Source organism: Notamacropus eugenii, chromosome 4 (genome assembly GCF_028372415.1).
Source record: "Notamacropus eugenii isolate mMacEug1 chromosome 4, mMacEug1.pri_v2, whole genome shotgun sequence".
NCBI lineage: Eukaryota > Metazoa > Chordata > Mammalia > Diprotodontia > Macropodidae > Notamacropus > Notamacropus eugenii.
The window spans coordinates 19684973-19806868 of NC_092875.1; the positions used below are offsets into that span (position 1 = coordinate 19684973).

Sequence of the window (121896 nt, forward strand, 5' to 3'; positions counted from 1 at the left end):
TAATTAAATTTTAGATAACTGCTCTGTTCATTTTTCAGTTTTCTCTAAATGTGAGTTATTGGAGCTGTGATAGCATTGAGGAGAGGTTGATATACAATACTACTGAGTTGCTCTTTCCCATCATTATGGAACAGCATGGCTTTCCCCCCAGAATGCTCTGAAATCATGGATCCTCACTGCACTAGCCCAGAGAAGGGTGACCACTTGTTCCAAGTCATTCACCTTGAGGTCGCTGGGTCCCAGCACGTTGCACTGTTGCACCCACTCACTTCAGCTGACCGCCCCCTGCTGGCAGAGGATGACAGATGCTAGCTGGACCCCCAGCCTCTTCATCCGCCTCAGCTGCTGGTGCAAGAAGCCCTGAGCGGCGTCAGCTCCTCACCGCATTCGCATCTACATCCACATCCACGATGTCATCACAATGTCGTGGAACATTCTTAGCTCTAAACAAGACACTATGCCTTAAATACTGACTGGTAACAGCTCTCCTGGGTTTCATTACCATCCTGCCTCCACTGCCTGCCTAACAATTGCCTCCAATGGTCCCCGAAGGAAAAGCCTGTTGTATCAGCAAATCTGCAGCTCCAGCTCCAGACACTGCAAAGGCTGCATCCGGCTGCCCTCCCCACTTCCAAGGCTGGCTCACATTATCCCCTCAGGCTGGAATAACAACCTTGAAGGCAACATTTTCTGCAGGTTACCCTGAATGATCGTGACAGGATGTCGGAGCTAGAAAGAACCTTGGAAAGTAAAGAAAATTTCATAGCTCGGAGAGATCTTAGAGCACGGAAGGTCAGAACTAGGAAGGACCCTAGAACACAGAAGGGAATATTTTTTTCAGTGGGGACGGGGTAGTGGGGACATTTTCTTTTTGTCAGGAAGTTTCTCTATTAATTTGTTGTTTAGTTGTTTTTCAGACATGACTGTATTCCCATTTTGGGTTTTCTTGGCAGAGATACTGGAGCGGTTTGACATTTCCTTCTCCATCTCATTTTATAGATGAGGAAACTGAGGCCAGCAGGGTGAAGTGACTTACCCAAGGTCACATCAGTGCCCTATCCACTGTGCCACCTACCTGCCCTGTCTCTATTAATGCAATTCAGCAATTTATAATCTTAGTCCCAAAGTCTCCCCTAATCCTCTCCTCCCCCTCCATTCTCCATTACTGTTAGAGGCACCACCATCTTCCCAGTCACCAGGCTTCCAACTCTCCATGTCAGCCTAGACTCCTCACTACCTCTCATCCTGCCACATCCAAGCAGAAGCTGAGACCTGGGGATACACGAAAAGACACAAACAGCCTCTGTCCTGATGAAGTTCACAATCCAATGATGGAGAAACATACAAAATACTGTGTATAAACAAGAAATATGCAGGGAATCTGGTGGAGAATCTCAGGAAAGTATTAAGGGGACCAGGAAATAGGATTTTAGCTGAGTCAGCCAGTCAGTCAACTCAGCCAACTGGCATTTGTGTTAAACATCAACAGGCCTTGGCAACTGCTCAGACATGGGGAGATGACAGATAGCGAGGTCATCTAATTCAACCACCTCATTTCTCAAGTGAGGAAACTGAGGCTTGAGGGTATTTACTTTGTAAGGTTCATGAGAGTATAATTAATTCTCCTCCCTCAAGCCCCACTCTACACTGATTCAAAGAACAAAAGGTATAAAGACATCCTCTCTCTATTCCTCACTCTTTCCAACTCAGCTACTCCCCTACCCCACCCCAGCTCTGCAGGAAGCCTGACCTCAGAGACACACCGCAGGAAACAGCAAAAAACAAGATTCAAGAGGATAGGGTGTGGGGAGGTGCTTGGGCATGAAGAGATGATTTTAGAACCAACTAATATCAGAGCTGGAAGGGCCCTCCAGAACAGGGGATGTCAGAGCTGAGAGAGGTCTTAGAATAGGGAATGCCAGAGGGGCAAAGGTCTTCAAAGAGGGAACATCAGAGCTGGAAGGGGACTTAGAAAAGGGAATGTTAGGGATGGAATGGCTCTTAGAACAGGGGATGTCAGAGTTGGGAGGGACCTGAGAACAAGAGATATCAGAGCTGGGAGAGGCCTTACAATATGGAATATCAGAACTGAGAGACCTTAAAATACAAAATGTTAGATTGAGAAGGGTCTTTAGACTCATACCACACAGAATATAGGAGATATTCAAACCAGGAGAAGTCTTAGGAATAATAATTATCTGAAAAAAAAGAAATTTAAGAGAATCTAGCCCCTTGTTTTTCAGTCATGACTCTGTAGTGGGATCCGTAAAATTGTTTTTTTTTAATATTTTCATAACTGTATTTCAATATAATGGGTTTCCTTTGCAATATTCTGAATCTTATTTAATGCATTTTATCCTGGGAAGGGGTCCACAGACTTCATCAGATTGCCTCACCACACACATTAAAAGGTTTAAAACCCCTGTTCCTAACCAATGTCCCTATTTTAAAGATGAGGAACCTGAGACCCAGGATAGAGAAGAGATCTGGTCAGGGTCACACAATGACCAAATCTCAGCACTGGATCTTTAACCCAGGTGTCCAGCTCCCAGTTGGATGATTCTTTCCTCTATGCTACCCAAACATTTCCAGAGTAATCACATGTAGATTTCCAAAAAGTCTTAGAAATGTCTATCATAAGCTGACCACATCTCACAAATGAAGGGAGACGAGGCTAGACTCTTTTATTTACCCAGAGCTAACTGCCCTTATCTACAGCTGACTTTGAGATTCTTCAGGGACCCTCATCTGCTTTGACTTTACCTCCTTACTCTAAGGATAAAGACCTGGTTATAGAGCATGGCCTTGTGGAAGGCATACATGTGAGTCCCTTAACCTCTCTGGACCTCAATTTCCCCATATCCTCAGAGCTGGCAGGGGCTCAGCTGTCACATGAACCCCAACTCCCACGTCTTTGAAAGTAGTCATCTACTCTCTCCTTGAATACCTCCAGCACCAAGGGGTTCACTACCTCCCAAGACAGCTCATCCAACTTTCCTAATCATGAAGTTTTTAGAATCATAGGGATCATATATTGAGATGGAGGAGGGACCTCAGAAGTCATCTAAGGCAATCCCCACATTTCCCAGATGAAGAAACTGATGTTTGGGGATATTTATTCATCCATCAAATGAGGAGGGACCAGATCACCTCTGAGGTTCCTTTTGTCTCTAGCTCTGAGATCCAAGGGCAGGCCCATGCTGGTAAATACTTTTAACAAACAGCCAGCTCTCCAAGGAATGTACTCCCACACACTTTTCAGTTTAACTTCCAGTATTAATATTTTTCCCATTGCTTTCTTGAGTCTATACAATTAACAAAATAATAAGTCAAACCCTGATTTATAGCATTTGCCCATTTCTGAAGTATACGCTCACACTGAAGTTTTAGGGATCAGCTTGTTATGAACTGACTCCAACCTACCAGTGACCTAAGATCTCAATTCATTTCACCTCCTTGGGCCTCAGTTTCCTCATCTGTAAATTGAGAGGGTTGGATCTAGATGGTCTCCAAGGTCTCTGAGTCTACAATCCTATAAGACCAAAAAAGCAGTAATTATCAGTACGTGCTTTTCAGTATTTACATCAAGATATCACAGATAACATTACTAAACAGGGATTACAGCATCTAATTGTATGGTTGTTTGATATACTCTTTCACCTGGGCCTCAGGTTTACCATCCATAAAATGGGGATAAGAACCCCTTTCTGATTTAGTCTGATATTATGCTGACCATAAAAAGACTCTTTCAAAGTCTAAGGCATCAATAGGCCCTGAACCTCACCCTTTCCAGTTGCTAAGGGGCAAGAGTCAGGGCTTCCCACTACCACTAGCTTACCTGCAAGGACACATGAAGGTGAACAGAAAAGAAGGTGGGGCTCTCCCGGAGAGTACAGAGGCAGCTGTCACCCCAGTCCCTGGGACACTGTCCTGTGGCCCAGGCTCTTGGATGGAGAGCAGCCAAGGTAGAATCCTGGCTCCCAGAGGATCCCAAACCTCCCCGCTCCCCACCATGAGTTTGGCTTGACTGCATTACCTTGGAGGAAGCCTGGCAAATGTTTATGCTGTCCATTAATAAGAAATGGCCTGGCTCTGCATAGCCACTGCAGCAGCAGGAGGAGGAGGAGGAGGAGAAGGAGGAGGAAGAGGCTTAGGTCCATTCCTGCCACTGCCCACTCACTTCCTCCTTGAACCAACCCCAAGTCAAAGATAAGGAGAAGTACAATCCTTCTGCCAGCCATCATCCCCACCCCACCTCCATTTTTCTGTTCAGTAGTTTAAGTCATGTCCAACTCTCCGTGACCCCATTTGGGGTTTTCTTGGAAAAGATGCCAGAATGCTTTGCCATTTCCTTCTCCAGCTCATTTTACAGATGAGGAAACTCAGGCAAACAAGGTGAAGTGACTTGCCCAGGGTCACACAGCTAGTAAGTGTCTAAGGCCTGATTTGAACTAGAAAGATGAGTCTTCCTGACTCCAGACCCAGGGCTCTATGCACTGTGCTACCTAGTTGCTCTTATTCCCCACCCTCACCTCAGTAACCAAGTCCTACCCAGGCTAAACATCCCTAGTTACTTCAAACAATTCTCATCCAATATGATTTAGAGTCCTCTCATCAGAGCTGACATGAGAGTTCAAGTCCTAGCTTTGCCCTTTACTCACTGTATAACCTTAGGAGAGTCTCTTTACCTCTTTAACCCTCAATTTCCCTCTCTGTAAAATGGCAGGTATCCTGAGTTCTCCTCCAGAATTAAATCTAAGGACCTCAAGTCCCTCAACATCCTGGCCCTTGGTTTCATCTGTAAAATAAGGAGGTTGAACTAGAGGCCTTTGAGGTCCACTTTAGAGCAAGTATTCTTTGATCCCATGTAACAGAAGGAGCACTAGCTCTGGATCTGGAAGTCCTAGGTCCAAATCCTGTTGCCTTGTGGATTTGGGAAAGTGAATTCTCCTTCTCTGGACTTCTTCCATTTCTGGTGGAAAGAACCTTGACTGAAGTTAGAAGTTCTGATTTTCAGTTCAAGCTCAGGCACTCTCTATGTGACCTTGGACAAATTACTTCCCAGGTCCTAGCTGTAAAATGACAGGGTTGGACGGGATGGTCTCTAATGCATCTTCCAGCTCTGAGCTGAGATAAGAAGAATGAGCTAGATTTAAATCCTATTCATGTATACTTCAGAGGGAGTTAGATGACAAGAAGGGCTCCCAGAATCCTCAACACCCAATTCCATCCCCACCATCAGACCTTTTCCCAGGGAATCTAAAAAGTGGAGGGAAATCTATTCTCTTTGTGGCAAGAAGGGTACCAAAATGGGTCAAGCCCCTCCCCCCTAGTCTTCTGCCCCCTGACCCAACCACAGAGACATATTAAGACAGAGGGGCAGACTGGGTTGTATTTCTGACCTTTTCATTCATTTACTGGGTGTCCTTGGACAAGTAACTTCCAGAGCTATATGTAAGGTGGAATGATGGGGCTTAGCCCTAAGGCTTTAGATTTAGGGACTAATTAAACAATATGGTATACTGGGATGAACTTTGACCCTGCCCTAGTCTTTTGTCCCCTCTTCCTCCCCTGTAGCAGGTTCCACAACAATAATTTCACACTAATGTCCCAAGGTCTCTGTCTCCCCACCACTGGTAGTACCCCACCCCACCCCACTCTCTGGACGTAGATAGCATTCTTTTTTTTATCATAAGTCCTTTAGAATTGTCTTGGATCATCACATTATTGAGAATAGATACATCATTCCTGATTAATCATCATACCATGTTGCTGTTACTGTGTACAATGTTTTCCTGGTTCTGCTCATTTAACTTTTCCTCAGTTCACGTTTTTCTGAAATCTGTCCATTCATCATTTCTTATAGCACAACAGTATTCCATCACAATCATATGCCACAGCTTTTTCAGGCATTCCCCAACTGATAAGCACCCCTGCAACTGACAATTCTTTGCCACCAGAGTAGCTATTAATATTTTTGTACAAATAGGTCTTTTCCTTTTTTAAAAAAAATCTCTGTCTTCTAAGCAATCTATAATCTAGAGGGGAAGGTGAGAACTCCCAGTCCTAGAGCTTTTTAAAGTTTTCAAAGGACTTTCCCCATAGCGTACTGATAGGTTAGACAGTGAAAAGCTGATTACTTCCATTTTACAGAAAACTAAAATCCAATGAGGGAAAATGATTCCAGTCAGGCAGTGTTAGAGATGAGAAAAATAGGATCAGATCTAGACCTGTGATGAATCTTAGAGATTATCTGCGATAGTTCAACTTTCAAGTTCAAGTCTTTGCTATGAGGTCCTATATGGCCATGTCTTAACCTCTCTGCACTTAAATTTCCTCATTTATACAATGAGGAAAATAACGGCAGATGAGTCAGGATTCAAACCTAGTACCTCGGACTCAAAATCCAATTACTTGTCTTTCAACTATTCTGTGCTGTTTCTCCTGGATCCAGGAAAAGTGGGAGAAGAGGGGCTCAATGATTCCATACTGACTCATAAGACAGTCGCCCAGGTAAGGATAATGTATCTTATAGGTATAGAGATGAGATCAGAGTTCAGAGAATACTAGAGAAAGTGAGGAGGATAGGACTTCATTTTTTTTCTCTTGAAAACTAACCTTTTGAGCAGGATGGCTTTAGAAAAAACCTGGGAAGTCTTACATGAACTAATGCAGAGTGAAGTGAGAAGAATCAAGAAAATGTGATACATAGAAACATCAGTATCGTAAGAATGATTATCTGTGAAACTGACAGCTACTCTGATCGATACAATGATACAGGACAATTTGGAAGACTCATGTGCAAAAATGCTACCCACCTCCAGAGAAAGAACTGATAGACTCTGAGAAAGTGAAACAGATTGTTTTTTCTACATATTTTATTTTTCTTGTTTTTTTGTGTGTGTTTTCTTTTGCAACATGGCTAACATGGAAATATGTTTTGAATAACTTCACAATACAATTAATATCATATTGTTCGTTCCCTCAAGGAATGAACTAGGAACAGTGTTGGGGGTGTAAGCTCAGCTTCACGTGGACAGTCTCGGGCAGGTAAAATGAGGACTTCTAAACCTCAGAGTTCTCATGAGGCCCCCCCAGGGAATAGCTGGGAATTGAGGCATGAGACATGGGCTATCTCGTGCATCTCCGCTTCTTCTCCATGGGATACGTGCTGGGGAGAGCATCCCACCCTTGAGATTGGCCCCGGGGTCTGAGCACATCTGTTGTTGACTAGCTAAAGGCTGAGAGCACGCCCGGTATTCACGTGCAAACTATGTGGCAGGAGAGCTTAAGTAGGGTCAGGAAAGCCTGAAGGTGCTCTTCATGCTGAGGGGCCCTGAGAGGGCAGAAGGTCCCTCCCCTCTCCCACTCCCATTCTCTTGCTGTACGATCTTTGCCTCCTTGGGAGGAGGAGGATTCCTCTCTCCTGAGGAAGAATTCACCCTGCACATGTAACCAAGACCCTGAATAAAGCCTAACCCTTGTTCGACTCTGGAAAGTCTCTTCTCTCAATACGTTTATCCAGTTTGGCCGCCGAAGACCTGCAACAGGTAAAGTAAGACTCGGGTAGCCCTTAGGCCTCAAGGCTGAACAGAACAGGAGGGAAGGAGAGAATTTGGAATTCCAAATCTTAAGAAACTGAATGTTAAAAAAAAATTAATGTATTTGGGAAATATTTAATGAAATAAATAAAAATGTTTAAAAAGCTGACATTTCTATGATGCCATATAGGCAAGTCAATAACATTTATTAAGAGTACACTATGTGCCAGGAACTGTGCTAAATACAACAAATACCAAAAAAAAAAAAAAAAAAGGCTAACCATGGTCCCTACCCTAAATGAACTCACAATCTAATGGGCAAAGCAACAAACAAAAACATATAAATGATTTCATTATCATTATAATAGCTAACATTTATACAGCACTTATCATGAAGCAGGTATTGTGCTAAGTATTTTATAATTATTATTTCTTTTCATTCTCCCGACAAGCCTGGAACGTAGGTGCTGCTATTATCCCCATCTTACAGACAAGGAAACTGAGACAATCAGAGGCCTTAGTAACTTTCTTGGGGTCACACAGCTAGAAAGTATCTGAAGCCCCATTTGAACTCAGGTCTTCCTGACTCCAGGCCCAGCATTCTACCCACTGCAATACCTAGCTGCTCTGCCTTTATAATATAAATAGGAAATAATGAAGAGTGGAAATGTACCAGCATCAGGAGGGGTTAGGAAAGGCTTCCTGTAAGGATTGAGATTTTAGTTAAGACTTAAAGGAAACCAGTAGACAGAAATGAGGAGGAGGAGCATTCAAAGGAATGAGGGACAGCCAGGGGAAATGCTCAACGCACCTAGATTTATAGATCACAGAATTTAGAAGCTGGAAGCCACCCCAGAGCTCATCTAGTCTCTGGTTATTGCTGTTTAGTCATTTTCAGTCGTGTCCAACTCTTTGAGACTCCATCTGACGTTTTCTTGGCAGAGAAACTGGAGCGGTTTGCCATTTCTTTCTCCAATTCATTTTCCAATAAAGGGGGTGGGGGGGAGAGGAATAAATGTCTGCTAATTGGAAAGGGGGCAGCACAGGGATAGAGTTCCAGGTCTGGAGTCAAGGAAATTTGAATTCAAAGTCAGCCTCAGACACCAACTAGATGTGTGTTCCTGGGCAAGTCACTTAACCCTATCTGCTTCAGTTTCCTCATCTGGTCATCTTTCCCAAATTGACTCTTCTGCCCGCAAATGCTCCAGTTTTCCCCAGGGAATATAGGTCCCTTTGGATATATTGTCACTTCTTACCACTAGGTGTCAGGACTGGGCTAATCACCAAAGAGACCCCTTTTCCTTGGGAGCAGGCTCCTAGAACAGAATATCAGAGCTAAAGGGAACCTCAGAACACAGAATTTAGAGCACAGGGCTAGAAGGAACTTACTACGTAAGACATGGAATATCAGGGCTGGGCAGGATCTCAGAACATAAAACGTCAGAATTGGAACGCAACATAGAACTCAGAATGTCAGAGCTAGAAGGAACCTTAGAACACAGAACATCAGAGCTGTGGTAACTTTAGAATCACAAAACATTAAAAAGGAATAAAACCTTAGAATCAGAGTCTCCCACCCAATTCTTTTTGTTGAGTAGTGACAGGTGGTTTATAATTTGATTAGACAGATAAACTTATAGATAAAGTCAATAGATAGATAGAAAGATGGATGGATGGATAGATAGGAAGATAGAGAATAGAGAGATAGAGAGATGAATGAATAGATAGGAAGATAGATGAATAGATAGATAAATAGAAAGATGGACAGTTAGAAAGTTATAGCTATATGTAAGTACATATGTGTGTATATAGATAGATAGATAGATACATAGATAGATATTAACAGTCTTTCTCTCTCCAAACACACACACACAGTATTCCAAAAATCTTAGTATATTTTCAGCTTCAATAGCTTAAAAATATACTAACTTTTAGAATATTATATTACATGTTAGTATGTATATAAGCTATGTGTATACACACATATATACGTGTGTATACACATGTATATCATGTATGTACATACATACATATGTCTGCATGTATACATACACTCCTGGGACACTGGGCTCCCACTTTCTCCCCAGTAGACTTGAAATTTGATACCAGGAGCCATAGCATGGTAAAGTATAAGATATGACATCAAAAAGACCTAAGTTCAAATGTTGCCCGAAATACTTACAGCTATGCGACCCTGTACAAAGTTATTTCACCTTTTAGACTCAGTCTCCTTACCTGTTAAATGGGGATGGTAATACTTGCCCTACCTACCTCTTGGGTTTGTTGGAAGGTAGATGTTTTACCACCCAGACTCATTACCAAAAAAGTAAAGTTTCATGTCCTACCTCCACACCTTTGCCCAGGCTCTCCCCCATGGCAGGAATACTCCCTTCTGTATCTCCCTGCAGAGGCTTTTCTGGATTCCTCCAGTTTGTCACGCCCTCTCCCTACCATCACTGCTTTGTGTTTATTTATCTCCCCAGCACCCAGAGAAGGACCAGGATAATAGGTGCTTAAATGCTCATTAATTCATTTATTAAGTACCTACTGTGTGCTGGGCACCATTATATTCCTAGTTCTAAGGCCCCCTGCTAGCTCTGAATTCTCCTTCTAAGTGCACATAGGAGGTATTTAATACATCTTTATTGCTTACAGACTGTGCTAACCATTGTAGATACAAGGAAAGGTAAAAAAGACTGCCCCTACTCTTGAGGATCTCAAAGTCTAGATTATTATCCCGGAAACTCAGCATGTAACCAAACAACAGGTCAAGGCAGGACATGTGGGGAAGAATGCCTAGCAGCAAGATAGGCAAACACCCGTTCAAAGAGGGGCCCAGGTGGCAGAAATTACAAGGTGAGGAGGTGAGGGGGAGGATTTCCTGGGAACTTCAGCTGCAGCGAACATACAGGGCTGCTGATTACCTCACACTCCAAGCCAAAACCATGACCCTGAGACTGGAAACGGGCAAATGGTGACCCTGGAGAGCAAGCAAAACAGGTCCTGCCCACTCAAGGAGAAAACCACTGGAGTTTTCACAGGGCTCTGCCCTGGGGCCCTACTTTCCTTCCCAGGGCATCAGGGAGGATGGGGAAAGGCTTTAACACTTTAAAAGTACAGGACTAATATTGAGTGCTTTTTATGAAGGGGTCTTAGAGCAGGGAATGTCAGAAGCAGAAAGGACTGGTGATTATCTATCCCAAGATCTTCCAAAATTTTACAGGCAAATACAATGTCCAGAGAGAATTAACTTGTCCAATGTAACATATAGCTCTGACCTGGCTTGAAATTTTCCTTGGAACCATTAGTAGTTGAGAAAACTAACACTATGCCATTGTCCTGAAGGAAAAAAAAAACCCTCGTTTAAATGAACATTGTTGCTAGCAGTGGATCTTTGATTCTCCCAGTTTGCCACATTCTGTGTTCTAAGATCTTCCCTTGTTCTAAGACCCCTCCCAGTTCTGACCTTCCCTGCTCTGATGACACTTCCAGATTTAACATTCTATGAGTCTAGCATAATCCTGAATTCTTCCTTGTATAGCTTAGGGAAGAGGGAAAGGGTCATAACAATTGCTAGAAGTCTCAAGGTCAGTGGAAAATATGCTGTCTCTGGAGTCAGAAAACCTGGATTCAGATCCAGGTAGTAGCAAGCACCTTAGCACACCTAGGATGGCCTGCTAGCACAGTTTCTTTGATCTGCTTTATAAAGGAAAGACAGATTCAAAGGGATTAATAATCTTGCTTTAATTAAACATATGTAAGTCATTCACTGGTTGTGGGGAAAAGTCAACTCCCTGGACGTGGAGAAAATAGAAGCAGAAAAACAGAGAAATTAGCACAGAAATTCAATAGAGAGTGTTCCTACTGTTTGAATAGAGTGAAACAACCTTCTACATATACCACCGGATCAGAAAGGCACAAACCTCTGAGTAGTGGGGGGCAGGGAAGATTCTTAACAAACAGCTACTCAGAGTCCCATCCAGGGAATCAAAAAGTCCTTCTTATAAGTGAACCCCCAAAGTAAAATACCAACTTCCCAGTTTACATAGTTTTCAACTAATAAGCTAAGAGCCAGAAGGCATCACAACTCTCATTACTCAGCATAGCTATAAGCTACTGGGGTTCAAAGGAAATTGAGCCTTCAGATGTTCACAATGAGCCTGGGAAACTGAACTCCAAAAAGAAAAAAACAACAAAAATCCTACCTTGCTTGCACTTACAATATTACCTGTCCCTTTACCACCTGAAGCCTCAGTTTCCTTACCCATAAAATGAGCAGATAGAGCTAAGTGCTTTATCCAGTTTCTTCCAGCTCTAGGATGTGCTACGCCAGATTAACTCTGTGCCATCTGAAAGAAAAAAAATCTAAGACCAAAAAGTTTTCCTGTGCAGAAGAGAGGAACAAGGTCATAGGAAACCCAGAGAGAAGGAGGAAGCAGGGGAAGGATGGGGGAGGAGGAAGAGGAAGGAGAAAGAGGAAGAAAAGAAAGAGGGGAAGGAATAGAAGAACAGGAGCTCAGGGAGGTGGGGCCACAGGGCTTGGACTGGCCACCATTCTATTTTAACAAAAGCCAGGCAGTGTCTCCAGGCTTCAGAGAATAGTAGAAATAATGGTGTGATAACTAAAATGTAATTCTGCTAGAACAGTTCTGGAGAATGTCCAGGTCCAGCCACTAGAACCGGCCTTGCTCAGTCTGGTGCTTCTTTGGATCTACTGGGACAACCCTTTCTGTGACTGCTTCCCTACTAGAGAATGGGGTCATCACTAGCTCTGACCATCCCAGGTGCTTCCTCCTGTGGGGAGTGACTCAGTCACCTCAAACCCCAATGGAAGCTGGGTCTTTTGTTCCCTCATGTGAGTATAGATAAACCCTCATCACTTCCAAAGCCTCCAGGGACTCAACATGACTAAGCTTGGCCACAGCTGGGATAGAGAATAGAAGGACCAAGCCCTGTCCCTTTCTTGAGTCTCTAGTCCACAAGACATGACCTGTCCTGGGTGAACTCTGAAATCAGAAGCAGACTAATCTAAGAGATAGTCAGGAGTCTTGGGTTCTAGTCTCAAGTCTGCTGATGATGTGTGTCTTTAAACAATGATTTGGAGCTCATCAAGAAAAGAATGACCAACATGGTAAGAAGACTGAAGACATACTTGCAGGAATCACACACATTTAGCCTGCAGAAGAGAAAAGTTATGGAAAATAAGATCAGTCTCTTCAATAACAATAACATTGACAACATAACTAAAGCCACATAGACTTTAAATATATTATCCCAACTGAACCTCACAACTCTCATGGGAGGGAGACTCACAAATATTATTATCCCCATTTTGCAGAGGAAAAAACTGAGACCACAAGAGACTAGGTTATTTGCACACACAATCATATCACTAATATGTCAGAGGTGAGATTAGATCTAGGCAGGTTCTCTCCATCAAAAGATCTCTTTTATCTAGATTTTTCTTACTTAGCCCGGCTCACAGACTAAATGCCTCTTTAGTCACATAAGATGGAATGAGAAGTGGTTGAGTTCCTTGTTTCAGAGAGACAGATTTCAGTTCTATATAAAAGAATATTTCCTAAAAATTATCATTGGCCAAAACTAGGATGGACCAGGACAATAGGGAGTAAGTTAAGAGTAAGCAGCAGAGGCTAGATAAATATTTCATCAGAGAAACTGCCTAGGGTATGAGTGTGAGGCAGGGCTTCCACTAGGTGGCCTCTAAGATACTGTGCTGCACTTGCTGTTCTGCCAACACTTGCTTGTTAAGACCTGTGGGCAAACTTGACCACTAATTGGTTATAACTTGCACTTTGTGTGTTTATTTGGAAAATAATGTAATCACTATGACTTTAACTCTGTTAGACAACAGGTAAAACACTTATTAATGGTTTATCAAAATGTCCTTATCTTTTTTCCCTATGCTTCCACCTACCCCTTGTTTTTATTCAACACCCCCAAGGGTACTACTGTCTCCATCATTCCAGTGCCACCAAGGGGAGGTATCAAACACTTTGGGGACCTATGCTAGAGCTAGGTTGTACATAATTACTTGCAGATAGTCTTCTCCTTTCAACTGTGAAGATTCCTGGGCTTTCTTTGTATCCTCAGGGCTTAACACAATTCCAGGTGCTTAATTAATGTTTATTGACTGGCTAAGAGCAAGAGCTATTTATGCTTTGGGGAATGACTCAGGAGAATCATTCTCTTAAAGTCAACTTAATTCCTCTCTGGACACTCCCCTCAAGGGCTCTCCAGGTGACCTAAAGTAATTAGAGGGACTTCCTTCCCTCTGATCAATACTGTTAATGACTTGGGGAAATAGGGAAAAAGGGACAGCCTTTAGGTATGTTACTATTCTAATCCCTTCAAGAGAAGATTTGTACCTTACTTGGGCTTGAGGTGTATCTTGTTTTAAGGTTGGCTACTACCCTTTAACTGTTTTCTGGGATCTCAGCTTTGTCTTGGATATACTCTGAGGGCAGCCAGGTGGTGCAGTGAATAGAGCACCAGTGCAGGAGTCAGGAGGGTCTGAGTTCAAATCTCACCTCAGACACTTGACACTCACTAGCTGTGTGACCTTGGGCAAGTCACTTAACCCCAGTTGCCTCATCCTGGGCCATCTCCAGTCATCCCGATGAATGGTCACTGGATTCAGATGACTCTGGAGGAGAAGTGAGGCTGGTGACCTGCACAGCCCTCCCTCACTCAAAACAAAGTCAAATGTAAGTCATGTCATCATTTCTCTGATGGCATGGTCTTCTTCGAAAAGAAGGATGAACACACTCTGAGGCAGATACTTGGCACAATGAATTAAATGCTGGTCCTGGAGTCAGGAAGGCCCAAGTTCAAATCCTGCCTCAGGCACTTCCTACCTACGTGACCCTAGGCAAGTCACTTAACCCTTGTTTATCTCAGTTTCCTCATCTATAAAATGGCAATGATGCACATTAATAATAATTCCAATAATAGCACTTACCTCACAACAGCTGTTTGTCTTTCATTTTCACAAAGGGTGATATCTTGACTTGCATGTGAATTGGATTTAAGTGAGACAGAGTCACACAAAATCATCAGCCTCACTCTCTCTTCCAGTTATCTAAGTCCAGTGGCAGGAAAATAGTCAAGATATCTAGTGATGTCCCAGGATGCAGTGGATAGCCTTGGCTTCTTTGGTGTCTGCCCAAGCTTTTACAATTCCACTGAAACATGGAACAAATTGTTCTCATCTTCCCATTCCACAGGGAAAGTCTTGGCATGCTTGAGGTAGACATCCCCCTAGCTTACCTACAGGTTTGAGGCTTGTCAGTCACCCTCAGCCTGATTTAGCCTGCCTTCCTAGATGTCTGGTTTTACTGGAATGTGGCCACTGCACATGCCACAGCTTATTGGAGCCACAGGTGAGAGTTGGGTGAAGGTGGACACCAAGTTGGATGAGCAGCTCTTACACTAGAGGTGCTAGTCCTCCTCGAACACTCCATACACAGTGCCTGGTACATTAGAAGCCCTACATAAATGCTTATCCCTTTACATTCCCCACTCCTTTTCCCAAGAGAAAGGAATTTGGCCTGATGGGAAAGGGAAGGAAGATTCCAGTGGCAGGAACTGTTTCCTGAGAAGAGTGAGTAGGGACTGATAAAGTTTCCTTTCTAATAAGTCTAGAAAGAACTTTAGGCTGGAGAAATATTCAGTTCATAATAACTTAAAAAAATATAGGTTTTAATAGACTTTCACACACACAAGGTCCACTTATAGCTGGATCATCCCCAACCATTTCTCACTTTAATCCAGGACAATCTTCTTAGCAACTTCCTTGCTCTCCCTCTTGTGTAGTCTCCTGCTCTTGGGAAAGGGAAGAAAATGCCATTTCATCATGCCATGTTTCTTTTTTTCTCTTTTTGCCATGTTCCTTGCCTGGTCTCCTGCCTCCCTAGGGAAGAAGAGGAATGCTGTTCCAACACACTCGGTCTCCTGCTTGGTCTCCAGTCTCACTCAGGAGGAGGAGAAATGGCATTTCATCTTACACTAATCCCCTGCCTTTGGTGAAAAGGGAAAAAATACCATTGTATTAGGCCTAATCTCCTGCCTCTAGCTAGAAGCAGAGAAACTCATTTCCATTTTCAGAGGAGAAAAGCTGTTCCATTGGATCTCCAGCCTGGTTTTCTGCCCTACAGGAAGGGGAGTAAAACCATTTCTTTAGCTCTAAACACCTTTCTTATTTCTCAAATTGTCTAAGGTCCTGAGAGGATTCTACCCTAAAGCTATTGGCAAGAATCATCTACCTAAACCGATTCCTCAAATCATTAATCACACCTCTCCACCACCACCACTTCCAGCCTAAGAGTGGTCCTACTCCATTCCCTATCCTGAGCTGCCACATCCCTTATTTCCATTCCTCTCAGCCAAACCTCTCAAATATCTCACTCTAAAGGTACTTATCCTTTCTACTGTGCCCTCTGGAATGCCTGGTTCATAGGCAACAAATTTACTTTGATCTTAAATCTTTTTTTTTGAGTGTGTGTGTGTGTGTGTGTGTGTGTGTGTGTGTGTGTGTTCCTGTTCCATGTTCTGGCTCTTACTGAGACCTGGTTCCCTCCTGGATGATGAAGCCTCCCTGGCCTCCCTTTCTAGTACTGTTTGCACTCATTCCCCATGATTCACAGGTCTAGGTGGGTGAATAGGGCTACTCTTTGCTCCTCTTTACCACTTTGAGGAACTCGCATCACCAGCACTCAGTAATGTCTCCTCCTTTGAGCTTCATTTAATTCACATCTATCACCCAACAAAAATTCTTGTAGTCATCTGCGAGCCCCTCTTCTTTCCTCAATGAGTTCAGTGCCTGGCTCTTGCACTTTCAATTCTCTTCAGTCCCTGCCCTCATACTAGGGAACTTTAATATACATACTGATACTCCCTCAAACACTCTGACCTCATGGTTCTTCAACTTACTTATTTCCCATGACTTACCTTTCACCACATGCCTCAGTCATCGATCTTGCCATCACCCACAAACACTCTACTTCCATGTTCACAAAGTCTGAAATTCCCTTATCTGATTTCAATCTCATTTCAGTCATTTCCAGTCATGTCTGACTCTTCATGACCCCATTTGGGATTTTCTTGGCATATATTCGATAGAATAGAAACTCCTTGAGGGCAGGGATTATTTCATTTAGCTCATTAAGTTGTGTCCACTTTTTGTGACCCCATTTGGAATTTTCTTGGCAGAGATACTGTAATGGTTTTGCCATTTCCTTCTCCAGCTTGTTTTACAGATGAGAATATTGAGGCAAACAGGATGGAATGACTTGCCCAAGGTCACACAACTAATAAGTGTCTGAAGCCAGATTTGAACTGAGGAAGATGAGTTTTCCTGACTCCAAGCCTGGTGCTCTGTGCACTGTCACCCCCTAGCTGTCCTATCTTATTTCAATCTATTTTCCTTCTATCTATTCCTCTGCTTTACAACCCCAAACCCTCTTCTTTCTTCACACCATAAGCTCCATTCATTGGACCCCTCGGTTCTTTCCCAGGCTATATCACTTCTGCACTAGCTACACTATCTCCTCTCTTCCTCTGCTGGATACTGTGATGAACCAGTTCAACTCCACACTGTCTGTTCTCTTGACTGCCCATCCCCTTATCATACCACTGATAATCTTCCAAGCCTCAACTTTGACTCACTCCCACCATGCCCTATCAATCACTCCTACACACACACACACACACACACACACACACACACACACTGTCTCTCTCTGTCTCTCTCTCTCTCTCTCTCAATCTCAACAAACTCCAGTGGCTCCAAAATCCTCTGATCAATATTCAAAGCCCTTGAAAAGTTACCTCCTCCCACCTTTCCAGGCTTCTTATACCTTATAACCCCCACATACTCTATATTCCAGTGACACTGGCCTCCTTGGCTGTTTGGTTTTACTGTAAATGAAGGGCCAGGCTTAGAGTCAAGAAGATCTGAGTTCAAATCCAGCCTCAGACACTTACTTGTATAACCCTGGGCAAGTCACTTAACCTCTGTGTGCCTCAGGTTCTTCCCCCATAAAACAGAGATAGCACCTACTTTACAGGGCTGTTGTGAGGATCAAAAGAAATAATATTTATAAATATTTATATCCAATATATTTATTGATAATAATATAATTAATATTTTTATATTTATATATAGTTAATATATTGATAATTAATAATATACTTGACATGTATTAATACTTAATAATGTAATGAACACAGTGCCAGACACATAGTAGGTATTGAATAAATGTTTATTCCCTTCCCTTCTTCTGGCTGTTTATTACAAGTTTGTTTACCCTAGCCCCCCACCCATGAATTTGCTCTATCCCCTCGACCTGGAATGCTCTCGCTCTTCATCTCTGCTTCCTGGCTCCCCTGCTTCTTTCAAATCTCAGGGAAAAAGTCCTGTCTTCTGCAGGAGGCTTTCCTTGATCCCTCTCCATTCTAGTGCCATTCTTCCAATATTTCAAATGTATCCTGTCTATACCTTGTTGCCTAGAACATCATTAAGCTTCTACTAAGTAGATGATTAATAAATATCTATTAATTGACTGACTGTCCTCCCCTTTTGCCATCCTCAAATCATAATCAAATCCATGCTATTAGAAAGGGTGTGTCAGGCTACTTTCCCATGATTTCATTCATTCTTCCTATAACTTCTAAGACCAAAATACTCCTTCCTGGTCACAATTCCCCTTCACATGTGGCCTTCCACTCAGAGAATATACCTCATCCATTTTTCTTAACCCCTCTAATGGGTGTATCTCACTCAAAGTGAGAATGCTATGGAACTTTAGCCTGAAAAGGCCAGGGTCTCCCTTTGCATCCTGGGCCATCTCCAGTCGTCCTGATAAATATCAGGCCACGGGACCCAGATGGCTCAGGAGAAGAAAGTGAGGTTGATGACCTTGCGCAGCCCTCTGTCACTCAAATCCAAGTCAACTGCAAATCATGTGATCATCTTGATGTCATGGTCCTCTTCAAGAAGGTAGGATACACACAACAACAATACTTAACACACTGGTCCATCCACTCCTTTTGGAGATCTCTTTCATGGATTTTGGGGACATTATTCTGTCATAGATTTGTTGTGGCTCAGTCACATCTGACTCTTCATGACCCCATTTGGGGTTTTCTTGGCAAAGATGATGGAATGGCTTGCCATTTCCTTCTCCAGCTCATTTGACAGATGAGAAACTGAGGCAAACGGGGTGAAGTGACTTGCCCAGGGTCGCACAGCTAGGAAGTATCTAAGGCCAGATTTGAACTCAGGACTTCCTGACTCCAAGCCTGGCTCTCTATCCATTTCACCCCCAAGCTGGCTCGTAGTAGATGTTTAATAGATGCTTTTGACTGATTAAGTCTTAAGATCTGAATTTGAAACTGGTATTTGCTGCTTACAACATATTAGGCAACTCATAAAAATCTCCCAGGCTTTCAGCTGCCTCTTCTGTTCAATGAGAGGGTTTAACATGGCTACCAGGGTGTCCTTCACCTGTACAGCTCTAAGATCTAGTGAAATGCCATCTGTAAACATCTTTTCCAAAGTTCTTTTATTGCAGAAAATGTGTTCCTGGAAGACCCTCCCAACCCCAGCGGGGTATTCAGAAGTGCTTCGAGGAAGAATAGGGTAGAAGTGGGGATTCTATTTCAAGAGAGAAAAAAGCCCTTCTCTCCCTTACTCCACCCCCATCCATTTCCTGTATAGGCTAGGAAAGCTATCACAATACTAATGAATACCTTCTGGGCATTGTGTTAAAAGGCTGGGCAATAACTGCTGAACTATGATGAAAAATGAACCCAGCTCACTGCAAGTGATGAAAGAAAGAAGAGAGTAGGGAGGATCTTTATGGGGTGGAGGGTGCTGCTCATCAGAAGTAACAGAAGACAGTCCCACAGGCACTGAGGGAGTTGGTGATTCCCTTCAGACTTGGGAGTCACAGCACCTGGGTTCACATCCCAGTTATCCCACTTTTCCATAGGATGTTCTCATGTGAGTCACACAACACTCTCCATCTCCCAGCCCCAGATATTTCTACTGGCTCTCCCCAGTGCTTGGAATCCTTTTCCCCTTCTTTCTTACATCATTTAAGATTACAGATTTGGAGCCGGAAAGGGTCTTAAAGGCCATTAGGCTCAATTGGTTTCATTTTACAGATGAGGAAACTGAGGACCAGAGAGAAGAAGTGACTTGGCCAAAGTTACATGAGTAGTAGATGCCAAAGGTGAGGTTGGAACCCAGGTCTCCTGACTCCCAATCTGGGACTCTGTACTATGTTATCTCTGTGCCTCAGTTTCCTGATCTGTAAAATGAGGGAGCTGAATCAGACAGCCTCTAAAGTCTCTTCCAGCTCTTGACCTGTGTTCCTATGATCTTATTACCTGTATGACAATTCACTTTCTGTCTCTGGTCTTCAGTTTCCTCACTTGCAAAACGAGAAGGTTGGACAAGGTGGCTCTTCTAGCTCTAGACCTGTGAACCTATGGGAATGTTGGAGGAGGAAGAGCCCTTGTCCTGGAGTTCACCTCTGTCTCCATGCTAGTCATATCCCTGGGAGAGGATTTAATCTCCCCTTTCTGAGTTTCAGTACCTTCTATGTTAAAATGGGGATAATAGTGCCTGTTTGACCTCCCTAACAGGACAAAAGCCAGTCAGTGTTTTATCTAACCTTCATTTCTTCCTCAACATCATGCACATAGTAGGTCTTTAATAAATTCTGGCTGAACTGAGACAGCATGGTGGAATAGATTGGGAGTCCAAGGACTTGGGCTCCACTCCTGACTTTGCCACTTACTACCTGTGAGCTTGGACAAGCCATTCACCTCTTTGGGCCTAAGTTTCATCAGCTGTAAAATGAAGAGTCTAAGCCTGTGGAGCCTTATCCTTCTCTATACCTCTGAGCCTGTAAGTTCATAAGCTATGCCACTGAATATAGACCAGGCATGAGGGACCCTTCTAGCTTTAGGCTCCATCCTCCTAAAACTGAAATTGAATTGAGCATAAGGAAAGGTGAGGAGTCTTAGAAATGGGTGTGTGAGGGTCAAAAATGATCCCACTTTCAGATTCCAAGATCTTAGCTGTTAGGGCTTGTGCTAGCTCTAATTTTTGGTCAGAGATTTAAACTCTTTGGGACTCAGTTTCCTCAATCTGTTTAAATTCTGCAAGCATTTATTAAGTGTCTTCTAGATGCCAGGAATACAATGACAAAATCAAAATTGTCTCCACTCTCAAGAAACTTACATCTTGGAAGGAATAATAGTACTTTTGTTGGTTGTGTAATATAATTCCAGAAGTCCAACTGGATTGAACCAAAGAGGTAAACCAGATTCAAACAAGTTGTTAATACATTTGGGATGAGTGAAGTTCTTTAATCATTAGATATAAACAGATGAAATCACACTGGAAATGCCTTCTAATTAAGTGAAAGAATCAGACACACCTCTGGAGAGCCAGCTCAACATACTGAGTTCCAGTAGCAGGTCAGTCTGGTGGTGACTGAATCCAGTGGTAAAGGACTCTTGTGAAGGAATTGTCCACATAACATTCCATCCCTTCCTTTCTCTCACCACCCTTGAGCAGGTAACCACACTGTGAATTTGGAAGGGTTGGTAACTCCTGAGTCTGGAACAGAACCAGTAACAGAACCCCCAGAAGCAGGGTTGACAGCTGTCAACAGCTGAGAGACACACCTCAAACATGCTAGACACACCAAGGAAAGGCAACTTCAGGCCTCTAACAAGGCAATGACCCTCAGAGCCCAGCAGAGAACTACATCTAAGGGGAACTCATTAGCACTCCACAAAGAAACTAAGGGACTTGGAGTAACCAGGAATTCTGAGTCAACCTTTTGGTTACATGTGCTCTCTATGTTTAAGCTCACTTTCTCCAGGGATCTCAGGGGTACCAGGGGAAAGTGCACCCCCTATTTGAGATTCAGGTAAGGAGAGGTTTCTATAGCAACTGTCCACTACGTATTTTCAATTACTCCTAAAAGCTAATAGAGCTGTACAGATTAATTGGTAATAAGGAGCATGCTGGATGGGAGTTCATAAGCCACAGTACTAGAAATCTACAGACCTTTAGGTTTACCTCTTTTGGAAATATATCATATTAAAAAGGTCCTTTTTAATTAAACTGAAAATATCAAGAAATATTTTTCTCTAATGCCCTTTCCAGGCTTGTAAGAAAAACTGCTTGGAAAGGTGGAAGGTATTTTAAGGACAAAAATCCCTTTCTTGAAGAAATGGATTAATGGGGACAAACAGACTATATTAATGGAAATAAATAATTTAGATATGAAGGGTGATATCATGAGTAATTAGGGGATCCTGGGGTATCTGTCAGATCTATAGGTCTATGTTTTGATCAAACAAGAGACAAAAAAAGGATTATGAGAAGTAAAATAGATCATTTTGATTACATGATATTAAAAAGCTTTTGCACAAATGAAATTAATGCAGCCAATTAGAAGACCAACAGGAAACGGAGGGAAAATTTTATGGCAAATCTCTCTGAAAAGGCCTCATTTCTCAAATTTGTAGGTATCTGAGCCAAATGTATAAAAAATAAGAGCCATTCTCCAGTTAATAAATGGTCAAAGGAATCTGAACAGGCAGTTTTTAGAAGAAGAAATTAAAGCTATCAATAGTCACATGAAAAAATGCTCTTAATCACTACTGATTAGACAAATTCAAATTAAAACAACTCTGAGATAACACCTTACACCTGTCCGATTGGCTAACATGACAGAAAAGGAAAATGACAAATACTGGAGGTGATGTGGGAAAATTGGGACACTAATGCACTGTTGGTGGGTATACCTAGTTGGTAGGTGAATTAATCCAACCATTCTGGAGAACAATTTGGAACTATGCCCAAAACCATACATACCCAGTGACCTAGCCATACCACTACTAAGTCTGTACTTCAAAGACACCGAAGAAAAGTGAAAAGGACCTATTTGTACAAAAATATTTACAGCAGTTCTTTTTGTGATGGCAAAGAATTGGAAATTGAGGGGATGCCTACCCATTGGGGAATGGCTGAGCAAGATGTGGTATATGATTATGATGGAATAGTATTGTGCTTTCAGAAATGACAAGCTGGATGGTTTCGAGAAACCTTGGAAGATTATATCAACTGATACAAAGTGAAGTGAGCAGGACTGAAGGACCAATGTACTCCTACTACACAGTAGCATTGTCATTGTAAGTATGAACAGCTGTGAAAGATTTAGCTACTCTCACTGAGACAATTTCAAAGGACTCATGATAAAAGATGTTATCCATCTCCAAAGAGAAAACTGATGAACTCTGAATGCAGATCGATGCATATTTTTTTACTCTCTGTATTGTTTTATTTTGATTGTATGTTCTTTTGCAACATAACTTATATGGAAGTATGTTTTGCATGATTTCATATGTACAACTGATATAAAATTGCTTGCCTTCTCAAAAAGGGAGGAAAAAGTAGAAGGGAGAGTGGGAATTTGGAACTCAATTTTTTTTATTTAGTATTTAATTTTTCTCTAGTTACATGTAAAAATAATTTTTAACATTTATTTTTAAAACTTTGAGTTCCACATTCTCTTCCTTTCTCCCTCCCCACACCCCCTCATTGGGAAAGCAAGCAATTCCATACAGGTTATATATATGTAGTCATGAAAAACATATCCATAATAGTCATATTGTGAAAGAAAATACAGACCAAAAAAAAAAAAAAACAAGAAAAATAAAGTGGGAGAAAAAAGAAAATTGCTTTAATCTGTATTCAGACACCATCAGTCCTTTCTCTGAGGAGGGATAGCTTTCTTCATTCTTTAGAGTTGTCATGGATCGTTGTATTACGGAGAAAAGTGAAGTCTTTCACAGCTGATGGACATTCCACTTTGCATCAACCCATGTAAGTCTTTTTAGGTTTTTCTGAGAGCATCATGCTCATTGTCTCTTATGGTACAATAGTATTCCATCATAATTACACACCACAACCTATTCAGCCATTCCCCAGTTGATGAATATCCCCTCAATTTCTAATTCTTCCCCTCCTCTGAAAAGATCTGCCATAATTTTTTTGTACATGTATGTGCTTTTCCTTTTTGTTTTTTATCTCTTTTGGGATACAGACCTAGCAGCAGTATTGCTATGTCAAAGGGTAGGCGTGGTGGAACTCAAAATTTTTAAAAATGATTGTTAAAACATTTTTACATTTAACTGGGAAATATTTAATCACACAAATAAAAATATTTTTAACAAAGATCAGAGAAGCCTTCAGCAATAAAATGATGGTTCTGTGCCCTACTTCCTGCTCTACAGGTAAAACTGGACTCAAGATTGTCTTGTCAGTCAGTAAGCTTTGAAAAAGATTTCCCTGTTGCACTAAAAGTCCAAATTGGGGAAAACAGGAGCAATTACAAACTGGGGAACAAAGAAAATAAAAATAAATGTGTCTATCCTCCAAAAGGCCACGTTTCTATTTCAGCCATTAAAGAAATGAAACATGCAAATTCAATATGATTTGTCTAAAGTTTATTTTTAAAGGGGACCTTATTTAATCTAAATTGCGAGTTCACTCTGCAGAGTTTTGGTCGTGTGAATGAACATTGCTAACAACAGAAATATTTCTTGTGTTTTCTGTGAGTGTGTATTGATTGCTTAATTGAGTTTATATTAATTGTTCTAAGTCCTTAAATACAATTGAAGAAAGTTTGAAAGTTTTTCTTCTAGCGATACCAAAAGCAAAGTTAGAAAAATAGCCAGTTTGCAAGGGGAAAGCTTGAAGCTAACCTTACGAGTTTAAGAACCACATAGCAAGGAACTGTTCTCTTAACTTCTCCAACTTGAAAAGAAAAACAAAATAATGTGGTGAGGAGGGGAAGATCAGAGGAGTAAGAACGGTTGCATTTTATTTTAAAAGTTTAACTTGCCAGATCACAATGGTTTTCTCTGAATGATTTGGTTGCTCAATCATATTGAACTGTTCATGATCCTTTTTGGGGTTTTCTTGGCAAAGATGCTGGAGTGGTTTGCCATTTCCTTCTCCAGCTCATTTTGCAAATGAGGCAAACTGAGGCAAATAAGGTCAAATGACTTGCTCAGGATCACATAGCTAGGAAGTGTCTGAGTCCAGGGTTAGCATTCTATCCACTGTACCACCTAGCCCTCTTGGTAGGATGTAATTAACCAAATAATTTAGAAACAGTCATTTAAAAGGAATTAGGCTAGATCACTCATTTGTAAATTCTTAAGAATTCAAATCAGACGTATTTTAAATAATGAAGTAAGAAATTATGAAGCTGCAAATTTCAGCTCTGATCAAGGAAAAGCAAAGTTTTGCAATGAATTTGTAACGTACTAGAAAAAGTGCTCATTTGCAAAAGAGAAATACATTTTTAAAAAAGAGGAAACTGAATCTAAAAGTTTTTTTCAAAAATCATTTGGAAGCAGAGAAGTAAAAGTTTAATTCATAAAAGTAGTAAGTGAAATATTGACTCTATGTATATAAAGAAAGTGACAAAATGGGTCAGTTTTGACAATGAACAGTGTAGACATTTGACCTTAAAAGTTTATATATGTGTGTGCATGTGTAAGAATGTGTGTATGTATGTATGTATGTATGTATAAATAATTGCATTGGGAAGAGAACAAGGAAAAGTCCAGGATTTCAGAAAGCAGAAATGTAAGTTAATTTAAGAAATTTTTAGACCTCATTGAGATAAGAGGTAAATAGTGAGGTTACCATGCCTCTAAAGCTGCAAAACATCACTTGGAGAAATGTCTGTTTCTTCCTCTGAGATTTGGAGCTCGGTTTTGCAAATGATTTCCGAACTTAATTTCACAGATTCTATGGATGTGCAAAAGTAGCTGGAATCATGTAGCAACCTTTCAGAGTGCGTAGTTTATAACTGGGATTTATATGGGGTCAAATAAATTCACTGGGGACAATAATTATTCCCAGCTTAGCTGATATAAGCTCTAAATGTATGGTAACTGCTGGTGCCATACCTTGGTATGCAAGTGTGAAAGTCTCAGCTCATGGTTTGTAAATGCAGCTAATACAGAATGCCAGTTGGTAGGTGGATGGAATGGGCTCTTTTCATGTAGGTGACCTGGAGAGGCATTCAACTAATAAATAATGTTATTAAACTGGCAATAATATAATATGTTTTAACAATACGTTTTAAATCCATAAAATCATTTTATATGAATGCTTAAATGCTATGTTTATAAATGGGCTGCTGGGTGGCACAGTAGATATAGCATTGGATCTAGAGACAGGAGTTCAAATCCAGCCTCAGACGTTAACTATGTGATCCTGGACAAGCTGCTTAACCCTGTTTGCCTCAGTTTCCTCATCTGTAAAATGAACTGAAGAAGGAAATGGCAAACCACTCCAGTATTTTTGCCAAGAAAACTCCCAATGGGGTCACAAAGAGTCAGACACAACTGAAACTACCGAACAACAAATGGGTTTATAAATGTCTTAGAAGACAGATAGCAAAAGTGGATAAAGTATTTGGCCCAGATTTAGGAAGATCTGAGTTCAAATTGCACCTTAGACATTTACTAGTTGTGTGATTCTGAGCACTTAAGTCACTTAATATTCTCAGCTTTAGTTTCCTGATCTGTGAAATGTGACCAAATAATATAATATTTGTTAAAAAGTGCTCAATACAATGCCTGGCACATGGTTGATGTGGAGGGAATACTGATTCCCTTTCATTATATGGGTAAGAATAACCAGTACTTCACAACATCTTTGGGAGAATCAAGTGTTTTGCAAATCTTAAGTGCTATATAATCATTAGCTATGGAGACAAAGAGACCAGGATACATTGTTGGTTTTTGTACATGTTAATTATCCAAATGACTAAAGGCTCTAATGATGCCTATATCGTAGTCCTATAGTACATAATATTTTCAGGATGAAATGAAGTTTGTTGTTGTGCAGTTGTGTCTGACTTTGTCACCCCATGGACCATAGTCTGTGAGATCCTTCTATTCCCTATCTCCCAAAGTCTGTCCAAGCTCACGTTCAAACTGAAATTAACCCTACAGCTAATGTAGACTTGTAAGCAGTCACCAGGGAACCTGCTGAAAGGCTTTTGTCACCCCATCACTGTTAATGATCAAAACAGCTGCTGGAAGCTTGACCTTCGATGATCCTAAGTTCATGTACGCCATACTGCAAATGAGCTTTGCTTCTGAGTAATGTGAGATCGAAGGACTTGGTGACTGTGCCTGCAACCCCCCAACACCATCCCAAGAGGAGGATGTGTCACTTCAAAGCAAAGAGACTCAGTCATGGGGGAAGTGGGGTAGTGTGTCTACCATTTCTAGAACAAAGGTCTGTAAATGTATTCATGATGAATGTCACGGAGGTTGAGATCCTAGGTGATTAGGAGGATAGGGGTTCCCATGGTAAGTAATACAGAAGTTCAGGAAAGGAGAGGGATTGGGATGGAAAAATAATGAGTTCTGTTTTGGACGTATTAAGTTTAGATGGCACACATAGGCACTCAAGTTCTGTTTTGGACTGTTAAGTTTAAGATGGCACACAGTAGGCACTCAAGTTCTGTTTTAGATTGCTGAGTTTAAGATGGCACACAGTAGGCACTCAAACTCTGTTTTGGACTGTTGAGTTTAAGACGGCACATGGTAGGTACTTCGCTAGGGCTTAGAGAATTGAACTGAATTTCAGTGGCAGGAAGGGTGTGGGCACAATTGGGAAAGAGTTGAATGAATAAACAAAAGATGAGGTTGAACAAACATTTATTCTTTGTGGCCTGGGCCAGATATCCAGCATGGGAGTTGGGATCATCACTGCTGGATTCTGCGGATGGACTGAATCTGGAAGGTTTGAGCGTGGGACCCCCACTCCCGAAAGTGTTTGTAGTCTCCTGAGTGGTGATCGCATTCCAGAACATACTGGTAGCCTCGGTAGCCTGGGAACTGGGAACAAACCCAGCTAGAAAGCAAACATAAATTGAGGAGGGAAATGTCTTTGTTTTCACCCCAGAGAGGCAGGACCAGATGCTTTTCTGAGGGTCATGGGATAGGAGAAGGGCAAGGGCTATGCTGGGAGGCTGTAGTTTCTGGGTTGAGAACATTATACCCTTTCCAGTATGTAGATCCCAAAGAAAAACGTCTTTAGGAGGAACACAACAAAAAAACAGGTTGGATATTGGGGAACGTTTCAACTACTGGCTCCCTTCCTGTTTGTGAGGGCCTGGGCATGGGGGAGCTCATTATAATAGAAAGAACACTGGAATCAGGCATTTTCATCTTGGTTACCCAACATTCTTTACTCTCTGGTAGTCACTTAACTTATCTGGGCCTCACTCTCCTCCTCTAGAAAATGAGGAGTTTGTACTAAATTATCTCTAAAGACCCTTCTGGTGCTATGATTCTTTTGGGTAGATGATATGTAAGAATTAAATGAGATAATGCATGTAAGTCACTTGGGAAACCCTAATATAAAAATGTAAGCCACTATATTACCAGGCTCTTCCCTCTGCCTACTTCTTTCCTGTCTAATTGGCCTCTCTGCCCCCATCATCCCTCCCTGGAGGAAATCCAGGCTCTTAGGTCTACTTACGCCCCACAATGGACTCGGAAAGAGCCCACTTCATTGTTGTCCCAGCCCATGGCTTGAAGGGAGGGGTAGTCATCACTCAGCTCTCCCTTCCTGCCCAGAAAATTTTCCTGCTCAAAGATGGTCATCCTGGAGTCTCGGTGGTTCTACAGGAAACACAGAAGGGAATCCAGAGGCTTTCAGAACTGGGAAGGGACCTCATCCAGGATGCTTTGTAGTTAAATGAGAATCCCTATCCTAACATCTCCAGGAGGTGGGCAGGAGGCCTCTCCTGGGGAAACTCACTACTTCCCAGGGCAGCCTGTTCCATTTATTAATTGGGAGAAGTCTTCCCTTATATCAAAGCTAGGTCTGCCTGTCTGCAGGTCCTACCTGATTCCTCTCCAAGACCTTTAGAATATATGTCCCTTGAGAGGAGTGTATCTATAGTGACTAGTACAGTGCCTGGCACATAGTAGGGGCTCAATAAATGATTGCTTACTGACCTTTCCATGGCACATTTCTCCTTCACAATCTCTAGTACGGATCCTTCAAGGTTTAGTCCTAAGTGAATTTCCCTTCCTTATATATTTACCACCCCACTCCACGCCCACCTATCCCAGCCAAAATCTATACCACTTTACTCGTACTTAGATCTTTTCCAGAACACTGATATGAAGGGAACAGGACTGTCGAGTCCAGCTCGTAGCTAAATAAAGCCTTTGCAACATCCCCGACAGATGGTCATCTAGTCTCCATCAACAGGAAACTCACCACCTTTCCAGACATTTTAATAGCTTTATAAACTATAAATTAAACAAATCTGAAGTGGTTTTTATTAATAATAGTATTATTACCCAAATTATTTTTATTATTATCATTAGACTAATCAAGGCTCAGTTCAGATCACCCAACTGCATTAAGACTTTCTGGGTAACATTCTTAACATAATAATATACTAATATCAATATAACATCATGATATAAAATATTATTATATAGTAATATGACATTAATGTAATTTTAAAAATATTAGTATATTGTATATACTACATAATACACAATCCAAAAGTAATAAATTGATATATCACATGTTAATATAATATATGCATGTGATACAATTTGATATAACATATCAATGGGATTAATCTAATATAGGCTAGATTACATTTATTTCTGAGTCTAATGTATGTAATATATATGATAGAGTCCCCAGTCTTAATGTAGTTTTGTGTATATGTATCTGCATATGTGTATATACACACACAAAGATACATAATATGTCCATACATACACATGGTTGTGTATGTTTATGCGTATACATATTTATGTATAGACATATATGTAGGATAGTGGGTATAATGTGTGTACATATGTGTGCATATGTGTGCATATACATGTATATGTATATATACACACACAGACAGAAAGGTATTTCTCTAGAATTGGTTTTCTTTGTAATCCTAGTATTCGAGTCTGTGCATTTAAAAATGCTGTTCCGGGAAGGGTCCGGAGCCTTTGGACTGCCAAAAGAGTTCATGGAACAAGCCTTCTCCTCCTGTTCACGCTTTCCCTCTTCCCCACTCCCATCTGTGTTTTCTTTGCTTCTATGGTGGACTCAGTTGGCTGGAACAGCACACGTTATTTTCCAACAAAAGAACCAGAGCTCGTTGAGAGCACTTTGTCAGTGCCCAGGGCAGTGGCTGGCACACAGTGGGTATTGGGCCAGTGCAGAATCACCAAAGCTCTGCAATGGCAGTTGGGAGACCCCTCGGTGGCCATCTGGTCGGGCCTGGGTGGACGCCTAATCCAACACGTGCTTATAGAATGGAACTGAATGGAGCTGGGCTGATCTACTCACCGCACAGGCCACGGGTCGGAAGGAGGTCAGTCTCTCCACGTGGTAGGCGACATTCCCGCTCCAGGCCTCCCAGCTCGGGTACTCACCTCGCTCCAGGACGAACTGCTGCCCTTGGAAACCAGCGTGTTCAAAGCCTACCCACCTGCAGATGGGGAGAAGGAGAAGGAGGATGGGGTGACTAAGCTCCGAGGCTCTACCCACGCCCTGGGAGCTCAGGCTGCAGGTGTGCCCGGTCAACACCCTACTCGGCAGCAGGCTCTCTATCAGCTCCAGGATCTGGCGTTGGAAGCCCTCCATACCCTAGCCCCACCCCCCCATTTTTCCAGTCTTTCTACATCTTACTCCCCACCCATTTAAGTGGAGGGAGGGATCATTTAAATAGAATCTCCAAGCAAAGGAAACTTGAATGAAGCTCATCCTGATCTAAGGGCTGTTTATACCACGGTGTTTTCATTAGCTTGATGTCCAACAGGATCGTATCCTCAGGGCTTGAGTAACATGTGAGAGACCTGAGAACGTTAAAACGACTCGCGATCTGGATCCACATCCACAAAAAATTTTATGCAATCCAACCATGGGTGGTTGCCATGAGAGACCTTCTGGCCTGATTCGAACAGCCCCAGGAAGGTCATTTAGCCAAAATTCTTCCATCCACTCAGGCTCATGAAATCCCTGCACATCCTTCATGGCTTTGGATTAAGCATTATTTTCAACATGTGCCTTTTTTTTTAAACAACATATAGAGTCACTCACACTTTAGTATGAATCAGTTCAAGTTTTCCTCTAGGGCTAGAAGAAAGAACCTTAGGAGAACTATCCCGGGAAGGAGGACTCTGAAAAGGATCTAATAATAGAGACGCTGAAGATAAGAAAACTGAGGGTAATAAAGTGGGAAAAACTTGTTTGGAATTCTACAACAGGCCCAATGTCAGAGGCAAAAAAGGGAATCCAAAAGGCCCCATTCCCAGACCCTAGAGTTCTTCTGAGCTGAGTTCTCAGGGAGGAGAGACTTCCTGATTGCCCAGAGGATCTTGCCCACACCACACAGCAAACTCACGCTCCACTCTGTACTTTGATGGATCGGACTGTCTCAAAGCCAACCTCCAGAACACTGGGGCACTCAGCTGTGAATTCATGCCGACGGCCCTGGAAACCCTCCTGGTCCCACACCACAATCTAGGTCAAAGAAGCAGGAAAGTGAAAGCAGTCCAAGGTTGGAGCTCAAAACACCCTTCCCTCCCAGTCTCCACCAGAGAGTAGCCCTCACCATAGGTCGATTCCTAGGAAATAGAAGGTTGGGAATAAGTAAGGAATCCCAAGGATCCAGTTGGGCAAAACCTAACCACTTAAGCCTTATAAAACTTATAAATATTGGAAAGGACCTCAGAGGCCATGTAGTCCAACCTTCGCCCCCGCCCAGTATGTAGCATCTAATTTTTGTGGAAAGACCTCCAGTGAAGAAGAACTCACCACATTCCACATTGGGCCAGTTCAAAATTTCCCCTATAGCCAAACCTAGATTTCCTTCTTTGTGATTTTCATCTCTTCCGCCCCAGGAGGTCAAATACAAGTCTTCTTTTTTTTTTTTTGGAGGCAATTGAGGTAAAGTGGCTTATCCATGGTCACACTACTACTAAGTGTCTGACCACTGCCCGCCAAATACAAACCTAATCTTTGCTCTATATCATGGTCCTTTGAATAATTGAAGACAGCTACAATATTCTATACATTCAATCTGCTCCTTCCCTACACACAGAGAGAGACAGAGAGAGAGAGAGAGAGAGAGAGAGAGAGAGAGAGAGAGAGAGAGAGAGAGAGAGAGTTCTCTCTTCTTCAGACTAAAAATACCAATTTCTTTCAACCAATCCTCATATGGTGTAGATTTGAGGCCCTTCCTTCACCATCTTGGTTTGTAGAAATTACAGAATGATGAGATCATAGATTCCAAGGCAGAAGAGACTTCAAAAATCATCCAGCCCCAGCACTCTCATTTTAGCAAATAAATGGAAGAACAGTGAGTTGTCCATAGTCACATGCTAGCAATTGCCAGAGGTGAGACTTGACCTCAGATCTTACGTACTCAAAATCCAAGACACTATTCATTCTGCCACTATCTCTAGAGCACCGTCCTCTGGACACTCCATTAATGTTTTTCCTAAAATCAGGTGCCCAGAACTGACACAATACTCTAGATGTGGTCTTACTGGAATCTAGAATGGTGTCTAGCACATAGTAGGTGCTTGATAAATGTCCATTGACTGACTGAGCAGGATAGAGGACAAAAGGAATGTAATCCTCTTCCTAGTCTTAGATGCTACACTTCTCATTAGCTTTTTTAGCTGCTACATCATTTGTTGTTTTTCAGTCATATGTATCTTTGTTACCCCATTTTGGGTAAAGATATTGTGGTGGTTTGCCATTTCCTTCTCCACTTCATTTTACAGATGAAGAAACTGAGGCAAACAAAGTCAAGTGACTTGCCCAGGATCACATATTTGAAACCATATTTGAACTCAGGAAGATAAGTCTTCCTGCCTCCAGACTCAATGCTCTAACTACCATGCCATCTAGCTGCCCATACATCAACTATATCATACCACTGACTCAGTTGTGCAGGAAAACCACTATTTTTTTTTAATAAAAGTTATTGTCTGACTCTGTCTCCTCCATCTTGAACTTGGAAAGTTGATTTTTTTGAACCCAAAGGTAAAACTTTGCATTGGTCCCCATTCAATTTCATCTTATTATATTCAGCCCAATGTTTCTAGCCTGCTAAGACCTTTATGAATCAGTCAGTCCCTGTGTTAGTTTTCCCTGCCAGTTTTGGGTCATCTAACACATTGTAGTCCTAGGAGAAAGAGGCTTGGGAGTCACAAAATCCAAGTCCCAGGCATGGCCCTACTGTGTAACCTCAGGCAAGTCATTACTGAGCCTTTTGAGCCTTCCCTTCTCTCCAATCAATCCTCTCCTCCCAACCTCAAATCCCCTGCTACTTCTGGAGACTTCTCTAGAGACTGTGGGGTCCTATCCCTGGGCACTCTGTCCCATAGTCTTCAGCTGCTCCCTCTTCCCCAGGCTTACACATGGTCAGAGCTCTTAGAGATGGTCCAGCCCAATCTCCTCATTTTAAAGATAGAGGCAAAGGAACAAAGAAGGGAAGGTGAAATTCCCAAGGTCACAGTGAGTGAGCAGCCAGAGTCGGGGCTCAAGTAGAGGTCTCCTTAGTTCTTCTGCTTCTACCAAGACGCATTTATGCAGGTAAAGGAGAAGTTGGGATGGGGGGGGGGCGGGATTTGAGAGGGACAAAGGAGGGACCATCAATAGTCATTTGCACCAGGAATTGACAGATGCCTCCCTTTGAACCACACCCCCCAAGTCCTTGCACCTACCTTCCAGTGGCCGGATGATTTGGTACATTGTTGAGACATACTGACTCCTCTTCTAGCTGGTGAAAGGAAAGGTAGCAGGTGAAGGAAGAGAAGAGGGAACCAGAAGGAGAGAAGAAGAGAATTTTGTACAGTTCCTTTAGGTAAACTCTCAGTCCTAGGCTCCCCTCTCCAAGCAAAGAAGGACCTAGAAGGATAAAGAATTCTACACAGTACATTGAACCATAGAAAACTGAATGTTGGAGCTGAAAAGAGTGCTAGAACATCAGAACATAAACAGAACATTAGGACAGTACTGGAAGGATTCAGAACAGAGAATGTTAGATCTATGAGGAACCTTGGAATATAGAATGTCAGAACTGAGAGGGACCTTAGAACAGGGAATGGCAGAGCTGGGAGGGTCCTTAGAACAGAGAGTGTTAGATTTGTGAGGAACCTTGGAATACAGAATGTCAGAACTGGGAGGGGCCTTAGAACAGGGAATGGCAGAGCTGGAAAGGAGCCTAGAACAGGGAATGACAAAGTTGGAACACAGAATGTCTGACTAGAAGGATTCTTGAAATAAGATCTAAGCATCACAGACACAGAAAATTATAATCTTTGACCATTAAAACTTCACAGAATCATAAAATGTTAGTATAGGGAAACATTAAAATCTCAGAATCTTACAACTAGAAGAACTTGGAGCCCATTTTTCCCATCCCCCTGCCTCCTTAAGTCTCAATGCAGTCTAGATGGGGTCATACTCTCCCCAACCACAGACTCTCTACTTACCAAGCTGGGGCCCCAGAGAAAATACAGGGAGCTGGCCCAGCAGACAAAGCTGTGTCGGGGCTTCTTATAGCCCTTGGACAGAGGAGAGGGGGTGGGAGGGGGTGAACGTCTGGCTCCTAAAAGTCCTAGTCAGCACATGTGTGGGGATGACCTTGCTGAGGAACAAAGAGCTGGATCAATAGAGAAAACAACCCTATAGAAATCTGGGCCACCTCAGTCTCCAGTTTGAGCTCGGGGCTTATCAGGCCTTCTCTTTCCCCCTGGGTAGAGCAGTGGGCTGGTCCATCTGCAAGTGAGCAGCCATCCTGTCTCCTTCCTCCACCACCAGGGACCAAGGAAATCTGAGGAACAAAGATTCTATCCCTGTTCTCCTCCCTCTCCCAGGCTTCCTAACATCCTTTGGAAACAAGATTGTCTGTACTTGCTTACGAAGATGGCGCTTTATGGGTGTGCAATGTTGTGTATACAATAGGGTACCACTGACGTGTTGGAGGTCCTGCTATGGGCTTCATGAATGTGAGCTAGACTTCTCCAAGAAGAGCAGTGAGGATCCCCTCCCAAAAGAAGAGTTTGGTTTTTACCAGCCTGGATTGTAAGAATCCTTCATAGGAGAGCCATATTAGTAATAGAAAGCATTTATATAACACTGGAAAGTTTGCAAAACATTTTACATCTCAAGGTCATAGAGTTTCTCAGGCTAGATTTGAGCTTAAGACTTTCTGACTCTAGGTTCAGGGCTCTATCCACTTTGCCACCTAGCTACCTTGGATCATAAGGTCATTAGATTTCAAGTTGAGCTGGACCTTAGCCAGGCTCTTCCAGGAGCTGAGATGATTCTGTGGGTCACATCCTAGGGCCACAGTGAGGGTCACAAGAGCCTATGAGCAGCATCACAGCTTGGTGGGAGAGGCCTGGACCCAAGCCAAGGACCCAGATTTGAATCACAGCTTGGTCAATGACTCCCTGCCCTCCTCTCTTGGGCCTCATCCCCTCTCTCCATAGTGTGTAAGGACCAGCCTGCCCCAGGCCACTGGAATCTGCTCAGTCACCACCTGCTCTGAGCAAGGCCCCCCTCTCACCTCCATTTTCCCATGTACAAAATGACATGTTTGGATTAGGTAACTTATCCCAGTGAATAGAGAGCTGGGCCTAGAGTCAGAAAGGCTCATTTTCCTGAATTCAGATCTGGTCTCAGACACTTATTAGCTGTGTTGCCCTGGACAAGTCACTTAACCCTGTTTGCTTTGAGAAGGAAATGGTAAACCACTCAGTATTTTTGCCAAGAAAAGCCCAAAAGAGGCCATGAAGAGCTAGACATGACTGAAAAATAACTAAGCAGCAGCAAAGGTCTTTGTGGGCTTTGACAATCTACATTCTCAATTCGAGTCTAACTGACATCCTCTGATCTAAGTAGCCTCTCCCCCAGCCCTGACAATCCCTGTCCTCAGCTCTCACATCCTCTGTTCTAGGGCCCCTCCCAGTCCTGTCATTCCATATTTTAAAGCCCCTTCCAGCCCTGACATCCCCTGTTCTATGCTCTCTTTCAGGTCTCACATTCTCTCTTCTGAGGTATCTTCCACTGTTAACATCCTACATTCTATGCTTAATGTTTCAAAATTCTTTATAGTTTTCTTGATGTTCTAGGTTCAAATTTCCCTCCCCTCCAAAAGTCTATGTTTCTAAAGATCCTCATATCTCTGGCATTGTATGTTCTAAGCTCTCTTCCAGGTTTAACATTCTCTGTTTTAAGATTCCTTCCAGATATAACATCCTATGTTCAATGTTCATTGTCTATAGGTTCTTCTAATTTATGTTTCCAAGTCCTCTATAGTTTGAATGTTCTATGTACCAAGGTCCCATCTATCTCTGTCATATAAATTCTAAATTCCCTTCCAACTCTTACAATCCATGGTCTATGTCCTAAAACACTTTCCATTTCTGATATTCTAGGTTCTATGTTCTAAGGTCCCTTCTAACTCTGACATCCTCTGTTCTAAATTTCCCCCTAGCTCTAGTATTTCAAGTTCTATGGTCTTCCAGCTAATGAATCTCTGAGGCAATGGCTATGTGCATCTGAGATAAGTGATATTTCATCGGAGATCATGGTCGCTGGAGAAGTAAGGTGGTATATGGGGAGAGCCTGGGCCTGGTAACCAGAACTAGTCTGATGAGTACCACTAATGGATCAAGAAAAATGAAAAACTTGTCCTGTGGTCCATGGAGACCTCACTTCCCTGTTTCCTCTTGAGAAAGCAGCTCTAGCAGCCAAGGCCTTGGCATTCTGGGCATCAGCTGGAAGTTAGTGGAGGCAGCTGGCCTTACTTCAAAGCCCCAGGAAATGTGGGTGGTCTCCACATCCTCAGGAACCTTCCCACAGGCCCTTGGCTCAGACTCCAAAGGCAAATGCAAGAGGCGCCCACTTACACCCACTCTTACCCCTCTCTCCTGGCCTGAGATGAGAGATAGTAGGAACAGAGGTATCTGAGTGGAGAAGAGGCCCTGGCAACTGGCCAGGAGTGGGCACAGAGGTGGAGGAGGAAGCATTGTGGGCAGGGCAGGTTTAGGTCAGGAGGAGGAGGAAGGGGAAGAAGGAAAAAGAAACACAGATCTGATCTGACACCAGCACCTAAGAGCATTTGGATCTGTTCAGTAAGGGAGTGAAAAGAGCCCTGGACAGTTAGAACACCTGGGTTCAATGCCCAGCTTTCTATTTGTATGACCTTGGGCAAGTCATTAGACTGATAAAATGGAGAAAGAAGCTAAGTGGTCTTTAAGGTCCCATCCTTCCCTGAACCTCAGTCCAAAACTTGACCTCCTACAATCCTCTTGGATGGGGAAGTGGACCCAGGTGAGAGAATAGGACACAAAACAGCAAAGTCATGAAACTCTTGACCCTTTCAGAGCATCGGAACTGAAAGGGACCTTAGAGGTTATCTAGTCCAATTCTATTATGTTAAGGTGGGGAAACTGAGGTCCAGAGATGAAGTAAAATGCCGAAGGTCATGCACAGCCAGAAAATTCCAAGTCTTTTTGTCTTCAAATCCAAAGTGTATTCCACAGTGCTACAAGTGTGATCCAGAAAGAGCCCTGGGCTCTTTGGAAAGCACTTAGCCCACAGTGCCTGGCACACAACAAGTACTTCATAAAAGCTTATTTCCTTCCTTTTGTCCTTCCATGACACTGTCAGATAGACAGCACACATATTAGTGTCCCTGTTTTATGGAGGAGAAAGGGAGGCTCTGAGAGCTTCTTTCTCAGGCTGGAGAACTTAATATCATCCAAACTACTTCCACATTCATTATCACTTCCAATCCTCCTGTGTGGAGTAAGGATCATCATTAAAATCGCATCCAGCTCTAGATGCTGTGAATGCAAGTCTGAGGGGAGGAAGGTGAATAAGGACACAGTGGGAAGTTGGTGGTGGTCATTCTGACCCCTTGTGATCCCACTTGGGGTTTTCTTGGCCAAGATACTGGAGTGGTTTGTCATTTCCTTCTCCAGCTCATTTTACAGATGAGGAAACTGAGGTAAACAAGGTCAAATGACTTGCCCAAGGTCACCCAGCTAGGAAATGTCTGAGGCTGGATTTGAACTCATGAGGAAGTGTCTTCCTGTCTCTAGCCTGGCGATTTATGCACTATGGCACCCTCTAACCGTTCATATGGCGGGAAGCTGGAAGCATGAATTCCTAGGATCTGGTCTTATTCAAAAATGAATTGTTTTTGCTTTCCTTTCCATCTCCAGTGCTTCAGCCCAGTATATCACACACAATAAGTGCTTAATTAATGCTTGTTCATTGACTGCTCTGACCCAAGCTGTGGACAAGTCATTCAGCCCCTTTGGGATATGTCTGTAAAATGAGAGAGTTTCACCCAATGGCTTCTGGCATCGTCTGCTGCAGCCCTAAGACACTATGGTCCTTTGACTGTCACTTTAGAGATCAATGAAGTAATAAAGAAGCATTTATTAAGTGCCTGCTGTGTGCCAGACACTGGGCTAGGTGCCAAGGATACAAAAAAGGAAACATTCCCTACCCTGGAGGAGCTTACAATCTATCAGGATGAGGAAACTGAGCCAAACAAAGGAAGTGCCTTGTTTAAAGGCTCCAGGTGACCAGGGCAAGATCCCGATGTAGGTCAGGGGCATGTGTGCCATGGTTGGGAGGGGGGGGACCCTTCTGGGAAAACCCACTTACCAACCACGTCTTTGGCATGAAACAGATGAGCTAAAGTGGGAAAATGGCCCATCAGGGCTTTGTGTGCTCAGGATAATGGGACGTGCTGTCCTCAGCATTGAGAGAGCCAAAGAGAGGGGGCCTGGGCCCTGGTGCCTCCCACCCCCTAGATCATCTCCCCAAAGGAAATGATGATAGAGCAGCTCTGAGGGGAAGCCCCTGAGGCCCGCTGACCCAGCACCTCCTTTGTGTGGCCCCCCACAGTCTTCTGCTGCTGCCAGACTATAAAACCCGAGGAGTGGCCCCAGACTACCAACCACAACCCAGGCCCAGGCCCCTGCACTCAGGACAAAAGTCGCTCCCCAGGTAAGAGGACACTTCTCTGAGTGAACCCTCAGCTAGAACCCAATGCCCAATTGGAAAAAGAAAAAGGCATAGGCAAAGTCTTTCCTAAGGATACTAATAACAATAGCTAACATTTATATAAAATTTTAAGATTTACAAATATCTCATTTGATCCTAACAACAACCCTAGGAGATAGGTATTATTATCAACCTCATTTTTTTAACATGAGGAAACTGAGGCAGACTGAGGTTAGGTGACTTTCCTAGCTAGTAATTGTCTGAGGATACATTTTAACTCAGGTCTTCTTGACTCCAAGTCCAGTGTTCTAACCACTGAGCCATCTAACTCCCTTCCTGATATATACTGTATATGACCAAAGGAGACTCAGGGCCAGGAGACCCAAGTTGAGTTTCTGTCATAGCTTACTAATTGTGTGACCTTGACTTTTATGACATTTAACCTCGCTGGATCCCAGTTTTTTCTTCTGTAAAATGGGAAAAAATATCATCTGACCTAGCTTCCTTGTAGAACTATTGCATGGATATATCTTTTGTATGCCCTTAAAGAGACATAGAAATATAAGTGGCTATATTGCTAGCAGAAATAGCTCAGCCGAGAAAGGTTGCAAGATCCAATCTGTTCATCTTTTTTTAATCTGGTGGCAGATGTGGGGAGCAAGGGTGCCCTTGTGACAAAGACTAATGTTTCAGCCCATAGTTGGCAGAAGGCAAAAAACTCTCTCCTCTAGAAAGAAGCCAAGTTTAGGTGCCAGAAAGCTCAGCCTGAGCCTTAACTCCGGGATTCAATGGTGGATGTATGGTATTAGGCTAGCCTCAGCTTCCTTGGAGTCTATAAATTGAAAGGGATGGACTGAATCATAATTGCATAAAGCTGGGAGGAAGGGGGACTGTAGAAATCCTCTTTTATTGATTTGGTGTCATGAATCCCTTTGGCGGTCTGGTAAATGCTATGGACCCCATGTGTTATGGTTTACTTTCATAACTGAAAAATGTCAGAAATTAGTGAAAATCAAGATGTAATTTTTTTCTTTCATCTAAGTTCAAAGACTTTTGAAAAAATCTATCCAAAGGGGTCTATGGACCCAAGCTTAAGAACCTTTGAGTTATAACAAAATCCCTCATTTTACAGAGAAGGAGACTGAAGCAAGGTCTACACCAGGAGTCAGTAGCAGAGCTAAGATTCGGACCTAGATTACCTGACTCCCAGTTTAGCGCTGGGTGTGGGTAAGGGAAGGAAGAGGAGACATGAAAGGTGTCCTGTTCTGAGCTCACCTCCCTTCTCGGGCTTTTCTTCCAGATTTCTCTAAGTGGGAACCATGTCCCAGCCTGCAAAGGCCCCCACAGTCCCAACTACTGCTGCCAGCCCAGCCACAGAGGGAAAGGAAAAAGGGGCACCTTCCTCAGTACCTGCTCCTGGACCCACCCCAGCTCTGGCTCCTGCCTCTGTTCCCATCCCCAGTTCCAAGGGTGGGGACCTGCCCCTGGGAGGTTTCAAGGTAAGGGCCATGGTGGTTTGCCCAAAAGACATAGCTTCCCTCTATCCCTCCCTGCTCCCTCTAAGTGACAAGATTGACCTAAGGGCAAGTACTTGGGGGCCATGTGAAGAAGGTCCAGAGGTTTCAGTGAACTCCCAACTTGGTAAAGATATGGATCAACAGTGGGACAGGTCAGTCAAGAAAGCTAACATAGTCCATTGGGAGATAGAGCATCTAGGACCATGGAGCTAATCCTGGCTCTGGAGTCAGAGGCCTGAGTGTGAATCCTGTCTCTGAGGCTGAGTGACATTGGGCCAGTCCCTTAACATCTCTGGGTTTCCTCAACTAAATATAAATAAGGAGTCTGGACTAGATGGCGTCTGGGGTCATTTATGGCTCTAGAGCTGTGATCTTGGTCAGATTAGATCCAGATTATTGTGTTCATTTCTAATAACTGTATTTTAGAAAGGAGGAGGAGGCAGAGGAGGACAACTAGGGTGATGAAGGGTCTTGAGATTTTGCTATTCAGTCCTTTTCAGTCATGTCTGACTCTCCATGACTCTATTTGGGGTTTCCTTGGCAAAGATACTGGAGTGGTTTGCCATTTCCTTTTCCAGCTCATTTTATAGATGAGTAAATTGAGGCAAACAAGGTAAAGCGACTTGCCCAGGGTCACACAGGTAGACACAGGAAGTGTCTAAAGCTGGATTTGAACTCAAGTCTTCTTGACTGCAGGCTGTATTCTAGCCACTGCACCACCTTGAAATTATGCCTCATGAAAATCAGTTGAAAGGACTTGGGGTGTTTATCCAGAAGACCCAGAAAACATGTGATTGTTGCCTTCATGTGTCTGAAGGGCAGTCATGTAGAAGAGGGAGGAGACAGATTCAACTGGACATGATAAGTCAAGATTGCCAGACACAGATTTAGACTCTCTTTACAAGGAGAGCTGTCTCGTACTACAATGGGCTCCCTCAAGACATACTGGGGTCCCTTACAGTGGGGACCTTCAAGCCATAGGATGGACCAAAGAATGACCACAGGAAGTAGTGGATAGAGCACTGGGACCTGGAGTCAGGAAGACCTAGGTTCAATTTCCACCTTAGATACTCATTAACTGCGTGACCCTGACCAAGTCACTTCACCACTATCTGTCTCAGTTTCCCCATCTGTGTACTGAGGCATCTTAAATCTTATATTAATGGCATCTAAAGTCACTTCTAGCTCTAATTCTATGATCCTACAAAACATATAGGGCAGTGAGGTGATACAGTGGGTAGAATTCTGACCCTAGAGTCAGGAGGACCTGAATTCAAATCTGGCCTCAGACGCAAGCTGTGTGTGACACTGGACAAGTCACTTAACCCTGTTTGCCTCAGTTTTCTCATCTGTCAGATGAATTAGAGAAGGACATAGCAAACCACTCCAATATCTTTGCCAAGAAAATCCCAAATGGGGTCATGAAGAATCAGACACAACTGATCAACACGAAGTGTATACTTGCTTGGAGTGTTTTAGAAAGAGATACAGATAGGACCAGCTGGATTTGGAGACCCCTTGAACCTCCAAGTGCCTGTGATTCTACCTTACTTCCCTTACCACCTAAACCAGAGCTCTGGTGCTAAAGTAATTGTTGGATACCAGTCCCCTGGGGAGGGTGGGGCAGAGATTGGGGAGTGGGAGGGAGGAAGGAAAGGGAAGAGCTATCTGAGGAGATTGTCAAAGAATCATCCAAAGGAAGAGAGAAGTGTTTTCTGACGGAAGCCATCCCCCAGCCCCCACCCTCCCTCCCCCCATCTCTACTCCAATCTCTGGGTCAGAGGCTGAATTCTTGCTCAGGGCTTAAAGAAAGAGAAGCAAAATAGACCATCTGTAGACACAGCTGGTTTGCAGAAATTGGATCCAGCAGAAAGGGACATTTTTGGCTGGTTGGAAATAACATATGTGTCAAGAAGTAAATACAAAGTCAGTCTAAGGGGCCAGCACTAGAAACTTGGCGGGGGCAGGGAATCAGGAAGGGTGTACTGTGAGGCTCAGATCTCACACAGAGCCTTGAAGGGAGCTCAAGACACAAAGGGGAAGTCTTGGAGTCCAGACAAGCCTAAGAGTCTTCCCAGACCCAAGGTCCACCAGTCTCCTGTGTACAAAGGACTGAGCTTGGATCTGAGAAGAGAAAACCTTCCTTCCAACACAGCTCAGATATGACCTCCCCGCCAAGGCCTTTCCTGATCCTGCTGCTTACTGGCATCAACCTCCTTTCAAGGCGTAGTATGAACTTTGGGGGGCTTCTTTGTATATATAGAGCATTCTTTGTATGTATAGGTGTATATACAGTGGATACAGCGTGTTGGGCCTGGAGTTAGGAAAACTCATTCTCCTGAGTTCAAATCTGGCCTCAAATATAAGTTGGGTAACCCTGGGCAAGTCACTTAACCCTTGTTTGCCTCAGTTACCTCATCTGCAAAATGTACTGGAAATGGCAAACCACTCTAGTATCTTTGCCAAGAAAGCCCCAAATGGGGTCATAAAGAGTTGGACACGTCCGAAAAATGACATTTGTATATATGTTATGTTCTCCTGGTAGAAGTGAAGTTTCTCAAGGGTATGTTTGTTAAATTGTTGAAATGAAAATAGTCCCTACCCTCAAAGGGCTTACTTGCCCCTTGGGAGGTTCTAATCTGCTGGGAGGGCTTCCCAAAAGAAATGGCATTTTGACTTGGGCCCTTAAGAATGAGTGAGCTTGGGCAAAATGGAGAAACACCCAGAGAGTGTCCCTGCTCTGACAGTGCCTTATGACCGCAAACCCAAGAATGTTTCTGGGCTCTACTTTCCTCGTCTTTTAAATGAGAGTGATGGACCATTGCTGACATTCTATGAATTTTTGAGAGGAAAAGATAATGAAAGAATTGGAGAGGCAGGTCTATCTATGTCCCCTGCCCCCTAAAATCAGGGAGAGAGATGAAACTGGAGGCCTGCCATCCTGCTTCTCCCCCGTTGCCTCCCTCTGACCTTTTTTCTCCCCTGTGATTTGGTCAGCTGGTGGTCTTTGATCAGGAAAACTTCCAAGGCCGCCGGGTGGAATTCTCAGGGGAATGTATGAATCTGGGAGACCGAGGATTCGACAGAGTTCGCAGCATCATCGTTATCTCAGGACCGTGAGTGTGACCAGCTGGGGTCTGGGAGGAGAAGGATCCCTCTCTGGGAGAGAGCCTCTCTATTACCGTGGGGACAAGGGCTTATCCCCAGGGACTCACTGAGCTCCACTCCAAGTCAGCCAAGAGACGAGGCTGCCCCATGCCCAGTACTGTGGAAATGGACAGTTGCCCCCTTCAGGGTTTCTGCAGGGCAGAATAGGAAGACAGGGAGGGAACATCAAAAGAAGAGAGGGAGACGGGGTGTCTGGGTGAGGTTGGGGAAAGACTGGTATAGGACCAGAAATTGGCCCTGTCATGATTTTGTCTGGGGCCCAGCCCTGCCATACATTCCTGTGGTCACAGCTCAGGGGATCCTGTGTCCAACCCAGGGCACAGCCAAATGCCACCCCTTTCCCTCTCATTCTCCCACCTCCCATGGCCAGAGGAAGAGGACTGAACTGGGAGATTCTGGAGACCTGGGTTTGGGCAGGGCCTCCCCACTGACTCACTCTGTGTCTTTGGGCAATCCAAAGGTGCTCTCCAGGGTCACTTCTAACATCTCATGTTCTAAGTCCTCACCTAGCTCTCATGTTCTCTCTTCTAAGACCCTTTCAACTCTGACATTCTCTATTCTAAGAACCTTCCCAGTTCTGACATTAGTCTCCCAGCTCTGACATTCCCTTTTCTAGGGCCCCTCCCAGCTCTGACATTCTCTGCTCTAACGTCCCTCTCTCCCACCTCTGACATTCTATACTTTTTGCCCCATAGAGGAACAGAAATGGAAAGCAGACTGAAAAACAGAACCTTTTGCTTTTAGATCCCCTTCGACCCTAAGGTGGCCACAGTGGGTCTTGGGAACCATCTCCAGGGAATGTCTCAGTCCTGGAACCTCATGGGCTCAATATAATCCCTGCTCCACTCCCAAATTTTCTCTTCCCTCTGCTTCTGCCAGAGACAGAGGTTTCAGAGATGGGGAAGGCTAAATTAAGGCCTGTTTAGGTTTCTGAAGCTTATTTCTGTGGCGGTGACTCAAATCTAGAGCATTTCTTCAGGGCTGAACTTCAGCTGGGCTCTGCAGCTGGGCTGGGTGTCCTGCCTCCACTTTCTTTCTGCAGAGAGAGAAGTACACACAGAACTCAGGGTGGAGGGAGCCCAAGTGAGGAAGTCCCAGGGTCCTGTAAGGGAAAACAGCTGAGGAGAACATACATTCAGGGAGCACATACCCTAGGTTCATTAAGAATTGAAGGCAAATTAAGCAAAGGGTCCCCTGGACCCTCTCCCTACCAAAATAGCTCCTTCAGTGATCCCTGAAATTCTACCATTAGACATTTCTTCCTTTGGCTTAAAGGTTTATTGTTAAAATACAAATACCCCCATAAGAAAAGGTCACATAATAGAATCATCCATTTCTGGGATTTATGGATCCTTGGAGAGAATATCATCTAGTGCAAACCCTTTCTTATTTCATTGAATCCCTTCTATGACATTCCTGGCCAAGTGGTTTTCCAGACCCCTCACAGTGATTCAGAGAGGGGAATGTCTTTTCCAATGTCACACAACAAATCGGTGACAGAGCTAGGACCAGAACCTAGGTCTGCTGACTCCTAGCCCAGGTCAGGGCTCTTTTCCACTCTTGCCTTTAAGTCAGAGGCAGCAAACTAATGACCTATGTCCAATGTCCAGCTCCAGACAAAACTGGTCAGAGGCAAAGCTCTTTCATTTCAGATTTTGATTTTGCCAGGATAACACTTGATCCCTCACAAGTCATGTTGGGGGGAGGGGTGGAATAAGACTGCTAATTTGCCAATAGGAAAGCTGAGCCTGGCGACTCAGGCTGCAGCCAAGGCTGCTGTCTCTTCTTGGAAAGCAGAGAGTAAAAATAACCACAGTCCACGGGAGATCACCCCACATCTCTGTTCTCTGTCAGTAATGGAAGTGTGGTGGGATGATGGGCATGCTGTATCTGGAGGCAGATGGCTTGGGTTTGAGTCCTGGATCAGATGGTTGTTACCCATTTGGCCTTGGGCAATTCTGCAAAGATCTGAAAAAAGGGGGTTTGGACCCCTAAAATCCCCTCTAAAGCTGAAAATTTTACAGCCAGCTGCTCTCCTCCAGTGACAGAAGCTCATTATCTAAAGGCAAATTTCATTGTTGGTTAGCTCCAAATGTCCATTATCAAAAGCAATGGACAGAGAACCAGAATGAGTCTGGAAGACCTAGGTTCCAGTAATGCTTCTGACACATACCGACTATGTAGTCTTGGGCAAGTCCCCAACCACCACCCCTGAGCCTCAGTTTCCTCACCTTTAAGGAAGTTGGACCAGAATTAGACTAGATAGAAGATGAGGAAGGTTCAGTTCAGTCCATTTTCAGACCTCTCCAACTCTTTGTGACCCTTTGCAGGATTTTCTTGGCAAAGGTATTGGAGTGGTTGGCCATTTTCTTCTCTAGCTCATTTTACAGATGAGGAAACTAAGGCAAACAGGGTGAAGTGACTTGCCCAGGATCACACAGCTAGGAAGTGTTTGGGGTCAGATTTGAACTTAGGGAGATAAAGCTTCCTGAATCTAGGTCCAGCACTCTAGTCACTGTACTACCCAGATGACTAGATGACCTCTAAGGTCCCTTTTCACTCTAAATCTATGATTCTGTGATGTGTTTCAAGTCCCTTCTCCTGCCCAGAGGCAACTCTCTGCAAAGCATGTGATGATCCACATTGGGAGAATTTCTTTCTTGGGATTTACTCTTCAATGAAATCAGCAAGTCTGGGTCTGTAACCTCCTCAGAACAAAAATCTAAGATAAAAAATAATGGTACAAGAATAAGAATGATAGGTTAGCTAGCATTCATAGAGAGCTTGAAGGTTTCCAAAGCACCAGGGTCATTCAAAAATCATTCTTATCCGAAATTGAAATCTTCCTTGTAACTTTCCTCATCCATTCCAGTCCTCTTCTCCCCTCCTCAAGCTTCTCCTTGGAAATCAGTTCACTAGCACAGAGTTTAAAGGATGGAGTTATAGAGTCTATAAGCCCCTAGCAGCAAGGCAATGGATTTTAACAATCCCTTAATTCCAGGGTCTTTAACGTGCAGATGCTTATCTTCAAAATATATATTTTCTAACTGTATTTCAATATTGGATGACCTAAAAGTCTTAGAGTATTTTTAACTTTTAAGTGTTACCTCATGCATTTTTTATTTTATGCATTGGAAAATGTTATTCTGAGAAGAGGTACATAGGCTTCAACAGAATGGCAAAGGGTTCTTGACATAACCCTGCTCTAGTTTAATCTCCTCATTTATAGATGAAGAAACTGAGACCTAAAGGGATCCTGGAGTGGCTTGGTCCAGGTCACATGGATGCTCAGTGGCAGAGTTGGGTTGAGCAGTCAGATCCCATTATCCTAATCACACTCCTGGTTTTCTTAGGGACACACTGCCTATGGGTGCTTTGAGATCCTCTCCTCCTACCAAGTTGTCTTACAACACTATTCTACCTCCTCTCTCCATACAGAAATAAAGAAGGGTAGCCACCCTCCTCCCCGACCTAATGCACTCCTCCCTCCCCAACCTGACTTTGCTAAGGGGTGGAGGGAAATGGAAAGTAGACTGGGATTGTTTGGCTTTTGCTATTGGCCTCTTTCCTCTTTTCATGCCACCTGCCCTTGGTGTTCCTGTCCCGTTGGTCTGTGTCCACCGTCGGCCCAGATGGGTGGCCTTTGAGCAGTCCAACTTCCGGGGAGAGATGTTCATCTTGGAGAAGGGCGAGTATCCCCGATGGGACACCTGGTCCTGCAGCTACCGTAGTGACTGCCTCATGTCCTTCCGGCCCATCAGAATGGTGAGAGCTGGGGGCCAGTGAGCTGAAAACAGGAGGCTTGGCAAAGAGAGGGACCTGGAAAAAGGAGGTGGGAGGAAAGGGGAAGACGGTGAGACCATGCAGGCCTCTGTAAGATGGTCACTCAAACAAAGAGTATGTATTGAGGACCAAAAAGTTGATTAGTCCCCAAGGAAGGAGGGAATGGTTCCCCTGTCCTCTGCCTTAGTCAGATCATCTCTGGAGTGTCGTGTTGAGTTTGGGACACCATAATTTAGGAAAGATACTGATAAGCTGTAAGAGGCTTCTCAGAGTGGTGAGCAGGCTGGCTGTGGAGTCATTCAGAGATGGCTTTAGACAAGGGATACACAGCAAGGTTTACTTCTTCTGATGGGAAAGATTGGCAGGTAGCAAGCTGTTTTGAGACCACAATAAGGAAAAAGGCACTTGGGGACAAATTATATGGGAAAGTTGAGGGAAGGGGCTGGGGAATCACCCCTCTTGTTCCTACACTGTTGGAGATATCGCTGAAGATGTTAATCTCTGCCCTCACCCACCCAAGAGTCAGTAGGTACAACACATAGGGTACTAGCCTTGGATTCAGTTCTTGTCTTTGACACATATTGACTGACCCTAGGCAAGTCACTTAACCTAGTATTTCGTCAACTATAAAATGAGGGTGTCAGACTCAATGGTCCATAAATGGCTTTACCTACTTAAAGTTTGGATTCAGTCAAAGGGCTGCACTTGAGGGCCTAGAGGGCTTCAGGTTCCCTACCCCTGCTCAAACTGGGTGCGATTGGCCTACAGATAGGAAAGACTCAGGGGACACATGATAGCTGAGCATTTACAGGACTGACAGGAGGAGGGACTAGGTTTGTTGTCATCATCATCATCATCATCATCATCTTCATCTTCGTTGTTCTTGGTCTCAGAAGGCAGAACCAGGAATGATGGGTAGAAATTGCAAAAAAAATGGTTAATTTGGGGTTGATGCAAGGAAAATCCACTTAAGAATAAGCTCTGTCCCCAAGTGGAATGGGCCACTTCAAGAGGTTCTTCCTCGTTAGAAGCTTTGAGTAGGGAATGTATGATCCTTTCCTGGGTCTGTTATAATAAGGATTCCCTTTGTGTATTAATTGGATGAGAGGGCTATTGGAGTCCCTTCTAACTCACAAATTCTGTAATTCTGGATTATTTGGGGTCTTCATCCTTATTCTTCCCATCACTTCTCTGTATCTTTGGTCACCCCATCCCTATGCCTCAAATTGGTGCTATAACTAGGGTGGGGTGACCAGAGCTTTGCTCCAGGGCACCAGAATATAGGGGGCTACTTAGGATGCTTACAGTCTTTAGGAAATGTAGAAACATCTGAGCTTAGCACTTCATGAGCTAGAACCACCCCTGCTTTTCTCCCCAATTCCCCTCACCCCCACCAGTCCTTTGGATTGTTCTGTGGTCTTTGTCTTCTTCTACTGGGTCCTCCTTGGTAGCAAATGAATTGCCCCAGGCACCAAAATTGGTGCTTTGCTTTCGATAGACTCTGCACCCTAGGTCAACCCATCTCTTTTTAGTTAAAATCCTTCCTTCCTACGAGGCCTAAATTAGATTCCATCTGTTCTTTGATCTGGAGGCAGCCAGATGACACAGTGGATAAAGAACTGAGCCTGGAGTCAGGAAGACCTGAGTTCATATCTGACCTCAGCTCTCTGTTAGTTGTGTAACCCTGAGCAATCACTTAAATTCAGCATTCCTCAGTTTCCTCATCTGTAAATAAAAGCACCTACCTCCTGGGGCTGTTGTGAGGATCAAATGAAATATTTGTAAAGTGCTTAGCCCAGTGCCTGGCACACAGCAGGTACTCAAGAAATGCTTCCTTCCTTCCGTCTCAAACCCTTCTCTCCCAGCTAATCTCTCCTGACATTTTGCCTTAATCTTTCCCTTTGCACTTACCAACTTCCACCTTGTGTCACAGTTATCGGAGGACTTGTCAGTCCCCCATGAGATTAAGAACTCTTGGGAAAGGCAGGGCCCAAGAGTCAGTGCCCCTAGTCCATTTCCAGTAAGTGAGGAAGACGTGAGGGTTGGCAGAACTAAAGAGGCTGAAGGCTCATGGTGCTCACCTCGCTTCCAGGCCTCCAGTCTCTGAGACCCTGACCCCTTCCTCCCCTCAGGACTCTCTAGATCATAAGATCTGCCTGTTTGAATGTACCAACTTCAAGGGGAACAAGATGGAGATTCACGAGGATGATGTGCCCAGTCTCTGGGCCTATGGCTTCTGTGACCGTGTAGGCAGCGTGAAGGTGCCCAGTGGCACGTAAGTATTGTATCCACAGGGCCCTTGGTTCTAGACCTGGGTTCTAGTACTGGTTATGACACCGATTAGTTAGGGGACTTTGGAGAAGTTGCTTCTTTGACCTCAACTTCTTTACCTGTGAAATGAGGGTGTTGGACCAGATTTGTCTCTAAAGTACCAGTTAGCTTAGGTCTATACTCTAGGACCCTAAGAATCCTCCTAGCTCTAACATTTCCAGTTCTAAGAGCCCTCCCAGCCCTGACATCCCCTGTTCTAAGACCCCTCCCAGCTCTGACATTCCCTGTTCTAAGGCCCCTCCCAGCTCTGACATTCCCTATTCTCAGAACCCTAATCCCCACTCCATCTCTAATAGTGTAGATTCAACCATCCTAAGCCTGTGAAGTATATGTTCAGTGACAAATGAATTACAGAAAGAATGCACTAGGAATTCAAAGAAGGAGGGGGACCTGGAAGGGAGAGGCTTGTGAGGATCTTTCTGCAAAGAATTATGTAGGAGGTAGAACTTGGGCTTAGCTTGAAACAAGCAATTCAGAAGAGTGCATTGAGAGCATTGCAAATAGGGGGAACAGACATGAGCAAAAGGTGAAGAGGTAGCCATGAACCTGGCCTGTCTGTGAGTCAGTGAGGAGGCTATTTGGACAGGTTTGGGAAGATGGGAGCAATGGGAGATGAGGCTGCATGATTAGCTCTGATGGGGACAGACCACAGAAGGACTTGAATATCAGCCTAAAGAATCCCCATTTTTATGCATTCTCCTTTCTCTTTCAAGATGGGTTGGCTACCAGTACCCTGGTTATCGAGGTTACCAGTACCTGTTTGAGCCAGGAGAGTTCAAGCACTGGAATGAATGGTCTGCCTACCAGCCCCAGATCCAGTCCGTCCGACGAATTAGGGATATGCAGTGGCACCAGAAGGGCTGCTTCCCCATCCCCAGCAGTCTGCCAAAGTGAGAACATGACTCCAGCATTGGGAAACTGATCAAAGTCTGAGAGGCTCCTACCAAGTATAGAGTTGTTTGCATGCCTCAGGGCAATGGGCTGCCCAGATCCCAGCTCTCTCATCCCTTCCCCTCCACTGTGCCTAAACACACTCTTGACAATTTGAATTAAAGTTTTCCATACCCCAAACCCACTGCTTCTATTAAAATTTGTTGTCCTTGGGAAGTGATCTGCCCCATCAGCCATGAGGTCATCACTGGAAAGAGTCTAAGGATCTGGGTTTGAATCTAGTCTTGCCTCTTAGTAGCTTATGACCTTGGGCAAGTCACTTATTTCTTTGGGGCTCAGTTTCTTCATCTGTCAAATGAGGGGATTGGTTGGGTGACCTTGAAGGTTACTTCCATCTCTAGATCTGTGATCCTCAGATCCTGTTCTCCAGGTTCCTTGTAGTCTACTACCTAATCTTCTTGGGTCCATAAAATAACAGTGAACATTTGTAGTCAGTGAGGGGTCAATCTGTATTATCAGTATTCCATACCCTACTCACATATGCATCAGCACACACATGCTATCTTTTTTATTTCAATATACTTCCACTTTTCACCCTGGGAAGGTAGATGATATGCCATCTAAAGACAGATCAGATCAGATTCTAAGATTTCATGATTTTACAATTCTAGGTATTTATTAATCACAGAATCTGATGAATCAAAGATTCTGTCTTCCCAGAATTGTCATATCCCAAGAATATCCCTGTATATCATATTCTGAGATTCTGAATTCAAAAGGGGTCAGGTCTATGATTCCAAGAGTTCATGTGTATTATTCTAAAATCCCACGATTCTGACTTTCTGTGTCTCTAAAATTCTATGATTGTTGGCTTCCAAGATTACATGAATCTAAAATTCATATTTCCAGATTCTGAGTCAAAAATTCTAATTCTCAAATGCCATGATCCTAAAATCCTGGAAATTACACATGCAATTTACATACTTCTTTGACATCATTGTGACATCATAAAATGAGAAGGAGTGGGGATACAGCTGTCTCACCATAGACCTGAGTGGGAAGAGGCATAGATAAAAGGGTGTGCATGTGTGTGTGTGTGTGTGTGAGTGTATATACACACATACACACACACACACATATGGAAGAGTGTATGGGTCAGGGTGGGGAGGAGTTCCTGAATGTGACTCTTATGGGTTTTGATTCCTATTCTAGTCAGATGCTGGTGAGGCATACAATCACCAGGTAAGGTGGGTGCATGGTGGTGGTGGTGAAGGGTGGGGTGCTTTGGCTATGCTCTCCTACCCTTGCTTTGGATAACTCATTGAGCTGGCAAAGATGTAGTGAGTTTGCTGAGCTCTATCTCTCTCCCACCACAACCAATCCCATCCAAAAATGCAAACCACAAAGTTGATGTTGCACCAGGTCGACCTGATCATTCCTACTTTAATTTTTGAGACCTAACCCTTCTGTGCACCCATGGGCTAAACTTAATAATATGGAATTCCCACAGGGATAAATATCAAGTTTTACATTTAAGTTCAAAACATGAGTAAGGCATGGCTAGGTCACAGTTGGTTGGAAAAGGATCTGGGGTCATAATGGACTTCAAGCTCAATATGAGTCAGTATATGATGTGCCATCCAAAAAGTCAAGGCCAATCAATCAGTAAGAATTAAATGTGTACTATGTGTCAGGTGCTGTGTTAAGCACTAGGGATACAAAAAGGCTAAAGATAGTCCCTGCCCTCAGAGAGCTTCCAATCTAATGGGGGAGAAAATATGCGTCAAAGCCAACTATACTTAGGGTAAATAGGATATAAGTAACAGGGTATGTGGGACTTCAAGGAAGACTAGCACCTCTGGTATAAGGGCTGCTGAGCCCTTTTCAGGGCTGCTTATTCACTTTTAGCATCTACCTGTCACTCAACTCCCACCTATGGCTCCAAAAAGCTGCAGCAAGCACAGCAACCACACACCTGTAAAACTATCTCAGCAGACTAAACCAGATCGAAGGTAATCAATGGACCTCAAACCGTGGGTGAGTTAGGGGGATCTCTATGCCAAGCATGGAAAGACTTCCCCAGGTAGAATGGGTAGATGAAAACAATTTCTTCCAAAAGCCTGAAGGTGGCTGAAGCAGGCGCTGTGGAGCACTTATAGCTTGGTCAGACATCAAGGTCATCCACTGCACCCCAGCTCTGTCACCTGTCGTCTTGACTTTTGTCCACTTTGATGACTCTGAAAGAGAGAGTGAGACTGATGAGTTTGTATAACTCTGCCTCACTTAAATCCAATTCACAGCAAGTTAAGACATTACCCCATGAAGTCATTGGTCTTCTTTGAAAATGGATAAACAGTGAACAGAGGGAAGGCACTAGAATTAAGAGAGGTTGGAAAAGGCTTCCTGTAAAGATGGTATTTTAGTTGATGAGTTGAATTAAGATACAGAGCTTTCAGGAATTTTGCAATGTGTCCTTGTCAGATCACATCTGGGATACTGAGCTTGGTCTTGGACACCTGAGTTTAAGAAGCATATGGATAAGTTGGAGAGTACCCAGGGTAGGGCAACCAAGATGGTAAAATTGTCAAGAACCATCTCTTAGAAATAGGATGCCATAGCTGGGAGAGACATTAGATAATGTAGACTATGAAAGTGAGAGGGACCTTAAAAATACAGCATTGCCAAACTGCACAAATCGTTATAATATAGCATGTCAAAGCTTGGAGGGACCTCAGAACATAGATAGTCATCCATCAGTGAAGGAAGTCTTAGAAATCTAGTGAAATTGGCTCATTTTACAAGTCAAGAAACTGATGTCCAAAGATGGGAACAATGAGCACTTGAGTTTATCTAAAACCTTGATGAATTACATGTCTCCATTTAGGTCAGTGAATACCAAGAAAATTCCCACTGTACAGGGAGGGCTTTCTTTTATTGGTCCAAAAATACATTCTTCTTACTCCGATAAATGGCTGTCAAAAACAGCAGACAGCAAGTGAGGTGCTGTTAAGACTCAGAGACTCGTTTCCTATTTTTGCTTACACATTTGACCTTTGCCTTCAGAGGAGCCTTGGACTGGAATGGAGACCTGCTCAATCAAGGGCATGACAATTTCCGCACGTTTGCATAGGGTGTCCTTCACACAGCAGTCTCCCTGTTTATTCAGCTTTCCTGACTCCCAAAGCATAGTCCTTTGCATTAGGACAGAACCTTGGGCATCCGTCCAGATAACCTTTCCAGGCGCTGCTGCAAAGATCATGGACGTGCCATCACGGAGACGGCTTCTGTTTTTCAACTAACTTTCTGCGTGATCTTGCTCGAGTCGTTTTCTTTCGTGTGTAAAATGAGAAGATTGGAACAGAAGATTTCTAAGGCCTCTGCCCTTCTCTTGTCCATGTTCTAGGCTCTATCCTAGCTCTAGCGTTCTATGTTAGCGTCCAGCACTAACACTATCTGGGTTTCCTGAGGTCCTGCCACAAAATTTGGATAGCGCGGGGCTGCTGGATCCAGCCACATGTGCCTCGCTGACACTAGTGTCCGCGCCCAGGAAGCCCCAGCCCCACCGCCCCTCGGTCCCCTCTCCGGGTGCCCCGCTTCCGCTCGCTTGCAGCCGCTCCCCCTCCCGCGCCGCACCACGCCACGCACGCCGGGCCAGCCCACGAGCGGGCCGCTCCCCCGCCGCATCCGGAGCGGGGGGTGGAGGAGGTGGCCTCGGGGGCGGGGCTGGGGTCCGGTCCCGCCCCGGCCGCGCGGCGTCAGGGCCCCGCGCGCGGACTCCTCCCCTCAGTCCCCTTCCCTCATCTGCCCTTCCAGTCCCGGGCGGCTCGAGGAGCCGGAGCCCGGGGGCGGAGCGGGGTCGGGGGGCTGGGGTAGGATCGGAGCGCGTTGGACCGGGCAGGAGCCGACGGACGTCCTCGGAGCCTTCCGTGCACGGTAAGCCTACGCCGGGGACACCCCCGCAGGACAGCCCGGCCGGGACCAGGCCGGCGGGCGCTGTAGCCCCGGGGCCCGGGCCGGGCTGCATGCCTCCATCTCCACGCCTCGACCCCCGCACCCCGCTCCCGGATCCTCGCCTTCGCGCCCCGTGCCCGGATCTCGGATTCCAGCACCCCATGGGCTCTGCAGGGAGCCTGCGGCCGTCCTCCTCGGGCTCCTCCCTTCCCCCCGGGCCCTGGGCGCCATCCCCGACTGCCTGCCCACCCGGGCTGGCTGCTGCCCGCGGGGCGGGTGGGGGGGCGGGAGGCGCGCCCACCGGTGCTCGGCTCACTGCACTGGGGACCAACCCCACGCCGTGTCCCCCGGCCCCGTGCTGCTGAGAGAGAGAAAAACAGAGAGAGACCCAGAGACAGAGAGAGACAGAGACAGAAAGACAGAGACACAGAGAGAGACGGAGAGAGAGAGAGACAGAAAGACGGAGAGACAGAGAGAAACAGAGACACACAGAGAGACGGAGAGAGAGAGAGACAGAAAGACAGAGAGACGGAGACAGAGAGAGACAGAGTAAGACAGAGAGTGTATGTGTGCGCGTGTGTGCGCACGCGGGTGTTGAGTGGGAGCGCTCCGGTCCCAGGCTCCCCCCTTGGGATTTGTCCCTGCGTCTGGACCATGTCACTCTTTGGTCAGGTCTCTGTGTGAGCATGTGTCCGTGTGTGTACGTCTCTGCTAAGATCCCACACTCTGTGGGTTTTCACGATGTCCTCCTTCGTGTGTAAGCAGGGATCAATCGATCGATCGTCTCTGCCTGTGTGTGGGAGCCAGTTTCCCGGCTGGGCCACCCAAGCGTGTATCCTTGGCCATCTCTCTGTAGCCCCCTGAGTTTCTGTAGAAGTGTGAGTGGAAGTCTGTCTCTGCATTCTTCGGTCCCTCTCTGGGATTCTCTGTCTACACAGCTTCCCCGTGTGTTTCTCTGCCCCTCTCTGCCTCTGTCTCTTACACCTTTGTCACTCCAACATCTGACTGTTGTCTATGTCTCTCCCTGGTCTCTGCTTGCTTGTCAGTTTCTTCTGAGTATCTCTACCCTTGCTCCTCTCCCCCTTGTCTCCCTATGGGTTTCTCTCTTTGCCCCAGATTCCCCGGTCTTCCTTTGAGACTCATCCCATGCTCCTCTGTGTCTGTGCCTCACTGTAAACCTGCTTCAGGGCCTCTCACACACACATACACTGCTCTGGGGGGTCTGTACCTCTGAGCGACTTTGTGGCTTAGCTCAACAGGTTTTGAAAGCACACAATCCGGAAATCAGTGAGGTGCAGGCCCCTTGTGAGCCCTAGGGTGAAGGCTGGGCCTCTCTTCTTTCTTGGTGGTGGGGGAGTAAGGAAGGAAGGTTCTCTCTCCCTGTTCATCTGATATCTTCTCAATGCTCTCTCACCACGATTCAGGAAGAATCTTCCTAGAGATATGGAAGGGAAAGGGAGGTAGGAAGGCAGAGGACAAACTTTCCCTGGACCAGCATGGAGAGGGTGAGGGAGCTGATCCTAATGGTCACTCAGCAGGGTGTGTCTGACATGCTAGAGTAATTATGGTGAACAGAAAGAAGGCCAAGGCCTCTTCTCTACCATCGGAAGAATGGCTCAGAGATGGGCTGGAGATAAGAGACTGTAGCATCTCTTAAGTATAAAAGTTTGTATGTGTGTTTGGTGTGTGTGTGTGTGTGTGTGTGTGTGTGTGTGTGTGTGTGTGTGTGTGTGTGTGTATAGGGTGGAAGAGGGGAGGGAGAGGAATTGGTGATGGGAGTGATTTGAGCCTTCCGTTCCACAAATTGAGCTGTGTGACCTTGGGTCAGTCTTCTTTTCTGAGTTTCAGTTTCTTCCTCTGTAAAAAAAGGGGATTACTAGAGGACCTGTGGGGAGAAAGGGGTCAGGTTCAACTGTAACTGATTTTTTGTGCCGTTATTTAGGGTTTCCTTGACAAAGATGCCAGAGTTGTTTGCCGTTTCCTTCTCTCCATCATTTTACAAATGAGGAAACTGAGACAAACAGGGTGAAGTGATTTGCCCAGTCACACAATTAGGAAATGTCTGAAGTTGTATTTGAACTCAGGTCTTCCTGAGTCCAGGACCTGGCACTCTATCCATTTCACCATTAGCTGTAATACCCAATTTGATTAAATCAATCCATTTGAAAGGCTCTGTGTTTATCCCTAGGAATACAAAGTGCCTCAGGTGTGTTTTATTAAGGAGGTATCTACGGAGAGTCTGTAATTAAGAGGAGCTGCGTTCAAATCCTGATGCAGAGACTTGGTATGTAGTGGATTGTGCTAATATTGGAATCAAGAAGGCCTGGGATCAAGTCTGACCACACATGCTAACTGTATAATTGTGGGTAAATCATTTAATCTCTCTTGGCTTCCTTTATGTAATGACTGGGCTGGGCTAGATGGTATCTGTGGTCCTCTCTATTTCTGATCCAGAGATTGAGTCTTTGTTCCTGTTACCCTGGGGGATTGATGCTGAGATCATCCCCATTTTACAGATTGGAAAAGGAAAGTGAGGCTTCATGAGGGGTCACCTGGGCAGCACATGGTCCAAGCTGGATTCAAGCTCAGGTCTTCCTGCCTCCAAAAGCAGAACTTCCCAGGGCCTTCTATTGGGGAAGAGGAGTAGATGAGATGTGTGAACTCTACAAAGTACATTATGGTGGTGCCAAGAAGAAATATGCACTAAGTGCCCTGGGGAAATTTGAGGAATTGTACCTTTTTAGGAGAGAACCTGCATGGAAAAAGGGATCAGTCACTAAGCACTTCTGAAGTGCCTGCTGTGTGCCAAGCACTGTGCTCAGCATTGGAGATACAAGAAAAGGCAAAAGACAGTCTCTGCCTTTGAGGATTTCATAGTTTAATAGGAAAACAACATACAAAAAACATGGAGAAAACCTCTACAGGAGCGGTTGGAGAGAATCTCAGAAGAAATACTGGAGAATTAAGGGGGATCAGGAAAGGCTTCTTGCAGAAGGAGGGATGGAAAAGATGGATTTTCAGCAGATGCAAATGGAAGGACAATAAAGGGGACAGTATTTCAGACCTGGGAGGAGGCCTCCTCCCCCATTGCCCAGGCTAGAATGGCCCATGAGTAGAACCTTGGCTTTCTCTATGGTACTAGAGGGTGTGTGCTTCTGGCTGGGCTAGATCTTCTCCTTTTTGTTTTTTACATCTCTGTGCTTGGCACAAAGTCAGCACTTAATAATAACTTAATGTGTGACTTACTGATGAACCGGTCTGGTTGAATCTGGAAGAACCCTTAGAATAGGGAATGTCAGAGTTGGGAGGGGCCTTAGAACAGGGAATGTCAGGGTTGGAAGGGCCCTTAGAACAGGGGAAGTTGGAGGTGGGAGGGGCCTTAGAACAGAGGATGTTAGAACTGGGAGGACCCTTAGAATAGGAAATGTCAGAACTGGGAGGGGCCTTAGAACAGAGGATGTTAGAACTGGGAGGACCCTTAGAATAGGAAATGTCAGAACTGGGAGGGCCCTTAGAATAGGCAGTGTCAGAGCTGGGAGGGGCCTTAAAACAGAGGAAGTTGGAGGTGGGAGGGGCTTTAGGACCGAAGATATCAGAGCTGGGAGGAGTCTGAGAACAGGGAATGTTGGAGCTGAGAGGCACTTTAGAGATAATTTAGTTCCAGGGTTCTTAGGCACTTTTTGTGTCATGGATGCCTCTGGCAGTCTGATTTTTTTTTTCTGAAATTTTAAAGAGCATTTGTCCCCAATTTCATGTCAAGACAATTTTTAACATTCGTTTTTACAAGATTTTGAGTTCCAAATTTTTATCCCTTTCTCCTTCCCCTTCCCTTCTAAAAATGATAGGCAATTTGATATAGGTTAGCATGTGCTATCATGTGAAACATATTTCCATATTATGTCACAACTGTGAAAGAAGAAACAGATCAAAAGAGAAAAAACACAAAATGGAGTAAAGTATGTGAAAGAAATACGCTTCAATCTGCACTCTGATAGTCCACCAGTTTCTCATCTGGATGTAGATAGTGTTTTCCTTCATGGGTCCTTTGTACTTGCCTTTGGATTACCGTGTTACTGAGAAGAGCTGAGTCATTCATAGTTGATCATCACACAGTGTTGCTAATATTGTATACAATGTTTTTCTGGTTGTGCAAGCCTTTCCAAGTTTTTTTGAAGTCTGCCTGGTCATCATTTCTTATAGCACAATAGTATTCCATTACATTCATATACCACAGCTTGTTCAGCCATTCCCCAATTGATGGGCATCCCCTCAATTTCCAATATTTTGCCACCACAAAAAGAGCTGCTATAAATGTTTTTGCACATGTAAGTCCTTTCCCCCCCCCTTTTTTTTGCTCTCTTTGTGATATAGCCACAGAAATGGTATTACTAGATCAAAGGGTTTGGTTTGGTTACCCTTTGGGCATAGTTCCAAATTATTCAACAGAATGGATGGATTAGTTCATAACTCCACCAGCTATGCATGTGTTCCATTTTTCCCACATCTTACTCCAACATTTATCATTTTTCTTTTTTGTGATATTAACCAATATGTTTTAATTTGCATTTCTCTAATCAGTTAGAGCACTTCTTCTTGTGACTATAGATAGCTTTCGTTTCTTCATCTGAAAACTTCCTGTTCGTATACTTTGACCATTTATCAGTTGAGGAATAGCTTATAATCTTATAAATTTGGCCCAGTTCTCTATATATTTGAGATATGACACCTTTATAAGAGACACTTGCTGTAGATTGTTTCCTGCTTTTCTGCTTTCCATCTATTCTTGGTTGCATTGTTTTTGTTTGTACAAAAGCTTTTTCATTTAATATAACCAAAATTATCTATTTTATATTTTGTAATGCTCTTTATCTCCTGTTTGGTCATGAATCCTTCCCTTCATCATAGATTGGACAGGTAGACAATTCCTTGCTCTGCTAATTTGCTTATGCTACACTTTTTATGTTTAAATCATGCACCCATTTTGACCATACCTTGGTATACAGTATGAGATGCTGATCTATACCAAGTTTGTCTCCTATTGTTTTCCAGTTTCCCTACTAGTTTTTTGGCAAATAGTGAGTTCTTATCCCAGTTTTGGGTTTATCAAACACTAGGCTACTATGGTTATTGAATATTGTGTCTTGTGTACCTAATCTATTCCATGGATCCACCACTCCATTACTTAGTCAGTACTAGATGTTTTGATGGTTATTACTTTATAATATAGTTTGAGACCTGGTATTTCTAGGTCGTCTTCCTTTGTATTTTTTTTCATTAATTCCCTTGATATTCTGGACATTTTGTTCTTCCAGATGAATTTTGTTGTTATTTTTTTCTAGCTCTATCAAATAATTTTTGGTGGTTTCATTGGCATGGCATTGAATAAGTAAATTAACTTAGGTAGAACTGTCATTTTTATTATATTGATTGGCCTACCCATTAGCAACGGATATTTTCCCAATTGTTTAGATCTGACTTTATTTGTCTAAAAAGTGTTTTGTAGTTGTATTCATATAGTTCCCTGGGTATGTCTTGGCAGGTAGACTCCCAAGTATTTTATATTGTCTCAGGTATTTTGAATGGGATTTCTCTTTCTACCTCTTGCTGCTGAGCTTTGTTGATTATATAAAGAAGCATTGATGATTTATGTGAGTTCATCTTATATCCTGCAACTTTGCTAAAGGTGTTAATTATGTCAAGTAGTTCTCTAAGGTTCTCTAAGTATACCATGATGTCATCTGCAAAGAGGAGTAGTTTTGTTTCATCATTGCCTGTTCTAATTCCTTCAATTTTCTTTTCTTCTCTTATTGCTATATTGAAGAATATTAGTGATAATGGACATCCTTGCTTTACTCCGATCTTATTGGGAATGCTTCTAGCTTATTCTCATTTTATTCCTATGTTCTCTATTGTTTTCAATAGGAATGGGTACTCTATTTTGTCAAAAAATTTTTTAGCATCTATTAGGATAATCGTATGATTCCTGTTGGTTTTGTTATTGATATGGTTAATTATGTTGATGGGTTTTTTTCTAATATTGAACCAACCCTGCATTCCTGGTATAAATCACAACTCGGTCATAGTGTATAATCTTTAGGATATAGGGCTGTAATAGCCTTGCCAGTGTTTTGTTCAAAATTTTTACATTGATATTCATTAGGGAAATTGGTCTATAATTTTCTTTCTCTTTTTTTTAGCCTTCCTTGGTTTAGGTATCAGCACCATATTTATGTCGTAAGAGGAGATTGGGAGTATTCTTTCTTCATCTATTTTCCCAAATAGTCTATATGGCATTAGAATTAATTGTTCTTTAACTGTTTGGTAGAATTCACTTCTGAACTCATGTGACCCTGGGGATTTTTACTTCGGGAGCTCATTAATGGCTTGTTCAATTTCTTTTTCTAAGATAGGGTTATTGAGGCATTCTACTTCCTGATCTGTTAATCTGGGTAATTTATATTTTCATAAATATTCATCGATTTCACTAAGAGTGTCAGATTTATTGGCATAGAACTGGGTAAAATATTTCCTGATGATTGCTTAAATTTCTTCTTTATTGGTGGAGATTTCTCCTTTTTCATTTTTGATACTGGATGTTTGGTTTTCTTTTTTCTTTCTTTTTTTAATCAAATTAATCAATGGCTTATCTATTTTATTGTTTTTTATTCATAAAACCAACTCCTAGATTTATCTATTAGGTCAGTTGTTTTGTTTTGTTTTTTTTTGCTTTCAGTCTGGTTAATCTCGCCTTTGATTTTCAGGATTTCCAATTTGGTATTCAATTGGGGCTTTTAAATTTGTTCTTTTTCTAGTTTTCTCATTGCATGCTCATTTCATTAATCTGTTCTTTTTCTATTCTGTTGATATAAAAATTGAGAGAAACAAATTTTCCCCTAAGTACTGCTTTGGCTGCATTCCATTAGTTTTGGTATGTTGTCTCATTGTTGTCATTCTCTTTAATGAAATTGTTCCTACGATTTGTTCTTTGATCCATTTGTTCTTTAGGATTGTTTAGTTTCCAGTTAATTTTTAATCTATCTCTCCACTGCTTTTTGTCGAATATAGTTTTTATTGCATTATGATCTTAAAAGGATCCATTTAATATTTCTGCTTTTCTACATTTGATGTTGAGGTTTTTATGTCCAAATACAGGGTCAGTTTTTGTGTAGGTGCCATGTGCTGCTGAGGTGCATTGCTTTCTGTTTCCATTAACTTTTCTCCGAAGGTTTGACATGTCTAGCTTATCTAATCTTCCATTTACCTCCTTAGTTTCTTTCTTGTTTATATTTTAGTTGGATTTATGGAGTTCTGAGAGGGGACAGTTATAGTTCTCCACTACTATAGTGTTACTGTCTTTTTCTTCCTGTAACTCTTTTCAGAATTTGTATACTATACAACTTGGTGCATGTGTTCAGTATTGATATTGCTTCACTGTCTATGATACCTTTTCAGCAAGATATAGTTTCCTTCCTTATCTCTTTCAATTAGGTCTGTTTTTGCTTTTACTTTGACTGAGATCAGGATTGTTACCCCTCCTTTTTTTTTTTTACTTCAACTGAAGCATAATAGATTCAGTTTTAGCCCCTTACTTTTAACTCTGTGTGTCTCTGTGCTTCAAGTGTACTTCTTGTAAACAACATATTGTAGGATTTTTGATCCCGTCTGCTGTCTGCTTCTGTTTTATGGGAGAGTTCATCACATTCATGTTCACAGTTATGATTACTATGTATTTTCCTCCATACTGTTTTTCTTCCTTTTTGTCCTCTCTCTCCTTTTCCTCTTTGACTGTGTTTTGCTTCTGTCTACTCCCTCTCCCATCTGCCCTCCCTTCTGTCAGTCCCTCCCCCCTTTACTTAATCTCCTACCTCCTTACTTCCATGTTCAGCTAAGATGGACTTCTACATTCCGCTTATTGTGTATGTTAGTCCCTCTTTTAGCCAGTAGTGATGAGAGTAATGTTCAAGTGATGCCCATTGCCTACTCTCCCATCTTCCCATCTATAATATGTCTTTCATGGCTCTTCATGTGAAATAATTTATCCCATTCTTCCTCTCCCTTCTTCTGCACCTAGTGTATTCTTCTTTCTCATCCCTTAATTATTTTTTATGTCATTCCTTCAAATTCACCTTATACCTGTACCCTCTGTCTATGTATATTCCTTCTAACTATACTATTAGTGATACAGTTTTTAAGAATTAGAAGTATCATCTTCCTGTGTAAGAATTTAAACAGATTAGCTCTATTGAATCCCTTATGTTTTCTTTCCCCATTTTTTACCTGTTTATATTTCTCTTGCATCTTGATATTGCAGATCAGATTTTTGGTTTAATTCTGGTCTTTTCCTTATGAAAACTTGAAATCTTTCTATTTCATTGAATGGCCATTTTTCCCCCTTGAAGAATTATGTTTAATTTTTCTGAGTAAGTGATTCTTGATTGTAACCATAACTCTTTATCCTTCCAGAATATCATGTTCTATGACTGCTGATCCTTCAATGTTTTGACTGCTAAGTCCTGTGTAATACTGATTGTGGCTACCTGATATTTGAATTGTTTCTTGCTGACCACTTGTAGTATTTTTTCCTTGACCAAATAGTTCTGATATTTGGCTATATTGTTCTTTGGAGATTTTTTTTTTTGGAATCTTTTGTCTGAAGTGATAGGTGTATTCTTTCAATACCTATTTTGCCCACTAGTTCCAGGATATAAGCCATTTTTCTTAATAATTTCTTGAACGATGCTATCCAGGTCCTCCATTTGATTATGACTTTCAGGTAGTCAATTGATTCTGACATTGTCTCTCCTGGATCTATTTTCCTGGTCAGTTGTTTTCCTCATGAGCTATTTTACATTTTCTTCTATTTTTTTCATTCTCTTTAATTTGATTGATTTTTTTGATGTGTCACAGAGTCGTTAGCTTCCATTTGCCCAATTCTAACTTTTAAGGAGTTGTTTTCCTCAATTAGCTTTTGCATTTTCTTTTCTATTTATCCAGTTGTACTTTTTAAGAAGTTGTTTTCTTTAGTGGATTTTTGTATCTCATTTTCCATATGGCCAAGTCTACTTTTTAGGCAATTGTTCCCTTTTCCAAGCTCTTGACTTTTTTCATAATTCTCTTGCATCGCTCTCAATCCTTTTCCCAAATTTTCCTCTGCCTATTATATTTTTAAATTCCTTTTTGAGCTCTTCTTTTCTTTGGGGTTTTGCCTCTAGGTGTTCTGACACTGATATCCTCTTCTGAGCTTGTGCCTTGATTTTTCCTGTCCCCATAGCTTTCTGTGGTTAGATTCTTTTCCATGGTGACAGTCTGATTTTTAAATGTATAAAGTAAGGGTTAAAAAGGAAACTCATTATTTTCAATGACAGTTATCAGAATATTAACAAAACAGGTTCCTGGGCCCTAGGCTTCATGCCTTAGATCTAGTCTACCTCCTCTCATTTTCTGGGTTGAGGACACAGACGCCTATAGGGTTCACTTGATTACGTCTGAGGTCACAGCATGCTAGTAGAAGGAAGAACAAAGACTAGAACCCAGGACCCGGGTCCCTCAGGATCCAGAGAGGAGCTCTTTCTGCTTCAATATCCCTGCATTCCCAGAGGAGACACCAAATTTTTCCATTCAAGCAATAGTTAGGATCCATGGGGCAGTCAGGTGGTACAGTGGATAGAGCATCAGGCCTGAAGTCAGGAAGACCTGAGTTCAGATCTAGCCTCAGACACTTATTAGCTGTGTGACCCTGTGCGAGTTACTTTACCCTGTTTGCCTCAGTTTCCTTATCTGTAAAATGAACTGGACAAGAAAATGGCAAACCACTCTAATATCTTTGCCAAGAAAACCCCAAATTGGGTTCACAAAGAGTCAGACATAACTGAAATGACTGAAAAACAAAAAAAAGTTAGGATCCATAGTACCATCAGTTCCCTGAGTTTTTGCTATGCAATGGATTCACTGGGCATCTAGGGGCCAGTTCAGGATCCTAACCCTCACATATGAGTCCTCTAAGCCCTGGAGACCATCCAGTATACTAGAAAGAAGGGGAGACCAGGTGGCCTGGCTTTCCTCTTTGCTTTCCACCAGCTGTATGCTAAATATTGAGCAGACCACTTCCTCTTTCTAGGCCTTGGCTTTCCTTTCCTTGAAATGAGCTGGGGAGACAATTGATAAATGGTCAAAGGATATGAACAGGCAATTTTCAGAGGAAGAAATTAAAGCTATCTATAATCATATGAAAAAATGCTCTAAATCACTATTGGTTAGAGAGATGCAAATCAAAACAACTCTGAGGTACCACATCACACCTATAAGATTGGCAAACATGACAGAACAAGAAAATGATAAATGCTGGAGAGGATGTGGGAGAGTTGGAACACTAATTCATTGTTGGTGGAGCTGCGAGCGCATCCAACCATTCTGGAGAGCAATTGGGAACTATGCCCAAAGGGCTACAAAAATGTGCATACCCTTTGACCCAGCAATATCGCTACTAGGACTGTATCCCCAAGAGATCATAAAAATGGGAAAGGGTCCCACATGTACAAAAATATTTATAGCAGCACTCTATGTAGTTGCCAAAAACTGGAAGTCAAGGGGATGTCCATCAATTGGGGAATGGCTGAATAAATTATGGTATATGAATGTAATGGAGTACTATTGTGCTATAAGAAATGATGAACAAGAAGACTTCAGAGAGGCCTGGAAGGACTTATATGACCTGATGCTGAGTGAAAGGAGCAGAACCAGGAGAACTTTATGCACAGTAACGACCACAGTGTGTGAGAGTTTTTTCTGGTAGACTTAGAATTTTGTAATAACACAAGAACTTCTTACAAAAAAAAAAAATTCCCAATGGTGGTTCTCAAGGCAAAATGCCTTCCGCACTCAGAGAGAGAAATATGGAAGTCACTCACATAATGTAGCAGATCATGTCTGTGTATGTGTATGTGTTTGTGTATCATGTTCTGATTTGTTATACGATTTCTTTCATTCATCTTAGTCTGACTACATAGCATGACTATAGTGAAAATATACTCAGTAGGAAAGTATATGTAGAATCTATACAGAATTGTATGCAGTCGTGGGGAGGGAGGGGGGTAGTGGGGGGTAGGTGGGGGGGATAAAATCGCAATTGTATGGGAGTGATTGTTAAACATTAAAAAATAAAAAAAAATAAAAAAAAAAGAAATGAGCTGGGGAGAGTTGGGCACAGTAGGCAAGATGAATATGAAAGCCCCTTCCAGTTCTGCCCAGCCTTGGGGACTGCCTGTGCTTCTCTGCTATAGGTGAATAGAGGGCTGGTCCTTATTAAGTACTTGGATCCCTGGCACTGTGATCAACTTTGGCAATGCAAAGAAAAAAGGAAAACCAATCCTTGCCTTCAGGAAGCTTTTATTCTGATAGCTGTGTGACCCTGGGGTTGTCATTTAACTTTTAATGTTCTAGGCAACTTTAAGACTCTGCCACAGAGAAGGTGCCTGACTTTCTTCTTGGGAAATTCCCTAACCAATGAATTCACAGGCCCAGCCCAGTCCTATCATGTGCTCACATTACTCTGGACAGCTACAGTATTATAGTTTGGTTTATTTTTTAAGCAAAAATCCTTTCTTGTCCTTTGCCTTTCTAAGCTGGCACTGGTTATCTTAGACTTCTCCTTTCCTAATTCCTTCCCCTCTTCTCTTTCTCCTATACTGTGGATCAGTCCTCTAGTTAACTCCAGCAGGTATCAGTGCCTATTGTGGTGCAGAATCCTAGATCCAGACCTTAGAAGCCATCTAGTCCAATGTCCTCATTTTATAGAGGGGTAAACTTAGACCTTGATTTGCCTAGGATCATATATATAGCCAATGAGTCTCAAAAGCAGAGGCCACTCAGGATCTCTGTGACTCCCAGTCCAGCGTTTTATTCCCTACATCAAACTGCCCCTCAAATGCCCGGCACTGTATTAGGCTCTGGAGATATAGCAACAGAAAGAAAAAAAAGATTCTGACCTCAAAGAACTTACTTTGTCTTGGAGGGATTGATGTTGTAAAGATGATGTGTGAACAGAGAAGTATATTCTTGATTATTTGGGGGCTGAGGATATAAGGAGATCAGGAAAGGCCTTATGGAGGAGGTCGCATATGCCTTGAAGGAAGCTAGAGATTCTAAGATGCAGAGATGAGGAGGGAGAATATGCATGCCAGGTCTGGGAACTCTGTACATATGTATGGAGGTGGGAGATTGAATCTTGCATGTGTGGATGAATAAATAGATACGATGGCTTGGAAAATGGCATATTGACCCAGATGGCTCCTGGGAGCCCTTTCCACTTTGGATCTCTAATCCTAAGATCTGACCTGTGTGAGTGTGGGCAAGTAGCTTATGTTTTCAAGGAAACTTCAGTTTCCTCCGTTGTAAAATGAAGGGCTTAGATTAGGTTGCTTGGGGACGCCCTTGTTGATCTCTTCTATGAGCCTGTGCTCTCCAGGTTATTTACTACAGTTTAGAGGGGTTGTGGTCTGCATTAGAGTATCCCACCTCGTTGGCTGCATCTGGTCCAGGACTCTACATACAATAGGTGTTTAATAAATGTTTGCTTTGGTTGGAGTGAGATGCATCGTTTGGGTCTGAGGGAATAGATGGTTCACTGGAATTCAGGGGAGGGAGAGCCTTGGCACTGTGTGCATTGGGGTGCTGGTGTTTGGAACTGTTAGTTTCCTTATCCTCCCCACCTCCCTTTTATAGGATTGCCATGGTTGTAAAAGCCTCCCTCCATGCTGAGGCTGCTTTCTAGGGACCTTGACTGCTCTCAGGACAGTTGATAAAGGCCACTGGTTTCCTGCCTGACCCTGGGCCTATTGGTTCCTCATGCGGCAAGAGAGTGATTCATCCAGAAACTTGTGTTGACCAAGGTTCTCCCTTAGGGCCTGCCGGTTCCCAGACCTGGAACCCTCTCGATAAGCTCACATGTTTTCTTCTTGGGTTGTTCTCAGAGCTCTGGGGAAACTATGGCTAAATTAGATCCTACTAAGAGGCTGGCATTTTGTGTGACCAGAGTTGGGGGGGATAGCTGGAGGAGGCAGGCTGTGTGCCAGCCAACCCTCTCTGTTGCTGCTGCCAAATATGTTTTGTCGTCAGCCATAAGCTCAGGCAGCAGGCAGCTGGACTGGGGGATTGGAGGGGCCTCTAGCAGCTAGCTTCCTCACTTAGTTGTTGCTGGTGGTGACCTCCTGCCACTACCCGCTGTGGAACACGGTGACCACAGAGAGTGTGCAGGACTGGCAGTCTTACTTTTCTTCAGTAATGACGTTTCTCTCACTCACCACAAATATAGTATGCACATGCAAAGAACCATAGGAGTCAGGAAGTTGTAGTTTTTTTAATTTGTGGTTATTTAGAACTGCCCCTTTTTGTTATGGGACTCTGTGGTATCCTTGGTCTTAGGTATAGAAGGGGATTGGATTAGATGATCTATAAAGTCTTTCCAGCCCTGACATCCCCTGTTCTCAGGCCCCTCCCAGCACTGACATTCCCTGTTCTCAGGCCCCTGACATCCCCTGTTCTTAGGCCCCTCCCAGCCCTGACATCCCCTCTTCTAAGGTACCTACCTCCCAGTCTTTTCTGTGTTCTAAGGGCCATGGCAACTCTAACATTCTGGGGTATGTGTTTTAAGGCCTGCTGTCATATTCAGTGATTTCAATTTTTTTCTTATTTGTTTACAAAATAAAGTCTTTCTGTTACTAGATCCTTGCAGTTTAATTAAATATTTCTTGAGCACCTACTATGCCTAAGTCCTTTTGTCAGGCACTGGAAAGGCCACACATCATAAAGCCAGAGGCCTCTACTTTCCTGCCTAACCCTGGATTTGCAGAAGGGAACATCCTAAGGAGGGTTTTTTGAAAACCAGTCCTGGATTTTTTCTACTCATTTCCCCAGTGCCGGCTGACCTGGAACAAGGCCTCTTCCAGTTTCCTCTCATGGGTTAGACCTTTCTTGAGAAGCTGCTGGTAGTTCAGGAAGGTCCAAGGCCATGTGTGCCAGAGGCACTGATTCCCTGGATTCCTCAACTGAGAAGCCAGCCAATCTCCCAGGAACCAAGCCTCCAGCTTAGAGAATGGGCACTGACTAATGCTGAGCCAGCCGGGGCTGGGCATGCTGACCTCTCTACTCAAGCAGCCTTCCCAGGGAGTCTGTAGAAATGGAAGGTGCTGGGACCGAGAGGTGGAAGAGCTCGGTGAGCTGCTTAGCGGAGTGACTTCTCCGGAGCTTGACGCCCCCATCTGCAAACATTGCCATAGTAATACCTGTAGACCCCTCACATGCTATTGTGTGGACCACATGAGACAATATCATCAACTTGGATTTTTTAAAATAGACTTTTATGAATGTCTTTTATCTTTACATCACCTAAATTTCCCTAGTATCGCCTCTTTTCCCTTCTCATAGCAGAATGGTGCTATTTTTTTTCAGTTTTTAAAACATTTCTATTTCAAGTTTTGAGTTCCAAATTCTATCCCTCTCCCCTCCCTGAGACCATAAGCAAATAGGTTATATACATGTGCAGTTATGAAATCCATTTCCATCTTAGTCACTTTGACCAGTAAGACCAGAATAAAAAGAAAGAAAAGAAAGAAAAAGTGAAAAATAGCCTGCTTCATCCTGAGTCCTTTGGGATTGTCTTGGATCATTCTGTTGTTGAGATGCGAAGTCACTCACAATTCTTTATCAAACAGTGTTACGTTACTGTGTACAACATTCTCCTGGTTCAGAATAGTGTATTCTAAACAGGGTTTAAACCATCTAAGCTGTCTAAACCATCACTCCTTCCCTAATTCTTTTCTGTCTTAAATGATATGTTTGTAAAGCGCTCTCTGTTTTAAGGCCCCTCTCAACTCTGACATTCCCTGTTCTAAGACCCCTTACCAGCTCTAACATCCCCTGTTCTAAGGACCATGTAAATTTTTTGTCAAACATAGTAGGTGTTTAATAAATGCTTATTCCCTTTGCTTTCCCCTTTTCTCCTGTTTTCCTGCTTCCTTCCCTCCTACCTTTCTTTTCTCCTGCCCACCATCCTTTTACTTCCAACTTCCCTGTCTCTCAGCCCCTTCCTCTACCCTTTCACTAAAGGATACTTATATTGTAAGGCATTCTGAGGTAGCTGGGTGGTTCAGTGGATAGAGCACTGGACTTGATGGGGTGCTCGGGCCCCAGTCCTAAAATCATGTCTCTGGAAGCCTTTCAATTTCTCTTTAGGCCCCTGCCCTGTGAGAAAATTTTCTCTTGTTGCAGAACACATTCTCTTATCAGAACAGACGCAAGGGTGCCTGGCCCAAGGATTTTTGTCCCTGGCTGGCCCAAGGACTCTGTTGGTGCCAGATCCCCAAGGTCCATGCCTCTGATAACTCCCTCAGTGTCTGGTATCAACAAAGTTATCTCTGCAGATTTCCTGCATTTTCCTGCCCCTGGCTCCCAAAGACACCTGGACCTTTTGTATCATCTAATTAGCATCCCTAACTTTCCTTTCCCTGCCGCTTTTCTATATAACCTTTATATTCACCCCTGTTAAGTTGCAAGTTTCCCAAGAGAACTTTGCTCACCACTGTTGGCATTACAATAAATTGCCACTTGACTGAAAGATGACTTGAGTGTGTGAATTCATTCCAGGCAACTCTGCCTTGGCATTCTTGGGGTCGCAGCACCCCTAAACAGTGTTAGTATCCCAACCCTCTTCAGAATCAGGAAGACTGTAGCCTCATATACTTACTAGCTGTGTGACCTTGGGCAAGCCATTTAACCTCTGTTTGCTTCAGTTTCCTCAACTGTAAAATGTGGATAATAACATTACCTACCTTGTTGGGTTGCTGTGAAGATCCAGTGAGATGATGTTTGGACGGTACTGGCATATGGTACTTATCTGTTATATAAATGCTTATTCTCTGTCTCTGTCCCTCTCTCTTTCTCTCCCTCCCTTTCTCCCTCCCCTTCTAATATCTCTGTTGTAGGGATTCTTAATCTGGGATCACAATCCTGTATCTCTCTCAGTATCTGCCCCCCCCCCCCCAGATTGATTTCAGTCTGTCCATGAACTGGAGGGAATCACAGCCTACAACTGAAATTTAGTATTTCCTTCCATCTTGAATTAAAAAACAAATTATTATTTGAAGGAGCCCTTAGGCTTTACTAGGCCGACAAAGTTGTCTAGGAAACAAAAACCTTTATCATGATAAAAGTTTTCCAACCCACTTTTCTCATAAATTCCATGAGAGCTAGTACCATACACCCCATTTTACATGTCTGGAAGCTGAGGCTCTGAGCAGTGAAGCTGTTTGTTCAGCATCCTGCAGCTTTTAAGTGTCTGAGCTGGGATTCAAATTAAAGTCTCTCCTGGCTCCAGATCTGAAATTCCTTCCTCTAGGCTGTGTTTCTTATGCCACTACATGTTATAGTAGAAGGAGAAGAATTTGAAGTCAGAACTGGCTTCAAGTCCTGGCTCTTTGTGACTTTGGTCAAGTCACTGGACCTCCATGTTTCTATGGACTTCTATTCCCCAGTTTCTTCATATGTAAAGAATGGGGGTTGGACTAGATGGTCTCTGAGAGTTTCTTCTGGGTCTGTCTATCATCTTATATGATTGTGCCATTTAGAGGTGGAAAAGCTGGATGTGAATCCTGCCTCTTCTTCTGAACACTACTTTTTCCTTCATTGTATAATTAGGTGGTTCTTATGTGATCTCCTCTAAGGCTGATTGAGTTCAAAAAGTATGTAGTATGGCAAGTACTCTGCTAGGAATACAAAGACAAAATATGTAACAGTCTGTAATCATAAGAAACATAGTCTGTTAGCGGAGGTAGCAGGCATACAGATAAGTGGATACAATATAATCTCAGTCAAGTGAGAGCACTAACCTTGGGGGATCAAGAAAGGCCTTTTGTAAGGTTGAAGGCAGTTTAGGGATACATAGAAAAAGAACTAAAGATTGCATGCACATCAGGGATGAGGGAGCACCTATGCAAAAGCTTGGAGGTTGAAAATTATGTCATGTGGGAGAAGTAGTTAAAAGGCCACTTAGATGTATGGAAAATAGTTAGCAGGCCAGTTAGATTGGAATAGTGAATTTGTGAAGAGGAAAAACCTGGAACAAGACTGAGAAGGTAGGTGGGAGCCAGATTCCAGAGGTCTTTCAATGCCAAGTTAGGAGTTTTGTGTTTTATCCTAGAGGCAATAGTGAGCCAACAAAGATTGTTGAATAGTTTACTGACATAGCCAGATCTGTGTTTTAGGAAAGACCATTTGGCAGCTTTATGGGGGAGGGAAGAGTCAAGGATAATTCTTAAGACTGTTAACCTGGGTACATGAAAGAACGATGGTGACCCCAACAGCCATGTTTGGAGAGACAAGAGAACTGACTGTCAAGAAAGGGAGAGATAGGAGAGAGAAAGACATTTCCTGATGTTCTAAGGCCCCTTAAAGATGGAACATTCCATGAGTCCTTGGTCATCACTCTACTGAGTTTTGTTTTTCCCTCCAGTGTGATGCATTTTACCTAACAGATGAAGGCCTCTCTGTCCCTTTTGCTGGGGTCAGGTGCTGAAGTGTGCTCAATATCCAAAGGCATCTGACTGCATTTAATTTTGAAAAATCCAGGTTGTGGATCTTGGCAGCAGCACAGATGTTATATCCTCAGCTAGAAATAACCTGGCATCAAAGCTGCTTTGGCACAGAATCAGAGATGGAAGAAGCATCATGGCCTTCTCATGGGTTCCCAAGGTGTTTCCTCATCCGTCTCCCACCCGACCAGCACAGGAGTGTACGTGGGGTTGTAAGACTCTCTGGCTCGCTTAGCAGACAGTATCTTACTTTCCAGTTGGGGTGGGAGGTGTGGTTATTATATAGGAGTCCTGGATCATTGGAGCAAAATCCAGAACTTTGAGATCATCTGATACAATCCCAAATTTTTCCAGATGAGGAAACTGAGGTCCAGGGAAAATTAAGTAAATTACCCAATCACACAGGTAGTCACCTTCATTTCAAATAAGAGGAGCCCCAGATCCCTGACTTGGTCATTTGGCCTTCTTTGATCTGTATACTGGCAGGGGTGGGGGTGCAGATTATAGGGAGGGGGTATCCGCTAGTCAAAGCTTCCCAGTGTGCCTTTAATTGGAGAGGCTGGGATACAGTAGCATGGCAGAGTAAAAGGAGTCCTGGACTGAGCTCCAGGGTAACAGGTTTTGAGCCCTGACTTGATGAGGTGTGTCTTTGGATAACCCTATGATCTCTGTATTTTTCTTCATGTATGACCCCCTTCATCTTCCACTTCTGTGTCTTTGCACATGCGTGGAATGCGCTTCCTCCTCAACTCTTAATCTTAGAATGATAGTATCAATAATAGTATCAATAGTAAAAATAGCTAACATTCATATAGTCTTTACTATGTGCCAGGGACTGTACTAAGCGCTTTACAGTTATCATCTCATTTGATCCTCTCCACAACCCTGGAAGGTTAAATACTACTATTTATGTCCTTTTTACAGGTAAGGAAACTGAGGCAAACAGGTTAAGTGACTTATTCAGTGTCACATAGCTAATAAGTGTCTGAGGCTGGATTTGAACTGAGGTCTTCTGGACTCCAAGCCCTGTGCTTTAGCGACAGTCACCTACGTGCCAAATTAAAATCCCTGGTTTCCTTTAAAGTTCAGCCCAGGTGCTGCATCCTTCATGAGACCTTTCCTGATTTCTGCTGCCCCTAGCCATCTCCTGCTACTGATGCCTCCACTCCACCACAAATCACTTTGTATCTGTCTTCTATTTACAAAAATTTATATGTTACCTTCCTCTAATAGAATATAAGCTTCATGAGGTCAGGGACCAGTTCACCTTTGTCTATATCCCCAGTGCAAAGCACAATACCAGGCACCCTGCAGGCATTTAAAAATTTCTTATTGATTAATTGTAGTCAATTTCTCTAACAATTACAGGTAGTTGCTTTTTGTAAAAAGCATCTCTCACAGCCACCCTGTATGGTAGATAATAAAAATGGTTTATTTCCATTTTATGAATAAGAGAACTGGTGTTTAGGTAACACTGGAAGTCTTTAATCATCCACCTTAATTCTAGAACCTTCCATCTTTTGCTTATTTTCTGTTTATCCTGTCTGTAGTTTCTTTGTACATAGCTTTTGCATGTTGGCTCTGTTACATCATAAGCTCCCTAAAGGCAGGGACTACCTTTTGCCTTTCTTTGTGGTAGGTTAGCATTTAACACAATGTCTAGCACACAGTAGGCACTTAATAAAAATTTATTGCCTTCCTTAAATGACTTGTAGTCATGATTTGGTGGAGGAATTGGGATGAGCTATCTGGTTTGGTTGTTGCTATTTTGTTCAATCATGTCTAACTCTTCCTCATCCCATGGATTATTATGGGATTTTCTTGGCAAAGACTTGGAGTGGTTTGCCATTTCCTTCTCCAGCTCATTTGACAGATGAGGAAACAAAGGCAAAAAGAGTTAAATAACCTGCCCTGGGTCACATAGCTAATAAGTGTCTGAGGCAAAATTTGAACTCAGATCTTCCTGACTGCAGGCCCAGAGCACTCTATCCACTGCACCAACTAACCCCTTATATCTGGTTTTACCTGCCACTATATCATAAACTCCTTGAGGATAGTGGTTGTGTCTGATATTTCTTTATGTCCCCCAGAGTCTTTCTTTGTTGGAACCTTAATTCTGCAAATCTTTTAGAAACGTAGAATGTCCGAGCTGGATAGGATGCTGAAAATTAAAGCCAAGAGAGGTCCAAGAATGTGGAATATAAAATGTTTGTGCTTTGTGGAATTTTAGAGATGCACTGGATGGAGTGTTTAATTGGAGTTTGGCACAGACCTGAGATTCCCATCCTGCCGCAGACATTTTCTGACTGGGTGACCATGGGCAAAATCCTTCACTTCTCTAGGTAAAGATTCCTTCTCTATAAAGTGAACAGGTTGGACCACATAGCCTTTGAGGGTTCTTCTGGGTCCAGATCCCTGATTGATGGTCTCTTTGTAGAGATGATAGAACTGGAAGCACAATGAGGGCTTACCCCTTAGGGAAGAGCTGAGCTGGAATCTGCTTCCCATCTCTTCCCAGCCTCTCTCATATCTCCATCTCTCATTCCTACCCCATCTATGTTTCCAACAGGTTCTCAAGTACATTCTTTGGTTGACAAGCTCATCACCAAATGCTTTCTTTACTGTTGTTTAAGACTGCTCCCCCTCCTCCACCCTTTAGTCTGGCTAGAGCGCAGAAACAACCCTTAGCTAGATTCCTTGTCCAGAGCCTAGAATTCAGCTTTTGTTGGGCTCATTCAGGCTTTTTTCCCTCTCAGTAGAGAGGGATGCTTTTACCAGCATTGGAAAATTCCTCCTCTCAGCCTGAAGGTATTCTAGGCAGAGGATAAGGATGTAGTTGGTTGAGGTTGCCTCTCAGGAAGAGCTGTGCATGGGGTCAAGAATGGGGATTAATGTTGCCCAGTAAAAGGATTATTGGGATTATTTTTTTTTTTTTACCATGGTGCTGTAACTCTTGAATTGTATTTTATTTCCTTTAAAGAAATCTCAACCCTCCTTCTATTCCTTCTGGAAATGACATCCAAAAGGTTGAATATCCTTGGAGAATCTAAAAGAATCCAAGGAACCTGTTTTAAACTAGAGTACTAATAGCTAGAAGAGACCTAAGAACAGAGAATATTAGCATTAGAAGAGATGTTAGAACATTGAATGTTAAAGGTGGAAATGGCTTTAATATATTAGAACATAAGACGTTAGAGCTAGGAAGGACTTTAGAATGTAAAATATTCAGCTTGAAAACCTTAGAAAATGGAATATTGGCACTAGAAAGGGCCTTAGAATTCTGCAGTGTTAGAATCTAGAATATCAGGACACAGAATTTAACCCTAGAAGAAGCCTTCAAATTATACGGCATTAAACTTTAAAACATTAAAATGCAGTGTTAGTGCTAGACATTGCCTCAGAATCATATAGTGTTAGAACATAGAACATTAGAACATAGAACTTTAGCAGTAGAAGGGTTCTTGAATACCATTTAAACAGTAGAACTCAGAGCTAGGAGGGGCCTTAAACTCTATCATGTTAGAACGTAAAATGTCATTGCTGGAAGAACCCTTTAAATTAATCCAACAATTAAGAAGCATTAATTAAGGGCCAACTTTGTGCCGAGTTCTGGGGATCCAAAGATAAAGAATGAAACAACTCAACTCTCAAGAAGTTTATATTCCCTCAAGGGAGAGAAGTCCGTAAATAATCATATACAGAGTAAATAGAAATAAATGTAAAGGACCTTGGGGGGGAGGGCAATAGCAGTTGAGAAAAGATCAGGAAAGTTTTCATGCAGGGGATGATGCCTGAGCTGCGTTCTGAAAGAAGACAAGAGTGTTAGGAGGCAGGGGTGAGGAGGGAGTGCATTCCAGACACACAGGACAATCCATCGATGCAAAGCCCTGGAGATGGAAGGTGGTGTGGGAAGAGTGGAGAGGAGGACAGTTTGTCTGGGTGTAGGGAGTAAGGGGGGGTGTGTGGAAAGAGAGGTTGGGGCCAGTTTGGGCAGAGATTTAAAAGCCAAAGCATTGGATATTGTCATATAAAAGACCCAAGATATAGATATATGTATATTCATGTATATATGTGTGAGTGTGTATAGGTATATATGTATAATGTGTTTATAGACATTATACACATATATATGTTAAGGGGTCCCCCACACTTGTCTTTTTGAGTTGCCATAAGCACCAGACCCAGAATATGTGTATATGTTTGTGTATATATGTATATGTATGTAGATATACTGTGTGTATATATGTGCATATGAGTATATATGTATGTATGTATATCACATATAAAGACCCAGATAGTCTTACATAAACCTTTCGTTTTTCAAATAAGTAAGCAGCAGGCTGGACCTTGGTTTCCTCCTTCCCAGACAGTGTTCTTTTCAGGGGACAGTGCTGCTTTGTAGCCTATTGACCCATTTGGCATTGTGGGACCAAAGCTCCCATTGTAGACACTGCCCACTGCAACTATCCCAGCACTGAGGAAAACATTAGATTAAGGATGACCTCTTCTGGTCCAGGAAGAACCAAAATTTCTCTGGAAGTTTTCAAAACAGACAACTGATAGACAAATTAGAGACTGGTCCTGCATTACAAGAAGGGGAAGAAGTTTTTCTGATTCTCAGAGGTGGTGCCTGTGCCAGACACTTTATCTAGGGCTTTACAAATTTTAGCATTGATCCTTATAACAAGCCTGGGAGGCAGATGCTGTTATCCTCATTTTACAGATGAGGAAACTGGGGCAAACAGGTAAAGTGACTTGCTCAGGGTCACACAGTTAATAAGTATCTGAGGCAGGATTTGAACTCAGGTTTTCCTGACTTCACATCTAACTCTCTGGATGTATTAAGAGCAGAAGACCTGAGTTCAGATCTTAGCTCTTTTACCACCTCACAATGCATCCTTGTCGAAGTCACTTGCCCCCTCTCAACCTCAGTTTCTTCTTCCACAAAACAAAAGGGTTGTTTTTGATAATTTTTAAGAGACTTATTTTGCTGATTTTTTTTGTTTTGTACATCGCCTGAATTTTCTGCTGTATCCCTTTTCCTCCTCCTCCCAGAGGGTCATGCTATCTAGCAAAGGACTTTTGTTTTTTGAAAATAAGAGGACAAAGGAAAAAAATTCAGCAAAGACAGTCAATCCATGAAAAAATCTGACAATTCTACCCCTGTAGACCTCCCACTAATGCAAAGACCAGGAACAAGTATCTTTTCATGGCTCTTCCTTGGGGCCAACCTTGTTCTTTACAGATTTGTATTGTTCAAATATGATTTGTTTTGTGATAGTTGGTCTTTCCATTTCTTTTGTAGTCATTTTGTATATTCTTTTCTTGACTTTGCTAACTTCACTCAGCATCAGTTCATGTAAGTCTTCCCATGCTACTTTGTTCATTATATTTTGATTCTTATGGCACTATCACATTCCACTGTATTCATGTACAATTTGTTTAGCCATCCCTAATCCACTTTGTTTCCAGTTCATTGCCACCACAAAAGGTCTATATAATTTTTAGGATCCTTCTCAGCTCTGACATTCTCTATTCTAAATTCCTTCCCATTTCTGACATTCTTTACTCCCAGCTCTGATATTTTCTGTTGTGTTATCTTTCTGTCACCTTTGATGTTCTACATTTTTAGGGCCCTTCTTAGGTTCTGTTATGACTGTGGTGCAGAGTTTTCCCTTCTCTGCCTCTACTTCCACTTGTATTTTCCCATTATTCCAGGATGAGGAATCCTTTAGGATAGTGCAACCTGATCCTCCATCCTCAATGATTAGCTATTTGTTCAACAAATATTTTAAAAGTATCTACTGGATGTGGTGTACTGTGCTGGGGCGCTGTAGTTTAAATCAGACCCAGGTCTTTGGTGTCATGGAGGCATGAAGGAATTGCCAAGAGTTTTACCGAGCTCTGTATGGTGATGCTTTTTCATCTTCTCCTTCTCCTTCCCCACCTCTAATAGTAACTTTATGATCACAGGATTTGGGAGATGGAAGGGAGTTGAAAGATCATTTAAGGCAGATGTTCTTAACCTGAGATCCATGGATAGATTTCAGGGGAAGTCCATGAATTGGGATGGGGAAAAATTACACTGAAGCTTCATTTCAGTATCACTGATTTCCTTGGTTTTTGTTTGTTTCTTTTATGCATTTAACAAGCTTGATTCTGAGCAGGGGTCCATGAACTTCACTAGATTGACTGCCCAAATGTCCATGACCCAGAAAAGGTAAAGAGCCCCTACACTAACATTTGAGTCAGTTGTCACACTTTGCAAATGAGAAATTGTGAAGGTGATGCTGAGTGAGGAATGTCAACAAAGAATTGTACCCCAGTAGAAAAATGATGCGGGTGGTTACTTGGTGAGAGTAAGTGGTAACTGAAATAGCCTATAAGCACCATCAACATCTTCTTGATTTCAACACAGAATAAGGAAAACCTCTATGAAGTCATAGGATCATAGATTTAGACCTGGGATAGACCTGATATGTCATCAAGTCTTCATTTTACAGATGAGGAAACCAAGGCCAGATATCTCTAACTTATTCTGACTTAAGATTTTTTTGTACGTAGTTGTTTGCATGTCTTTTCTCCTATTAGACTGTGAGCTCTTTGAAGGCAGGGAAAGCCTTTTGCTTTCTGTGTATCCCCAGCACTTAGCTCAGTGGCTGGCACATAGTAGATATTTAATATATATTTATTCAAGGACTGATAGAGGGGAAGTGGTTTGCCTAGATTCACAATGTAAATGTACCAGTGGTGGGATTTGAATTCAAGTCTTCCTGACTTCAAGTGCATCCACTAACTTGGATGGGCCTCCTATGGTGAGTATATGGAAGGACATGTACAGGAATCTCATAAAATGAGTAGGCTTGGATAGGTTGCAGGATAATCATTGGAGGGAATGACTATATTGGCGAGATCACAGTTACATTGGAGTATGTGAATATGATTTCTCAGGTGCCTTCCAATTCCAAGATCCTATGACCTAAATTGCTTTGGCTAGCATCTCTGGAGTGTTAGATATAGATTCTGATGCTTTTTGTCCTTGGAGAATTGGGAGAGGCAGGAAAGAGCACAAGTTGTAGGCTTATAGATCTAGAGCTAAGAGAACCTTAGGCAATCTTTTAGATCAACTCCCTCATTTTATAGAGGAGGTAAATAGAGGCCTATGAGGTTTAGATCAAGTCAACATGCATTTATTAAGTGTCTGCTATGTGCTAAGCTTTGGATTTGCTCCACCTGGATTTGAGCCCCTGACACTGACTGGCTCTATGACTCAAAGAACTCTCTATATCTCAGTTTCCCCCTCTGTGAAATGAGGAAGTTAGGCTAGATAAACTTCCCCAGTTTTGAGTTTCAGGTACAGTGTGGGATGGTCTGGAGCCCACGTTGGCTGGACAGGTAGTTAATAATCTCTAGCCCTAATGGCAGACCAGACGTAGGTGGGAAGGAAGAAACTGTACTTTTGTGGTTGTTGGTGGGGGTGAGGAACAGTGCATGACCCCTTAAGAGAGGTTGTCTCTATAGGGAGGCTGACTGAGGAACCTCTGTGGCAGTCAGAACCCTGCATCCCTGGTGTCTTTTGGACTGCTTTGTGTTCTGAGGATGAGTCACTTCCTGCTGTGGGGCTTCATTTCCTTTGTCTGACTAGATGATCTTTAAGTTCCCTTCCAGCTCTGACATTGCATCTCCTAAAATCCTTTCACATTCTGCTCTTCTGCATCTAAACATTCTTGGAATCTTCTAAGCCTCCTGTGGACCTTAACATTCTATGTTCTATATTCTAGCGTTCTAAGATCACTTCTAGTGTGTTGAATATTTCCAGGTTCTTCCAGCTCTGGCGTGCTATGTTTGGACATTCTTTATCTGAAGTTCTTTTCTAGACTTAATATTCTAGATTCGAAGCTCTCTTCATGCTTGAGCGTTCAGTGCTGGATATACAAAGGTCCCTTCTAGTACTGGCATTCTCTCATCCATTTTCTAGGGGCCACTATATCTCTGATATTTTAGATTCAAACATTCTATGTTCTAAATCCTCTTCTAGATGGAACATTCCAAGTTCTGTGTTCTAAAGCCACTCCAAGCTCTGACATTACCTGTTCCCTTCCCAATTTTACATTTTCCATTTTGAGACCCTTCCCAGCTCTGACATTCTCTGTTCTAAGGCCCTTTCCAGCTTTGATGAGCCATAATTCTAGATGTAAATTCAAATCATTTCTTTTCCTCATTACTGTGTTTGCTGAATTCATTCTAATTGGTTCCTCTTATTGTAGGTAGAACAGGATCCTGTCAATGAGAAAAGGAGGAGCCCCTACATCATAAGTAGTGGGATCCTATCAATGAGAGAAGGAGGAGCCCCTACATCATAAGTAGTGATGCAAATAAGTGGAGAAGGTAATAGCTATAAAATAAATCTGCAAAATCACTTTGAAACTATGTTACACAATAGTCTGCCTCTCCTTCTTAAGGTTCCTGTTACTTTACAAAGAGAAGTAAGGCTTGACTGGTTTGATGAGAGGAAGGGGGGAGGGAAGGAAGGGGAGGAGAGAGAGAGAGAGAGAGAGAGAGAGAGAGAAAGAGAAGGAGAGAGGGACAAAGGAAGGGGGGAGGAAGTAAGAGGGGGAGGGGGAGAAGGGAGAGAGAGAGAGATGATTGATTTGTCCAGTGGTCACTGTACCTCCAATTTTAGCAAAACCTCAGTGATTATACAGGCAGTGGAATTGTTCTTCCACCCATAGAGAATTTATCATCTAATGGCAAAGGGAGAAAGCTGAACTATTACAGGAGAAAGGGAAAACTGTCCCATAATGTCATAGAATGTTGGAGCTGTGAAGAACCTTGGAACAGAGAATTATCGTAGCTCAGAGAGGAATGTCACAGGGAACAGGAAATGTTCTGAGAGGATTTTTAGAACACAGAGTGTTCTAGAAAGAAAATCAAATAACCCAACTTGCTAATTTTACATTTGGGAAAACTGAGACTTGGGGAGGAGTCACACCTTTTCCATAGTCAAACATTGCTAGGTAATCGCAGAGCCAGGATTAATGCCCTTCTTCCTGATTTCCAGGATGCTCATCCATCATACTATTCCACACCATTTCTAAAAAGTTATAAGCTTGGCTAAAATAGCTCATCCTATGTTTAGGGGTTTTTAGGGAACTGGGCATTTTCTTAATTTCTTTAAACACCACAACACTAAAAGACCAGACAGACTTCACACAGGGCAGGAAATTGCCTGGGAGGGAGAGCAACCCAGTGGCAAAGGGAGTGGACTTTGGAAGTGGCATTGGGTTTGGAATCTGAAGAACTAGATTTGCATAACCTTTCAATAGTCAACAAACATTAAGCTCCTACTATGTGCCAGACACTGTGCTAAATGCTTTCAACATCTTAGCAGCCACTTATTTCATATTTCCTAAATGCAGAGCAAAAGGTACCTTGACATACTAGTTAGAGATCTGGCTGTGAACCTGTGAAAACCTGGGTTGAAACCCAGACTCTGATACATCCTGGCTGTGTGACCCTAGGCAAGTCAGTTCACCTCAGTGCTCTAGACAACTCTCTGAGACCCATAAGTTGCAGAGAAGCTAGAGATCTGCATTGGTGAAAAGAATTTCCATGGCGAGAACTCTCCATATGGGAGAAATCACAAGTCTAGAGGCACCAGTACAGAGTATTACACTAATACTTGGGGGAAATACAAAGATTCTTGTCTTCTCCAGCTTGTGGTCTAACAGAACACCTCTATAGTATCCCTTCACTTTTCCTGAGGGTTAATCCCAGTCTTAATTTTTCTGTACATCTGTCTATTGTTCCCCTACTGTGCTCTTCAAGTCTCTCTTGGGCTGTGGGACCTAGAGTCATATCTGGACGTCTTTAGTCCTTCCTAGGTCTGAAAATGACTTTGGATCTCAAGGCTCCTATCCTGTCATGTTCCCAAGATCATGTGAGGAAGAATTAGCATGGTGACATGGAAAAAGAGTGTCAGACTTGGAGTCAGCAGAGCTCTGGGTTCAAATCCAGCTTGTGATACTTCCTGGTTGTGTGACCCTTAGACAAAATGATCTACCTCTAATATATCTCCCTACTCTCAGCTCTGAGGTTCTGTGATTCTCTGCTTCTGAGGGGGGTCCACAGGACCTTGTTGAGAGTCAGGTATGTCTCCTCCCTCCCAGTTTCCTTGTCCCCTTTTCAAGAAAGAAGAATTCTAGTATATACCTCCCTTACAGAGGTATTTTGGTAAAAATATTCTGTAGACAGTGAAGTACGTCTATAAACCTCAGGTTTTGCTCCTATAAAAGGGGATAACAATATCTGTCAAATCTAGAGTGTTAGAACTTGAAAGTAGAGATTGTTTCCCTAGTATAGTGCCTGTCACACACATAGTAGGTGCTCAGTAAATACTTGTTGATTGACTGGTATACAGTACCATTTCAGACTTAAAGCCGTATATCTATGTCAGTCTTTGTCTTTTAGCTTGTCATATTCATCACTCTGGGGAGGAAAGTGCAGCTGGTATAACTTGGCTGCCCCTCATAAGCAGTGGCACACTTCAGCACATAGCAGATAGGGGGATGGCTTTGGAGCCAGGGAGACCTGAGTTCAAATTCTGCCTTCAGTGTTTCTTAGCTGTGTGACCTTGGCAAATCACCCTAATCCTAACCTTAACCATCACTTTAGCCCTAAACTCATTTCTAGCCCTTTCTGAGCCTTGGTTTCTTGATCTGTAAAATGAGGGAATTACACTAGGTCAGTGGGGTGATACTCAGATAAAAATGGGGTCCATTGGTTGATACATAAAGAGCCTCATGGGTGGCATAGTGACTTAATTTTAAATTGTAATGTTATCCATATTTTTGTGGAATGTTTCCCAATTATATTTTAATGTAGTTTGGGCAAGACTCAGTCCGTTCTGTCCACAGTCCACATATTGGACACACACCTCTGAACCAGGTGATCTCTCAGGGGCACTCAGATGGTTGAGAAGATTTAGAGCCTAGGATCTAGTTCTGGGCAGGACCTCAGGCACCATCTAGTGACTGGATTCTAGTCCAATCTCCTCCTGACTTGTAGTAGGTCACATGGTTAGTAAATGTCAGAAGCAGTATTTGGACCCTATGACTAAAGCCATTTCTCTTCCCTCTGTACATCTTACAGAGAGAATTCATTCAGATCTGGGTTGGACCAGATAACCTCTGAGCTCCCTTCCAACCCTGATTTTCCACCCCACTCCCACTAATCCTCTCTTCTCCTGGGTAAGCATCCTTTACCCTAGACACCTTTGATCATGTCACCATTGTGTTAAAAACCTTTATTTCATAGGGGAAAATACAGAGGCTGAGATCTCTGTGACTCTCCCCAGGCTGTACTGCTATTAATTGGAGCAGCCAAGACTTGGATTAAGTCTATTCTCTTTTTCCTACCCTAGATTGCCTTTCATAATCCTGTTCTACTTAGCCCTGTGGTGTGGTGAGGATCGAGTAAGAAAATGGATGGGAAGATGCCAGGAACAGTCAGTACGGTAGAAATAGAAGAGGTTATTATTTGTGAAGGGTCTTGGAGTCCAAGAGTGTTCCAAGCTACCCAGTGGGGACCACTTCCACAACAAATAGCCTAGATTCTGTAAGCAGCCGCTCTGATTACACCATTATGTTCACTCCATTACACAGGACCCAGGGAACTTGCTGTTGCAAAGGAGGACCAGCTCTCAGATGCTAGAGAATTCCCAAGTCTGAGTCTCCTGGAGGCAACCAAGCAACTGCCTTCCCAGTCACCACAATGGTCCCTACTGCTTGTATTTGCCTGGGCTCTAGAACCATGAACTTAGAGGTGGAAAAGGACCTTAAAGAATCATCCAATCCTACCTCCCCATTTGATTTTTCAAATGTTTATTCATCCCTTTTGTTGTGATATCACCTTTATTTCTGAAATTATCCTTCCCTTCTCCCTGATCAATGAGTTAATCTCATTTCTTATAGTACAGAATGAAGAAAGAAGCAGAGTGGGGAGCAGGGGCAGGTCAGCAGAGCTAAGCAATGTGTTGGCCTGGCCTTAGTGTACCTGAGAGTGATGTTCTGTGCCTGGAATCTCCCTTCTCTATGTGGAAGGGAGCCAGAACCATATTCTCATTTCTTCTCCAGAGCTAAACTTGATAATTATAAGTATACAGTCAGTCAACTGGCATTTATTAAGTGCCTGCTGTATACTGTCACTGTGCTAAGCACTGGGAACAAGGGGAAGGCGGAGACACTCAGGGAGTTCATGGAGAGAGAAGCCAGTACTATAGTACATAGATAGATAGACAGACCAGATAGATAGACACACTAGGTGAGTAGAGAGATAGACTAGGTGAATAAATAGATAGACAGATTAGGTAGATTGAGAGATAGATGGATGGATGGGTAGATGGATGGACGAACAGATGGATGGGTGGATGGATGGATGGATGGATGGATGGATGGATGGATGGAAAAATAAATGAACAGATAGATAGATAGATAGATAGATAGATAGATAGATAGATAGATAGATAGATAGATAGATAGATAGATAAAGTAGGTAGGTAGGTACATGCAGTGTAAATTGGAACTAATGTCAGAAGGAAGGCACAGTGTCCAGTTTTAGTTTTGTGCATCTTTCTATCTATATTGTTCTAGAGATTGTATATGCTTTTCCTGCTCCTGCTTCCTTCATCCTGTACAAGTTCATACATCTTATTACACATCTCCAGTTTCTTCATGTTTCTCATTTTTTAATGCCCTGTACTGTTTCATGTACCACCACTTGGGTACCTGGCCCTTGGGTTTCTACTTTATTTCCTACTCTTTGCTACCACCAAAAATGATATAAGACTATTTTGCCACCCCTCACCCCCCTCATTTCATAAAGAAGGAGACTGAAGCCTAGGGAGGGGACTTGCCCAACGTCTCATGATGGGACTACCCAACAGAGCTGCCCAGGCTCCCTACATGCTTGTCACTGCTCTGATGCCTCCTTCTGATGCCTTCTGCCCAGACAGTCACTGTTGTTCCATATCACCATTGCTCCTCATCAGTACCCACCAAGGATCTTTGGCTAATGATGAGCTAACGCCCTCCCTCCCAAAGCTACCTTGTGTCTGTTGTGGATATATCCTATGTATGCTTATGCACAGACACACCCTGTCTCCTGGTAGAATATAAGCTTGCTGAGGGTAGGTGCTATTCCCTTTTTTCTTTTTTAAGAATTAAGTAATTTGTTTTCAGTTTTCAACACTCACTTCCATAAGTTTTAAATTTTCTCCCTCTCCCTCTCCCTTCCCTCACCCCTCCCTCCCTGAGATGGCATGCAATCTTTTATGGGTTCTACACATACATTCTTATTAAACACATTTTCACATTAGTCATGTTGCATAGAAGAATTAAAATGAATGGGAGAAACCAAGCTCTCTTCACTTTTGAGGAAGAAGTGCTGGCTTTGGAGCCAACACATTTGGATTCAAATTCTGTTCCTGTCACCTGTGTGACCTGGGGCATAAGTCTCTCTGGGTCTCAGTTTACTTATCTGTAAAATGAGAAGATTGTACCAGATGGATTTTGAGGTCCCTTCTAACCCCAGGGCCTTGTACATGATAATCATTTAGTATACACTTGTTAGATTGGTTTGGATTGGATTGGATTGGTTTGTCCTGGTCACGGTACAAGGGGAGTCAGTGAGCTTACTCAGGGCACCATGAGCTTATCGAATAATAACATAGGAGACATCTCCATTCACTCTTTATGAAGCCCAAGCATGTCTCCCTGTCTTCTCATCTGAGACTCCTCATAACTAGATGGGGTGGTATCGTTCTCCTCATTTTCCTAATGAGGAAAGTTATATCAGAGAGATAAAAAAAATGTGTCCAATGGCATACAGCTTAATAATTGGTAGACCTGGGACTCAGCCCCTTCTTCTGACTTCAAGAGATTCTCTCCCCATCTCAGTGAGATTTGTATATTTGTTAATGTGATGTACTCAAAAAAATTCCATGGGAGCAGGTGAGGGATGGATATGTTTCTTGCCATTCTCCCTCTCTCTCTCTCTCTCACTCTCTCTCTCTCTCTCTCTCTCTCTTCTCTCTCTCTCTCTCTCTCTCTCTCTCTCTCTCTCTCTCTCTCTCTCTCTCTCTCTCCTCTCCTCTCCTCTCCTCTCTCCTTCTCTCTGTCTCACTCCCTCTCTCTTCTAATCTCTCTCTCCCCTGTGGTGTAGGGTGTGTTCAGGGAGGACCAGTACCTTGGTGTGATGGCTGCCGAGGCCTTTTCAGGGCTCTTTCCACCTTTGGTGTCCACCTGTTCCACCTAACTCTCACCTGTGACTCCAAGCAGCTGCAGCATGCACAGCGCCCACACCCCAGTAAACCGTTTTGGCAGACGGGCCAAACCAGGTTGAGGGTAAGCAAGGGTTCTCAAATCCATTGGTGAGTTAGGGGGGTGTCTACCGCAAGCATGTGAAGACTTCCTCTGGTGGAGTGGGTAGATGAGAACAAATTGGTCCAACAGTCATGAAGGCAGATGAAGCAGGCGATGTGGAGCACTTAGAGCTTGGTTAGACACCGAAGACGCCAATGTCATCCACTTCATCCTGAGTCTTCGCCAGCCATCTTGACTGTGCCACTGGACTACGATGACTCTGGAGGAGATAGTGAGGCTGACAACTTCATGCTACTCTGCCTCACTTAAATCCAGTTTATGCATGAATCAAAAGACATCACCTATTCTCTCTCTCTCTCTCCTTCTCTCTCCCTTCTTCTCTCTCTGTCTCCCTCCTTCTCCCTCTCTCTCTCTTCCTCTCTCTTTCTCTCTTCTCTCTCCCTTTTTCTTCTCTCTTTCCTGCTCTCTCTTCTCTCTCCTCTCTTTCTCCTTCTCTTTCTTTCCTCTCTCTATCTCTCCTCTGTCCTTCTCTTTCCCTCTTCTCTCTCATCTCTCCTTCTCTCTGTTTCTCTATATATTCACACACATATAAAAAGAGATGTATACATGGGTGTATATAAATATTTGTACACACACATACATATATACCAGATATTTATTACTCAATGACCTGTCATAACCCCTAGGACCTATATGTGGCCTAGACTTGGACATACGTATACTCCTTCATGTTTATCTTGTCGAACAAGGCATTGATGGGGGCATCCTGGGTATTTCTCAGTCAGCCCTGACCATTAAGTTGACTTAGTGATGGTTCAGTGGACTCTGGAGCTTCAACAGGTCTCTGAATGTTGCTGATATGGCACTTCCATATCTGTATCCAAAACAAATCCTCTTGTACAAAAACCAGAAAAGAAAGAGAGAAAGAACTGATCTGATGGGAGGGAAAAGAGAAATAGGCAAGTGGAGGAGGGGCAGGTAAGGGGATGAAGAGAGAGGAGACTGGCAGTTGCTGTGCTTAGGGGTATGCTTGCTACCCCTCAAATACTGTGGGATTTCAGATGAGACATTTCTCTCTGGGGCCATTTCCTCATCAGGAAAGTGGAGTGGCCTCTGAGGAATCGTCCAGCTCTGATTTTTTATGAGAACTCTGAAATACTTCAGTTTGCTATCTGCCCAGGGAAGGTGGGAGATTATTGTAGGCAGTAGGTCCTGCTTTAGGAAAATCTGTGACCTTAGAACAGGGAACATCAGAGCTGGCGAGGACTTAGAGCAGAAGATGTCAGAGCTGGGAGAGGCCTGAGAACAGGGGATGTCAGGGCTGGGAGGGCCCTTAAGGATCATCTGGTCCCTGGGTGTCTAACCTGACACCGGTGGGCTGAGTGTGGCCCACCTGTGAGCTTCAGCAGTACAGCATGTTGCCTAATTAACCAGTACACATGAGCTAACAGACCAGTCGGGCCTCACCACCTGTCCACTGTTATTCTTGTATAACCATTGCCAGATGTCACGCCAGCAAGTTTGGATCATTTAGTCACTGTAATGGTAAAAATGCCACAGAGCCTAAGGTCTTGGGAATTTCCTATCCTGAAAGCCAATCCTGAAAACTCAGATCCCTCCCATTCTAACTAGCCCCTTCCTTTTACAGAAGAGGAAACTGAGACTCAGAACATGGAATAGAATTCACCCAACATCACATAGGCATTAAGTGGCAGAGTGAGTTCTCAGAAACCACAGGATTTTTAAAGTGTAAAGGACCTTAGTGATCATTCTGGCTCTGTCACTTAGGACCTATGTGACTTTGGACAGGTTACTTACTTTCCTTTGGGCCTCAGTTCTCATTGGTAAAATGAGGAAATTGAAATAGATGGCTGCTAAGCTTCCTTTCAACTGATGGGGTGCTGGATACCTGTGCTTGGACTCCAATTCTAAAATCACATTTCTCTCTAAAAATCATATTTCTCCCCAGTTCAAGGACAACCCGCCCTAGATCTCTCTTCCTGGTGCAGTCGCCAGCTGCACTTGTAGAATTTATTAATTTGAACCAGCTGTATACTGGCTGAACTGACTGTGTACTGGGTCATAAAGATATTTATTACTCAATGACCTATCATTACCTCTAGGACCTATATGTGTCCTAGACTTAGACATACATATACTCCTTCATGTTTATTTTGTCTAACAAGGCATTGATGGGGGCAGCCTGGGTATTTCTCAGTCATCCCTGACCATTAAGTTGACTTAGTGATGGTTCAGGCCTCCATGCAGCCCCCCTTGGGCTATCTCCCAGTGGACTTTGAGTAAAGTACCTGCTCAGTAGGTACTAAAAGTGTATGTTCCTGTAAGAACTGACCACTCCTTGTCTACCCTCTAATCCCCCCCTGAATCACCTAGTTACCATATTTGGCACTTGTTATACTGTAGAATTACATATATAAACTTTACCTGTAGCCTTTTCAAATCACAGGTTCCCTAGGAACTCTTGTCCACTGAAAAGCATAACCATAAATCATTACCACCTTGACTTGGCTTGAGTCTGCAAATTCATTCCAGGTGACCTGCCCCTGTATTCATGTCTTTGGTGGAGGGGGGGAGGAGATCTCTGAATCCATCCCCTCTTTTCAACTCTTGTCATATTTTTGTCACAACTGCACTTTTGTAGTTCTGTGACCTGCTTCAACTACTTTATTTTACAGAGGAGAAAATGTAAGTTTTAGATAGGCTGAGTGACTTGCCCAAGTCACCAAGCAAGCTAATGACTGAGCTGTTATTTAGGAGGGGAAAAGAGCAGGTTGCCTAGATGGGCCAGGTCTTATTAACCTGGGATACATGAACTTGTATTTTTTTTTTTAATATTTTGACAACTTTATTTCAACATAATTTATTTCCTTGATAATGCTACAGATTTTATCTTATGGATTTAAGAACATTAGTCCAAGAAAGAGTTTACGGGCTTCACCTAATTACCAAAGAGATTATGTGACAAGGACAATATGAACCCCTTCCCTAGGGGTAAGCCCAATGTGTTCTGCCCAGGAAGCCTCAGGAGTAGGTAATATAGGATTTTGTTGCTCATCTGAACTCTGGTGAGCTGAAGGGAGTTAATTAAGCCTGTCCCTCTCCCTTCCTGGCAGACCACTTGGACAGGAAGTGGAGTCCCACATACACAATTGGGCAACGTGTACCTCCATCTGAATGAGTTCCTCCCCAAGGCTTCAGGAAGTTCTAGCTTCCTTCCTTGTTCTTAGCTCCTGTTTACAAGGGTCTCCTTCAGAGTAGCAACCCTAGGTGTCCGCTAGAAAAAGAAATGGACACAGGTGATCCCTTGCCCGACCAGGGTATCCTAGGAGCCCCCTTCTCCTTCTTTGTGCTGCCTCTATTGGGACTGCCTTTGAGTCTGTCACTGGGCCTGAAGTCAGAAAGCCCTGACTTCCAGTCTGGCCTCAAGACATTTACTGGCTGTATGACCCAGAACTGCTGTCTGCCTCAGTTTCCTCATCTGTAAAATGGGGATAATAATAGAACTTATCTCCCAGGGTTGGTGGAGGATCAAGTGAGATAATATTTGTAAAGTGCTTAGCACTAATAACAAGTTAACATTTACATGGTGCCTGACACGTAGTCACTATACAGATGTTAGCTAGCATGATCATCCTTAGTGTTATTGTTAATTATCATTTATTATTATTATCATAGGCTCCCTGTGAGATTTTTCTTTAAAAACTGTCTTTGTTCAGACAGACTCCTGATAGAGTCATTGACATGCGTGAGGAAAAGCCCCAGAATTTTTGTCTGCACTGTATGTGCCATAGATACTTTCAATGGAGGTGTTGTTCCTCCCGTAGAATTAAATTCCTGGAGGGCAGGAAAAATCTCACTTTTGTCTTGGACTCTGAAGGGTCATGCGCATAGCTAGGGCTTCCTGAATTGTTGGTGGGCTGATTGATTGCCTGGCTCTCCCATTATCTCAGCATGAATCTTCAGATCTTTCCCTTTTCTAGGTCTTGTCTTCCTTCTCTAAAGAACTGAGCCATTTGGTAGAAGATCTGGAAAGAGTTCTGGCCCTGGAGTCAGAGGACCTGCATTTGCATCCTGACTCCGCTGCTTACTACCTGTGCAACCTTGGGCAAGTCACCTGCACTGAACCTCAGTTTCTTCCTCTGCAAAATGAGGATAATGTACCTCATGGGCTTCCAGTTCTGTGCCCGTATTTGATTTACACAAGGTCACATAGGTAATAATAACATACCGATCCTTTATGCAGTGTGTCACTATTGAGCATGTATATTATCTTCACTGATTGGGACAGCTAGGTGGTGCAGTGGACAGAGCACCAGTGCAGGAGTCAGGAGGACCTGAGTTCAAATCTCACCTCAGACACTTGACACTCACTAGCTGTGTGACCTTGGGCAAGTCACTTAACCCCAATTGTCTCATCCTGGGTCATCTCCAGTCATCCTGATGAATATCAGGTCACTGTATTCAGATGGCTCTGGAGGAGAAGTGAGGCTGGTGACCTGCACAGCCCTCCCTCACTCAGAACAAAGTCAAGTGCAAGTCATATCATCAGTTCTCTGATGGCATGGTCTTCTTCGGCGATGAAGGACGAGCACACATATCTTTGTTGAGTACAGGAGGATTCACAGAGCCCAAGTTCAGTTCAGTTTGCATTTAAGCATGTCCTCTGTGCCAGACCCTGCGGTAGGGGCAAAAGTGAGACAATCCCTGCCCTCAGGAAGCTTATTTTCTATAGGGCAATACAACATATTCTCAGGTAACTTTGTGCTGAATCATCTCAAGAGGAAGAAAGCACTTAGAACTCTTTTTCCAGAAGGGATCCAGAATGTTTCTCCTGGAAGAAGAGGCACCAGAACTGTAGTTTACAGGAAACTGGGGGTGCCAGCCAGAAGAGATGAGGAGGGAGAACATTCCAGGCATGAGGGATCCTCTGTACAAATATCCGGAGGCAGGAAATAGAATGTCATGTACAGGGACCAGCTAGCAAATATAAGAACTGGTTTTGAGCTTAGATCCTCTGACTTTAGCCAGTGCCCTTTGTGATGATCAAGTGAGAAAATGCATGCAAAGTCATAATCACATGTAATCGTAAAGGGATGGATGGATGAATGGACAGAGATAGATAGATAGTGGATGATAGATGGATGGACGGATGGACGGACAGACAGACAGACAGACAGACAGATAGATGATAGATAGATAGATAGATAGATAGATAGATAGATAGATAGATAGATAGATAGAAGCTGCCAGGTGGCAAAATGGATTGAGCACCAGACCTGGAGTCAGGAAGATCTGAGTTCGAATGTGGCCTCAGACGCTTATTAGCTGTATGACACTGAGCAAGTTGCTTGACCACTATCTGCCCGTTTCTTCATCTGTGAGCTAGAAAAGAAAATGGCATAAACCACTCTGGTTTCTTTGCCTAGAAAACCCCATTGGGGTCATGAAGAGTAGGACACCATTGAAATAGCTAAATGACAACAACAAGTCACAAAATAGACAGGTAGATAGACAGGTAGACAAAGCATGTATTATGCACTTACTCTATGTCAGGCACTGCTAAGTAGCGCAGATACAAATACAAGAAAAAGAAGATGCTCTCTATACCCCAGTAACTTACTCTCTAATAGGGGAAGAGAAATCATAAAGAGAAACTGGAAGGGGGAGGAGAAGCCTCAGGGCAGAGTCATCCCTAAGATGACCTTAGCTCTGAAAGTGATCAAGGTTGTATTGGTTTTCATCAGGGAAAGAAGAGAAATATAGGCATCCTGGGCGCAGAGAATAGTGGGAGCAAAGACGTGGAAGTGGGAGGCTACAGGATGTGGGGGTGTGGCAAAAAGTTCCATTTCTATCTGTCTATCTGTCTGTCTATCTGTCTGTCTCTGTATCTCTCTTTCTCTGTCTATACATCCATCCATCCAACCATCCATCTAATTGTCTATCCATCTATCTATCTGTCTATCTAATCCATGTATCCACTTATCTGTTTGTACATCCATCCATGTTTCTAAGCATCTATTCTTCCTTCCTTGTTCGTCATATATATAAAATGAGGGAGCTGGACTGGATGACCTCTATAAATTCTCTTCTCACTTTAAACCAATGATCCTGTATGTGATAAATAAGTCAGAGCACTGAGTGCACAGATGGTGTATTTAAGTCTAGAAAAGCAGTGTGACCTTGGTTTTAGAGGCCTTGAAGGCCAGCAGAGAAGTTTTCATAAGTTTGCTTTGACTGTCTATGATAGTTCCTATGTCCTTCCAGCTTGGGATCTCTCAGATCTTTGGGCCCAGTGGATTTGTTTAAGGGAAGGCAGGAGGAAGAAGAGTATAGTGAAGGAAGCAGGTTTTTAACCTCCACCCCAACACTCAATTCTGGGCTCCTTCTGCATCACCAACTTCCTTGAGAAGATTTAAAGTCATAGATTTAGACCTGGAAGTCATCTAGACTGACCCCTCATTAAACAGAAGACAGATTGAGGCCCCAGGAGGTTAAGCAGCTTGCCTAAGGTCACAGAGGCAGTAAGGATCAAAAGTAAACTTTGAATCCAGAACATTGGACTTCAGAGCCAATGCTCCTTCTGCTGTCCCAGGGATATTTCTTTCTCCTTTCATAGGGACCAGATGTTTGCTATGTGGGAACCTTCAGTCAGTGGTTCTATCACCAGTGGCGATGGCATGTTAATGAGGTCACCGTTAAAGTGAGATATGACCAAGTGAAGTGTTCCTTTCCATTCTAGGGTAGATAAACCATGTCTCCGCTGGTAAAGTTCATGGTCAGAGTGAAGGAGGTGACTTCCGTCTCTGGGGTCATTTAGAGTCTTTTATCTTGCTTTGTACAGGTCGCCTGGCAGGAAACATTTTTTTTCCATGGTAAATAGCTAGGTTAAGGGCAAGAGTATTTGCACAGTTCCGTTCAGTTAGTCAACAGCTTAAATTTCAGCTTCAGATTTGACGTTCAAAGAGGTCATCTAATCTGACCTTTTCATTTTACTACAGAAAAAGGCAAGGCCCAACAGAGGAAAATAGTTGGCTCAGGGTCACATGGGCTGTAAGTGGCTGATCACAGCCTCGAATCTATGTGCTGTGACTTCATGTCTAAAGGACCCTGTTATCCTTTGCCACTTTATGCTAGATTTTTTTCTGCAACAGAGACATGGCCTGGATAAAAAGGACACTTTATAGCTTTTACTTATGGCCTAATGGAATGAATGAATGAGCACTTATTAATAACTTAGATATTCCAGAAACTGTGCTAAACACAATATAGAAATACAGATATGAAAGTAAAACTCTTGTCCCAACCCACAAGGGATTTTTATTCCAATGCTGTTCAATCCTTTTTTTCAATGTCTGAGTCTTCAGGATCCCATTTGGGGTTTTCTTGGCCAAGATACTGGAGTCGTTGGTCATTTTTCTCCAACTTATTTTACAGATGAGGAAACTGAAGCAAACAGGGTCAAGTGACTTGCACAGGGTCACCCATCTTCCTGACTCCAGGCCCACTTCTCTATGCACTATGGCGCCACTTAGCTGCCCCTTCATTCTAATAGCAGGAGATAAGCATAAGGAAGCAGCAGAAGGCACAAGCGTTGTTTTTTGGTCTATGAAGTCACTAGGATGGTAAATGGAGCAATGGAGGAATTGGTTGACATTCCCTTTCTGATTTCTATAGGGGCATTATTTTGGAAGGGATTAAGGGTGGAGGAGGACCTCTAGCTCAACTACTTAATACCTGTGTGATCTCCGGTAAACCCCTTATCTTCCCTGTACCTCATTTCTCTCCTCTGTCAGTTAAAGTGGGCTACACAGGGAATCCCCTAAAGTCTCTTCTAGTTTCAAAGGCATAATCCTATGAACAAACAATCTTTATTCACCTTAGTGGAAATGCAGATTTGGGGAGCCCTGAGAGTTCTCTGGCTCTTCCCATCCCATAGGCACCAGGTTCAGCCTTATCTCATTTTTCCATTCTGACTCTTGACCAGTCTTGACTAGTCTAAAAAGAAATCTACCATTTTAAAAATGATAATTATAGTCACTTGTATTTTATAAACTCAAATTGTCTGGAAGGGACAGATGTTAGAGGTCCAACAATACTTCCTGTTTATAGAATTCTTTTCCCACACCTTTTGTAAGGGAGATACATAGGATCCCCCTTTTTTGAAAAAGGGAGCATGAAACTAAGAAAAGGGGTACAATCTCTCAGCTATTAAAAAGTTTTCCCTCTTCTCTGCTGGACACATGCATGGGAGCCTAAGGGCTTGAGTGGGTTTCATGAACTTTGGCATTTGGAGAAGTGCTCAGTGGGTGGGAGGAGCTGGGGCTGTTTGGGCTTAGCCATCTAGCTCTCCCAGGCTCTTGAGATAGTCAAGTGTTTCTGCCTCTCCCTTAAAATATCTCTTTCCATCCTTTCCTCTCCTACTCCCATCTTCTTTTCTCTTTGTTCTACCCCCAGAGCATCACCCATCAGCATCCTGTATAGTCTTGGACCTTTGCTGAGGGCAGACTAGTTGCCTTGGTTACCACTGGAATCCTCTGAACCATCTGGCTTTTAGATATTGTTAATTAAGCTGATATTTTGGGGGCCTGAAAGAGTCTAGTTAGCATGGGAGGAAGAAAGAGGGGAAGGATGTGTTGAGAAAGAGAAGAGGAGGGAAGAAAATAAAACAACCAACCTCCCATCTGTCCAGAGGGAAAGGAGAGCGTACCTTTTTCGTTCATCATTTTCTTTAGGAACTTTCGGAAAGATCGCCTAGTGGAAGAGGGGTAGTGGACCTGGAGGGGCCGCACTGAAGAGTTTATTCATCCATCCACTGCTCCCAGCTCTGCCCTTTGGGGGCCAAGCAAAGCCAATCTAATGGACAATCTGGAAGGCAGCCAGGAGCCTTCAGAATTAGTGGAATGAATTGGGGATGTTTGATGTGGAAAAGACTTAGGAGCAATCTGGAGAGCTGTTTTCAAATATTAGAAGGGCTGTTATAGGAAAGAAGCAATTGAATTGTTCTGTTTGTCTCCAGGGGCAGAGGTGGGAGGTGGAATGTGAGCACTTTTAGCCCGGAGGCAAAGAAAAACTTCCCAGAAGTGGGATGGGCTGTTTGGGAGATAGGGGTTTCTGTTCACTGGAAGGCTTTTGGAAAGCAGGGCCTAGGTTTTATAGGGAATTCAATTTCAGGTGCTGGTGGAGATCCTTCCTCACTCTGATTTTGTTTAGTTTGCTCAACAAGCATTATAGATAGATAGATAGATAGATGGATGGATGGATGGATGGATGGATGGATGGATAGATAGATAGATAGATAGATAGATAGATAGATAGATAGATAGATAGATAGATAGAAAGAAAGAAAGATAGAAAGATAGATAGATACAAAGACAGAAAGATAGATAGATAGAAAGACAGAAAGATAGGTAGATAGATAGAAAGATAGATAGATGGAAAGATAGACAGATGGAAAGATAGATAGAAAGAAAGATAGACAGACAGAAAGAAAGAAAGATAGATGGATAGATAGAAAGATAGAAAGAGATAGATAGAAAGATAGAAAGATAGATAGAAAGAAAGATAGAAAGAAAGAAAGATAGATGGATAGATAGAAAGATAGATAGAAAGACAGAAAGATAGGTAGATAGAAAGATAGATGGATAGAAAGATAGACAGACAGAAAGATAGAAAGATAGATAGAAAGACAGAAAGAAAGATAGATAGAAAGATAGACAGAAAGATAGATAGATAGAAAGATAGACAGACAGAAAGATAGAAAGATAGATAGAAAGACAGAAAGAAAGATAGATAGAAAGATAGACAGAAAGATAGAAAGACAGAAGGATAGATAGATAGAAACATAGATAGACAGATAGAAAGATAGAAAGAAAGAAAGATAGAAAGATAGATAGAAGGAAAGAAAGAAAGATAGGGAGAGAGAGAGAGAGAGAGAGAGAGAGAGAGAGAGAGAGAGAGAGAGAGAGAGAGAATAGAAGCTCCTTGAGGGCAGGGATTATTTCATTTGGTCATTAAGCTGTCTGACTTTTTGTGACCTCATCTGGAATTTTCTTGGCAGAGATACTGGAATGGTTTTGCCATTCCCTTCTCTAGCTTATTTTACGGATGAGGAAATGGAGGCCAACACGGTGAAATGACTTGCCCAAGGTCACACAGTTAGTCAGTGGCCAAGACCAGATTTGCACACGGGTCTTCCTGACTCCAGTACCAGTGCTCTCTAGACACTTCATAAATGTTTGATGATTTGAGTGAGTGAGTGGTACAGGGGAATGAATCTGGAGCCAAAAGACCCACAGCTCTACTGTCAGTAATGTGGCTGTCAGCACAGCATTTGATTATTTTTCATAGTTAATTCATTGATTAGTTAGTTGTTATTTCTCTTAACCTTATTTGCCTCATCTGTAAAATGCAGATAAAAAGGCACATCTGCTTCTGTGGGTGGCTTGGAGGAAAGTGCTATATACATTTTTCAATGCTGAAAGAAGTGTGTTTGGATGATGATGACAATAATTATAGCTAGCATTTATATAGCACTTTGAAGTTTGCAAAGCACTTTCCGAATATTATCTCATTTGATCCTCATGACAAGCCCTAGGAGGTAGGTGATCTTCTACTTACAACCCTTGGGACTCAGGGCCAACTGTTTTCTCTCTTTTATGCAGATGAGGAAGCTGAGCCCAGGTAGGTTGAGTGACTAAGCCAAAGTCACATATCTAGTTAAAATCAGAGGCAAGATTTGAACCTAGACCCTTTGGCTCCAGAGAAGGGACTTTTCTACTTCCTCTCTCACCAGATCAGATGTCCCTTCCTCCGTCCCCACATCCCCTGAGTCTTTCCTTCTCAAGGCTGTGTCCCCAGTTCCCCAATGGAGCCTTCTATGGCAGGGCTTCCCGTCTTATCACCATCCAAGCCACCCTTCTCCACCCCATTCCAACTTGTCCATTTTGAAGAGGAACCTGGATTTGGACATGGTCCTCCAGATGAGTTCTGATAAGGAAATTAACTTAGGAAGGGTCATTGTTGGTTCCTACCTTGAAATGGGGCTTACCTCTATCAATGGGAGATTGACTCAAGTACCCTAATACCCAAGGAAACCAGAGAGGCACCCATGTACTATGGCAAAAATATGGCCCTCATGGTAAATCTCATGACCCACTGCTCCTGCCTGGATCCATTCTAGGTTAAGAACAACTGAAGGGGAAGAAAGTCTTCTAGAATTCAGAGCTGGAAGGGAATGTACATGCAGGACCATTCAGTCCAAATCTCCTCATTTTACAGATAAATAAATTTAATCTTTTCTTTTCTTTTGGGGAGGCAATCAGGACTTGCCCAAGGTCACACAGCTAGTAAGTATCTGAGGTTGGATTTGAACTCAGGTCTTCCTGACTCCAGGACAAGTACTCTATCCACTGGACCACCTAGCTTCCCCCTCATACTGAATCTTAGAGAAGGACCTGCTAGATTTGGAATTCTGAATCTAGAGTTCTACTATATGGCTTCTACTCCAACAATCTTTTTTTTAACTTTGTTCATGCCTTTGGTTTCTATATCCTATTAATTTCTGAATTTCCTCTACTATGGAAAACTTTCCCTTTCACCAGAGGGAATATGCTTGACAGCATATGCTACATTCTATACTATAATCCCCCATGTCTTCAGCGAAAGGAGGGAGATGCATTTTCTCATCTTTCTGAGAGGTATAGAGAACTGGCCTTGAAGCCAGAGAGTCCTGAGCTTACCTTCTTTCTGACATATTCTAGCTGTGTGACTCTGGACCACTTATTTAGCCTCTCACTGCTCATACTATAAGTTACAGCAGATGTATGCCATCCTGCATTGGGAGAGGGAGTTTCCTCACCTGCAAATTCCTTACACCAATGAAATTGCAGGTCTAGTTCCAATCTGTATTCCTTTTCCTGGATCTGGCTTGGTCTACACTCTGAGGTGAGGTTTTGCTTTGGAGCTGAAATTATTGGAAGGGTGTTTGTGTGATTAGGCCAGATGAGACTCTGAGTGGCCGTAAAGAACCACCCTCCCCCCCCAACTTTGAAAACCCAGATATTGGTGCTTCTCTCTGGTAACAATATGTGTATTGTCTTTGGTCAGATAGTTGGAAGCCCTGTCTGTTGGTCTTTCTGTTTGTAATTTCTGCTTGTAATTTCTGTTTGTATTCTCTTGAAGGTCAGGGTGCTGACTTTTTTCCCTGAACTAAGTGAATGATACGTATGCTTAAGTAAAGTAAGGTTGTTTTCATTAGAAAAACATATCTAAGAATCTGTGCAGCAGGCCCTCCTGTGTATGCCAAATGCTTACTGTTGCAAAAGGCTTCTCATATTTTGTGATTGATACTATCACAATAATTTATGACATTCATGTTCTTTAAGTAGGTTTGCACATTCCTCAAGGCATGAGACATGACTTTGTTTCCGTTTTCCGTAGGAAGCATTTACTAACTAAAATATTCTTTGGCTAACTGATTGCTACCACAGAAACTACTGTTATGACTCTTAGTATACCTACACTTTTTGTTTTGTTTTTGTCTGTTACCCTTCTTGTGATAGATGCCTAGCAGTAGATTCTCTATGTCAAAGGGCATAGATGTTTGAATGTCTTTTTTTCCCACACGATTCAAATTGTTTTCCTTACTTCTTTTTTAATTCATTTTTTTCAATGAACAAAAATCTGTTTTCTTTCCCTCTTCCCTCCCCCTCCATTGAAAATTTTAAAAAAAAATCCTTATAACACATATGTACAGTTAAACAAAATGAATTCCCACATTGGCCATGTTGGAAAAATACATGTCTCAATCTGCATCTTGAGTCTATCACCCTTCCGTCAGGAGATGGGTAACATATTTTGCCTTGTAGAATTGTGCAAACCCCTTTATTTCACAGTGGAGGAAACTGAGGCTCAGAGGTAGAGACAGAAAAGAATAAGCATTTATGTAATGCCTACTATGTTACAGGCACTGTGCTTAAATGCTTTATAATTATTATCTCATCTATTTCTCACCACAACTCTGGGAGATAATTGTTATTATCCCCATTTCATAGATGAGGAAACTAAGGCAAACAGAGGTGATGTGACTTTCCCAGGGTGACTCCACTAACAAATGTCTGATGTCAGATTTGAACTTGGGTCTTCTTGACCTCGTATCCCAGCTGGACATGCACCATTATCACTATTACTGGCCTGTGGCCCGACATGAGCCTTTGGCTCTGCATGGCAGGGGCAGAATTCTCTAAAATCAATGCCTCATCCATATCTGGACCATGGAAAATCCCACATCTTTGGGTATAGAACCATATTACTAAACTGTTCTTTTTCTCTTTTCAGCCTTACTCCAGGTACCCTCCTTTTGTGGAAATTGAGGAAGAATTGGGAGGACAACAATGGACTCATCCTGGGAAAGTAAGTGAGGGCTCTGCAGAGGCGCTGTCATGGGAATGACTGGTCGGCAGGCACGTGGGGAAGAGCGACCGACGTGCTGAATATTTAATAGGGCTGCCTGCCAGCACTTGGGCACTATTAATATTTCATGGGACTTGAAAGTAACAGGAAGCAATATGAAAAGTCCTGTTGTTGTCCCGTCTATATTTAGCATGTAAATGAGGTGTGTGGGTAAGAAAACAAAGTTTAAAAAGAAATGGGGTAATGAAAATAAGCATTGGCTTTTAGGGGAAAGATCTGCATGCTTCTACTAGTTTGAATCTCTTTTCTTAGTCCAGTTCTGTTCCATCAGTATGTGGAACTCTCAAGGTGGAAATACCCTTTATCAATACATATGAGCCATTTCTATGTGACTTAAGAGTCTTTTTTTTTTTTTTTTTGGTGACTATTTCCTGAGGGCATTGGGAGGTTAAGGGACTTTTCTAGGGCCATGAAGCTAGAATGTGCCTCCTGAAGCACTTCTTGACTCTCAGGCTAGCTTTCTAACCAGGTTAGAATCATGGATCAGTCCATAAGCATGGATGAAGCACCATTTGTGGACCAGGCCTTTGTATGCACTCAAGCTTATATTCTATTGGGGAAGACTGCAAGACATAGACATAACACATCCAATAAAGCTACTAGGTAGTGGCAGGAAAGGCCTCCTGTAGAAGGCTGTGCTTGAGCAAGTAGTGAATGAAACCAAGGATTCCCAAATAGGACTACCATCCTATTGGTTTACTGTACGGAGGAGGAAATAAGGCCTCCTAGAGCTTTTGAGACTTTGGCCAAAGTCACACAGCTAGCTGGGGACCAATCCGAGGCAGGCATCACAGGATCTCAAGAGTTGGAAGGGACTTTAGAAACCAGCTAGGCTAGCCTAGACCTGACTCTAGATCCTCTCCTTACTGTCCCCAGGTAGTCCTCATACACTGTCTACTTCAGGACCTCTCTGGTGAGGGAGAAGCTACCGCTGAAGCCCTCATGTGGACAGCTCCCTCATGTGGACAGCTCTAATTTGGAAGTTTTCCCTGATATCAAACCTAAACCTGCCTCTCTGGGACTTCCAGTCTGTCAGTCAATAAACTTTTATTAAGTACTACCGTATGCCATGGGTTTTGCTAAGTGATAGGAATGAAAAAAATGACAAAAATACCCCCAGAGTCCATGCCCTCAGTCTCCTGGGAAAAGGTGGGATTTATGCTGAGTCTTAAAAGGAATCTAAGGAATTTGGGAGGGGGAGCATTCCAGGCAGGAGGCACTGAGTCAGGATACGAGAATGACCTGTGTAAAAACAGCAAGGGAACCAGTGTTACTGGATCAAAGAGCACTTGGTTGTGGAGGAAAGTATGGTGTGAGAAGGCTTGAAAGGAAAGAAGGGAAGGAGACCCACCAGTAGGCTATTATATTACAGTGATGGAGGCCTATATCAGAATGGAGGCTTACTGGCCACAAAAGCATTCTTTTAGAAGGAATATTGGTATACCAAAAACTTGTCATGATTGATGGGCAAATTGCAACCTTTGATGATCAGAGTTGGAATTAATGCCATTGCCTTTTTTTAGGGCCTTAGATATACCCATGGTTCCTGGGAATGATTTTTTAGACTGTTCCAGCTGGAAAGGCTCTTTAGACTATTCATTGGTTCTGATTGCATGCTGTGAGGCCAGGCAGAACAAGTCTGTGAATTAGTCCCTTCTGGTCTTTGGGTGATGGGGGAGTAATGATGACTTCTCACGTCCTTGTTATAATTTAATTCTTACAAAGTGCTTTCCCCAAGGCATTCCTATAAAAGTGCCTAGTGCAGATATTACTGTGCCCATTTTATAGAGGTAGAGACTGAGGCTCAAACATCATAGGATCATAGAATTTAGAAGCAAAACTCTAGGAATCTACTCATTAACCCAATTTTTAAAATCTTTTTTTTATTTTAACATTTGTTTTTTGTAATTTTGAGTTCCAAATTTGTTGCCTCACTCCAGCCCCTCCCTCCCTCATTGAGAAAATAAGCCATATGTTATCAATTAAACATATGAAGTCATGCAAAGCATGAAAAATGAATTCAATCTATACTCAGATCTCATTAGTTCTCTCTCAGGAGGTGGAAAGCTTTTTCACCATGTACCCCACCATTTTACAGATGAAGAGATGGGCTTAGAAACATGAAGTGACTTATGCCAAGGTCATAAAGTAGTAAGTAGCTGAAGCTGGATTTAAACCCATATCTTCTTTCCAATTTGTCTTGTTTCCTCCCCATATCATGCATTCAGTTACTTGAGACATAGCTGCTGGGGAAGGATTTAAACCCACACCTTCTCCCGAAGAGCCACCATTCTTTCCAATGGGTCTTGCTTTCTTCCTGTGTCATGCATTGTTACTTAGGACACAGCTGTTGGAAGTGGTGAGGTAGGGAGGAGAATATAGAATGAAGAGCCTCTAGCCAGGGCCTGGGCTACAGCACTGACCCTTCCCTGCTCTCTGCAGCCCAGAGAGGTCCTCACCTGGGGTTGACCACCTCTCTGTAGTGTTTCATCATGGCTCTAGGTGGACCTGCCTTGACTTCTGATCCTCTTCCTCCTTATCAATTCTGCCTTGGATTTCAAAGCTCTCTCCTGCCTTCTCGGTGTTCTCTCCCCCTACCAGGGTTTCCCCACTCTCCTCAGTGGCTGTCATTTGCGATGCAGCTGTTTGAGCCCCTTTTTTTTCTCCTAGATGGGTTTGCACTGGCTCATCTCTTGCCCCTCACCTGCTTACCCATGGGAACCCAGGCCTGCTCTTAGCTCTTTAGAGCTGGCCAGAAGTCCATGACCTTGGCCTCTTTCACGCTGAGCTCTGGCCTCGCCAAACAGCCTTTGCTAGGAAAGGGCAGATCCCATCTCTCCCTCCCACTGATAAGGCCCAGAAGCAAGCCTGTGGGAAGATCCTGGCCTGCATGCCACTTGGCTCACACAAGAGCACAGAGCCAGGTGCAGCTTTCCCAGAAGGCTCTGGGGGGGAGGAGGGGGAGCCCTACTCTGCCTCATGACAAACAAAATGGCAAACTCTTGTAGTTCATTTTTTGAAAAAACAAATCAGACCTCACGACCACCACAGTAAAAGGTGTCTATCAGCTTAATCAGCGCCATTTCCCTTGCAGTCTACCACAGGTCAGGAAATAACATGGCTAAGCTCACTTGTTATATCTGTAAAATAAAAGCACAGACCTCTCAGCACACAGTCTTCTGGACAAAGTACATGAGCTATGGTAAACGTGATGGCTGTTTTGGGCCTTTCTGATGCTTCCCTATGGACTTCATAGGACTACAAGATTTAGAGATGGAAGGGAGCCTAAGGACCTTCTAGTCCAACCCTTTTATTTTACAGAGAAGGAAACTGAATTTATGTTCCAGTGCCTTCACTACCTATTCTCCCTGGTAGGTCTAGGGCAGGCCTAGAATCACCGGCCCCAGTTACTGAATTGGAGATAACATTGACATTTAAGTAAGAAGAGGAAGACTGTTAATCTGGGGGAAATGAGACATCAGATAATCAGTCAACAAGTATTAAGTGCCTACTGTATACTGGACACTGTGAAGGTCACTGGGGATATGAGGGCAAAGAATGAAACTTTCTCTAAGTCTTATAGTTGGCATTTCTCTCATTTATAATCACAACAACCCTGTGGGGTAAGAGCTGTCATTATCCCCACTGTACAAAGGAGGAAACAAACTTACAAAGACTGACTTGGCCAGAGTCACACAGCTAGTAAGTAGCTGAGATCCACCCTATTCACGAAGCTGCCTGCTCACAAGTTTACATTCTAGCAGACTGATGGGAAAAGGTCCAAGGTGGTGGTAAAGTCCACTGAATACATCATACCCTGGCCCTTCAACCTAGTGCATTAAAAAGAGGTGGCTAGGGAAGTCTTCAGATCAGAATTCTACTGTGGAAACCTACCATTCACTTGCTGGGTATCCTTGGATGAGTCACTTACCTCTCACTGAGTTTCAAATTCCCCTTTTATTAAAAGAGAATATAGTAGGTGCTTGTTACTGCCACCTCTGTAATGTTAGGCAAGTCACTGAGCCTCTGTGAGCTTCATTTTCCTCCTCTGTAAAATGAGGGTCACTTCTAGCTCTAACCAGTTTGATTCTTGGAAATAACCTCAGAGCTCTCTGAGTAACAGCATTTTCTGAATGGAAAATATTGTAAGAAGCATTTTCCCAGGTGCCTGATAGCCAGCCTTCCCAAAGGCATTAGGAACAAGGAAGGGGCAGCCCCCAGTGGCCCTGTGGTCAGGAACCTCTTGGTGTTCTTGAAGTCTACAGGAATTGAAAGGGAAACTCAGACTTCTGGAAAGCCCCTAACCAGGGATGGGGAACCTGCAGCCTCAAGGCCACATGTGGCCCTCTAGGTTCTCAATTGCAACCCTTTGGATTCAGTCAGTCCATTCAGACCAAATCCGAAGGGCCACACTTGAGGACCTAGATGGCCACTTGTGGCCTTGAGGTTGCAGGTTCCCCACACCTGTGTAAGCAGAGGAAACCTTTAGCCATTACAGGATGCTGGAACTTTGATGGGAAGTTTGTGGTCAGGCTGGCTGGGGGGGAGAGAGTCAGGAAGAACCCTGGATCCATCTCTCTGCAATAGCTCTTAAAGTTGTCTCAAGAAAAATAGAGTTTCTGTTTGTTTTTGCTTGTAAGGAGTCATCAGCTAGCCTCAAGAATGCATTGGATATTAGAAAAATGACTTGGTAACACTCAGTTGTGTTGGGGTACTCTGCCCTCTGCTGGCCTTTTTGGGGTTAATTCTTAGCCTGAGATTGGGATGAATGAACAGATGGCTAGCCCATGTTGCCAGACACCGTGCTAAGCCCTGGGCAGATAAATTTAGAAGTGAGACATTTCCTGCTTGGAAGAGATGACATATACAAGGTACTAGTAACCAGAGAATGAAATACTTGGGGGAGTCCCTGGAATGATGATTTGATCCATAGGGCAAAGAATAGCTGTGCCCTTCCCTAATGAATTAACCCAGAACCATGTTGGGGAGCTCAGAGATCTCAGAAGTAAAAGGGGCCTTAGATGTCACCTTATCCAATGTTAAGATGGTACAGGAGTCCCATCCATGTCCCCCCTAATAGGTGGCCAGTCAAGCCTCTACCTCAACCCTTCTGGGGATGACGGGCTCCCAGAGTTTCATGAGACAATCCCTTTGATAGAATTTAACACATGTTTATTGGACGCTTCTATATGTGCCAAGGAGATACATTGACTAAAATAGTCTCTTTCATTAAGGAAGCTACATTCTGCTGGCGGGAAATGATGTGTACAATATATACACATATACATACATAGTAACACATATATACATACAGAGTAACTACAAATTTCAGGGACTCAGAAGAACTGTTACAACTAGGGAAATGGCTAAGGTCTGTTATAGGAGGCCACACCTGAAATGTGCTTTGAAGGAGGCTGGAGGTACTGAGGTACGGATGAGTAGGGAGGGAGAGTATTCTCTTGTTGGACAGCTCCCACCCTGTACTATTGCATCTTCCTAACCCAGGGACAGGAGAGGCTGGTGGAAGGATTATGAGACTAGGAATCAGTCAAGATCTGGGTTCTGCTCTCCCCTCTCTCCATTGCTCTAGTCTAAGGCAGCAGGACAGGGCAGCTATGATGGAGCTCATTTAGGCTGGACACATCAGCAGAGCTCAGCATGGCCCACCAGGGAGCAGGCTGCTTTGGGAAGTGAATTTCCCAGTAGAAGCATCCTTACTTGCCTTCTTGAGCAGAGGATATGACAACATTGGCCATTTTTGTAATGGCTTAGGGTTGTCATGAGACTGTATCCCTAGATGTGCTCTAGTAAATTCGTTATGACCCTGGGCAAGTCACTTAACCCTGTTTGCCTCAGTTTCTTCATCTGTAAAATGAGCTGAAGAAGGAAATAGCCAACCACTCCAGTATCTCTGCCAAGAAAACCCCAAATGGGGTCACAGAGAGTCAGATGTGACTGAAAATGACTGAATAACAACAACAAATGATCTCACTGAGCTCCGAGGATCCCAGCTGTCAGAGGCACAGGTCTTATGTCTACTGTTTGGAATTTTTCCATCACATCTCTGGCTGTTAGGCTATTTGCTATCACTTTTTGCTTCTTTCCCAGACTTGCTTCTCATTTTCTGTTTCTAATTTGTTGTGGTCCAGGAAGTGACATCACCAGGTTTGTAGGAAGTTTATGTAAAGTAAGAGTAAATCTGTTCTAGCAGAATTATCTTACTGTACAAAGAGGATGAGCCTTGGTTCACAAACATTGTGACATCTGTTTGAGCCTTTAGGGGCTTCCCTCTGTTTTGGAGTGTGCTCTGGATGGTGGGGTAGAGCACTTGAGAGTTTAGAGTTGGAAGAAACCTTGTTACTTTCTGCCATAGAGACTTTGAATGAGTCCATTTCCCTATCTAGGCCCCAGTTTCCTCATCTGTAAAACAAAGGTGTCTTCTAGTTCTGGGGTCATAGGAACTAGAAGAGACCATTGCTATCCACTAGCTCATTTTACCCATGAAGAAAAGTGAGTCTTAGAGAGGTTGAACACCTTGCCTCTGGTCACACAGCCACTAAGTGTTAGGGGCAGGATTCAAACCCAGGTACTCCTGTCTCCTAAATCTGGCACTCTATCCCCTCTGCCCTGGCTGCCTTATCAGACCCCTCATTTTATAGAAACAGCCAAGTTGCCCTGGAGTCAGCAAGACTTGAGTTCAAATCCAGCCTTACATACTTGCTCGCTGTGTGACCCTATATGTCACTTAACGACCTTCTGCCTCAGTTTTCTCATCTGTAAAATGGACATAGTAATAGCATTCACCTCCCAGGGTGTTGTGAAGTTAAGATGAGACATTTGTAAGACACTTTGTAAATCTTAAAGCTCTCTATAAATGCTTATTATTATCATCATTATTATTACAGATGAGGTAGCCAAAGATTAGATCATGGAAGGGAGCTATCTGAGATCAGAAATAAGTAAAGCCAAGGAGGTCGGTTTGATTCCAGATCCAGTGATCTTTCAACTGGACTGGTGCCTCTTAATCAGGGTCCCCAACACATACTTATCTCCTCACCTTTTGGACCCCATTTTAACATCACATTTTTTTCCAGACCTCTCCCTACTCCACACAAGAATCGTTGTTAATATCCACTGAATGGGATATCCATTCATAATACCCACGTGAAAGAATGCTTTTAATGAATTTACCTTTTATTTATCACAGCATCCTCCATGTACATTTGGATTATAGTAGCACGTATTTCTCCAAAACACATTAGAGGGCATTGAACTGATGATCCTCTGATCCAATTTATTCAGACCACAGGAAGTATGTCAGTTTTTTTAAGAATCCCTCTCTGCTTTCTGGGCTGAACTCAATTACTGCCTCTCACGCAGGCAGCTAGGTGGCTCAGTGGTTGGAGCACTGAACCTGAAGTCAGGAAGACCTGAGTTCAAATCCTGCCTGAAACACTTACTAGCTGTGTGACCCTGGGTAAGTCACTTAACTTGTCTCTGACTCAGTTTCCTCATCTGTAAAATGAGGATAATTGTTCCTACCTCTCAAGATTTGTGAGGATCAAAATGAAATGTCTCTAACTTACTTTGTGAACTTTAAAGCCCTTTTGAAATGTGAGCTAGTATGAACATATCCCCCTACATGCTAATGAGATACTGCCCTTGCTGAATTATCTTGTACTTTTACTTATATGTCAGTGTGACATCCTTATGGAAAATGGCCAGCTGGTTTTTTGTCTTTGTATGCCCAGGTGTATGATGGGTATTTCACACACATGATTAGATTGGCTGAGAAAGACCCCTTGCAATAATACCTCAAGGGTTCTCAGCCCACTGTTTTTGCTTCTTTAATTTTTTTTTAAGTCATTTTTTAGTACCTTCATTTCTGAATAGATCTCTTTGCCTGCCTTTACATAGATCCCTAGGTAGTACAGTGGATAGAGCACAGGACCTGGAGTTAGGAAGACTCAGGTTCATATACAGCCTCAGACATGTACTAGCTGTGTGCTCCTGTGCAAATCATTTAGCCTCTGTCTGCCTCAGCTTCCTCATCTCTAAAATGGGTAGAATTTTAGCGCCCATCTCCCAGAGTTGTGAGGCTCAAAGAACAGAATGTTTGTAAAGCACTTTGCAAACCTTAAGGTATAATATACATTCCAACTCTTATGATTAACCCAGTGAGCTGGCTTTTTTAAGGCTAGAGAATGAACTTGTGATTTCATTGGTACAGGAGACTCCCAGAGGAGGGAAGTCCCTCTGCCAGTGCAGGTTGGCACCTTCTCTGCAGTTTAGTGTTAGAGAGTTGTCTCCAGTGGTGAGAGAATCACGCAGCCAGTATGGGGCAGAGCCACAACTTGAGTCCAGCTCTCCACCCCCTGCACCACATTGTCCCTTAGAACAAATAAGTGAAAAAAAAATGAGGAGGGAAAAAACCAAAAGTGACTCACCCTATGGGTCTACCTCTGCAAAGAAGAAGGAAAAGTTTTAGTAACTGTTTGATCGTGACTGATGACACCAAAAGGGCCCTCTGAGGCTGCTGGCTAAGGTTCGAGACTTGATCTCATCAAAATGATAATCCTAATAGGGAGGGAGGATATGGTGGTGTGGTGTGGTAGAAAGTGCTGGGCTCAAATCCTGCCTCTGTATGACTTTATGTGACCTTGAGCAAGTCACTTAACTGTTGTGTGCCTCAGTTTCTCCAATTGTAAAATGGGAGTAAGAGTAACACCTACCTCCCAGGGTTGTTATGAAGACCAAATGAGGTCATTGTTAAGCACTTAGCATAGTGCCTGACATATCGTCAGTGTTATATAAATGTCCTTATTATTATATTATTAGACAAATCATTTTACGTCACTGGGCCTCATCTGTAAAAGGAGGGTTTTGGACTCAGTGGCTTCTGAGGTCCTTTTAGCTCTAGATTTAGGAACTTCTGATTCTAAACAATGGATCCAAGGTATCTTATCCTATCAATCGACCAGATTGTCGGTTAAGTGCTTACTGTGTACCAGGTACTGTTTTGTGACAGTCGGAGAAAAGGAAACCTGGTAGGAAAGAGTCGTAGGAGACAACTTCCACTACATGGGAGTAGTGAGAGAATGTTAGGTCAGTGAGGTTGAGGCCATGTGATACTGTGGTCAGGGCTCTTGATTGGAAGGCAAATGACTTGAACTTGAATACTTATTAAACACCAAGCTTTGCCTGGCTCACTTTTGACAAGTCACATGTTCTCTGGGCCTCAGTGTCCTCCCTTGTAAAATGAGGTAGTGGGGCTCGCTGAGGCAGCTAGGTGGTGCAGTGGATAGAGCGCTGGACCTAGAGTCAGGAAGACCTGAATTCAAATTGGGCCTCAGAAACTCTTTAGCTATATTCTCATGGGCAAGTCACTTAACCTACATCTGCCTCAGTTTCCTCAACTGTGAAATGGGGATAACGATAGCATGTACTTCATAGAGCTGTTGTGAGGATCAAACAAGGTGATTTTTTATAAGTGCTCAGCGCAGTATTTGGTGCATAGTCGTCACTTAATCAAAGTTTATTGCCCCTCTGAAGCTCTATCCAGTTCTGATCTAGGATCCCAGGTCCCTTTACCTCTCTGAACCTCAGTTTCTTCCTCTGTAAAATGAGGACTAGATGGCAGCTGAGATCCTCTGACTGCAGTGAGCTCGCTTCCTGCTGCCAAATGCTCTGCACACTTTAAAATGAACTTCATAGACACATAAGCTACAGTTAGTAGCCAGAGACAGAGAGGCCTGGGCTTGCTAAGGATGCCTCCCTGACATGTGCCACTCTCTCCACAGGTACGTGCCAGGTGGGCAGCTTGTTGACAGAGAGCTGAAGAGGGCACCTCAGCCGTGCCCAGTGTCACCCCCTGTCCTGGGCACAGCATGCGGCTGAGTGCTCGGCGGCTGCTTCTGGCGGCCGGCCTCACGCTGGCCTTCGTGCTGGCCACCCACCTAGGGCAGCAGATGCTGGCATGCCAACAGCTTCTGTCCTCAGGTCGCAGCCATGGTGTGATGCGGCCCGAGCAGGAGGAGCTGGTGATGGTGGGCGCCGACCAGGTGGAGTATCGCTACAGTAAGGAGATGCCTCTGATCTTTGTGGGGGGTGTACCACGCAGCGGGACCACCCTAATGCGGGCTATGCTGGATGCCCACCCAGAAGTGCGCTGTGGCGAGGAGACACGTATCATCCCCAGAGTGCTGGCCATGCGCCAGGCCTGGTCACGCTCTGGGCGGGAGAAGATGCGCCTGGATGAGGCCGGGGTCACGGACGAGGTGCTGGACGCGGCCATGCAGGCCTTCATCCTGGAAGTCATTGCCAAACATGGCGAGCCTGCCCGCGTCCTCTGCAACAAGGACCCTTTCACCCTCAAATCTTCTGTCTATCTCTCCCGCCTCTTCCCCAACTCCAAGTTTCTGCTCATGGTGCGGGACGGGCGGGCATCTGTACACTCCATGATAACCCGCAAGGTGACCATCGCTGGCTTTGACATCAACAGCTACCGCGACTGCCTCACCAAGTGGAACAAAGCCATTGAAGTCATGTACTCCCAATGCATGGAGGTGGGCCGGGCCAAGTGCTTGCCCGTCTACTATGAGCAGCTGGTGCTGCACCCTCGGCGCTCCATGCAGACCATCATGAATTTCCTAGGGATCTCCTGGAGCGAGGCTGTACTTCACCACGAGGATCTCATCGGAAAGCCGGGGGGGGTCTCTCTGTCCAAGTGAGTAGGAGACTTGGCTGGCGGGTGCCGGGGACCAGGGCTGTCCAAACATAGACCTGACTAGGTCACTCCCTACCTCAAGAAATTTCAGAGGCTTCCTGTTTGCCTCCAGAATAAAATGCAGACTCTTCTGTTTGGCATTTAATGCCTTTCACAGTGTTGGCCAGGACCCAGATCTAGAGCTTAGCTCTGCCAGTTAGTGTGTGGCCTTAAATCACTTGACCTCTCTGAAGCTCAGTTTTCTCATCTGTAAAGTTGTCAGGTGGGGCTCCCAGCACAAGGCTTCCTTTCCAGGCTAGAGCTCTGGTCATAGGATTTCTTCTTGCTCCAGGTATATGGTGACCTTGGAGTCAGGCAGACCAGTGTTCGAATCCTGACTCAGATACTTCTTAGCCGCATGACCTTAAATCACTGAAGGTTTCTGGATGTCATTTTCTTCCACTGTAAAATGAGGGGATTATACTTGACGATGTCTGAGGTCCTCTCCAGGCTTATTACAGTCATTGCAGTCAGGAAGACCTGAGTTCAAACCCTGCTCCAGATACCCTGCGACCCTGGGCAAGGCACTTAATTTCTGTTTGCCTCAGTCTTCTCATCTTTGAAATTGGGATGCACCTACCTCACAGGGTTGTTGTGAGGGTCAGAGGAGTTAATCTGTGTAAATCACTTTGCCAGTCTTAAAGGGATATGTAAATAGTGACTGTTAGGATGAATATTAGAGGCATAGTATTCTTATTTATTACAGTAGTTATTATTGGCTGCTAGGTGTTGCAGTGGATAGAGCACTGGGCTGGAGTCGGGAAGACCTGAGTTCAAATCTCACCTCAGACACTTACTAGCTGTGTGACCTTAGGCAAGTCATTTAATCTCTATTTGCCTCAGTGTCCTCTTCTGTAAAATGGGAATAATAATAGCACCTACCTCCCAGGGTTCTTGTGATGATCAGAGGAGATATTTTTAAAACATTTAGCATGAACACAGTGCCTGGCTCATAGTATGTGTATATAAATGTTAATGATTATTATTACCACTATTAATTATTATTAGTCACATCAGTCCCATTAATGCATTCCAGCCAGACAGGCTTATTTGCTCTTCCTTATACACAACATTCCATATCCTGTCTCCATGCCTTTGCTCAGGCTGTGCCTCATGCCTAGAATGCCTTCCATTTTTCTTATAGACACACCCAAGCTCTCTACACAGCTCCGCTGAAGTACCACCTCTTACATAGTTCTCCCTCAAATGCTAGTGCCTTCCCAGATATCTTTCATTAGCATAGTATATATTTCATAGTGACTTATTTTCCCCCAGTAGAATATGTGTGCCTTGAGGAGAGGGTCTATTTTACTTTTGTCTTTGTACCCCCAGCCTGTAACACAGGCCTACAACATGCTTCCTGGCTGAGACAAGTAGGATTTCTCAGGAGCCCTGGACTCGGGGGGCCACTTTGGAATAGCTGTCCAGTAGGGCCATGGACTTACCCCTCTAGTGGTATCTTGAGTAAATGGAATCTCCTGGCACCTTCTGAGAAGGGGGCAGAGCAATTCACTGCACAATTATTAGGCACCTACAGCATGCTAATCCTTATGCTGGGAATATAGACATAGATGAAAATAATCCCTCCCATCATGAAAGGAAGGTGCCATGTATACAGATAATAAAATGTAGAATATAAAGATGCAGCCATTTCAGGTGTAGAAGAAAGTCTTCCTGTGATGAGTGACAGATATGGAGGGAGCTGGTGGAGCCAAGAGATGGAGGGGAATGGCATTTCAAGCCTGGGGCAGAGCTCACACAAAGGCCTGGTGGTGGTAGATAGCATGTGTTGCTGTTTAGTGCGCCAGTTTAGCAGCAGCATAGAGTGACCTGGGCAGTGCAAAGTGGAATGGGCCAGAGAAAGGGTTGGAGAGACTTGAAGGGCCAGTTGCATGTTTTCATAGAGGCAGCAAAGAGCTATGGAGCTTTTAGAGCAAGTGAGAGGTTCGGTCAGACCTGGAGATCTGAGATGAGGAGCGAGGCAGTGAACTGGAGGGAAAGGGCACTGGCCTAGGGGTCAAGAGAGCTGGCTTCTAAATCCAGTGTTGTTACTGCCTCACACAGGGACCTCTGGGAAGTGACTGCCCCTACTTGAGTTGTGCCTCTGTAAAATAAGTGAATGAGTCAGTATCTGAGCTCCTCCCAGCTCTGACATTCCCTGTTCTAAGGGCCTCCCACCTCTCATGTCCTATCTTCAAGAGCCCTTTGAAGTCTAACAAGATATATTCTCTTGTTTATATGCAATATCTAAAGATTCATTCCAGGTCTGAAATTCTGTGTTTCTAAAAAGAAATTACTGTAGGAATCTCTTTTAATGTTGGTTTCCTATGGACAAGGCTGACACCTAGGCTCCAAAGAGAGAGAAGATATACATACATACACATGTACATATACATATACACACATACATACATATATGTGCGTATGCGTATATATGTATGTATGTATATACATACATATATATATATATACATATATATACACATAAAAATTATTAGAGGCAGGAGCCAGGATTAGCGCAGCCCATAGTTTGGGGCACTGATTTTTCCTGACGCTTTGTTATATAGTTGGCATCCATCAAACATGTGGCCGCTGCCATCCCAGGACAGAGCCCTAAGTGTCCCTTGCCAGCCTCCAACAAGAGATGAACATGGACCATGGATGTTGGGTTTTGAGATCTTTGCCTCCTGTCCCCTCTCAGTCACTGATGGCCAAAATAATCCCTCCTCTTTTGTAAAGCTGCAAGTCTGATAAAAAGAGCCAAGTTCCTTTTCTCCATTTTACATATCAGGAGCCTGAGGCCTAGAGAAAGAGAGAGAGAGAGCCATCCTTCTGACAACTGGAGGCAGTGGGCAAGCCAATCACAGGCTACATCTCCTTCCTGCTGACCTCCAGCTCCAATGCTCTTCCCTCTTTTGTGTCTGAGTTTCAATGGCTGCTTCACCCCCTGTCCAAAGGAAAGTTCTGTTACCAGAGATTCAGGGAAGAGAGCTGTACATTGGGAGTCAGGGGACCAGAATCCTGCCACTTCTTAACTGTGTGACTTTGGGCAATTTTCTGAATTTCAGTTGATAGGATCTTGTCTGATCAGGTATTGGGCAGCTTGGAGGCCCTTGCAAGAATGAAACCCTTATGCTTCTTCCTCCAAAGGCTCTTGGGCCTCAGAGCTCTCCCACACTTTGACCCCCAATGGTTTGGCTGGCTCCACACTCCACGTTCCTTCCTCCCCAAGATGTAACATTAGGGAGGCTGGTCAGTGGATGGGACATTGGGAATGCCAATTTGGATTGTACCCGGTCTCCATTTCTTCTCAGTCATCCCAGTTCTCCAACCTCTTCTGTCCAAGCTTCAGAGGGAATCATGGGAACCTTGGAGAGCTCCCAGGTTACAGCCATGGGCTGGGAAGCAGAGTAGCAGGACCCTAACCCCACTCCAGCCTTCCACTCTGCCCTTTGGTTTCCTCATCTGTACAAATAGATTGGTTGGACTCAATAACCTGGAAGTTCTTTTCCACCAGACATCCAAAGATTGACTCTCCCTATTACAAACATAGGTCTAGAAGGACAACCTTAGGTGTATCACTTTGTAATTTGAAAATCCTGTAGTATCTGTGATTTTGTCAGTCTCAGGAATTCCTTGTTGGGGATTCCCTTCACTGACACAGATCGCAGCCCCTCTGTGATGTCATAGATGTGATTTTGCCTTTCTTTGTAGCTTAACACAGTACTTGACACATAGCAAGTGGTTAATAAATGCTTATTGACCAAACAACCAGTAGACAAGTCCTGAGGGGTTGCATGAGCCACATAGAGATTAAGTGACTTGCCCAGTTTCATCCAACAAGTATCTCCAAGACAGCCCATGAACCCCAGGCTCTTCTGGCTCTAAGCCACTGCTGTCTGTGCATCGTACTGTACTTTGTCTTTGTAAACCATGCTTTTGGAGGCTCACCAGGACAGAGACGATGCCTCTGCTGATAAAAACTGACATTTACTGACATCGCACTTCAATGTATGCAAAGCATTTCACTTATCTTATTTGCTCCTCACAACTATGCTGGGAGTGTTGTCATTTTCCTTATTTTATCAATGAGGGGACTGAAGCTGAGGAAGGTAAAGTGATTTGCCCAAGTTCCTCTGCTAGAAGTATCAATAGTAGGATTTGAATTCAGGTCTTCCTACCTCCACAACCAAAGAAAGACAGGCAGGTAAGTCTCCAGTGGCAGTCTGGGCCCAAGACACTCTTTTACTCCCAAGTTTTCTGCTCAGGATGACTATTGGTTGAAGATGGGTTGGACTCAGTGGTAGCTTCTTGTCCTGGGTTTCCATAATTCTAGTCCCTTGGCCCTTTAAAGATCCTGAGGTGTCACTGCAAAGATCCCTCATGAGCCAGGCCCAGGAAATATTGTAAGAGGTACCAAGATGGCAGCAGAAGGGGATTTTTCTGGGGTAGAGGGTGGCATCCTTAACAGCTCCTTAGGTGACCTGTGTACCAGCACAGGTGGGAATTTTGTGGGATAATGCTACACATTGTTTAGTTGTATCTGACTCTGTCATGACCCCAAGGCCCCTCACATGCCAGTAGTGTCCATGGGGTTTTCTTGGCAAAGACACTGGAGCGGTTTGCCATTTCCTTCTTCAGTGGATTAAAGGAAACAGTTAAGTGACTTGCCCAGGGTCACATAGCTAGTAATTTGATCTGAACTAAGATTTGAACTCGTATCTTCCAGAGTTCAGGCCCATCACTGTCCACTGAGCCACCCAACTGCCTCAGTGCTACACATCACTGAGACCCATTAGGAGTAGTATGGGCCAGGCAGAGATACTATGGAGATTAGAGTGAATCTGAATACACAAGATCATATATTTAGTGGATCCCAGCAGTCATCTAGTCTGACCTTATCTTTTTTTTATTTTTTGGTTTTGAACCAGTTTTGTGGTTTTATTGGCATAATTCTCAGTAAGGAAACTCCCTCTTCAGGCTTATGGTCTTAGAGAATGCCTGGAGCATCAAAAGGTTCTGTGACCCATCCAAGGGCACACAACAAGTCTCTGTTGGACGCCATGTTTGAACCCATGTCTTTCTAACTCAGCAGTTAGCTCTTTTTCCACTATGGTCACCTTTCTCCCACTATTTTATTGATAAGAAAACTGAGACCCAGGAATGTTGGGTATCTTGTCCAAGTTGGATTTCCCAGAGGTAGGTGGGTCAGAAATTGGGCCAAATATAATAAAATGATGAAAAACCTTGAGCTTTTGCCATGTGAGACTTGGGTGAAGGGACTAGGGATCTTGGGGATGGGCATGAGAGCTGCCTTGAAGTATTTGAAGGGCTGTCATATAGGAAAGGACCTGACTTATTCTCTCTGGCCCCAGAGGATAGAACTGGGAGCCACCAATGAGTAGATGTTACCAAAAGCCAAATTTCAGCTTGTTGTAAGCAATAACTCTTTACCAATTAATACTGACTCAAAGGGCAGTAGGCTGCTGAGGGAAGGGAGTGAGCTCCCCTTCACCAGAAGTCTCTAAGCAAGGACCAGATGACCACTTACTGGATAATGGAGAGGACTCTTGTTCCACTATAGATTGGACTAAATAATCTCTGAGCTTTTTTTCCAACTCTGAGATTATGTGATTATAAGCTTGTTGAAAGAAGAAACCATATAATTTTTTATCCCAGAGAGCTTGGCACATATAGGCACTTGATAGATGTGTTTGATTTTTTGTGAGGGAGGAGTCCAGACCTGTAATTTTTGTCGATGTGGAGACCTCCCTCCACCAATTCAGATTAGCACCTTCTCTGTATCTTACGGAGAGTTGCCTGAGACTTTGATGAGTGACTTGTCCAAGGTCACACAGCCAATAAGTATGGGAGGCAGGTCTTGAACTTGGGTCTTCTGACTTCCAGATCCAGCCCTTGACCCACCATGCCAAACTGTTCCCCCATGTAAGAATCATTCAAGCCTTAACGGTATTTCAAGGTCAGAGTGACTACCTTATGCCACAGGGTGCTTCCTTTCAAATGTTATTGAGTTGGATTCATAATAAATGTTCCACTTCAGCTTTGTGACCCTGTTAATTTCAGTTGTCTCTCCCCAGGATAGAGAGGTCGACTGACCAGGTCATCAAGCCTGTGAACCTGGAAGCTCTGTCCAAATGGACCGGCCACATTCCAGGAGACGTGCTGAAGGACATGGCCCGGATTGCCCCAATGTTGGCCAGGCTCGGCTATGATCCCTATGCAAACCCACCAAACTATGGCAATCCTGACCCCCTTGTCGTCAATAACACAAATCGGGTGAGCAGGTGGCACACTCTGTTTGGGGTTTAGCAGGGAAGAATTGTAGATCTTCAGCCATCAATAGGTAGAAACCTTCATAGTTGCCTTGAAACTTAGCAAATGCATTTTTGGAAGTCCATTAGTGTCTTGATCTCAACCCAAGTATTTGTGGCTATGTTATTATTGTTTCAGTTCCTTGGTGGAGTTACTAGAGTGATTTGCCATTTTCTTCCCCAGCTCATTTTATAGATGAGGAACCTGAGGCAAACAAGGTTCAGTGACTTGCCCAGGGTCACACAGCTAGTAAATGTCTGAGGCTGGATTTGATCTCAGGAAGTCAAGCCTTCCTGACTCTAGGCCAGGCACTCTATGCACTGTGGCACCTTGTGGGTATGTAGGGAGGGCAAGTGAAGTAGTAGCATCTTGCCTGAATGCTATGAATTGTACCCACCTTTCAGTCCTTACAAAGCAACATGAGTACTGGATTTGGAGTCAGAAGATCCAGGTTCAAGTCTTGGCTCCTCTACTTCCTGGCTGTGTGACCTTGGATGAATCTCCTTGCCCCATTTTCCTCTACTTTAGTGGGCCTAGTCACATTATAGGACCCACCCCTGAGCAGGCTGAGATGAGCCTCAAGTGAGATAATGTATGTGAGACTCTTTGCAAACCATAAAGAGCAGTGGAGGGGATCTAGCTCATCTCACTCTCTCATTTTACAGATGAGGAAAGTGAGGCCCAGATAGAGCTAGTTACTTGCTCCAGGTCCCATAGCCAGGAAGTGACAGAGGAGAAATTCCTGCCCAGGTCCTCTGAATCTACATCTGGTGCTCCTTCCACCCTTTCTATCCTGTTCTGAGGATCCTTCCCATTCTGACATTCCATATTCTATGGCCCCTCCTCCCACTGACATTCCATGTTCCAAGTTCCCTTTCCATGCTGACATTCCATGTTCTATGGCCCCTCCTCCCACTGACATTCCATGTTCCAAGTTCCCTTTCCATGCTGACATTCCATGTTCTATGGCCCCTCCTCCCACTGACATTCCATGTTTCAAGTTCCATTCCCATGCTGACATTCCATATTCTAGAGATTTGAAAATGTTAAAGTGCTATTCCAGTGTCATGCAAAAACAACCACAATGACTTGATAACAGTACTACTATACTACTGATAACAAATCATCAGATTTGGAGTCAAAGGATTTAACTTTGAATCTTGGTCCCATCACATGCCAACCTTGTGACCCTGGGCAAGTCATTTTCCTTCTGGATTTCAGTTTATACCTGTGTATCATCCTCACATAGGTAGCTCCCAAGAAAGAAATGTGGGAAAGGTGTGAAGTAAAAATGGGTTTAACTTTCTGCTCTACCTCTTACTATCTGGGATACCCTAGGTCTAAGTAAAGTCTCTGTACCTCAGTTTCCTAATCTGTACTATAAGTATAACACCTTAAGAGCACCTTAACAGGGATCAAGTGAGATCATGTATTTAACATACTATAGGCCTCTTAGCTGTTAATATTACTATTTGATTTTTTTCTTTCTTAGGTAATGAAAGGAGATTTTAAAACACCAGCAAATTTGAAAGGACATTTACAGGTTAGAAGTCAAATAAATTAATTTACTTCTCTTTGTGTAAAGGAAAGAACATTGTACTGGGAGATGCAGTCTAGGGTTCAGAGGTTGGTTCTGCCAGTATTTTATTGTGGGCCTTGGGCAAATGACTTAACCGTCTTTAGTTTCACCTTTAAAATAAGAGGATTGAAGATGATCTCCCTTGCAGCCCTGACATTTCCTGTTCTGAGGAACAGTCCTGACACTCCCTCTTCGAAGACCTTTCCCAGTTCTGACATTTCCTGTTGTAAGGCCCTTCCCCTAGCTCTGCCATCCCCTGTTCTAAGGTATCCTCCCAGCTCTGACATTCCCTGTTCTGAGGCTCCTCTTAGCTCTGCCATCCCCTGTTCTACCTGATATCCCCTGTTCTAAGGCCCCTCCCAGTTCTGACATTCCCTGTTCTAAGGCCCTTCCCCCAGCCCTGACATCCCCTGTTCTACCTGATATCCTCTGTTCTAAGGCCCCTCCCAGCCGTGACATTCCCTGTTCTAAGGCTTCTCTAAGCCATAACATATCCTGTTCTGAGGCTTTTCGTAACTCTTGCATTTTGCATTCTGTGTCTTTTCCATTCCTAACACTTCTGTGAGTCTGCCATCACCCGTCTTTAACCAGACCCCTTTTTTTCTGTCATTTCTCAACCTCCTGGTTCTCTGTAGAAGCCATTGAAAAGTAGGTCTTCCTCTGCCCTGTTCCCTCACCCTTCCCATTATAATTTGCTCACAGTCCTTATCTGGGTTTATGTGTGTGTGTGTGTGTGTGTGTGTGTATGTATGTATGTATGTATGCATACAAACGCACACACAGATCCATGGACTACCTCTCATCATCCACAGGCAACTGAAGACTGACCCACTAAGAGATCTCACTAATGCCATGCAGACCTTCAAGAGCTAGAAAATGTGATGAGACAGTAGTCAGACAGATAGTTAGCCATTCAGCCAGAAAGCATTTAGTAAGCACTTACTGTGGACTAGGTACTGTGCTAATCGTTCAGTTATCAACAGTTTATGAAATGTTCCAGGCACTGTACCAAGTATCATGGATACAAATCAGTCAGTCCTTCTCTCAATAGATAAGCAGTGCTTATTGTAGACCTACTGTGTGCCAGGTAATGAGATAGAAGTTAGGGATACTAAGACAGGATAATGGAATGGCCTCTGCCCTCAAGAAGTTTATAATTTGTAAGGGGAGATAACGCGTGCATATATGTGGGGAGATGTATGAGAGCCTATACATATAGATGTTTACATATTACCCACATACATAAACATATACACATATGTATATATTCATATATACAAACCTACATATGTATATAATTGTATATACATTTATGTTTTCATATTGTGTACTATATATGTATAAGTGTATCTGTGTCTATCTACTATCTCTATCCATCCATCAGTGCATTGTGCACTGATGGGACACATTTCAGGGAAATAAGAGAGGTGGGTCATCTACACCAGTGTTGTCAAACTGTTGGGAAACCAATCCCTGCCAACTGCATATTGACTTTAAAGAACCTTAAATTATCATTTTCTCTGCTGTATTATATTTTTATTTATTTCATTATATATTTTCCAATTCCATTTTAATCTGGTTGGGGACCACACTTGGTAGTCTTATCAAAGGTGACTGTGTTCAATGCCTCTGGTCTGCCCCACAGTCTAAGTGACTTTTCTCTTTGCCTGTTACCTCTGCCTGCAGGTGAATCCGAACACCACCTCTTCTCACTCGCGAAGCGAATGATTGATTCCAGGTATGGAACAGGTGGGACCTGCCTATTGGGGCCACACAAATCTCATCTACTAGGCTTAAAAGGATGGGGTGTCCCCAAAACACTGCACTGCTTCGGCCTCCCCTGACTGCCCAGTGTTCATTGGGCTTTCCCACTCACTTCATCTGACCTTGCCAGTTCTGACATCTCTAGTTCTCTCAGGATACTAGCAGTGGTTCGTCTGTCCCCTCTGCCCATGGGGAGTGTTTATCTGGTGTAGCTTACAGGTTTCCCTCTCCTTCCAGGGCTCTGCAAATGGCTTTTCATTCACTGACCAGAGAAGACAGTTTGCAGCTGACTAGGAATCGAATCTCCAAGCACATTGCTTGCTATCTTACCAGTTCAGGACCGCTTGACGGAGAACGTCTTTGCATTTCTTTGCAAAATCCTCCGATCTTTGAAACTTCCTGGGGAAAAAGAAAGATAAAAACAAATTCAACTCTGTCCATCATGGAGAGACTCTGTAGAGGAGAGAACCTGGGGGGTAAAACTCAGGTTTCTCAACATAGACCTTTTCTATTCATTTCGTCAACTTGAAAATTTTTTTTAACTGTATCTGGAATGGTCTCTATGTTCTCCTCAGATTTCAAAATTAAAATGGGGTGGTTTGGAGGCCTCAGTCATCAGAGGAAGCCCTGCAGCACAGGCCACCACCATCTTTCCCTGGTTGAGAAATTACAGAAACTTATTTAAGAATTTAATATATGGGGCAGTTTGGATATACTTGATCACTTTATTTCCCATAAATAAAATATTGTTTTAATACCAAGAGTTGCAATGTTTTTTGAAGCATAAGTCTATACTTTTGTATATTACATCTTCTCAACTGGTTTATAAGAATATGGAAGCACCTACTATGTGCCAGGTATTGTGATAGGATCTTGGGGACTCAAAGAATGTATGAAGAATGAAATAGTTTCTACTAACACCGAGCTTATATTCTAAAGGCAAAGTAGCAGAAGTATTTAAGAAATCAGAGTAGAGCTTTGGAAACAGCCCCTGCTCTGCCCCACTCACTCTCTGAACCTCAGTTTCCTCCTTAATAAAAAACATACGAAGATTGCATTAAATAATGTATATGAGGCAGCTACAGGGAAGAGTGGAAAGATTACCAAACTTGGGAGTTAGAAGGATTTGAGTTCAAATTATACCATACAGTATTCTAACAGTGTCTTCAGCTCTGACATTCCTTGTTCTAAAACCCCTCCCAGCTCAGACTTTTTGTGTTTGGAATGTCAGAATTATAAACTTAAATTTGAGGAAGCAAAGGGAATAATGCACTAGACTTGGAGTCAGGAAGATTTAGACACGAACTATGTGACCCTGAGTAAATCACTTCAGTTTTGTGTGCCTCAATTTCCTCATCTGTAAAATGGGGATAATAATAGTCCCTACCTCTCTTTGTTAAGATCAAATGAGGTCATATTTGTAAAGTCCTTTGCAAACCTTAACGCACTTCATAAATTCTAGTAATTATCATTTAAGTTGTGTTTTGTTGTCGTTTGGTTGTGCCCTACACTTTGTGACCCCATTTAGGGTTTTCTTGGCAGAGATACCAGAGTGGTTTGCCTTTTTTCTCCAGCTTATTTTACAGAAGAGGGAACTGAGGCAAGCAGGATAAGTGACTTGCCCAGGGTCACCGAGTTAGTAAATATCTGAGACAGGATT

General features: G+C 43.3%; 3 protein-coding genes across 9 annotated transcripts; 2 read left to right on the forward strand and 1 right to left on the reverse strand.

The window, feature by feature from the left end:
• Positions 1 to 27324: 27324 nt before the first annotated feature.
• CRYBA4 (crystallin beta A4) lies at positions 27325 to 30375 on the reverse strand. Its single transcript, XM_072600080.1, has 3 exons — positions 30004 to 30375; positions 28168 to 28310; positions 27325 to 27537 (listed from the first exon to the last, which is right to left on the reverse strand). Exons 1-3 carry the CDS (start codon positions 30298 to 30300, stop codon positions 27390 to 27392), a joined length of 588 nt encoding a protein of 195 aa, XP_072456181.1. The 5' UTR covers positions 30301 to 30375; the 3' UTR covers positions 27325 to 27389.
• Positions 30376 to 42309: 11934 nt separating this feature from the next.
• On the forward strand, positions 42310 to 50570 carry CRYBB1 (crystallin beta B1). 2 transcript variants are annotated; one of them, XM_072600082.1, is made up of 5 exons: positions 42310 to 42446; positions 43215 to 43333; positions 47018 to 47150; positions 49301 to 49443; positions 50213 to 50570. In XM_072600082.1, the coding sequence occupies exons 2-5, from the start codon at positions 43275 to 43277 to the stop codon at positions 50391 to 50393; spliced, it is 516 nt and encodes a 171-aa protein (XP_072456183.1). In that variant the 5' UTR covers positions 42310 to 42446; positions 43215 to 43274; the 3' UTR covers positions 50394 to 50570. The 2 variants fall into 2 exon arrangements, with proteins under 2 accessions (XP_072456183.1, XP_072456182.1); XM_072600081.1 differs by lacking the exons at positions 42310 to 42446; positions 43215 to 43333 and having other exon boundaries at positions 46753 to 47150.
• A 3581-nt stretch (positions 50571 to 54151) lies between these two features.
• TPST2 (tyrosylprotein sulfotransferase 2) lies at positions 54152 to 120997 on the forward strand. 6 transcript variants are annotated; one of them, XM_072600085.1, is made up of 8 exons: positions 54170 to 54323; positions 56530 to 56625; positions 99661 to 99735; positions 109596 to 110521; positions 116659 to 116857; positions 118386 to 118436; positions 120159 to 120210; positions 120474 to 120997. In XM_072600085.1, the coding sequence occupies exons 4-7, from the start codon at positions 109683 to 109685 to the stop codon at positions 120198 to 120200; spliced, it is 1131 nt and encodes a 376-aa protein (XP_072456186.1). In that variant the 5' UTR covers positions 54170 to 54323; positions 56530 to 56625; positions 99661 to 99735; positions 109596 to 109682; the 3' UTR covers positions 120201 to 120210; positions 120474 to 120997. The 6 variants fall into 6 exon arrangements, with proteins under 6 accessions (XP_072456184.1, XP_072456189.1, XP_072456186.1 ...); XM_072600087.1 differs by lacking the exon at positions 56530 to 56625 and adding an exon at positions 80191 to 80311; XM_072600084.1 differs by lacking the exon at positions 56530 to 56625 and adding an exon at positions 107176 to 107272.
• The last annotated feature ends 899 nt before the right edge of the window (positions 120998 to 121896 follow it).

What these genes read in the sequence shown, in the direction of transcription:
- CRYBA4 (XM_072600080.1), bottom strand. Translation starts at nt 30,300, where the DNA reads ATGGAGGGCTTCCAACGCCAGATCCTGGAGCTGATAGAGAGCCTGCTG. An exon ending in TCCGACCCGTGGCCTGTGCG is followed by an intron (nt 28,311 to 30,003) that starts GTGAGTAGATCA and finishes TGTTTCCTGTAG; the next exon opens with AACCACCGAGACTCCAGGAT. An exon ending in TTCCGAGTCCATTGTGGGGC is followed by an intron (nt 27,538 to 28,167) that starts GTAAGTAGACCT and finishes TTTGCTTTCTAG; the next exon opens with CTGGGTTTGTTCCCAGTTCC.
- CRYBB1 (XM_072600081.1), top strand. Translation starts at nt 46,860, where the DNA reads ATGCACTCCTCCCTCCCCAACCTGACTTTGCTAAGGGGTGGAGGGAAA. An exon ending in CCTTCCGGCCCATCAGAATG is followed by an intron (nt 47,151 to 49,300) that starts GTGAGAGCTGGG and finishes TCCTCCCCTCAG; the next exon opens with GACTCTCTAGATCATAAGAT. An exon ending in GTGAAGGTGCCCAGTGGCAC is followed by an intron (nt 49,444 to 50,212) that starts GTAAGTATTGTA and finishes TTCTCTTTCAAG; the next exon opens with ATGGGTTGGCTACCAGTACC.
- TPST2 (XM_072600083.1), top strand. Translation starts at nt 109,683, where the DNA reads ATGCGGCTGAGTGCTCGGCGGCTGCTTCTGGCGGCCGGCCTCACGCTG. An exon ending in GGGGGGGTCTCTCTGTCCAA is followed by an intron (nt 110,522 to 116,658) that starts GTGAGTAGGAGA and finishes GTCTCTCCCCAG; the next exon opens with GATAGAGAGGTCGACTGACC. An exon ending in TCGTCAATAACACAAATCGG is followed by an intron (nt 116,858 to 118,385) that starts GTGAGCAGGTGG and finishes TTTCTTTCTTAG; the next exon opens with GTAATGAAAGGAGATTTTAA.